The sequence below is a fragment of the Fringilla coelebs genome, assembly GCF_963513975.1.
Source record: "Fringilla coelebs genome assembly, chromosome: 6".
In the NCBI taxonomy this organism is placed as follows: Eukaryota; Metazoa; Chordata; class Aves; order Passeriformes; family Fringillidae; genus Fringilla; species Fringilla coelebs.
The window spans coordinates 43,934,904-44,079,082 of NC_140034.1; the positions used below are offsets into that span (position 1 = coordinate 43,934,904).

Genomic DNA, 144,179 nt, shown 5'->3' on the forward strand with positions numbered 1-144,179 from the left:
TGTTTGTTATAAGCTTTTCATCCTGCATTTCAAAATCCTTTCATTATTGCAAACCAAGTGAACATAAAAGCACTAGAGTTTCTAAACCCTGGTAAAGCATCTAAACAGCCTAGATATTTCCCAAAAATATTTTGCTTATTTATTCCTATCTCACCATTTTCTCTTTGTGCTGTTCAGTTAAGAACAAGCAAAATGCCTGCTCTGCAGTGAGGCTTTCTGCAATGTTTTTGTTCAGTGCTGGAGGATAACACCATGCAGAAGCTAAGTCGAGGCTGTTCTGTTTCCCACAGCCCATTCTACCCCTGATGTCCCTGCACAGGCTGCTCCAAGAAGAATAGTGAATGAGCAAAAGTAGTGAGTAATGCCAGTGCCAGAAGTGAGTGATACTGAGGACTGAGGCTGATACTTTATTCTATTGATGGCATGAGGTACAGAAGGAATTTTTCCTCCTATTCCTGATTCAGAAAACAGAGAAGCAGGATGAAAAGGTACCAGATCTTTGAGGTTCAGACAAGGTCTCAGGTCCTGAGGGACATATATTCATTGCAGTATGTGGTTTTGTTTAGCTCTTGATGAAACCCCTGGTGAAAACCCCAAGGCCTCTGTAGATAAGCAAAAGGCTTGTCTCTTGTGTGCCTCGAAGATTTCCCGTGGTGTCTGCATGCACTGGCTGCTCTTTGGAGCTGGGGAATTGGAGCAGTGGTTCCTGTGCCATGGGATGAGGGGTTGGTCAGGGATCACCGAAGCCAGAACTTCCCACCTTTAACAACAGCCAGAAATGCCCTGATTTCAGTTTCCCTTGCCAAATCTGGAATGAATAGTCCTATATCAGATTACCATTTCGTCGATCTTCCCACTTGAAAGAAGTTTCTCATTAATTTAATCTCTGTAAACACAAACAATGGAAAAGTACAGACAAGTCTCTCTGGCCACAGGCACAAGAAGGTCACACAAAGAGGTTTTCAGGACTTTGCCCTTTTTTTGCCATTTGACTTAGAGATGGCTGGCTATCCTTTCCTCAACCAGACAAATTTTTAGCAACAGGTTCCAACAGGCTTTTCCTACAAGTCTAGAAATCTGATGGGACAAAGTTAAAGTAAATTTTTTTCCTTTAAACACAGGGAATCTTTTTATTATGAAGCTAACTTTGAAATTATGGATAAAACACATTTTCTTTAGTAAATGTGCAACTTTTTTTTTTTTTTAAGACATTACTTTAAAAGCAATTAAAAAGTAATCTCCTATATAACATTGTCTAAAGTGGAAATAGAAATAGTTCTGTAAAATCCTGTACATTTATATCTATAAATGTTTTGGCATCAAAAACCATTAATAAAGTTTAGTGGGATTTCAAAATGCTGGCACACATTTAATGAATGTTTTAAATTTACTAAGTATATCTTTTTCTCCAATTGCTAAGTTACTTTTAAAATTCATGCCCTATGGATGAAACAGAATAATTAAACATTTAATTAAAATTCAGGAAATTTTGACTCCTATTTTTGATTAACATAAATTGCCTCTTTATTAATACCCTGTATCATTCATAATGATATAGAATTTTAAAAAATAAAAAGTTTTCTTTGGCACAGGTAAAGGGAGAATAACATTCATTTTAGGGATAGAGGCAGAGTCTTAGATAACTAGGAGTGGAAATTCCTAGTCTCTTCATGGTCTGAAGTTTCTAATTCTAGCCCTTCTGACACCTGAATATGAAAAGGTTGTTTTCTAGACACTAAAATATGACTTGTTATTCATTTCAGTCTTTCCAATACTCCTGCATGTGTTCAGCAAGGGTGGGTGGTATTCTGCTTTGGAAAGACTCTCCTGGCTGCTGACCTGAAAAACTGGACTAAGATTAGAGACATTTACACCACGTGAATGGAGGTGCTAGTACCTAAAGTAAAAGACAGTTCTACACAAGAAAAATGATTGATAGCATTACATCATTTCATGTGATAAATCACAGGAACAGTTAATGAGCTGTTTGTGTGTGACATGTGAGTTTGGCCATTCCCCGTGCCATCGGCCTGCCTACATGGCAGCCTAGAACACACACGTGCATTCCAACAAAAAAATGAATGACACAAAAAAATTCCCTGCTTTCCCACACAAACATGGTCAGCTTGTGTCAGTCTCAGGCAGCCAGCAGTCCAAATTTAGCCTGGCTGCAGGGCATAATGCTGCTCAGAAAATTTAGTCAAAGCAGATGTACGACTCTGGAAAAACTGTTGGGTTTGGGGGTTTGTTTTGGTTTTGTTTGGGGGATTTCTTTGTGAGAAATATGTAAACTTCTCCTTTCATTTGGGAAAACCTTATTACATAGGAACAGAAAAATCCTGAAGCAAACCTTCAGCTGAAGCAATGCAGCACAGCATCCCTGTTTGAGATCTAGAACTTGCTTACTTCTTTGGCAACAAGAAGCTAAACTACTGGAACCAAAAAATTTTAAAATTATTAATGAATTAAGTTTTCAAAAGAGAATGAAACAATAAGACTGAAAAAGGATAAAACCCCAGCATTTAAAAGAGTATTTTTCTATGATGCCTTTGATACAGTGAATACTGAATCTGTGACGGTAAAATATAGTACAGGAACACCAAAATAACTAATTTGTGATTGTATCACATATGTGAACTGTAGGCAGCACTAATTAATTTTGATAAAAATCCTAATTGGGAGTACATATGTTGGAGTCCTAGAAACATATGCATGGCTTACAATGATATAAAAAGTTGGACTTTTTGAAGGAATTCACATACAGGATGAAATTCTGGCCTAGCTTAATTGAAAGACCAAAATTCCACTGAACTCAGTGGCACAGCCTCTCTCTAGAACGAATACTTAGATTTTATTTTGTGGACAGACAAGAAAATGGATGTACCTGAATGAACCTGTACCTATGATGGGAAAAAAAAAGGTATCAGTGGAGATTGATTTTACTTTGAATGGGAGAAATCAAAGGAAGGGTAGAATGGAATTCTGTTTCTGTGAAAATAGCTGGAATTTGTCTTCTGAACCCCCAAAATTTAAAAAACCCACAGCTCCTAACTTTAATTTTATTTCTATTACCAGCAGAAATACTATTTTAAAAAAAATTTTAAAAAAGAATTTTCTGAGCATAACTTTGTGAATATTTCAAGCTTATTACAGGGAGTTGAACAGCAACTGGTCCTAGTGAATATAAAAAGCACAAATGTCATTAGGTAGTTCTGGTCATGGCTGTGTATACTTTGTGTAGACTATGGGTGATCTGTGAGACTGGCTGAAAATCAGATTTGGGGGAGTAGGGAGGATTTCATACCCACTTAACAGTAATATCAATAAAATATGCTTTTTGTAATAAGATTTCCTCCATGTTCCTAGACTGCAATCTAGTTTCCTGCATTTCAGACTGGATTCAATTTCAGAGTAGATTTAATTTTCATTATCAATTCTGAAAACAGGTTTTGTAATGGCAACGGTTGTAAATGCTCCAGTGTGGCAAATCTTGAACTGCACACTTCTCTTGGGCTCTGAGTGCTGATGGGAAGGCATAAGAAGAGCCTGTGCTGGTTGAAGCAAGAAAAGCTGCTCTTTTGGCCGGAGGGCAAAGCACTCCCTTGGGAAGTTGAGAGCCCGGTTCTACTCCCATCAAGCTTTTGTTCCTGGATGTAATTTACTGCCTGTGTCCTGCAGAGAGTTGGGAAGATGAACAATGGCTCCTAGTTGTTTACTCCCGAAAAAAGCAGCAACCCAGATTGGCACCTACCGTGTGGATTCATCAGCCTGTTTTACTGGTTTGCCCCAGATCCCTAAACAACTCACTAATCCAAGACAGGCAGAAACCTCCACAGCTGGCATGGCCCGAGCTGCCTTGAAGGAATTCTGTCAGACCATGTGGCCCCATCACCTTTCTTCTTGCCAGCACCACGGCGGCGCACGTAGTCCCTGGCTGACCCTGGCGTGCCAGCAGTGCACAGGCAGCAAATCACATCCCAGGCCCCACGGACAGCTCCAGCAGCACTGTCCCCCCTCGGCTGTTGTTGGGGATGGAGCTGGAAAGTGCCTCCAGCAGGGCCACCAGCTGTCCCAGCCCGCAGAGACACAGAGCGCATCGGTGACCGACTGAGTCAGCGCAGCTGCGGAGCTGGGGGTGGGGGAATGCGGGGGAAACCGAGGGCAGAAGGGCACACTCTTGTTCTCTGTAGGTGATTTCTGTCTGTCTCTGCCCCTCCTTCCCCTGGCTGGCCTTCCCAGCACACACCATGCAAGAAGTGCCTGGAACCGATGCATCCAAGCCAAAGAAATGAAAGTGGGAATGCAGAACGCTGAGCACGAGCTGCCCTCTTTGTGCTCAGCATTCTGTATTCCCACCTTTATTTCTTTTGTTTGCAGTTATACAAGAGGTGAATCAAGCTTATACTAAGCCACTTCCTGGATGTACTCTTTTGTCTCTGCTGTCTTTCCTTTTTCTTCTACTTGATTTTGCTATGTGACTTCTACCTTGACTTCTCTCTGTCATCTCCACTAATTTCTCCTTTTTCTTAATCCCCATTCTTCCTCATCTATTCTCGGTTCCATACAGCATATTGGAATTATTAAATCAAATATTTAAAGCCCAGAAGAGCAGGTGAGCTTTACAAAAGGCAAACATTCAGGAAACTCAGGAAACACTTCATATTTGCATAACCAAACTGTGAACTGTTATATATAGATAAATGCTTAGGGGCCCTTGTGCCTAATACAGGCCTGACCAGGGCCATTCAAAGTCAAGGTTTCCCATTGATTTTGAGACATTTTGAATCAAGGCAGCTGCAAACAGTGCTTAGTTCAATCCCAGTATCTGTGTTATGATAAATCTGCCTACTGCATTACGTGTTTCCCCTGTATATATATATATATATATCTATATATATATCTATTCTGAGAGGATAGTGGGGTTAGATTTATAGCCACAGATAAAATATTTTCCTGTCTAATGAAAGTAAACCACAAATTTTAGCTTTCTGAACAGAACAATTTCTGTTCACACCAGATCTGTCTGTGCCACTCTTGCCATAGCCGCACACAACCTATCCACATTTAGACTGTCTTATACATAGCAGTGTGGGAATGAGCAGCTAAGCCTATTTTTTTTCAGTTACAAAGAGTGCTAAAACCAGACCCCGTCTGTATATAAACAGAAACTTGCTAAATTTTAGGAGTCTCCCTGTTAGTCAGTTTTATGATTCCTTTGAAAGGTGGAAGGGAAGGAAAAGCATCTTAATTTTAAACCATAATAAGCATGTTTGCTTTCAGAGGCAAGGGTTCCAGCTGTTTCCAGCGTGGCTCTAGGAGGGAAGGTGCAGGTGTGCACACACCATAGCATGAACAGGGTGAGGAGGCTGACGGGCACAGCAGTGCCAGGTTTGGAAATGCTGAACCCGCTGGGTAAAATACACACAAAGCAGTCTGACCCTCGTACACTTTTAGGGAATGCATTTCTCCAGCAGTGGCACCTTCTTCCTCAAATGGGCAGTCCTTTTGCCTTGTTGGATGCGCAGGCGTCAGCAGCAGCCAGCATTCCCCTAAACCCTGCAAGTTGAACATAGCCAGGAATCAGTGAATTGGTGCAACAGCAGTAGCTTGTCCCCTAAGGTTGGTCCTTTCCTTCTGGATATCCCCACACAAAGCCAGGAGTGCTGTCTCCCTGAGCTCAACTGGATGACAGGGAGCCGAAGGAGCTGTCTCACTTCCAGGTGGCACTAAGTGCCCCTCCATGGATGGAGAATGCACAAGGCAGGAAACTCCTCCCAGTTTTTCCTCTCAGAGCCTTATTTCTGAGCTCTAAATAATGCATGTTGGAATTGTCAGGTAGAAAATCCTAGGACTTCTGAGGGAAGTTCCCTTCTCTGTAGTGTAAACAAGCGAAGGAAGGTAATTCTGGACGACTGAAGACAGGAGATTTGTGTGAGGCTGGGACAGAGGCACAGAAAATAGAATTCATCAAATTAGTGAGAGAGAAACTCTGGTTTTGCACATTTTCATGTGCCTGAATTTCTGCTATAGAAATAGGTAAGGGAGGAGCTGAGTGCTATTACCAGACAATGAGTTTTTCTTGGAACTGGTAATTGTCACACTAGACTGCACGTTCATTGCCTACTCAACAACTTGGCTTAAGTAACAATGAAAGCCAACATTTTAGAAATTAAAAATAAACACTCATTTGGGATATTATTACATAGTTGGTAACAGTTCAGTTATGGATTAAATTTCTCTCATTAGCAAGAAATTCTTACCTAGAACAACACAGCTGTGTTTGAAAACGTACCTTTCTTACTGACCAAAATTTGGTTTATTTCCTTTTTCTTTCCTTTAGTAATATTGAGCGACAATGACTAACTAAATTTAAGAAAAAATATTATGATGATCATGATTTTGAAAATGTGCTTGCATTCCTTTGCAGTCCCTTTGGGTTACCTTTTGAGGGATGTTTGACAAGATCTATCAGCAACAGATATTAGCCAGACAGAAATTCTATATAGAAAAATAAAAATAAATTCAGTGTTTTATGCAGTTGTACATTACAAAATTCTCATTATACTGGTGATTTATATAAATACAATAATCATCAAATTACACAGTATGACATGATCATCATAGCTAAAGAACTCCATACCATCTTTTAGTTCCTGAAAACTCCTTTCTCAATAATTTGCGCTTCACTGAGTAAGCAAATATTTGTTAGTGAATTCATCAATTCTTCAGAATAGTGCATGTCTAAAATATTTGCAATGTGTTCACAACCATTTTGTTTGCAGAAATACAACTGGCAATAAATACATTATAAGCTATTAGTTCACCTCTAAAACATTACTTATATTGTCCAAATATTTTACTGAAGAGTTGGAAGAATTAAGCAGGTCATGTCTGAACAGCTTTTTGAACAAGTCAGATCTGGAAAGCTATTAAGACTCCTTCAGATGTTAAAGCTTCAGCCAACTTGCACTGAATTTACAAGAAATTATCTGTCTGAGTCACCAGATATTTCAAAGATACATGATATGAGACCAAATTCAGTGATATACAAATAGATATGAAAACAAGCAAGAGAATCTGTAGTTTATCTGCTGTCCATTGTACCCAAAGTCTCAGCAGTACAAAGTCCCTCTTCTTGTCCTTTGCAAAACACATTTAAGGTAAAGAAGTTTGTACACATGAAGATTTACCTGAGGTTCATACCCCCCTCACTTTGTTTTCTATAAGCAACCCTTCCATAATTGTTGCAATAATTTAATGAAAATTTTCCCTAGGGGAATGGGTAGAGAGGCAGAGATAATAAAAGGAATAAAAAACTGTTCTGATAGATCTGGTACTATAATAAACTCCACACACCCCTATCTAGCAAGCAGGAACTGCTAGACAAGACCACAGAAAGTGAATCATACTACACAGTTTCTTGAGAGTCTTGAGACAAAACGGAATGTGTTGAGTGCACTTCTGCAAAGATTCTTTCCCATGTGCAGGAGGAGAGTCACTGCTTGGTATTAGCTTGCCCTGGAAGGACAGATCTGCATCAACATCAACATGATCTCTAACAAATATATTACTCCCTAAGTGATGAATTATACAAGGCATATCTCAAGGGGCATAGATGTGAGATAGGCTATGAATGTTCAAGAGTCTAGTTCAAATACAGATATAAGGATACTAAAGCTTATCTCAACTATTTAAGGATTCCTTTTTAACTCCCTATTCAAATTCGGTTCTTCAATCCCAGTCTAGCTAGTTTTTCCTCTCTTCTTAATCACCCAGTTCTGTACAGACAGATATATCTGAAATACTGTTCACATGGCCCAGTCCTTCCTGAACTTAGCAGTTCCAGCATACTTTACACTTTTTTCTAGCTTTAGAGAACGAGCTGAAGCACTCATAGAAACCTGAGAAATAAGAACATAAAAATACAGCACACAGTGCCAGGCACAAGCAGCCAGAAGCCCTTGCTGGATGCCCGAGGAGGCTGAGGCTGCCTTTACCTGCTATAAAACATTCTAAGCACGGCTCCCACTGCACATCTGGTCCCCTGGGTGTCTCCTGAGCAGTCACTTTGAAGTTGCTCCATTTTGTTCAAACAGAGCAATATTAGGCCAGAGAGAGAAGCTGAACCGATGGCTGATGGCTCTGTTTGACACTCCTGTGAGAATGGAGATCCTCCTTCCTTCAGGGAGTAGGCAGCTCAGCATGAATTTGCACATCTGCATAGCAAAGGCAGCTCTAGCCTGCTGTCAGCCGAGCCTGCCTCAGAGCTGAAAACATCGTAGCCTCGCTTGTTTGGCATTGCTTGTCAGCTAATTAGCCTTGCAGATAAGCCTAACTAGCTGGGACCAGCTACACTCTGGTAGTGATCTATGGCTTTCAGGAACTCCTGTCCCTCCATACCTGGTAATTACAGCATGTGGAAGTACCAGCTGGGTACAGCTCTTTGCCCTCTTCTACTGCAAACTGAAGTCATGTCCCTCATCCCTTGAGGTGAGCTTACCTGAAGAACATCTCATTGCAGGATTTAGTCCCAAGTCACCTGGAAGATGGCTTGTGACCTGTCAGATAAGAAAGACTACATGAAAGGAGCTCTCTGTGCTTTCCCCACCTCCCTACTCTTTTTCTTTGGCAAGGATCTGCATCAGATTTCAGAGGTATGGATTTCAACTGAAGCCAAAATCAGTAACAGATTTAAAGCCTAAAGCCAACAGATTGTAAAGCCTATTCAGTAACAGATTTTGGTCTTGCCAAATAAATTCTTTGCCAAGCAGGAAGCAAGTCTAGGAAGCCAAGCAGGACTAGGAAAAATTTCTCCTGAGGCTTAACTGGAGTAAGCGGTAAAATTCAGACAGGAAAGAAATAAATCTGAACATTAGAAAGGTCCTGTTGTGAGACCAGCTCCATAGTGGAATAGCTTTTGAGAACATGCTCACCCCCTGCAGAGGAATAGATGAAATTACTAGACCTTTTTAACTATGACTTTGTGATTTACTTAAGAGGATCCCACATCTCAAGTGCTGTACTTGGAACATCTGATCAGTCACTGAAATCAGTACTAGGAATTAGTCACACCATGGTAGGATTTGCCACTCCTCTGAGATTTTGCTGCAGACAAGGGGTGCTTTCAGTCATACAGCTTTCAGACAAAAACTCAGCTAGTAGCTTTTTTTGTTCCTTGAAACATATTTTAATTATCTTATTGGAAGGGACATTTGTATTTTAACCCATCTCTTCTCTATTTGTCTTATTAACCATCTCACAAACACCCTACTTTTACATTTCTCAGTTGTCCATTTAACATCCCTGACTGATTGGATATTGTCAGTAGGTAGCAAATTACTGACTGAAAAATTAGGAATAGTCTGTGTATGAATTTATGAGATTCATTTTTAATCATGTCTTACTTTTTTACTCCAACAGAAACACCAAATTTTCACTTTCCTCCACTCAGTACCATTATCATGGAAAGAGGGCATTATGCTCTGGGCTCTGCAATGCCATTAGAACCTCGCAGGATCAAGATCTTAGAATAATTTCTACTCCCTCACAGATTCAGTAATTGCTTCTACCACAGAGAAAACATGTGGGTTGATGCATGACTGAATGGAGAGTTCAGGCACTTTAAAGAAAAACATTTGTACAAAAAAGAGTTCTTGTAGAGACGTATGGTGATCTCCTAGGTCAAGCACACTCTCATTGCTGCACTATTATTACACATTTGTCAGTGCTTTGCATGCTGAGCCATTACTTTGCAAATAATATTTGCTTTTTAGAATGCAGGCAGTGCTAAAGGAATATTGGAATTAATAATTGTGCAGCTCTGACTTGTTTCAGAAATTCTTGTGAGCAAAGTGGTACAGAGGGAAAGAAATTATAAATGAGAGGGACACAGGATTTGAAACAAGGGAATAAGGACTGGGCTGAACACATTCTTTTCTTATTAGCATTATTCTACTGAGGTCAGTGAATCCCTTCTGAGCTGCAACTCAGAAACATGAAATACATCATGATCTTTTGCTATAAGTATGGTAATAGAGTAAGGAAAAAGTAAAAGATCTGTCAGGAGATATGCTGTCACAGAAAATATCAAGTCTAGAGAGACAGAAATCTGAAGCAAAATGTACTTTTATAATGTTCTTCAGATGACTCTTGACAATGGTCATTCATGAACAGTTTCAGCCATGCAACACTAGTCATACAAGCAACACTGGAGCATCTGGGAGTCACAAGAGAAGTTATAGAAAACAGAGGGGTGAAAAAGGGGGAATTACAGAAGTTCACATGATGGGGGCTCCTTTTTTGTGAGGTAGACCACAGGCTTACACAGCAATACTGTCCTCAGCCCTTCTTTCCTACAGGCAGAGACTCAAATTCACCAGATTTTTTTGTTGCAGCCTGTGCCTTCCCTATTTCTAAATAGTCCCAAAATGAGCCAGAATTTGATCTTATCTATGTTTAGACTTTGGTTCCTGAATATAAAACTTCAAGACAGATTTGGCTTCTTAGAGCTAGAAAAGTAATTTTTAGTTTGACTAAAGATTCCTTTTCCATGTCAGTGTAAAAATGCCTTTTTTCCAAGACAAACGCCACCATTTTTGATACTTTGAATGCTTTCAGCATTTTGAGATCTGTGTACTGTCTGTCAGTCAGTCTTCAAGCAGAGAAAACAGTCTGAATTCAGATGTTCAGCCCAACTTCAAAAAAATTATGACCAACCCAAAAGGCGACCAGTTGTATCTGTCAATGACCTCAGGCATAACAATAAAAGGAGAATATGATGCCAATTAAAGTCCTAGAAGTTTGGTCTGTTCCATGCTGGAAGAATTAAAATCAAGGAGGTTGTTTTCCCCATTTCAGTTGTAAAGTTCTGCTTTGTTTAGGAATTGAAACCTATGCCTAAGGCTGAACACTTACAAATGTACAATTATGCTCAGTAAACCAATCTGCTTCACTAGGCCAGATACTATGCTGGCTTTTCTCCCTGTGTATGCCCTAAAACCTGACAAATTTTAGAGGGGAAAATAAATTCCAAAGTCTCAAGAGTTACTCTAAATCTCAGTTTGCCTTCTCTGTTAAATCAAAGGCACGGGTGATTTTACATCTCAGGTGATTTCTACGAGGTGGAGAGAGGCACAAACCAAAGGAGATGTGCAGAGCAGAGAAAAGGGGAGCCTGGAGAGGATTCAGAAACCTGCTACAAGTCATAACATCTCAAGTTGCAGAAAGGAGACAAAAACCACGATATGGACAGGGAACTCATTTCCACCCAGCAATTAAGACAGTGTTGTCTCAATCAGTAGTCATTTGCATCTAACCACCTCCTACCTACCCTAATTCTGGATAAACAAAACTTCAATTATTAAATTTATTTTTTTAATTCAGGATCAAACACATTTGCCTAATTATTTTTAAAAGTTTTTGAATTGAAATCAGAAGCCATGTGTGGGGTTTAAAAATATACTCCAGTTTCCAAAGGAACAAATACTTATTTCTCAACTTCCACCTTAGTCCAATAGTTTCTTTCTTCTGCATGTGGCTACATGAAGAGTAAAGGAAAGTCATAAATAACATGCCAGGTATTTTGCAATGAGCTCTCTCAATTACAGTCAACAAATTGCACATCAGATGAGAAGCTGCAGAAGAGTGTGTTGCACCAGGTTTGGGGTTTTTCTGTTGGGTTTTTTTTTAGTTAGGTTTTTGTTTGTTTGCTTATTTGGGTGGTTTTTTAGTTACAATTTATTTTAAACTTGAAGAAATTCTCAGCATCCTCTTAAGGGAGACATGAGTCTCAGCTATGCAAGTAGATTGCAGAGAGGGCCAGACTGGCATTCAAGGATTGGTTGGTTTAAGAATTGCTCTGTATTTCTCTGTGCTCATAGCACAATTGCTGTGCTGTTTGAATTCCTGTACAACCATTAATGGTGTTTCACTTTTGTGGAGACATTTCTTTTAAAAGGAGAGAAACTCTAACAGAAATAGATTTGGTTGTAAACATCCATCATATTAATGATCCTTAAAAAGAAAAAGGAAAAAATACAATTGTGATTCCAGGTGTCTTCATATCTATTTCCATTTTGAGATGCAAATAAAGGCTGAAACCTCTACAGTAACATGTAGTCATCCAAGTATACTTGTATATGTACATGTATGTGTACATATTTCTAGCACTATGCATATGTGTGTGTGTGTGCAAAACAAGGTACTCTGTGAGTCCCCCATGACATATTTAAAGAGCAAAACTACAAGAAAAGCAGAAAGAGCAAAAATACATGAAAATCCTGAAGAACTTTGTTAGAATCCAGCATTAACCCAAATCAAGGAAACACTTCTCTGTATCAGTTGTGAATCTCCATTTAGGATCCTGCAAGCTGTGCCAATTTGTCATGAAAGAATGTTTAGGGCTGCTCAAAGACCCACTATCAAAGGTTTTAACAAAAAATATTTTAATGGAAATTTATAAAAATGCAACTTAACAAAGCTTGATGGCAAGGTTCCATCTCTTGCTTAGTACATGGGTGAAACATAAAAAGGAAAATTGATTTAGTATTGATTTAGAATGATTTACACAAAGACAAAATATGCAAAAGGATAAGGGAGACCCTTGAGTCACAAGGTTCAGAGTAGAACCCCCTTGCTTTGTAAACTCCTGATGAAACTTAGGTGTGGCTTGGTCTAACCTGTATAGCTCAAGGAATTATAATGATTAAGCCTTTATTTCTGCCACTGACTCGAAATTCAATAAAATAAGTTTTCCTTTTACAACACCACATTACTGCATTTTTCTGCTGTCAGAAACTGAGTGTTTAGTGCAGTGGGAAGCACGGAGAATATCCCTGTGTCTCAGGGTCCTGTCTGTGTCTCCCTGGAATCTTTAATGCCACAGTAGCCATACAAACTGCACAGAAGCACGTGTTTGGGGCTTATTTTCCTTTTGTCTAAAAGGTCTAAAATCTGCATTCTTGCCCAGTGACTCTTCTTAACAACTCACTGAAGGAACTTCTGACATCTCATTATTTTAATTTTTGAATTTCCCCTTTCTAGTCCCTAGACAAGTAAGAGTAATCTCACCACTTCCATCACAAAAAGTACCCAACATTCTTACCTAGATTTAAGAAGTCAGTGGGTCATAATTTTTCAGTCTTTATTTAGGCTTTATCAAACTCGTGCTAATTTTTTTTTTTCCTGGCAGGAAGTTAGGTTAAGAATTGAGCCTATATAAATTCTCTTTGAAAAATTCTTTAAAACTTTTAGAGATGTGTTCAACGGTGAGCTATCCATATTCTCTGGTTGCCACAGGGTGAGCAACCTCACTTCAGCATGTGGTAATCCTCAAGATATCTGCAATGACTGATAGCACATTGCAGGTCCTGGATACAGAGACATGTTCTGTCACATTCCCTCTGGAGTGCAACTTCCTGTATTCCTGTACAGTCATCAATGGCTCATGATCCTGGCTCATCAAGTGCCTATTTCATACTCCAGACAGCTTCATTTATTTGTAACTGCTGCTGAGAAACCCTTGATGACTGCACACATTATTCAAATAAAAGTGCCCAAGACAAAAGGAAATTCCCAAAGAGAAAGACAATTGTTAGCCTGCTAAAGAATCTCTGAAACATTATTCTTTGCTACCTTTCATAATATCACCTTTTACAAGAAGGTACTGTGATTCCTGCCTGTGCTTCCACTCCTTCAACAATGCCACAATTCTTTTTTATTCTGATTTACTCATTGGATTAAGGAGAATTATGTCAAAAGACAAAAAAAAGAGAAGCTGTGTTAACATGTTAGTTCAGAGAAACATTCTGCCCAGTCTGTTGCCCTTTTATCTTCCTGATTAAGTTAAAATTAAAACAAAGAATCTTCTTGCATGCCCTCACTTTTCTTTAGATATATACACAAGAATGTATCTTCATGATTTGGGACACTTGTAAATATTGAATAGTATAAAACAGGATCCCTCCTTTATCACCATGGTCAAAAATAATTTTATAGAAAGACAATTTTTCCTCCACTGTATTTTCTCACAGCACTTCAGGGCATACCCACTTACTGTATTTGTACAGAATAAATACATGGTCACAGAGGGAGATACTGATGGTGATGGGATTATTTCTCCCTCACTTAGCAGACTGTAAGATGTGTACTCCCAAAGCAGCAATGACTGCAGCTTTTCCACCACCCATGAGATCACAGCCATAATTAAAGAATTTCCCTTTCCATTACTTACAACATTCTTTCTTTTTATTTTATTAGTTCCCCACTTCTTCTGGCTTAAAACACAAAACACAGAATATCTATTTCCCTGAGCACTTTAAGCAAAGTGGATATAAATCCCTCCCAGGGATCTCTCAACTTAGAACTCTGTATTTTAAGGAATTTTGCAATTCTGACCTAGAAATTTAATTGATTTTATGTTTATAAGTATATGTGTTTACATTTATGTTCCCATTTATGAATATTGAGATCTTAATGGAAGAAATTATTAAACCGGAAAGCAAAGCAGTGATAATCAGTGCAGAAATGTTATTGTTGAGCCAAATAGTTTCTCCTTCAAAGGGTAGGCCTAGATATTCATCTGTGCAATGCAAACAAAACCATTCCTCCAAAATGGATTTTCTGATTTGAAGAGATGGGGTTAAATTATTTATTCATCAGCTCTCTCTTACTATGTTGGCCAGAGAAAGGAAATTATATTCTACTGCAACTAGAAATAACTGGGTGGGTCACTATTGCAAAAATCCTTCACAGCACTTTTAAAGAGGAATAAATAAATTATTTTTGTGCTCTATGCTGATGTATGTGGCCCCATTGGCTTGAGGGGGAGTCCACATAGTGACAATAATTTCACAGCATTTGAGAAAAAACAATTTTATACAATCAATGGCAAAGGAAATGACAATAGAGCCCAGCAAAGAAGTGGTAACACATAATATTGAAAATATTCTTCTTTGCCAGGACCAACAGATTCATTTGCACATTTAAGCCACATTGCTTTGGTGACATGCAGAGATGTCCAATTTAAAAATGAGCTAAAATAGATTGCTCAGAAAATCTGAAAATGCACTGCCGTGCTTGCAGGAAGTTTGCCAGTTTGTGCATATTTACCTCTATTGTAATGAAGAAAATTATTTTTACAGGGACAGAGAAGATCAGGGGTTTATAAACAGATGATATTATCTATATAAATATTTATGCAAATGATAATTTGACAATCTTTATACGTTTTTTCTACCAACTTGCATTAAGCAAAACTAAATTATTTCAGTGACCGAGAATGCAACCATTGTTTTGAAAAGTCTCAGGAACAAACCTGATCTTTCCACAGTAAGATGCCCTTGGTATTTTTCTAGATAACAAGAGTCAGTAATTATTTAAAAATCCAGTAACCTGCCTTTCTTTAATTAATATCAGGAAAAAACAACAAACAAACCCACAAAAATTTGCTTAACCTAAAAATAATAGGTTTTATAGGGAAATCCAATGTTTGCACCAATCCCATCACATGTTTTGCTTTCTTTTTGTGTTTCTATAATGTTTGTTTAGCATTCTTGTTCAATATAAATAATGCTTGTGCATGATACTGATACATTGCTTTTCCCAGAACATTATTAAAATTATGAGTTTAACCAGTTGTAGCAATTACATCATATTTGCTTTCATTATGGTAAACTGAAGTAATTTGAAAGACCATATTACCAGTTAAACAGATTACGTGTAAGGCTTTCTTTAGCCACTCTAACAGCAGATCTCAGAGGAGTATCAGGACCTTTCTATTTGAATTTTAATACAAATGAAAGGAATCTACTTACATGCTTGATTCCAGGATTTCTATATTTCTTCTTCAATTTGTTTATGCTACCTTATTTATTTTCACATCACTCCATTTCGAGTGAATTGAAAATAATATATTGCTCCTCAGTCTTGATGTATCAATGCTGATTTTCTGTCCATCATTAATTATACCTGTGGGTCTGGGAGGACATATATTAGATAAAAAATTGTTCAGATTTAATTGTCACTGAATTAAATACTGGGCCAAGGGAGTAATTTTCCATGAAGCCAAGACCTGTTAATGGACACAGCACTGCAGTTGTGGCCTCACCAGCACTGAGCAGAGGGCAAGGATTGCCTCACTTGATCTGCTGGCAGTACTTTGCCTGATGCAGCCCAGGACATCATCACCTTCTTTGCAGGAAGGTGTCCTGGTCCCAGCTGGGATGGAGTTAATTCCTTCTCAGCAGCTGGTACAGTGCTGTATTTTGGGTTCAAAATGATGCTAATGTTGGTAATAAACTGAAGGTTTGGACTTTGCTAAGTTGTGTTTATCTGAAGTCAAGGACTTTTTTTGTTTGTGTGCGTCTCATGCTCTGCCAGTGAGGAGGTACATCAAGGAAAGAAGGGTACACCAAGGAAAGAAGGGTCCACCAAGGAAAGAAGGGTACACCAAGGGAAAGAAACTGGGAGGGAGCATAGCCGGGAATGGTGACTTGAATGATGTCTGTGGTGTGCCCATCCCTTGGGCAAAGGGATTTCCACATTCCATAGAACGCCGTGTCCAGTACACAAACTGGGGGAGTGACCTGGAATGAAGGGCTGAGGGGAAGGGCAGTTTGGGTTCAGGAACAGGTCTGGCACCAGTCAGGGGGTGATGAGTAATTTTATTTGGCATCAGGGATTTTTGGGGTTTTTTGGGTTTTTTAAAAATTATTATTTTGGTTTCAGTTATCAGACTGTTCCTTTCTCAACATGCAAGCCTTACTTTTGATTCTCCTCTCCATTCCACCAGGGGGTAGGGGGCAGGGTGGCTGAGCAAACAGCTGGGTGGTGTTTAATTTCCAGCTTTAAACCACGACACAAGGGCACATTACTCTCTTTTACCCAGTCTGCTCATCATTTTCAGTGTTTTGTTTCTGTTGCAATTCCTGGAGAAAACGTTATGTGTTCTAAAGGTCAGCTTAATTGCTACCTGGACTGTCAAACAGGGCACCAAGCACCTCCCACAATTAGTAGGAGACATTCTTTAAAAGCTACTAAGTTTTTGGTCTTTTTTTTGCAAGCAATCAGGGAAAAATAATTTTAATCTTTCAGCCCTTATTATGGAAAGTTACAGACTCCTAAAAAAGTGATGGTTTTGCATTAGAAGTGAAGCTAATACTTAATTGAACAAAACTGAGCAAAATGAAATAGCTGGATCAGTCTGGAACAATGTAGTGTTGAAACAGGAAGGGAAAAAATAAAAATATTTACATTTGGAAAGAGAAACAATTCAAATGTCACTGTGTGAATTTTTTGTTTAGAAGTATCATATCAATAGGAGGGGAAAAAAACGGGAAAGAGAATAATAGTTTAGCTGTAGGTGTGGTGTAAGGCAAAAATTATACCACAATCTCATTTCCAGTTAGCCATCAATCATAAAAAAGAGAAATGCACATTGTTGTTTGCTGTTTGTGGGATTCAGTTTCCTGTGTAGTAAACTGTTTTTTGCTCACAGTTCTAAAATATCACATGAAGCTGTACTAAAATATAAGGCACAGACCAACCATGTGAACTATAAAGGTCTCTGTATAAAGGACCTGTTTGACCATTTTTTTAGTGCACCGTCTTTTCCATAAACTTGATTTGCTTTATGTTTTAATACTCATTAAAAAGGAAAATACTAAATAACAACTGAGCCAAGAAAGCAGAGTCCTCTGGAAACTTTTCCATGTTCTAATGATTCTCTTTTTACAGTTACTTTTTTCTGATACCTCAATTAGTCAGATTTTGTTTGACACATGTGCTGCTTCTGTGAGATCTCTTCCATTCATTTTCTCCCAAGTTTTACTGAAGTGGTTCCTACAGATCTCAACTCTGTGTGCTTTTATGCAGTTCCTGCTATTGCCAAAACTCTTTACCACGTGCTGGTATAAGAGCTGGATCTCACCTCTCTTCCATACTCAGTAGATATCTGTGGAAGATGCAGCAGATTCTTTCACTCTAAAAGTCACTGAAAAAATGTTAGTAGAGGTTGTATTAAAATTTTATCAAAGGGATTGAGAGTTCAGTCTGAAAATCAACACTGCCACTTTATTATAACATTGTGATAATAGAGATTAAAAACATTTTCAAACTGTTTTGACTGCTTTTATCCGCTAGGCTTTCAGCAAGTTCTCTATTAAATTGTCCTTAAATACTCTTTATGAGAAAGTAATGTAGATCAGCTTTTTTCCTGCCAGCTATTAAAGCATGCCACTTCATTCATACAATTCATCTATTCAACTGCAACAGGGATTATTTAACTAAAACTTTTCTCTTTGACTGATTTCTGTGTTTCAGTTCCCCTTCCTTTCCTTCCCTTCCCCTTTTCTTATTTACTCTCTTCAGTTACCGAATTCACCAAAAATTTATTGCAAGAAATGCCAAACTTAGTATGTTACACATTTGGGGATATAAGCCAGATGGTTTGCTTTACTCTGTGTGTTTATGTTTAACGTGATCTTACAGAAAACTCTTATCTTCAACAAATTGCTCTCGGATTTTGGACTTCCCATTTCCGTGGTTTGTAAGGCTGAACAGAAAAAACCGAGCAAAAAGAAGCTGAATGACGTAAAAGACTTTTTGCTCCCTCTATAAAGAACACCAAGCTAGGGAGGCAATGAACTTGTGAGGTTTCCTGAGGAAACTACCTTGCCATAGCAACCAAAGGCTTTTTAGAGCTAACAGAGGAAAAGGTTGAGTCTTGACATCTGGGGTACAGCTCCTATCACCCCTCTCATTCCTCTACACCAAAGCTCTAGAATTCATGTTTCTATTTGATTAAAAATCTTAGAAGAAACTTAGAAATGCCTACAGCAGGCAAAACAATAGTGACACCTGAACAGCAATGGCTTTCTCCCCGATTTCCAGGAAGAAATGCAGTGGATGTGTAATCATCAGAACTATGCCACTGCTGTCCTTCCCACCCTGGGAACTACCAAGTACCTTTGCCATGGAGCACTAACAGGAGCACAGAGATGCAGCTGAGACTTAACTAATGACAGACAATGTTCCAGATTTAGACAGCAAATGCTCCTGCATTCTCTCTGCAGTCCTTTTGTTTCATGCTCCACAAACACAAAGAGCTGTTCATTGTCCTGGTGCTGTGCCAAGGAAGAAAGTAATTCATGTGTTTGACCTTCAGTGGATTGGACCAAAATACTGATGCTAAATCTCTCCTTCACCACATGACTGCCTCCCACGTGCTACCCAGGAAACACTGACTCTTCACACTGTATTTTCCTATTTAGTTCAGGCATAGAAAAAATACTGCAGAGCTCGTTCCTAGTTAAAAATTACTGGTCAAATGTGTTGCTGTCTCTATCAGGTCTGATTAAATGGCATTAGGTTACTAAGAAGCTGACAAAGGAAGAATAAAGCCACATTTCCATTTGTACAGTACAGTCTATATTAACAATTTTTATTATCTCTTCTGTAACCACAAGCTGGCTGAACTTCACACTTATATTGCCCCATATTAACCAGATTTTAATGACTATGCTTGTGCATTTCTGAAACTACAAATTGTTTATGCAAAAATATAAGCTATAAAATCTAAAGGATTACTATCCTGAGGAGGAGTACACTATAATGTTCTGGCAACAGATCAGAAGTTTTTTGCCATGGTTGCATTAAAATAAAAAAAATGTTGTCCTCTGTCTAAAAACCCACCCAGAAACAGCAGAGGGTTACGGTTAAGGGTAGAATTTTTAGCATCTAATAATTGCTTACCACATCTGTTGGACTAGTGGGGAAACTTCCAAAATTCAGATATGCTTTGAATTCCAATGAATAGTATTCCAAATAGTATTCAATAGTATGCCAAAATGTTCTTTCAAAAATTACTGCAACTAGGGAAAAAAAAACCTAACCTACAACAAAGCAGCAAGGTTTGCATGCAAAACTCCTTCAAATAAATTATATTAAAAATGAGTACAGGTCAAGACTAGAAGTTCTCCCTTAACAACTATACAGGAGCACAGTCTGGAAACCAGAAACCACTATCACTTCTGGCTCATGTCCACTGCTCCATCTGAGTTATTCCAGGCTGATTTCAGACTGGTAAGCAGCAGGAAGTAGAACTAGCTTTATGTTTTACTCAGTCTCTTCTGCTGTGCTTTGGTGATACTTCCACTGCAGTTTCCTTCAAGGATTCTGTCACCTGTATCTTCTGCCCTGCACTTGCGCTCCATCACTTCTGGGAAGTAGGACTTTCAAAGTAGGACAATTAGGTTTATGCCCAGTAGGAAACTACAGGCAATAGTACAGGCATTCCAGGGGGAGGCAATGCTCCAGCAGGCAGTGGGATTGAGGAGCAAGGCATACCTGGCTCACCCTCACTGCTCTGCACCCAGCTGGCACCTCATGCCTGGCCCTTCATGCCATTTCTCTTTATATGCAAATACACACCATCACAGATATTTTAGGAGAGCAAGGCAGGTGGACTAAATAATCTCAAGAGATCTATTCCAACCTCAACCAGGTTTCTAAAAAACACCAGAAGTGCAAAGTCTTTTAGGATACCAACTCAGTCATGAGCCTCACAGTGGATTATGCTTGATTGTCCTTCGTCAAATGACCTAGAGAACAGTCACTGTCCATGTAGAAGTCCAAATTTACACAAATATAATCAGTGATCAGATGGCATTTAACCAAGGCACATTTAAAACCACATTTAGAAACAGGCTCATATGACATAAATGGTCCAGAAGGGATATGGGGAGATTCCATCAAAATGTATAATGAACAGTTCTATCAACTCTTCTTCTGGACCCAAGAGAGTGACTGAAGGTCAATTTTAAACCACAACTTTTTACTTTTACTACAGAATAGTAAAGCAATCACTTGGAAACAAAACAAATAATCATGTCTGAATGCAGCAGCTGAAAGTATGATCAAATCCTACTGCTATGCAGATTCATGCAAAGAAGTCAGGCACTATTTATAAACATAAACCCACTGGAATTTTAACTTGTATGTTCACAAGAACATTTAATTTATTTTTGCATCTCTCTCACTCTTGATCTCGATGAAATTGACCTGCTTAAGTACTAAAAGCAACTGAGTTGAGGAGGTTTTCCAGAAAGCAAAAAATTTTTCATGAAGAGTAATATAGAATAATCAGGCTGGAAATCATTCTTACTGCATTAAACCTCCTCCCCTTACAAAAAATGGAGAGAATCAGATACATCATCTACAAGAGCTTCATTTTTTCATTCCTCAGTTTTTGCCACACCTCTATGGAATCATCATATGGTCTTATCCCTGGACCACTTACTAGAATGGCAGAGACAAAGAAATTGGAACACTTTCTTGTTGCTGCCTTTTAGTTCTTCCACTCTAGTTTAATCATCACCTGTCACTTAGGAGTGCCATCACATAGGACTTGTATCTACAAAAGCAAAGCCCCAATTAAAAAATTACTTTGTGGGCTTTATATGTTGACCTTAATGTGTTCCTTCCAGAAAAGAATTACATCATTTTAGTTGATACTATGCATGTTTCCTATGGGGAATTTCCCCATAAGCAGAATGTTGATGGCTTAGTTTTATCATTCAAAACCTCTAAAATGGCCTCCAGAAATTTTTCAGCAGATAGATGAAAAATTACTGAATTTCTGACACAGCTCTTCTCAAACATACAAATTTAGTTACTTCTCCTGTATAAAATTTATTACACTGAAACCTGAGGAATCTCAGGGGTTTCAATTTCACAGGGAAAAAGCAAGTTTTGTGGCAATTCATACTCTTTATGAAATGAGCATTAAGTGTTGCTTTTGTACATATGGTTTGAACATTTAGATGAAGACATTCCCAGTGAAATTATTCAAACTCTTGCTAGGCAAGGATACACAAAGTTAAATTTCAGAGCAGTTGAGACCAAGTACATTGTTCTGTACTCCCTTTCCTTTATCTATCTTGCATTTTTCAAGCTTCTCCACAACCATCCTAGAGTGTTTCCCTTTGATTATAACTTCCCTACATTGAAGGAATTAGATAGTTCTGTGCAACTCTACCACTTTCTCGTTTTCTGTCAGCCACAATTGTCTCCCCTATTCAGCATCCAGCACAGCAAAACTAAATTGTGGCTATAAATGCATGTCCACTTCCTGACAATGTAATGCATTGACAAACTGAAATCTTCTGCAAGACTTTTCTAAAGTGAACTGATGAACAATAATGAACAATCATGTAGTATTTACCAGATCAACAGTGCTTGTATTTTATTGTTTCTTAATAATACATCATTTTATGTGCTATTTACACATAAAAATTCCTGGTTGACATAGCCAGTCTGGGTATGCCATTAACTCAGACACTAAGAGTGACAAACTGCCCATGGAGCCCCCCAGGCACTGGGGGAATGAGGTTTTTCCCCATGGAAAATGGCCACCCTTCGTGTCCAGTCGCACGTGGCCAACAGTGGGGTGCCACCTCCTAAAACTGTGAACTTTGCTGGATTTCTCCCAAACCAAAGCTGCCAGCAACCAAGACCCTGACTGCCCATGCAGTCCCAAACACCAGCTCTGAGCTGAGCCCGAGACACTGGGGGAATGAGGTTTTTCCCCATGGAAAATGGCCACTGTTTGCATCCAGTTACACGTGGCCAACAGTGGGGTGCCACCTCCTAGAATCACAGACTTGCTGGATTCCTCCCAAACCAAAGCTGCCAGCAAGCAGGACTCTGGCTGCCCTTGGAGCCCCAAACACCACATCTTCAAGTGATATTGTACATACCTACACTAGCAAGATAAATACATGAAAGAGGTGAGGCAGAGCTCGGTCCGTGGAAGGCAAGAGTTTAGCACATAATTTCTGCGCACTTCAGCTGCTCAGAACAGCTCTGCTGGCGTAGCAAGGTCAGCAATTTCACACCTGTGCAATTACAGAGGGTGATGTCCTGTGCCACATATGGACTTCCTGCAGGAGTAAAACAATGCTTTCAAGTACTAAACTGGAGGGAGGAGGGGAGAAAGAGGTGATTAACTAAAAAGTAGAATAAAATAAATACCCGGTTAATATTTAAGAGGGGTACTTTTTGCTTGTAATTTAAATAAGCTCAGCAGGATGAAATTTGCATGTTGCCCCCTTCCTCAAACTTTGACCTGTGCAATTCTTCAGACACAGCAGGCCACCAGTTCTCTGAGAAGACAGTATTTTGGTGTCATTAAAATGATGACAGGCCATTCAAATAAAGTAAAATGAGAGGGTTTGGGGTTTTTACCTGTAGGATCTTCCATAGCATTGATAGGGACGAAAAAAAGAGTAGTTTTTTCTCCTTGCCTACTAGAGGAAATGCTACTTAACCCACTACATTTATGAATAAGTTCATTGTTGTGTTAACAAGGATGAATCTTGGGAAATGTTTACTGAGAAGTCTGTTTATATGGAAGAGCTAAACAGTTCCCGCATTGTAGACTAAGGGAACTGGAGAGGAATCAGAGACTAACTATTCACAAATTATTGAATACACATTTAGACTGCAAGTTTAGAAAGATTTTCCAAGCTCACTCAGAGCAATTTCCTGTTCAAACAGTCACCTAGGCACAGAAGTGATTTTTCATTCTATTATGATCTTTGTCTTAGAAGTCCCATGAGTTCTCTGGACTATTTCTAATGAAGGGCTCCTCCAGAGCATTCTTGTTCTCATTTTCAGATTCCATATAGACAAAGCACCTCTATCTGTTTGATCATGTGTTCCTTGGGGTGAGATGTCATCTCTCGGTAGTGGTTATCCTCATCTTTCATGTGCAGAGAGCAATATCCCCTTTTCCTCTTTGTCTTTCTACAAAAAAGAATGAAAATTTCTCCTAATTGTCTCCATTCCCTTAAGCATCTGTTGTGCCCTTAATTGCACCTCTGCCAGCTTTCATCAGTTGTTCAAATACCCTCCCCATCAGTGCCAGCAATGCTCTGAATATCTCCCAAGACTTTTGTCTTTTCCCAGGGTTGTATCTCTTGTCAGCAATTGATAGCTGTCCATTCTCTCACCTAAATTCATGTTTTTTCTAAGCTGCCCTAATTACCCTATCCCTGTGGCAGTGCCACCTCAGAGTTGATCTGTGCTTAGTCTCTCCATTAAGTGTTTTTCTCTGCTGCACTGTTGAATTTGATCTCATTTCTATTGCTCCAGTACCCAATGCAATCAAGCCTAACTGTGTGATGGGGATGGTGACGGATTAAGACCTTTGTCATTATCTGTCCAACTCATCACTGCCAAGGTGGTCCTTTATCTCTCCTTTACCAGCTTCTTCTCCACTTTAAATTTTGCACACAATCTCTGCTTCATGCATAGCCTCTAATGTGGTCCAATATATGTTGCATTTAACTCAAATCAGATTCTCCCCACTGCCAAATAGTTCCCTGATCTTGTAGAGAAAGAGATAAAAGATTTATGTGGTTCAACTGTCTGTTTGCAAAATCACTGTTTGGATGCTTCCTTGTTTTCAATCTTTGAGTAATCTTTCCTTTCCAATTTGCTCAGAAAGGCTTTTTTCTATTCCAGGTTAAACTAATGCACCTACAGATATGCAGATAATATCCCTTCCTCTCTACGTGCTGGTAAAAACATATGTGTGTCTTTAATGTTAACCTGACCCTTGTATGATTAAACAAAGCAACTCAGCCTCACAATTTTTTGCATGCTGGCCACTTGGAAATCTGTGAAAGACTGGGCACTGATTTAGGTTTTTAATCATAATAGAGAAATAGCTGTACTCCTGACCACATCCTCACTGCATGGAACATTTTTCACTGTAAACTTCTCAGTTCACATGGCTAAAGGATCTCTTGAAATCTACTCTGCCCTTAACAATGTTTTGTCTCAACTGGCTTTCTGTTGATTCTTACTGTAGCCATATACTTAATGTCTAAGACATGGGGTGCTTTTGGCAAGCAGGCCATTTTCCATTCTTTACCAGATCTACTTATGGTAATATCTCTCTGGAGGTACCTATAGTCTAGTTAGGCGCAGAATGCCTTAAGTTTTTCCTTGCACAACATAGGAATTCCACAACATTCTAATTAAGCAAGTGTCAGTACTGTCTACATGCAAGATTCTCAGCTTTCCTGCTCAAATAACTTGACTATCTCATCCCCATTCATTCATACAAGAAAGTTATTTTCTCTCTCTCAAAACTGAAGGCCTTATTCACACATCTTTTATCTTTCCCTTGATTTACAGCAGATCAAGCTGACATAATTCAAGTCACAAGTAAATTCTGTGAACAACTCCTCTATAGTATATTTGTATCATATTTTATTATGCACCCAAAACATGCTAAATAACATCATCCCTTTCTAATTCAGGTATGTGACAAGATGTGTTAACTATCAAATCTAAGAATTTCTAAGGCTCATCGTTGTAAGACTTATTTTCCAACCCTATCAGGTAAAGCAAAAATATCAATAAATCAGTTTCCAAATGTATTTCCTAACGCCATTTAAAATCTGAAAAAAATCGATAGAGATTATAGTATTGGCATACAATAACTTATTTTACTGTTTTAAAATGGATTTACTTTTGATTCAAACCTATTCCACTGAATCCACGCTACTTCTTTTTTGTTTATTTCTGATCATATTCTGAGTGTGTTGACTTTCCATCTGCCTTAACAATGCATAAAGAATGGGATTTGCATTTGGCACACACCTCAGGGCCAACAACTGGTACCAACATCATTCTTATTCCACCATGTTCCTCTTGTCCTCCACTCGTCTAGTTTCATTTCCCCCTTCAGCTCAACTTCCTCCCTTGTGTTACTATGCTGTGGTGTTGGTGTATAAATATTTGGTTTCTCACTGACTACACCCAGTCTCTCAGAGGACACGTAGTTACTTCATTACCTATACTGTTCCCTGTTTTCATCTGCATATTCCCTTTGCTGACTTTCTGTCCACTGGTCATATTCCTTTGCATTTTGTTGTACAGTTATTCACTTGATTTAGGCTCTTGGTGAGTAAATACTGAGCCTTGAGATCGCACAGGTCTTTATTTCTCCCTCCGTTTAAAGTTCATATTTCTCATTATCATTGCAAAGATTTCTCCTTGTATTAGATTAAAGATTATTTTTAGTAGGTCAGCCCTTAGGTTTTTATCTCTTTTTATGTGGCCTATCACAGAACAGTTCATGATTATTAATATAACAGGCAGAAGGGCAACGTATCAGTTCTCTATGAGTGTTGAGGTTATTGGCAGAAAAACACTGTGGTGGCAGGAAGTCTACAAGGCTCAGATATGACCTAAGAATACCCAGTTCCAGTGTTCAGGCTGGTTCCTAAACTATAATTTTTAGACATGCGCCCAGTCTTATTTTTTAAGTCTACTTTAGAGCATTTACAGTCTCATAGTTATACTTCCTCCAAATTTTTCAGGCCATTAATTCTTATAGTACTTCCTCTACATCATAGCAAATTCTTCTCCTTCTTTGACATTAATATCCTTCAGCTTTTTGCAGACTCTTATCACTATTCCCTCTGAGCTGTCCTTTCACTTTTTCCTTACAAGTCCAGACAATAATAATTTTGCTGCCATGCCTTACTGAAGGATTTTTGCAGTTTATTATGCAAAAATGCATAATAATTATAATGCATTATGCAAACATGCATTATTTAAAAGTAATGCTGATTTTCTTCCTCTGTCATATTTATGATTTACAGCCTTATTGCTGAATGAGGCCATAGAATTGTCATGCTGACAACTGACTTAAGCACTGCTTGATTTTTTTCTCCCAGCTTTAGTCATGCTTTGTTTCTCACAGTGCACCTTTTGGGGATGAGGAAAGATCTTTTTCTATGATTGTCTCTGTGTCATACATGATAAAATGTCTCCTTGATACACGAGGGGGACCACAAGCATTAACCAGAAAAGAAAATAATAGTGGCCACAGCACAATATCTTGCATGAATCTATAAAATAAAATACTGATTTTTCTTTTTTCTTGAGTTTACTTCTTTTCAACTCCTTGACATGGAAAAAGGTACAAAAGGTGGTTTGCTACTTACACAGTACAAAGAATCTTGAACAGTTTGTTACTGTGCCATTATCCAAGGTTTCTAAATCTGTGCTTCAAATCTCAAAAGTTGTTGTTATCATGAAGGTCTAAATAATTATAATAGTGACTGCTCAAACAAATATTAGCTATCTTAATGGAAAGTCAACACTGGTGAGAGAAAATTTGCTTTAGCGTCATTTGACAAAGACCATTTGGCTCAGAAAAAGGGGGCCTGTGGACTGCATTAACTTCCAACTGCAGTGCTGATTTGCAGATGAAGTTTTCCAAGTTTCTTAATCTCAGAAAAATGGACTAAAAATAGCAATTAATTTTCCTTTGCAGAGGCATTGGAAGAGAGAGAATATTAGAAAGGCCCTCATTGTCCTTTTCTCACACAGCATTTTTTGTTATGAATTTCCTTGCAGTTCTAGTGCTACGCACCCAAGACCTGGAAGTCACATTCAAAGATACTCACCATACAGCTGGTGTATGGTCACTAGCTGTGAAAATAGACATGTAGCATTTTGAATTTATTTTCTTCCAAAGAGAAGAAAAGAAGAATTCATTTTCCTCAGTCCATCTTTTCCTTCACGGACATGAAAACCGACGTCGCATGTGCCTCTCTGTGAATGGGGTGGAAGGGATTAGGAGTTCTTCAAAAGCTCTACAGGGAATTTCTACATGATGGAGAGTTGGGGTTTTCCCTTTTTCTTTTGCAACAAAGAGGTACTCTTTTGACTTACAAGTAATGACATAGAAGCTCAATAATCTAATCTAATCTTATCTATGGTTTGATGTGAGCAATAAAATGAGCAGTAGAACGGAGGTAGAGAGTTGTGGAAAAGAGAGAGAAAAAATACAAAAGAAGAAATTTAGGAGAATAAGAGGAGGGGAAAAAAATCAAGGGGAGAAAGTATAAAATCCTTCCAGCTACTTTTAACATTGCACAGTACATTTAGGGACAAATAACTGTGCAACCAGAGCTATGCACTATGAGCAGTAGTGTATATTTGACTTATTTTGGTATGAGGGTGTACAGCACCCCCTTAAAAATACTTCAGGTAATCCAAAGGAAACTCAGGTTGCTCACAGAAATCCCAAGAAACCTGGAGAAGTTCCAAGACTACTTTTTTATCTTTGCCCACCACTTTGAAACAAAATCTACCAAAGGAGAAATCTGAAATCTGGTCCATTTCCTCTGTCTGTATGTTTCAGAACTCTGCCAGAACATTTCCTTTTTCTTCCTCCATTTAAGAATCAAGCATCTAGTTGTTTGGGGTTTTTTGGTTTTGTGAAATACTTTTAGGTCATGTTATTACAAAGAATAAAAGCACACAGAAAATGACAAAAAATGACACAGAAAAGCACAGCTAAAAGAGAATGAAAAATTCTATATACAAGGTTTAACTAATAGCTCCAGTATCCTCCTGCATCTCTCTTTTTGAAGGATGCATGTCAGGACTCAATCTCATTTCAATACTGTAGATCAAGAAAAACAATTTATTACAGTAAGGAAAGGAGAAGAAAAGAGGGAGAGACAAGACTGGCTATGTTGGGAATTGCCTTCTAGTGAGGAAAGAAAATCCTGAAATAAATACATTTTAAGGCTCAGAGGTTGGAAATACAACACATAGTCCTGTAACTTTAGATTATTGCTTGGGATCCTGGTCACTCTTATTAGATAGAGGCATAGTTCCATGTGCTGGTGGCTTAGTAGCTACCATATGTATAGCTCGACCTATTAAAGTCATATCTATTTTAAAAATCTTAGTTTTAGGTCTGCTAAGTTCTGAAATGAATTTTTTTCTGTGTGTTTGCAGTGTAAAGTAACTATAGGTTATGGAAAATTTCAACCAAAATAGCTGGCTTTTTTCAGAGCATAACATTTGAAAAACCTAATGTTTTATTCAAATATCCATAGTTCTGACATGTTTGGTTTTTTTCCCCAATTCTTTTAACACCCACATACTTCACAGTTTTATGTGGTAGTGGTTGTTACATCAGGAATATGCCTTATTCTAATCCTCCGAGTGCTGCTAAAGTTCGAAGAGTAGCTGACTCCCATATACGCCCCATGGCCATGATTACCAAATATTCCACCTCCACAGGGCATGGCCAAGCTCAGGGCAAGGCACAGCTATCCCTGAAACTGCTGAAATCCACACAGCCACACAAACTCCAGGGAAATAAAGAGGCTGCCAGAGTTAAGGAGGGGACAAGAGTTGACCTAAATGCGAGCGGACTGCAAAAAGAAGCATGTAGAAAGACCTGGCAGGGAGAGAAAACCTGGGCTGACTCAGTAAGGAGGAAGGACAGAAAACGAGAGAGAAATCACAGTGTAGAACAGGAGGAGTAGAAGAGCTCATCTCTGTGTTGAAATAAATAAATGTTGCATCTGTGTCCACACTCATGCCATTTCTCTCCTGCCAGAAGTGGTGTCCCACTGGATGGGGAGTAAATGCCTTCCAGAAATACAGTCCTTCTACAGTACAGCCTCACTGTCAGGTACCACTCCCTCACTTTCCCTCTGGTGATGGTCTGGTTGCAAGCATCACCACAGATAAACAGTCCTGATAACAACTCAACAGGAGAAGGAAAGGTTCTGGGGGACCCCTTAGATGCCTTCCAGTACTTAAAGGGGATTTATAAAAATAGGGAGTGACACTTTACACAGGCAGAAAATGGCTAGAAACTACACATTTAGGAAAATGTTTTGAAATTATAAGAGAAGAAATTTTGATTAGATATTAGGAACAGATTTTTAATTCAGAAGGTGCTGATGCTCTGGAACAGGTTGTCCAGAAAACTTCTGGATGCCCCATCCCTGGAAGTGTTTGAAGCAAAGTTGGATGGGTCTGAGCAACCCGGTCCAGTGAAAGGGGTTGCTGCACATGGCTGGGTGCCAGAATTAGATGATCTTTAAGTTCCCCTCCAACTCTAGCCTTTCTATGATTCTATGACAACGAGGAAATACTAGTATTCATTGGTGTATATTCATGAATCAGTCTTGATGCATCAGTTCCTTGTATGCATAAAGAAAGCACCTTCACAATTTAACAGTTAATACTTCATTCAGCATGCATGCTACAAAACACTCTGGGAAGGCAGGAAAGCTCTGAAGTAAAAGTGATTACTCAGTTGGTAGCACCCATAATCCTCACAGAGACTGGGAGGTATGCAGAAGTTAGACTAAGGGCCTGCAGGAGAAAAAGGTGTGCTCAGGATTGAGAATTAAAGGTTAAACTTAATTCCTCTCTCAGCTTCATATTTTCTGCCTGAAACTGGAGAAGTGGCTTGATCTAATATTTTATTTTTTAAAACAAGTGAAGTCTGCATGTTAATTTCTGGGTATCTGAACTGCAGCTGTAGCTCCAGTAAAGAAATAATCTCATTGGTTTACAGCTGCAAGTGAAGTTTGAGAGAGCTATACTTTAAAAGTATGAAATTCAGTTTACTCCTACACATTCTTAAACAAGATTTCCTGCATGTTTCAGATTTGTCAGAACTACACTGTCTCAAATCAAGCTAATTGTTTCTTTTAATCATAAAACCTACTGGAGGTGATCAAATTTGCTCGTCTCAGGGATCTTTGTGGAAACTGGTTTTGAAGCATTCAGACACTATAGAAAAGCACAAGCACATTTTGATCATCAGACACAGCCCTAAACAACAATCACAGAAAAATGAGGCATAAGCAAAATACTGAAAAGATGCTTGTTAAATGAGCAGCACTGTGTATGTCATGCAGCAAGCATCCCTGAAGTCCTGGGAGGGTTAGGAGAGAAGGAAGCATGTGATATGCATTGAAAAGGAGAATTGTAATCAGATGTATAAAGAAGCTACAAAAATGGAAGCACAGATAAACCTGTTTCTGCTATTTCCTGATGCCTGAATGTTTGCCATTGGGACTGTCTTAATGTTCTCTTCAAACCTCATGTCTATAATTATCAGCTTATTTCCTTTCCTAGTTAATTTCAAAGGTTTTCTTGGGATACTTAGTGGGGCACCTTGGGCCATCTATTGCCAGGTTAAAGACAGTGACAGTGGGGAAACCAGAAATAAGCAACAGCTAAGAGAAAGATGAGTTTTCAGCTATTGAGATGTGAATATTCACATATGATTAGTAAGGAGAGAGATTAATAAAGAACACCCCCCCAAAACCCCCATTTTCCCTGGAGTTTCTGGATTATTTACCAAGCTGACATTTAAGCAAAAGAACCTATCCCAGTCAAACTGGCTGCGTCCTCTAAGAGCCTCTACTGACAAGATGGAATTGAATGGACACAACTTTCACATGTTGGAGCATCTCTCACCAAGGCAATCCTCATTTCCTTCATCTAGAATAAAGTATAGCCTCTTGCTAAGGGGCTATAACTGCTCTGCCTGCACACACCCATCTCCAAGCAAGCCTAGAAAATTCTTCTCCATTTATTCCTCCAAACACCAATTTCACAGTGAGGCACCACTGCAGGGCAGAGCAGCAGAGGCCCATTCAAATGAAAATGCCACTTTAATACCTCAGCTACAGTATTTTTAGACAGTATCTGGGCTCTTCAAAAAATAAATCCAGTAAACATATTCCTTCTGTACTGCTCAGAGGGAGGAAATCCCTGACAAAGAAATAAACCTGTGCCTCACTGTGGAAGATTTTCTTCTGCTCCACAATGGACATTTTCCAGTTCTAAGATCCCCTATCAGCTGGGGAATGTCCTGATACAATTAGCAGGAAGTTTAATCTTAGAGAGTCACAAGGAGACAGAGACAGCAGATCACATGTGCCAAGAGAGAAACAGAGAGAGAAACTGAGGGAGGCCCAGTGGACTATTAATAAAAATTTTGTCTGATTGCACACCAGCTGATTGTTACTACAGCAGATTGTAACAGAATTATCAATGGGAAATTACACCAAACTGGGAAAATCCTGGGTTCTGAAGGTGTTTAAAATGTTTTTCCAATTAATTAGCATTCACTAAAGGCAGATCAATCAAGTTACATATGGGTGGCAGCTGCCCAAAACAGGAACTAGTAAAGATTCGTATGATTCACATACACATGGACTTTCAAAAAAAATCCTGCCAGACATATATAAAAATCTAAAGTTTTAAAAGAATGAAGGAATTAAGTTAAAGGACTGTCTAATGTAATATCTTAAGTGAACAAAGGAGAAGAGAAGAGAAGAGAAGAGAAGAGAAGAGAAGAGAAGAGAAGAGAAGAGAAGAGAAGAGAAGAGAAGAGAAGAGAAGAGAAGAGAAGAGAAGAGAAGAGAAGAGAAGAGAAGAGAAGAGCACCACCAGTTTTATCTCTTTAAGAGACCTGAACTTTATTTTAGTGTCCTTCATATTTTGCACTAATGGATCATGGGATTTACTGTTATCTTTTGAATGGCATGAAGTAAACTAACTTAGGATGCTGTTTGGCACTCATAACAGATATGCTATGAAATTCACATCTCAACATTAAAACTACCAAGTAAAATACAAATCACATCAATTTCATTTTCTCCATCCACCAGTTTTACACAGCAATATCTAGTCAGCATTTATTTTATGGATACTTATAATGAACAACAATTGCTATTTATTTGGCAGTCCATCACAATCAATTTACTCTAACTGCAGGCTGCATTTGAGGATAAATTTGTCACTGCAATACAACAACTGATTGAAAGCACATTGTTTTGACAATTGTTTATTTCAGATGACTATGTGTTAAAATTTAAGGAAGAACAACATGGTGACTTGAAATCTAATCAGAATTCTGGGTCCTGCTCTTAAATGCAAAAAAATGTTCATTGTATAGTCACAGCCAGTGAATCATCAGCATTCTGTGTGCAGCTGATTTAATCCTGGCAGAAACAAAATGCACAGCCAGAGAACCCTTCTCAGAGCCCCGGGCAGGATGCAGAGAATGAAATAAGGTCCAATGTTAGTCATCTGCACCCCAAAACTTCACTGTCCATTATTCAACAGCTCCTTATTCATGGGTGGTGATTGCTACACTTCCATGGCAAAAACCTCCTCTTCCCAGTCACACCCTAAGCTGTTTTTCTCACCCAGGAAATAAACCACAAGCAGGTTGCTTTGCTGCTTTTCTGGTTTCAACAGTACCTTATTTTGTAATGCATTATATAATTATTGCTTCTTTCTGGCCTGTTCCCGTAATGATTAAAAAAATAAAAAAATTTCCAAAACAAGTTTATGATTCATTGCGTGGAAAAAAAGAGAAAATACATAGAAAACAAGTGATTGTTTTCTCAAGTGTTAAAGATCCTTACTGGTCTTTTTCCACAGCAAAATATTTTAAAACAAAGTTTGCTTTGAAGAAATACAAAACCAGCCCCCAGACATATGCACAGACATTTTAGTACCTGCACTCCCTATGCTATTTTTTTTTCCAGGTGCTTTCTGTGTCCTCTTGTAGGCTTGCTTGGTTTTTGGCTTGCATCAGCAGGATTGAAGCTTGTGGTACTCTCCCCATAACAAAACTCAGAGTGATTTAACTCATTATTTGCTCTTTCAATTCTCCATGTCCAAACACCAGCTAAATATGACCAATCAATGACTAGAAAAATCGAATCTTAAGTGATTTGCATGCAAAATTCTGTGGAGGTACTAGACATACTACATTTTAAAGCAAATATGAATAAATGCAAAAAACAAATTGCAGATGTGTCTTTCATATAAACTTGGACTACAGGGGAGACAAGATTTGAGAGAGCTGAATTCACATTTTAAGAGCTCCTGGATGCCAGAACAGCACCTATGTGTTAATTAGGAGCTCTCTGTTGTTAATCTTGACCTACCTGCAGTTAAACACCAGGCAGACACCATATAACTGTGAGCAGTTGCAACTTCTGTTCCAGGTTTCACAGGTGTTTGGTTCATCTGGTTTTGTGCAAAAGCAAAGAGAAAAGGGTCTTTTTTTTTTTTTTTAAAGGGTTTTATAGGATAAAGTATGAGTTTGAAAGAATAATTTAATTTTAAAAGTTTATGTGACTCTTGAGATTAAACTGAAGTCCCAAATGCTCCTGTTTGCTGCAGCAAGGGCTGCCTTTGCAAGCAGGAAAATAAAACTAAAGGCAATGGAGCAAGCTGGGGCATGTTATTTCTTAGGGGCTGGTTATGGTGATGCTGTGAGAGCAGCATTAATAGCTGAGCAGTTATTAATTCAGCTGCTCCTGCCTGCTGTGACGCTGAGCAAAGCTCCTGCTTGCTAGCTCCAGACTCCGCCATAGGAATGTCTGTAGTGCCAGCAGCACATCAGAGCACCCCGAGACAGCAGTGGTCTGCTGGCTCCAAGCCTGCACAACCCAGCTTTCCAGAGATGGAGGAGACACTTTTAAAGCAGTTTAAATTAGGGGAATCAGCGTTTCTAAGTTACCAAGCACCAAGCCTGGGGACTCCCCTGCTGTTCCCTTTCCATCCTGTAACTCTTACCAGCTTCAAGACAGTCACGAGCCATTCCACAAGTGCTTAGAATGAGATTTACCTGAGACTGAGAATTGCAACCAGCACTCCCTGAATTCCTCTTGATTTTTTTTTTTTTGCAGAATTGCAAATTGCAAAAAATTGCAATTTTTTTTTGTTGCAGAATAGTTCTGTCAGTGAAACAGCACAACAACAGTATTTAAAAATCAGTGCCTGTATTCTCCTTACAGCCATTTTAAGAAAACACTTCTTTTAAAATATAAACCTAGCCTTGCCCCACTCTAATTTTTATATTTTTCAGTTACAAGGGTATGTCATTGTCCATTTACACACAAGTGATATGGGCAGCATGCAGGCAGGACTGTTCTCAATTTACTCAGTGGGATTTGTTTATCTGTTTGTTTACTCTGATTTATATCAAATGATTACTGCAGGCTTAATGTTTCATAAGCAATAAAATCTGTCTTTTCTGTTAAATACTACACACATCAGTGTGCTCTGACACAGATAGCTTTCTATTGTAAACTTCTCCAATAAAATGAGACATGCATACAAATCAATATGAAACTGAATTTTTTTGATTACATCAGTTAAAGAAACTTTATTCAAGAAGCTTCCCAAAATTCAAAGAAAATACCCTGGACTGTATAGTTAAAAAATAATAATTTAATAAATTATTTAATAAAATATTAATAATAAAAATTTAAAAAATTGAAATAGAGGACATGATAATAGACAACTTCATATTTTTATCATATCAACATTTAAAGTTCTTTAAGTCTTCCTACCTATGATTTATCTGTTGCAATACAAAGTTGCTTTTTTCATAAAGTGCAGTTCGTATAACACAAAGAAGTACTTGGACTTTTCTAATGGAGTTATTCTGTACCAATTTAAAAATTATTTTTCCAAATACAAACAAGCTGGAAAAGTCCTTTGAGAAAGGGCAGTTCTCTCTTCCATAAAGGGCATTCTTCAATTTACTAAAAAAACCCAAAAAACCTACCAGTTTGCTAAACTGTTCTCTTTCCTAGTTGGTATGTGCATGAGTAACACCAGCACGTCATACAAACCAGGTATTTACTCAGGGTGTTTTCTGCCAGTAGACACACAGACCCCAACAACAGCCCTTCAGCCTCACATTCTCCAAGCTTACTCAGAAGATAACCAGACACATCTGGAAAAGACAAGACAGTTAAATGACTCAGTGAAAATTATCAGATTTCCAAAAATTGTCTCCCTGATGCAATAAAAATATCTTTAAAAGAACAAATGAGTCATGTTGCTATAGCAGGGCAACGTCTGCGTGGATTGTAGCCGTGTAGTACAATCATGGAAAACTTTGTGGCAGGGGGATAATCATCCTCATGTAACCCATGCACGCAGGCTTTGCTATTATCTCCGTCTAGCTGCTCACAATCCAAGGCTTCCCTTGGCTTCACTTGCTGCCAACTACCGCACTCAGAATTTGACAAATTCCTTTGCTGACACACACGTCATCTCTGGCCAGGATTATTCCACCCAGAAAGACTGATAGAGAAGCAGCAGTGTGCTGCAATTCCTTTGGCACTTCCAAATGTTTATTTCTCTGGTGCTACACTTCATAAAGAAACACCTGTAGAGAGCGGTGTCAATCATTTAGAAGACAACACTTCCACCTTCTCCCATCAAGTATTATGACCAAAAGAAAGAATATGATTTATTTACACCTTTCTTTTGCAGGAGACATCAATTCCCACTGAAAACTAGGCTGCAGGCAGGAGGGTTATGTCTATTTTCTCTGATAAATGTTTGGCTCTTTTCTCTAAGACCTGAAATTCCAGAGCACAGATTCACCATTAGACAGCAAACCCAAGAAATGTGTGCCTACAAAGAACCAGATCAAGACAGACTCCTACAAACCAAGAAGGATTCAGGGAGATCTCAGCTGAAGGCTCTGACTACCAACAATCTAATTTCAGCTTTGAGAGAGATTAGACCTATGGCTTGTGTCCTTTAAATAATTTTGGTTCCTGCTACTGAATATGCTCAGAAAGTCCAACTACAAAATTCATCAAGATCATGAGAGTTAAAAGTGTGATCAGATTTCTTATCATTGATGGGAAATACCACTTTTACTTTTCAACCAAAACTGAACAGTAAGATAATTTTTCTTTAGAGGAAGTAATAATTAATAAGGCATGGGCTTACTCCTGTGTAAGATTTCCTCTCAGGGGAATGCATGCTAAAAACTCCCCTCCACTGAGCCAGAATCCTGACTGAAAGGGCAAATGGGCCTCTGAATTCCAGAACGGGGTTTCTAACCAGGAATTTCAAGTTTTCATACACCTCAAGGAATGACTAAGGTAGAATTCCAAGCACAGAAAAAAAGGCCAGATTTAAGAATTACTTCTCTACTGGCCTCTGTAATTCTGCCTTAAACAACCAGACTGACTTCCAGCCCAACTGTCCATGTGTTGCACAATGCTTAATGTCCAGATGTTCCTTTTTGATCTGAGACTTCTCTCATTAGCTTCCAAGATTTTCAGTAATTTTGACAGCCCAGAAGACTAAGAAATCCTAGGGCATGAATTAGGAATACAATTGTTAGTACTGGGACAGCTGTGTGCATAATATGTGTGGTAAAGTCTCTTATAAAACCATGTATCAAAGTCTCTTCCTTCTGAAAGAAGCAGTGAATTGATTGCCTTGTTTGGTAGCACATATTCTCTCAAAATCCATAAAGCAGAGTATTGAAAGTCAAGAGTGTCTCATTTGCCCCTTCATAATGTTCAGATGCTGGATTGCAAGAAAAAATCAACTTCTGCATGCAAAGTTTACCAGGCAAGACCATTACAGTCATAACAAAAACATGACAAAAACCTGTATTCTTCCTTCACATGTAGCTAACATTTACTCCACAAGATTTCATTGGAATGAGAAGCCTCCTTGCATGCACCTCTGATCCCAGTTGAGGAGCATTGCATCCTGTTCTCATGATGAGTGGATTCTTCCTCTTTATGCCTTTGGGAGGGAAAAAATGCCTTTCTGAACTTTTTCAGCTTTCATGCAATATTTTCTTTCCTTCTTCTATATCCACAATTAGTGGCAATTTCTGGTGAGAAGTCAATTAACATCATTAGAGTGCGCTCTCCTGATTATGAGCCCATAGCTCTGTTAAGGCAGCAGAAAACACAACATATGAGCACACAGCAGCAAATGTTGCATTGTCTGAACTAGCAAACAGCCATGTCTGGAAAGTAGGTGAACTGAGGCAGCACATTTCATCCTGAAAATATGACTTCTGTTTGTTAAAATGCAGTTAGTTCAGCATGACATGAAGTCAGTGGGAGGATTAACTCATCTCTATTTCTGTCCCCATGTTAATACAGAGCTGCAGTCAACATTTCAAATGTTACTTTCAAAGGAGACATGACAAGCATAAAGAGGAACCACTAGCGTTCTAATTTTTTTCTTATTGATTTCACTCAGTTTGCTATGCCAGGATGAGGTCTTGACTTTCAGAAGAAAAAAAAATTCTTCCATTAAGCATCCAGAAATGTGTTTAGATGAGCAAAACAAAGACCAAAATAGAAGGTCTTAAAAATTACTTTTTATCAGAGATCTCACACTAATTGACCTGTAGAGTTTGGTGTTGTCAAGAGATCACCTGCTCTGTGTACTGAACAATTTACAGATCACCATGCATGAACACTACAATTTGCAGATCTGTTAAAAAACAACACCAAATCTAGATGACAATCCAATTAAGTTTTGGACAAAAAGATTGGTGTTCCAAAGATGTTTTGCCATTTAAACTAGTGGTTGTGCTATTTCTGTCTTTTCTTATGCAACGCCAGAGATTTGAATAGATAAATTATGGAAAGAGGTGTCACAGCTGAACTTTTTTTTTACTCTGAAAAATGTTTAAAGATTATATAACATGGGCTGAAGTATGAGCTAATAACTTGAACAAGATATGTATTGAAAAGGAGAAAGAAACTTCTGTAGCAGATGAACCTATCAAACAGTATGAAATTGAAAATTCAGTTGCTGAATGCAGAGCTTGATTCTCAGAGTTTGTTTCTCAGAGCCTGCTGCATTTAGGGAAATAAGATATTTGCCACCTTCAGAAGAAACTTACACAAGAAATTCCCTGAAGTGGAAAGAAAGACACATACCTCCTCAGAACTAATCAGGGGAGTGAGCTATGCAAACAAATTTCATTAGTTATCAGACTGTTTTGGATAATTAAGTCTCATGAGCCAGGGTGTAATCACCGGAAAATTCCCTCCCTCTCCCCACCTCTATGTATAACTTTGAATAGATTCCTCATGTGTCTTGTTCCTGTTTTACTTTAGCTCATCTGTCATACCACACTACAGAGAACAGCATGCAGAAGCGAGCTGCTACCTCCCAGACTGAATTGCTAGACCAAAACGAGTGACTGGAACTCCTGCTCTACTGAACCTAAGCTCTCTGCACCTGAGTATTTCTGTACTCAGAAAGACTTCACAGATATAACTTAATTTACCTCTCTACACAGAGACTGGGAGCCACAGAAGAAAGTAGACAGAATGGTGGTGTAGATTCCTGTAGGTGAAGGTCACCCACAGGTTTGGATGAATCCATGGAACTGCCAGCAGGCAGATCACTGCATCAGGCTTTTGACTGCCCCATGGGTGAGCTGCACACAGTGGAAGGCTCCTAGCCATTCCCTGGATCAGCACTGGAAAAAAAGAGCTTTGAATGAAAAGAGCTTTGCAGTCATTGAAAATAGGCCCAGCTGTCAGGAAAGCAGGTAGTGGAGAGAGCATAAAACAAAAACCACAGACTTGCATGGTCAGCTAGGCAGGAGAACACCTGGAGATGTCATAGGGTTCCTTTGGCCATCAAGGCAGCTGCATCCACAGCAAGCTGAAAAAACTTGTTCATCTTGGATCTGCTAAGAGAAGGAGAATGCAGGCCTGAACTTTGGGACTGCCATCTTCGCATTTTTATTTGAAAAGGAATAATTAAAAGTATGTATTTCTCTGTACAAAGGGTCTGTTCCAGGAGAGAAGCTGCTGCCAGCCAGGATCCAATGTCTGTAATTCGCTTTTCTTAACAAATTACCTTCTGCAGTCTGAGAAGCTCCATGAGGAATTTAAATCATTCTGGAGCTATTTCCCCAGGTAAGGACTTTGCTGCAAGCAACATGCTCAAGAAGATTATTTTCTTCATCTTTTGTCTGTACTGACTTCTGGGTCAGCCTGAGGCTGTTACAAGGCAGTTTACACCCTCAGAAATTCATTGAAGCACTCTGAAAAGGGTGGTGTTCCTTAAGAGTTTTCTTCTGCACAAGTTTATAAAGATGATGTCTTTTGTTGAAGCCCTCTGAGGCTTTCAGCAGTATTGCATTTATCATTTACCATGGTTCCTTTGGAGGTACTGTGTCATCACATAAGCATAAGACCCATCCAGCAAAATACTTACAGATGCCAAAACAGAGCAAAGGAAGAACACTACCTCAAGGGAAGAAGGTAAGGAAAGAGATGAGAAAAGAAGATGAGGCAGTCTGGAAAATAGAACAGTGGGTGCACATGGCTTTCTGGAACTGGAAAATTTGGCAACAGATAGGACAGGTCGATTCCACAAGCCAATCTGCAAAGAGATTCCATACAAATAAAACATTAACTACCAAAGAAACATTCTCTGGTTGCATTGAGCAGAAATGTGCCCCTTGTTCTATCTACCCCTGACTTCAGTGACCCCTGAGAGGAAGACTGAGTTGATAGCTCGTGCCTGGTTTCAGTTGCAGCCATCAGTCACAATGCTGTGGTTGGCCACCACAAGTTTACCCAGCACTGCAAAGCTTCTGCTCTTTCTGGAGCCTGTGAAAACTGCAGAGAGGAGCTGGTGTTCACAGGTCATAATGCATTTGTGCTGTTAGAAACATGTTGGCATATTATAACAATTCTGCTGCTCAGACAGAAAAGCAATGACAGCACTTTTCTTTCTCAGAAACAGACTGCAAATAATGAATCAGCAAGACACAGTAACACTGTAGTAAACAATACAGATTAAGCTTATTATTTATGAAGCACAATGGAACTTTTCTCAAGAAGACACAGCAGTGTTGACTCTCTGCAATACACTGCTGTCATTTCCTTAGCTTATTTACTGCCATAGAAATTAATCTACTGTTTTAAGGATAACAGCAGTTACTTTGGTGGTTTGGCAGTGGATCTAAATGTCAGGGATGGAAAGCCTGACATTTTTAAAGTTTAAGATAGTAAATGTTTTATTCTATTATAGACTGAAGAGTAAAAAAACTGTGGAAAATTCAGGTCCCAACAAGAAGCAAGTTTCTTCCAAATCTAGGGGACAGCTGTATTACAGGCTTTGATTCCTGTTTCCTTCTCTCCATACTAGAACTTGAAAACTTATGAGTGCTATATCTATGTCCATACTTAATTGCAAATGACTTGTTTTCCAGACATCCTTCTCTGCATCACTCCAGCTGTTACAAGGTAATACAGTAAGTTAGCAGGTGGATTTTTTTTAACTTGTCTTAGGTATCAGCAATTCTCTTCCTCCTATGTAATTCTGAGTGCAGGCATATTTAGAGAGTTTTCCACACCCTTTGGTGCATTCCAGAAAACAGAGCTCACTTTATAGTAGATTAAACTGAACTTGCTTGGTGAAATAGGTGCAGAATCAGAACACAAGTTCTGATTAATTAATCTGCTTCAAATTCCAGCAGATTAATGATAAACAGTACACTGTTGAAATGCAGCCTGGAAAGTTACAACCATTTCCAAAGTTCCAGAAAGAATGAATGATACCCCCACTGGAAGTTAATCACTCTGCCTGAGGGATGACATACAATAACAGGTATTATTTAGCTATTACAGAGAAACTCCTTCCTTCACAAGTACTCACACTACTGTTAATAATTCTGGAAAGATTGTCTACTGTGTAAAATCCAGATTATGTTTTTTTGTCAGCTAAAGAGCAAGAACAATTTTATAAAAGAATCTGCCACACAAGGTGTTGATATGTGGATAAGAGATTTGACTCTCTGAAATGTAAGAATTTAATAACATGGCTGGAGAAGGTAAAGGCAGAATATCTTTGAAGCACAGTGTTCTCATGGGGCATACACAACAACTCTAAGGTAAACTTCTTCCTTGGTTCCCCAGACCTGCTCTGCTTCCTACAGTGCCAGCCAGGTCACCTGCACCTCCATTTGTGGTATTCATCTCTAGTCTCTGGCACGATTTTTTTTCTTGGAAATCCATAACTGTCTTCGCAAGTCTCTTTCTGGAACCTTCTGTCTCAACTGCCAACATGTCCTCCCCCTCCAGACAATTTATCTTCCTTGGAATACAGTTGGAAATGCATTCTCATCTGTTCTAAAAATCAGACCTAATTGTAGACTTAATTACCTAACTTTGAATTACAATAATGTTAATTAATTGTTGATTCTTATTTCAAATAATCACCTGGAATGGTAGTGGGAAAAAATCTTTTGTGTGGCATTTTATAGCAATTCATTTGCTTTGGTGTTTAAGAACAAAGGCATTGGTTTGATGATGTTCTTGGTTTAAGACAACAAAACTGGTGCGTTGTAATCAGCACCAACATGTACATGCATCTCTTCCCCTGCTGTTCTCCTATCCCAGTGTCAGCCTACTATTCACTAAAGAAATGTTTTATAGTGTACATGCAAAGTATTTAAGAGATGCTAGCTAATTATCCTTAGGTTTTGGAAAGTAATGTATGCTGCAAAATGTCTGTATAGTTTTAGTGACATTGTTGTCTTTTTTATGTCTTGGTTGAGGGCTTTTTCATTTAAGAAAATCAAAAAATTCATATAGAAGTAGTAACTAGATCTCATATTAATTTACTATGTGTACTGAGGAGAACTATTAAATTTTAACTGTTACTTCTACTCTAAACACTCAAAAAAGAAGACGATTGTCTTCTTGGCTGGATGTGTTCAATACGAAATCAGAGCATGCTTCTAATTTATTTTTTGCGCATAAAATTTATACAATTTTAGTAGAAGTTTTGTGTTTTTCAGTTCCTGATTTTCAAAAATTTCTGTGTTTTCTTTCATATGTAAATCATCTGGTAAGCACCTGGTGAGCAGGCAGTGCCTTGGAAATCTGGGGTGATACTGCGTTTGAAGCTTGGAGTTTCCTGGGCGCCTAAAATTAAAACTCAACAGTCATTTGTACACAGTTAGTTTTGTGCCAGGACTCACTAGACAGAGCTTTCCTCCCCTTCAGGTCATGATCCAAATCTCCAAGTTAAAGATAACAGTAGCTGATGCTGAAGACTGGATGAGATTTAATCAAAATTGAAGACGAAAGTGTCTTCTGTTTCTATTCCATTGAAATTCAGTTCACTGCTATGAAAATCTGAAACCTACCAGAACAATAACAAAATCAAGCTGTTTTCCAGCTAATCCTTTGTTATCGAGTTGAGAATAGCATTCAAAATGACTTCTTAACTTTTACAGTGAAAGTACAAAGGTCCTGTCAAAAAAACAAACATCCAATTAAAAAAAAATCATTCAAGCTTATTCTCTAGGGAAACAAGGAATGGCAAGTCCAAACCTAGCAGTGGTTTCTCTCTGTGCTTAGTGATGTAACTCAGCGATGAGTTTGTTGTTTACATGCAAGCCTCTGTGTTATTTTACACACCTTTGGATATCCCATCTGGTCTCCAGCTGCCACTGCTGAAAAGCAGCTATTGTCCCCTATTCCTATAGCTTTTTTTTTTCTTTTTTTTAAATCAGATGTAAAGGGCCACTACAATCACAACATGGCTTGAAGGGTAAAGAAAAAAATTAAAACAGTAGAATAAAATTACAAACCATGCTAGCTTCAACAATGCATTTTACATATCAGTCAGTGAACAGTCTCTAACAAAGTGATGTGGTAACAGTCAGAGGTACCCTGCTCTGAAATGTAAAACGTATTATGTCATTAATGAGTCCTGCTTTAGTGAATCTGAAAGAATTAAACCAGTTTATGGATAGACAAAGGAATTCTTTAGAAGGAGTGGCAAATCCTGCTGGACTACATGAACAGCTTACAAAGGAGGAAATAAAGTAATCTTAATATTTCTCCCTGCTTCACAGGCTTTCAGTACTTAGCTGAAAACAGACCATTCAAAGAGTTTTCTGGCTAGGCAAATGAATACAACAGCGCACACACACACACATATATATAGAAAATAGTCACCAATTCTTCCTTAAAGCCACTGCTTTAGTCCTTTTGCAGAACTGTGAAGATAAATATCAACCAGTTTCTGTCACAGTGCTGTTAAGCACAGGAGATATCTTCAGGGAGAAACAGCACAAGCAAGGGTTATCCAGAGCCAGTGGGAAGTGGACCTAATGATTGAGAAGGGACAGCAGCCTGGGCTACAGAGAAGGAGGCAGCAGGGCTGTGAGGTTTTTGCCATAAGATTCACAAACTGCCTGAAATTTCAAGAACTACATCTAACAAACACAAACCAAATGCCTCTAGATCATCTCAGTCACAAACAGAATGAGCTCAACCCCAGGACCACCCAGACTTCACATTTCTGGTGATTGAGAATTTTTTATTATTTAAGATACAGCACGGGGGGCACTGTTGAAATCAGCACAAGGAAATCAGAAATCTAGTTCTCTGGTAAAATATCTCTCACCCTAGTTTCTGGAATCTTTAAAATGTCCCCTAGTAGCTGAACCAGATCATAGAATCATTTAGTTGGAAAAGGTCCTCAAGATCAAGTCCAAATGTAAACCTACCACTGCCAAGTCCAGCACTAAACCATGGTCCTAAGTGCCACATCTACATGTCTTTTAATACCTCCAGGGATGGCAATTCAATCATTTCCCTGGGCAGCCTGTTGCAATGCCTGACAGCACAGATGTAACTCCAGTCACACCATCTCCAGGCTCAGCCATCCAGTCCATTGTTTACCCAGTAAACACCTATCCAAGCCATGAGCAGCCTGCTTCTCCAGGAGGATGCTGTGAGAAATGCTGTTAAAAGCTTTACTAAAGTCAAGGTATCCACAACCTTTTCCTCCACAACCTATCCATCCACAACCTTTCCCTCATCCACTGAACAGGTCATCTTGTCATAGGAGATCAGGTTGGTGAAGCAGCACCTCCCTTTCCCAATCCATGCTGGCTGGGCTGATCCCCGGGCTGCCCTGCTCGTGCTGTGTGATCACACTCAGGACAACCTGCTCCATGACCTTCCCTGGCACTGAGGTCAGGCTCACAGACCTGTGCTCCCCAAACCCTCCTTCCAACCCCTTTTGTAGATGGGTGACACTTCTGCTGGATTCCAGCCAGCAGAGACCTCCCTGTTTAGCCAGGACTCCCTGCAAACATTTGAGATGCTTCAGCTTCCTGCTGTGTGGTCAGTTGTTTTCTGTGTCTTCTCTCAGTTTGATTACTTGAAAGAGGTGAGGCAGCCCCAAGAGACACATGAACACAAAGGGCCTCCTCACTGATATTACCACTGGAAGCCAAAGACACCTTTTAAAATGTAGTTGGAGCTGCTATCCTAATCTTTTCAGTCTCTTGGCACCTCTGTGGACAGTCCCAGCACTATTTTTATTTCAGAAATCTACATTCTCTGCATACTAGCAAGAAAACAGTCACTAAAAGGATAGACAGAAACTCACAAAAATTTAACTTTCTCAGAAAGTTGGTGCCTCACTGGCTTCAAAAAAAAGTTGAAGATTTCTTTCAAGTCCAAACATGCTTCTATTGTAAAAAGGTCTGTTTGTATAAGGATTTCAGAGATAACACAGATTCTTAGGACTTCATGGTGAGGTGAGTCAAGGTTTTCTGGGATTGTCGTAAAAACTGATTACACATTGCCAGATAAGAAATTCCTCAAATTATTTAAACAGCTGACACATAAATGGCCTCTTACTAAAATGACCTCTTACTTTAAAAGTGGTGGTCAGTACTAAAATAATCTTTATGCATACACTTTACTGCTGACATAAATCTACATCTGAAACAAAACTTGTGCAATTGAGCGTCTTTGGAATGTCCTTCAGAATTCTAATGAAAACATTTTTATGCGTAGATATAATTCAAAATTTTGTATAAACATCATTGTGTTTATAAATGTTTTGGTAAACTAGGTCATTAATTCTTTCAGCACATTGAAACTAATTTTAACAGGGGAAAAAAGGAAATTGAGCAAGAAGAAATTAGATATTGTTCTCACATGGTTGAAAGTCTAGAAAAAGGCCATCTTTACATTTCCTACTGTTGGTGACAGGGGCACTTACTCCAGAAAACTTACCTAGCAGTTACATACTTCAAGCAAAGAAAATTGCAATCTCTAGTTGTTTAATCTGTTCTTTGCTTATGAAACTCCAGTCAAGCATTCTAAATTACCACAAAAATAATGGCAAACCACATGAAAACAATTATTTTTAACACCACTAGAACTTCTGAAGAACTGAAGAAACCCCTAAAACTTCCAGAGCCAAAAGAATGTGTTCTAGAACTTTTAATTAGAACTTGTGGTTGCTATGGGAAAAAAATTGTCACTTATAACAAAACCACATTTCTCTGTATTGTAATTAATCTAAAACCTGGAAAAAAAACCTCAAAACAAACACTCCCCAGCATCTCAGCGTTTAGCTATGCATGAATCCAGAGTTCTTACGTCACTGAGTTCTCCACAGAGTTACCATTTTCCTCTCCTAATGTCACTTTCTGCCACCAGTTAGGCAAACTTGTCTCAGTGGAGGATTATAGCTATTCAGGAGGGGGGGGGGGGGTTGGTTGGTTGGTTTTTTGTTTGTTTTGCTTGTTGCTATTTTAGAGGTGGCATTTCCTGTGGCATTAATGTCACAATTCTGAAATTAAAAGTAAATTATCAATTACCATACATGACCAGTTTGATTTGAATAGTATACACAGACACACACTACTGAGCTGTACATAGTGTACATCCACAGGAGGTAAATTACCACACTAGGCAGCTTAAAAATTAAACTGGACTCATACTTAGAAAAGCACAGAGAAAAATAATGGCTTAGCCTATGCCTAAATCAGTCCCAATACCACATGTTTTCGTAGATCAGATATGTTAGATTTATCTGTAATCTATGTTAGATTTATCTGTAAGTTGAGTTTTATGCAACTATTGCAGGTTTCACTTGGTTAGATGTCTTTTTATTATATAACAAAAAAAGAAGGTTTAAAACCTCTTCAATTGGAGAAATTATTCTCACAAAAGACAACTCTTCCTCCCTCCACAGCTCCAAAATACTGTGATGAGGCAGGTACAAGGGAAGGCTGCTTTCTCACCCAAAGATTGCTTCACAGATTCTTCAGGGTGTCTCTCTTAGCCAAGAGTATTTGCTCCCAGCCATCATTGCACCTGTCTCATCACTGTTTGAGCAACAGATGCAATGTTGCAATTACTCTCTTCAAATGTAATCAGGGCAGGTTTCTCTCAGGCCTCCCCCAGTGTTGTACCTGTACACACACATCGAAACACGAACATTAAAGCAGAAATCTTGAAGTCTCAGCAGGGAAATTCAGAAGCCTGCCTCTGTTCATCCTGTAGCCAAAATCTGAAAGGCTTTAACAAACATGGTTTAAAAAGCAGCAAATGGTCTTTACCCACCCTTCTCTGCACATACAGACATTGTACACAGGCCCTCACACACATGGGAGTTATGCATTTCCTTTAAAAGGAGGTCCAAGAAGTAAAATTCCCTATCTAATGCATTATGGAACATTAAAGTTTTAAATATTATTTCCTTTAGAGTTTGCCTATAACAATTACACAGTCAGATAATCTGCTTATATTTTATGGCTTAAAGAAATCCAGGCACTCCTTGGTAATGTATAAAATAGAGATAATGCTTACACAAAGAATACTGTTCAAATACAGGTGAAAAAGACTCCTTTATTTTGACTTTCTTTCATCTCCACAATAGGGATTGTCTTCAAAATTAAAGATGCCTTCCTGCAACTGCTTAAATCTAGTCTTTGGCTAAAGTGCCTCTCTCAGCTCAGACTACACTTAAATTTTAAGCCATGTGAATATTTGAGAAAGCTCTGACAGGTGAATTTCAATAATCACTTCTATGAGTATTATATCCACTTCAGTAAGAGGGCCTCGACCCTCTGTAGGCTCTGTCTGCAGCTGTCAGAGAGCATTCAAATGCATATGGATAGCAGCCAAGGAGGTACCTTAGAGCATTGTTTCAGATAATTTCACATATCCAGAAATGTTTCTTCTGCTCCAGCCTGGGAGCCACTCAGAATCGCTAGCCCTCATTATGAGCTCGAGTAAGACACCACCTGCTTTGAAGACTGCGATAGTTATAGTAGGTTCAAAATATGAATGGACAGAGAAAAGACTCCAAACCTACCTGAAAAAGTTGTAATTCCTCTCTATTTGTCAACAGGGAAATGCAAGGTGTTAAAAAATCTGATGAATTTCCCTGGGCGCAACCAATTAACTTCTGAATTGACTCCAAGATAACTGCAAATTAGTTCTCTCTCTAAATACTCTTGGGGGTGGGGGTGGAATTTGAATGTTACTTTCATTTGAATCTGTGCATTGTTTGTTCTTTAAAGGAATAGTAAAGGCTCTTGTAGAATTCTTTCCTAGTATCCTAGAATGAGCAGGTAACATATTGCACTCAGAATATCAGGTTGAAAGTCACACTATAAGTCAAAAGTTTCAAACTTCAGAAGAGAGTAAGAAGAGTTCTTTTCCTGATCAACCCAGGGATCAGTTCCTGTTCTCCAGGCAAGGAGGAGGAAACAGCATGTTGCTGTCTGTGGAAACCTCCAGAAAGTCAGCTGCTAATGCAGACTGGGACGTGACACAGCAAGTATAAGCATCTGCACAAACAGCCTCCTCAGATATGTAAGCTTATAATTTATTTGGCAGAGAAGAAATTAAAAGTGTACCAAAGCTGCAAAATGAAACATAATTATTTCTTAAAATAGGCAACTGAAACAAGAATTAATTGATGGCTAGGTCAATGGAGAGTATCTTTCAATTGATCCGATCCCTCCAAACTGAAGAGTGTACTGTAATGCACATCACACAGACAATGCAAAAATCATGAAACTGCAGGAAAGATCTGCTGCTTTAACAATTCACTTCACTCTTCATACAACAGTGAGCAGAAATAACAACGTCCACAGCCACACTTTCTTCCTGTCTAGGTCTAGGACACAAGAAAAACTTCCAAAGTATAAAAGGGAATCTTCTCTTGTTTTCTTATCTTTTAAGGAGATAACTAGTGGCATTCATTAATGTAGCATGAATCACTTTCCTTAAAAGAGGTACTGAACAAACAGAAATGTCCATCATTCTCCAGCTACTTATTTTCTCATATGTTTAACTTGCCAGGTAGGGCCATTATTATGGAGAAAGGAAAGAACAGTATGGTTATTGTAGCTGAATTATGTACACGACACCGACAAGTTGAAACAAAATTGACGTAAAAGCAAAGGAGCGCAAACAGAGTTCAAGCAAACAGTGATGGCTTTTCCCTGATAAAGATGAAAGATGCAGATTTTGTAAAGTAAGCATGCAAAGTAACCTGTAGCTTCCACTAAGTGATTTGCACCCGTTTAATCAACAGCTGATTTCATCCAGATCCTGAGTTTCTGTGTTTCTTGGACATGTTTCTACACATCTCTAGCAGGCTACCATGAACATCCTCCTGCTTCACTCAAGCATGACTACACAGAAAGAAATCCCAAGTTCAAAGTTCAAAACTTATGCTTAACTAAAGAACATGCTGAAAGATACATCCATAATAGATTAAAGAGGAAAAAACCTGATAAACTGAAAGTAACTGCTATACTGGCTTAGAGGAATCTGCTTTCTACGCCTTCAACATTTTAGGGACAAACAGAATAGAACATCACTGCATATGAGTCAGCAGTGTGCCCTGACAGCCAAAAGAGCCAACTGTATCCTGAGGTGCAGGATAGAGCATCAAGCAGGAATTACAGAAATTTTATTTTAGAACGAGTAGATTGCAGGAAAAAAAAATGTCCAAAAGTCAAATATTCTGACATTGTAATTAGGGATTAAAGTGTGACACACAATTCAATACTTACAATCATTAATTCCAACATTAAGTCCATAACAATCATTAAGTCCAAAATAGCTTTTTTTCCATCCAATCATGCCTCCTGCAATGGAAATTGGTACAAAGATAGTATGTATCCTAAAAGCACACATTTCCAGCACATATTATACTCCATTTCTATGCTTTTTTAAAAAAATACTCATAAAAGTAGATTTGTTCATTGTATTTCTTGCTTTGGTATGTAAAGAATAGGCTGGCAGAAGATATTTGAAAGAATAAAATACAGAAAGCTAAATTTTTTATCTGTGCAAATTTTACTTTGAGGAAAATTTGCTTCAAAATCAAGCATACTCATTACCAATCATTCACTTTCTGGCAATTTACCCATTGTTCCTATCCCAAATCATCAAGAAGATACTGAATATTTAATCTGTATGGGCACGTATTTGTTGTCTCACTTCTGCTAAAGTGCTAGATGCTGCCAAAGGGTACAATTTCCTCTGAATTAAGGAGATCTGACTGCTATCACCCATCTGAACGCCACACATTTCCTTCACAGGCTGATGACTGACAAATTATATCTGCTTCAAATAACAATGCTGGCAAAGCAGGCAGGCATAAAGAAACTGCAATTCAACCTTGTGTCAGCCTTGCCCAGTTCCGAGGCTCCAAAGGTTTATTTAACCGGCAGAAGCTGCCTTGCCTGCTGGGAGAGCACAGCGGATGAGAGCACCCATGCGGCTGAGCCGGACACAAATCCCGTCCCATCCCATCCTTACATGCAACAGCGCCTTCCAGTGGCTCCGAGGGCGCAGGAAAAGCACTGGCAAGAAGGGATCGCAGCGCATGCAGAACTTCAGCGACACAGAGCAGCCGTGCAGCCCTCACCTGCGGGAGCACCACCCAGGGGTGCCAGGGAACACACAGCACCACTGCAGAAACATGTGCACAAGTGAAAAGCAGGAAATCAGATTTATAATCTGAAAAATGTCCTGGGCAGAGGAGATTCAGCAAATAATGAGATCTTCTTGTACATTAAGGACAATATAGAAATTAGTCCTTTTTTTTTTTTTCCACAGTAATATGAGGTTAACAAACCGCTTTAGAAAAATTGGAAGTCAATAGTTTCAAATTGAAAATTAATCCTCAGGAACCAATCTTTAATATGGTTTATCAGTAAAAAACTCTTGGAAATACAGAATGACTATGACCATTCCTGCACAGTAAACTACATCTGGTAATCAAAAATCTCTCCAGTCAAACTAATAGTTTGTGAAATTTATGACAAAAGAAGCAAACTCATTTATCAAAAGCTCTCACCTCAGTTTAAAGTAAAGGCTGTCTTGCAAGTAGCTGTTTACTTGTTGAGCTGCTGCCATAATTAATTCCTACAAATCATTAGGAAAAAGCAATTGCACAAACCAGAATAAGACAAACTCCCATAATTCTATTGACAATTTATATTCTCATGAGGTCCTGTAAACACAGTTATTTCATAACATTTACATGCAATATGTGGTTCCATATTTATATGTAAGAAAGATACCAATCCAATTCTGTTAAAGTTCAGGGCACTGCACTTGAGCCTCCGAGTTACATTTCGATATACACTGATGATGAAACACTTTCTACTTACATCTACATTCCATCCATGCAAAGAACAGCATTAATCAGCAACTACTCACTGTGCAAAATTTGACCTTTCATACTGGGACCTCTATGAGAACACTGCTTGCACAATTAAGTTCTGTTTTTTTCAATTCTTAAAGTAGGCTTTTAAGAAAGACTGGAACAAATTTTTAGCAGGGCCTGTTGCAATAGGAGAAGGGGTGATAGCTTTAACTGAAAGCAGGTCGATTCAAACTAGATATAAGGAAGATTTATACAGTGAGGGTGGTAAAACACAGTACAGGTTGCCCAGAGAGGCAGAAGATTTCCCATCTCTGGAAACATTCAAGGTCAGGGTGGGTGGGGCTCAGAAGACATCCCTGGTCATTGTAGGAGAAGCTGGACTAGACAACCTTTACAAGTTCCTTCCAACCCAAATTATTCTATTATTCCCTTTTATATTTCATGAAGTTTTATTGAGGTTTTTTTACAGATGAGATTGACTTTCCTATGCAAACATGTGCCATTGGTACTATGTGTTTAAAGAAACGTGGTCTGTTAACTTCAAAGTCTTTTAGCTTTACAGTACGAAACCTGGTTGTTACAGAAGACTAAAATCATGAGTGTTTCACATTAATTCATAAATTAAATATTTTTAACTGTCCATCTTCAGCTATTTACTCCTCTATACAGAAAAGCAACCCTAAGTATATAATAGTTATCTATGTTGTCAAAACAGGAAGCAATCTTCACTGAGTTTAATTTAAGGCCAGTCGCATTGGATTCTCTATATTGGCTTTCAAGGTCTCCAAAAACTTTGAAGCCAGTTCATCATCCACCACTCGACCATCACTCGAGAGAGTCACTGTCATGAGTTGATGCTGTTCAAGTTTCTCATTCCCTTCTTCATCTTCCACAATCTTGAGCTCTGGTCTTGCTCGGCCCACAGCGAGGATGCAGGCCTGAGGAGGGTTTATGACTGCTGTGAAATCGCTGATACCAAACATGCCCAGATTGGAGATACTGAATAAAACAGAAAAGAGTTTCAGTAATATCAGCAATTACATGTTCCCTCCAAGAAAAAATCTGTATACAAGAACTACTATGATTTAAATTCCCTCCAAGGCAAAACCCATTAAGTTAAAAATAGATTGGAACTGTTTTCAGTTGAGCACATTCAGACTCTCAAGGGTTTGGAATTTTGCAATTAAAAATTATGCACCCTTTAAAAAGTCCCATTTCTTTATAGCAATGTAGTGTTGCACTGCACACAGTGAAGCCAGAAAGTAAGCCAGTAAAACAATGTCTTTAAATATATTTTGCCTGTCCCTGTTCTAAAGCCAAATGTCTTTTAGACTGAACTTCACAACTGCAAGTTACAATGGCTGCTGGTATCCACTAAGCAATAAAATTTGGGCATCTAGGTATCACTCAGGTATCACATGAAAACATTTCTGTCCATGTCACAACCTGTAAAGTGGTACATTAGAAAAGGCTTGGATTCTTCTGTGACAAGTTGTCTGTGGAGAAAGCTGGCCCACCATCTCCTCCTTTCTGGCTATAGTTACAGCAAAGAGTGGAAAAAAGATTAAATGGCACAGTCCAACCATCAAATGGCACCACTGCCATGTTCACCATACACCAGGTCCTGAAGTGTCATATCCACCTGCTTTTTGAACACTTCCAGGAATGGTGACAACCACTTCCCTGGACAACCTGTTACAATGCTTGACATTTCATGAAGTTTTTTTCCTAATATCCAATCTAAACTTCCCCTGGTGCAACTTGAAGCCATTTCCTCTCCTCCTGTTACTACCTGGGAAAAGAGGCCAACCCACACCTCATTACAACCACACTCCTTTTAGGCAGAAAGAGTGAAGAGTGGTATGGTCTTTCCTGACTTAACAATCCCAGTTCCTTCAGCTGTTCCTCACAAGACTTGTGCTTCAGACCCTTAACCAGCTCCACTGCCCTTCTCTGGACACACTCCAGGACCTTGTCTTTTTTGTGGGGATGAACCAAAACTAAACACAGGACTCAAGATGTGGCCTCACCAGTGCCAAATATAGATGAAATGAACCTGTAGCAGGGTAATTGTTTCCCCCTGATACAAGACACTCAGTCTAGGTTTGACCCTCACAATCATCACAAGGAGTTTCATCCTAAATAGAGCAAGATTTTAAAAGCAATGCATTAAATGATAGTGGAATAGCTGAGGATAAAACAGTTCTCAACCCATGGTGAATGTATTAAATGAGGCTAGAGTTTTACCTAAAAGATCCTCCCTGGTACTCTTCTGGTAACAGTTTTCCATCTCTGGCCTTCTTTGCTAGAGCCTAAAGAAAACGAAAGAAAACAGGCAGAAAAAACAAAGAAATTAGTGGGTTGTAATAGACTAATTCTTTTTATTTCAGTAAGACATTTTAAGTACCATACAGACATTAAGTAAGCAAAAGCCACTTGCTTTTGGATTTAGGGAAACACCTCAGCAACACTGTTGTTGTATCTGCAATGATTTGGCAAAGAGACTAGGACACAAAACTTCATTTTTCCACCAATACTGTTGTTCAATAAAAGCTGCTCTCTCACCTTACAAATATTGTTCCAGTTTTTACAATAACCACCATTCTCCCTAGTGGTTTTAGATTATCTAGCAAAATATTGATGAGAAATTCACAGTATTCCTAACATATTTGTTTTAAGAAACTGACAGGTACAATTTCAGAACTTTCTACCAGATTGAATGAAAATATTTCTCCCAGAGAAAGGCAGCCTTCAAAAGGTAGTTTAAGGCCACTCCTTCCATGATCTCCATTTCATTTGTGAGATTTTTCTTTAAAATTCAACAGAAGAAAGCTTCAAATACAGCCCAAGAAGTTCACACTATGTTCCAAGATAAGATCACAGAGCTGTACAAAATTTTAAAATTCATAATAAGCACGTCAAAGTTACAAGGATACACTAAGCTTTAGTTTAGGCTTTTTCTCATCTCTGAATAATTAGTGAAGACAGCCATAGGAACAGCATTCACACAACAGGATCAATATAAGCATGATGCGTTTGTGCAATTGCATTATTTGAATGATGACAATCCAGTGGCAGGATGCATATGACCTGGAAAGAAGTCAACATTAACATGCAGCAGAAGGGAATATATAAGCAATTATACAAAGACAGCTCCTGCCAAACTACAGGGAGACTGACAGAGAAGCATCTGCAGTTCCAGTGTGTGCACATCAGGTATGTGTTTATTTCAGTAATTCTGTGAAGAAGTTGAAAAGCAAAATGATGTTGGTGTGGACACCTATGTCACACACATTCCACTTGAAAGGCAAATGGAATGCTCACTATCATGGCCCCATTGAATGTAACAGAAGCTGCATTTCCATCATGGGAACTGCAGGACGTTGATCTGTGGTAAGAGAGGTTTGCAATATTACACACTATTACAGGTATTGGGGATTATAATGAAAGCACAACACTGAATAATGCTTCTCTTCTTGTCATGCTATCACTAGCCCCACAACAATCTCAGCTGACCTTCCTCCTCAACTGGCTACTAGTGTAAGGAATTGTTTTCACAACACATTCAGCATAAAGTAAGCAATATGGACTGCAAAAAAAAATCTTAAAAACACCCATTGATGAATGTTTTGTGGTATGACCCATCTTTTTCTGCCACAACTTTTTGGCTGTTCCCCTCCATCAACACAGACTATTATGGCTTCTATAGATTCACATAAAACACAAGAATTTACCAAGTGCAGTAGAGTGTCTAGTTTGGGGACACTTTGATGTCCTAGGATCTGCTTCCACTGCCCTCCTCAGATGCTGCAGGCCTTTGATTAGCACTCATTAAATGACAAAAAATGGCCTGTCTTGGGACATTTCATCATTCATTCTACTTTTGCCTGCCAAAAACCACTCCTTTATCTGGCAACAACTGCCACATATCACTCTGACTGGCACCTGGTCTATGCAAAATACTGCTCATTAGTCTGAGGAGTTTAATGTTACATGCTTAATTGAATTGCATATTGAAAAAAATGCAGACAGAAATATGTTCCATAATATAAGAGCAAATAGAGTAGAAAATGCAGACACAAGAAATTTTCTGGGAAAGGGAAAAAACACAAAAAACCCAAAATCTCAAACCCCAAGACTGGAAATACTAATGAAACTAGTGTTAAGTAGCATTCTCTTGAGGATTAAAGAATTACAATTATATTAAATTGCAAAAGTCTGTCCAGGTTTATTTTTCAGCAGTTCAGCCACCATTCAACTAAATAACACTATATTACTGTTGATAAAAAATGGAGTTGCAAAATTAATAAGAATTTTGAAGTGTAAGTAACACTGAAACTGCTTTAGTTACACTGCCTTTGTTATTACTGATGTGTATCTGGGTCACGCTACATTTTCTGCTACAGAAAACCATACAGCTGCTCCATTCCTCAGCCTGCTGCACATTTCAGACCCACCTTTGCAGAGGCAGCAATTTCCTTTATTCCCTTGGCAGCAACATCTTTTATGATTGGCGTAATGAGCCCTCGGTCCGTTGCCACGGCAATGGAGATGTCAATGGACTGCAGCCGCCTGCAGGCTTCCCCATCCCACGTTACATTCACATCTGGCATTTGCTAGAACACAGACAGACAAAAAAAAAAAAAGACAGCTGTTAGAAGAATAATAGTGCAATCAGTTATTAAGAAAAAGGAAATTCCTTTAAGACTCATAGCTACCTACAGGCATCCACCAAGTGAATAAGCTTGCACTGATTTTATTCATATTTACTTTGTCAAAAGCATGAAATCAATGCACCAGAAACTAAAAATGGCAGGACAGACAGAAGTTTATTTAGTGTTGCTAGGAAAAAAACCCCACATTACTATAAATTTCTTCACCAATACCACCTTATGATGGCCAACATGTAAAGCCTCAAAGCAGTGCAATTTCTCCCACAAAATAAATCACAGAATCCTGTATTTTAAAGATGGAAATGGACATCCTACTATACCCGCATGTTGCTTTTCACTTGTGTCTCAAGCATGATTCTCAACAAATAAAATATGCTGCAGGTACACTCACTATTACTCAGATGTTCTCCTAAAATGTACCAGATTTTTTTTGTGGGTGGACTAAGTTAAAATTGAGATGCTCACTGAATTTCATTTAGTTTTTTTAGTTTAATGAAATAAATAAGGTATTCCAGAAAAATTATGGGAGGGACATAATATCAAAAATTACCCTACTGTCTATCTAAAGTAACTTTATTCCTAGAAAGAAATGGCATGACAGTACTCTGAGTTCCTATTCTTCAACACCAGAATGTATAGTGGGGGGGGGGGGGGGGGGGGGGAAAGAAGGAAAAAGAACAAAAAAAGTACATAGTATTCTTCTTTGCAAGCTAAACAAACTTCTAGAAGTCCACAGTTTACACAGTCATAAGATGCTCTCAAGGGGGTCCTGTGCAACTCAAACTCTTTATATAAAGGTATTCAAAAGATGGTAGGGACAGAATTTGTAACTTCAACAATGAAAGATTCATTTTTAAAGGACAGCTGCTATAGGAGGTGTTGTTACAAAGCCCAACCACTCAAGGATATCAGTCCGGAAGTTTTACTTCCTTCCTGCACCCTTCTCCCTCCTTGTTCCAGAAAGAATGGTTCTACAGGGCTGTCACCTGGTGAGCCCACTTGTACATTCACAAAATCTTGGCTGTCAAATGTCAAGATCAAGCTGAAACACAGAAGCCATAACTGGACTTGTGATATCCTAAGTGAAGGAGAAATTTAGCATGTTCAAGAACCAATACAAGCAGTATCTTGAGGCGTGTCAAACTGTCAAACCAGCTGCAGTTGGCTCATTAGAGCTAGAAGAACACATTTTTCATTGTTCAGAAATAAAGTAGTAACAAAATATTCTCTGAAGAGTACCCAGAAAAGAGTCAATGAAACTGCCTTGAATTTAAATTTGACAATGTAGTCACACCACCCAGTTTCAGGGGGGAGACATACAGGTGGAAGTCAGTTTTCTTTTTTCAAAGCAGTTGACCACATCCTTTCCTAAAATGCTGACAGAAAGTAGATGAGACATGAGCTTGATCATGAACTTGTTTCCTCATATACTGAGTTAAATCTGTTGGGTCTTTTTTTAATGTATTATTTCAACAGTCAAACAAAGGCTAGCATAGATTTCTAACAAAGCAACAGGACAGAAGAATTTTATTGATTACTTTCATAACATCACAATAGTATCAGCTCAAAAACTAACAGCCCCCTCAGAAGACAAAACACTTGCTCTCTGTCTCCTGTTTCTTTTACCTGCTCTCTGGTGCAGAGATAAATTATCCAACACTCACAGCAGTTCACGGTAAACTTTGGGTGTCACTATTTCCTCACAAAAGGTTTCATTAGGCCACTAAAAAGGCTTCTTGTTATGTACACATTAAAAAAAGCACAGCACAAATATTTAGCTCCTCCTTTCGGTTCTGATATTAACTTGCACAGTAACTTGTCCATTCCGCACATCCACAGTAATAGAAATGCTCCCCCAACTTAAACAATTTCCTCTCTCAACTTCTAAATAGTTCAAATTTTCCTCACAAATGAGAAAACCAGGTCTCACATCCTTTCCACTGTTCTTCTATTACTGTGAGGCAATCCAGGCAATGAGAATTCCTGGCAATAAGCAGAGTGGTTGCCAGAATAATTTTTATTTTAAAGCAGGTATCACTCAATGTGCTGTCAGAATACACCTGAGGTAATAACAAGGTTTGTGTAAGACTCAGATGTTTGCTTATAACTAAAAGAAATAAGATGTAACTAAGATTAAATGAAAGATCTTGGCAATGGCTTTAGTCTGCTGACAAAACAACTACTGTGATTTGCAGATGTTAACTGCAGTAAATGGATCTTCACTAAGAAGTTCTCATTTTTATAGTTCACATCATAGACTGTGAAGAGAATTTTACCTGGAAACCTAAAAAAACCTGACAATAAGTAATACAGAATTGCCAGCTTTACTGTGATCCCACTCGTATCTCCACATACTGACAAAATACTTTTCTTGTCTCCTTAGCAGTTTACTACTAAAATATATTTTTAAAGTCAATTATTTGCTTACCTTCAGAGTAACTGCTGTTGCCTTGATAATAAAATCATTTACAGATACTTTAATGTCATCTGCAAAGGGAAACAAAAATTTTTAAAAAAGGATAACAGTCATTGTTCATAAGATTTGCTTTATCAGCATTTGTGTGATGACAAGATTCTAGTGATTCAGCAGATTTATTTCTTTGACACATTAAGAGAAAGCCACTTATCTTCAAATTCCAATAATAAAAGAAGGAAAACTTTTTTCCCCCTTGGGACAAAAGGCATATCCATCAAGAAAAATCTCATGCAAAGACACTCAGGACAGTTTCAGGAGACTGAAACTGGTAACTAAAATCAGAAGTGGCATCAGAAGCAGGGATAATAGATACAAAGCAGATTAGGCCATAAAATTACCCTGAAATGCATGACATTTACACAATATTGAACTCATCATTCTCACAATTTAAAAAAACTACATTACCCTTCCACCACCATCACTACTGTCAGCAAAACTGATCAAGCAGCAAAACTGCCTAATTTTCAAATCTGGTTTATGGCATGTATTGGACATAACTTTAGAAATATTTTTGCAAGGGAAAATAATTTATAGATAATTATATCAAGCAAAACATTCTTAAGTCATCACAAATTTAGAGGAGTGAACCAAGTATCCACTTACCACATAACTGGCCTGCAACATTTGCCATGATTAGTAATCTATGTATAAGAAGAGAGACAGCATTCCAACAGAACATAATGGAACTTTCAATCACTATGCTGCACTGACAGAATTTCCCATCAGACAAACCTGTACCTTCATAATCAAATATACACTGGTTTCTGTTTACATACTACATTCCTAACCCTTGGCAAAAATGTCACTGTCCAGTAGTAGAGCAGCAATACAGTTAAATGATCCACATCTGGTAATATTTTACCTTGCATCACTGAAGTTTATAATAGTAGAAAACCCCACAATTTCTATCAGACTAAACATAAAAATCTACCAGGACAAGCTCTGTAATTCAATTTCACACAAAGACATATGGCTCTTCCACCTCTGCATTTAAAGGAAATATTCATTAAGAATCAACAACAGAAGGAGAGGTGTGAAAAATTTCAAGTGAGTATTCCTAACTAAGATCCTTTTTTGGTTCATTCCTTATGAACTGCTGCTGTTTAAAGAAAATATCAGCATCAGAAAATGTCTTTGACATTCATTTGTGAATAAGATACCATTAGGAAAAATAACAGGTAGAAAAATGACCTGGGTGCTGTTGCATTAAAAATTAGTCACTCAAAACTCCAGTGGAAGGACAAGCAGCTCCTGTATCATCATCTAGGAAATCTGAATACACCTGTCAAATTTAGTTTTAGACCATACAAACAGATAAACAAGCATGGGCTAGTCACTAGCACAGAACAGTTGGCCTCAGTTTCTCAATCAGGACTGCAATAAAAATGTCAATTAAAACTATTCTGCTGTGTTATTCTGAATGCAGAGCCCACATGGCTTAGGAAAGCTACCATTTGAACCTATAAGCTTTCAAACCATGACAGCAGCCATGAAGCTTTAGATCAAAACTTGAAGTGTCTTAGACCCAAAATTATTTTACCCAAGTCACAGTACCAGTCTTGGAGGTGCATGTGTCCATCACCAAAAAGAGCATCACTACTGCTTAAGCAGCCAGGTTACTGTGGAAAATAAGACTTCAGAGTGATGTGTGAGTTGGCAATGTAACACCTCTGTCTTCCTGTATCCTGACAAGTTGTCCAATTCAATAATTGCCAGGAACTACAGCTTGAGTCCAACATTCTGAAAAAAACCCTATTTGAATGCATAGTGGTCTACCTATACAAAATCTACACCTCCTGGGGAAGCTTATGTAAACAGGAAAAGTTAAACATCAGTATAATCACATTAGTATTGCCACATGTTAAAGTAAATCAGACTACTAACCTTTGGCCAATTCTTTTCTTAATTTCAAAACAGCATCAATGGCACAGTCAGCAGCAGCATATGCATGAGGTATGGTGGTTTTAGACTCTGTTAATCTCTTAGCAATAACTCTCCGGATGTTGCTAGCTGGGATTTCTGTGAACGTGCCCTGAAAGAAATCATATGCTGCATACTAAATATCAAGACACCAAACACAGTTCCCCCAGCATTTATGTATTATCATCAGTGACTCCTGCCCATGTCAACAATCCCCTAGGTATCCAAAAGTGATACATTCCAACTATTGAAATTAATATGACAAAGACCATTGAGTGTTCTAGTCTATTCCTATTAACTGGGATCAACACAACAGGTTTTACAGAACAATTCCATTTTACAGTATAGAAATAATTGTTTAAAAAAAATTAAAAATCCAGGTATTGAGGCATTTCTTTTCAGCCAGAGTATATAAGCACTGTTCCACCTTCCAGGTCTGGCATATTGCTCAGACTGTGCTTTGCTCTATTTACATTATAAAAAGAATACTTCCTCGGTAAGCTACTGCTTTTTCAATTCTCTAAGACAGGTTTTACTGCATCTTTTCTGTTATTCTTCCCTCTCCTTCCAGATATATCCAATAATGTTTCAATGGCCAACTTCTTCCTAGAAGCAGGTCAACTTGCAAGAAATCTCTTAAAATATTAGTGACTACAGAAAGCAAGAAGATAAATGATTCTGTAAGACATTATTCTGTATCTTTAGCACATATCCCTCGAACATATAGGGATTCTATGAACCCTTAGTGCATATTCAATAGCACTCAACACACAATAAATTGCAATATGTATGTTCTGTGCAATCATAGAAACGTTTTATTGTTTTATTCTGTAATGGATCTAAGTCTGAGCTTTTGAGTTGTTTGGCTCTTTGTACAGTGCAAAAAAAAAAAAAAAAAAAAAGGGCGGCATTTCCTGAATATTATGAATTGCAGCTACATTGTAAACTTCAGACTAAGAAGATACATCAAATTTAGTTCTAGAACCAGAAAATGTTTTTCACAAAAGCTTTTCAATTTCTACTACTGTCTATTTCAGCAAGGGCATTTATTCTTTAAAAAAAATTTTCTGGTATTTCTAACATTTCAACTGAACATAGAAACTTAGCTAAGTTCTAGAGTTTGCACAATTACTCTCCAAGGTAACCACCAAGAAATCTTTTCATTCCTCACTTCTTGATAACTCATTAATGGACACTTATGTCTTGCAGGAAAGCAAACAAATCAAGTACAGTAAAAATAAATCATCATTCTAGTTTCTCCCAAGGCCTGCAATATAAATTTTTCCATCACTTCAATTTCAAACTACACAAAATAGTATGCAGACCATCATTTCAAGGATTTCACAGTTTTAATTAGATTGCCTTAGAATCACTGAAACATACTAAAAACTCCACATCTCTGAGCTTGACATCTGGGTGGCCTTAGTTTCCTTCCTCTCTCTAGATCTAGAAATCTCAGAGCTACTGAAGCAGTTTTTGCACTATTCAGCTGTAGCAATACTGAAATCTTAGCAGAAATGTTACCGGTGCGGCAGGTTGTCCTGGTGTGGAAACTGGTGGAATTGCTGGCCGTGGATAAGAAGTCACTGCTGTTGCTTGTGAAGGAGAAGGCACTGCAGCAGGAGCTGGAGAAACCACAGGTTTCAATTCACTGGGTTTACCTTTCTGCTTCTCTTGCAGAAGCTTGAGAGCATCCCTGGTGATTAAACACAGTGAAATACTGACAACAAAGAAACTATTTAATAATTACCTAAGTATTACTATTCCATCACTTATTCTATTTAATTAGACGCTTCTGTACATTTAAATTTCTGTTGTCAGACCAAAGATTAGGAAGGTGATTATTATTAAATGATATTAATTTTGTGTTCCCTTTGTGGTATCTTTTTAGTAAATTCTCATTAACTTTCATGAATAAAAGGGCCTGAATATGCAGAAACAAAGCATTTGTGTTAGAAAAGCATAACAATCATCATACAAAGTGAATTGCACTAACAATTCTTCTAAATAAAAGAATACATCTATTCAGGCTACAAAGTCTAAAGTAAAAGCTGTTTCATCTGTTGTAATAACCTGAATTTACTGTAATTACTTAGTGCTAAGAGAAAACTGAGTAATACATTTATCACTCATTTCTCAGCACCTTTCTGACATAAATTTGCAGAGTCAGGCACAGATGTTATACAGGCCCATGCTTCCTAACACCACACTGGAGAAACAAAGCCAAAGGGTTCTGCAAGGATTTTTTTACTGATACAGCTACCACCACAAAATTTTCCTGCTGTGGCACAGTATGACAGAGGAGAGACTCCCATCCCCAAGCTATGACACTGCATTCATAAGGCAGCAAGCTAAAGACCAGCACCTACGAGGCTGAACAGCAATAACTGCATTTCCACCACCACTGCCAACTGCAAGGCAAGTCAATTGTAGATCTCCTCTCTTTAGTCTCCAGATCTGCTAACAAAAGCCTGTATAATATACCCTAGACAAATCTCTATCATTTCACCAAGACACAGCATGTGCACAGAAGTTCAATTCCACACATTGGCAGAGGAAATGAAAATAAATTACAACACTTCCAAGGTTTTGAAACACAAGCCATAAATATTAAACAAAGCTATCTAATTTCAGTAGATTAGTGCTTGAGAGACTATTCTTGAGTGACAGCCAAGAGTTTGTTATTAAATCTTTATAGAAAGAACAAAATCTCAGGACATTATGCATTCTTCATTCCTCCTAAAAAGCAGCACTTCAGAAACAAGAATTAAAAATGGAAAACCTCTGCAGAATGCCTCTTACCATTGCTGACTTACTTCAATTTATTCTTACCTTCAATACATACTTCAACAAACAATATTGAAAACAAACAAGCCAATGAGCTCAAGATAAAATTTTTCCTAATTAAAAGTTGTTACTTGTTTTCCCAAATTAACATGCTGGCCAAGATTTGTTTTAAAATTAAGTGTTTATTATTTGACACAACTACTGTATCAAGGGAAAAAGATTTGATAGAATGAAAATCATTCCCTACCATAACAATTTTAGACATAAAAAGTAACTGCATGACATAATGCAAGCTTTTTGGTTAACATTTAGAAACTCCCAAAAATTTTTTAAGTGGCTTGCACTTGGCAGCCATAGAAGAGACCATATTGCCAAAATTGAGCATATTTTTAGATTAAAAGATTCGCTCAAGACTTTCTGAAACTAACTTGCACAAAAGACATATATTGAAGTCAAAGTTTCAAAGTTCATATGTATTTGTTATACATGCATAGGAATAGAGATTCCCCCCATCAATGCCAAATTATTTAACTGGTTAAGAAAAACAAGTACAGCAGTGTTATGACTGTCATGGTTGCAACACCACAAGCTTGAATATAAGCAGAGTTAGAAGAGGCATCAAAGCACATAAAATTAAACAGGTTTAAGTAAAAGTCAGGTAAATAGATATTTTATTACAACTGGAAAAGGAAGGGTTGGTCCCATCTTTCCAACAGCTCCATAATGGGTCAGTAACAGAGAAAGAGAAGAGAGGTAACAAACATCAAAGAGCAGCCTACTTTGCAGAAAAGATATGAAAGTTTAGTAAACATTTATTAAACAAAAATATACCTTACCAAACTGCTATTATTAGACATATGCAGATTCTGGCAACTCTGTTCACTTCAGTTTACCACTACTACAGAAATGTGTAGTCCTCCACATCATGTTAGCCCAAACCCAAAGAATGGTGAAGGCAAACTGAGTATTTTGTGTTCAAAATATACTTTTCCTGATACAAGTTAGGTTACACAGACATCTAAGAATCACTGAGGATCCAACAGTGCAACAAGAGATGGATGGATTGACACAAGCTTCCTGTGGGGGCAGTTACTGTTACTAAATTGCACCCAGCCCCTTTCATATGTTTCATATTCCCTTTCTACATGTTTACACCTGCTCACTCAATTCATAGATTTCCTTCAAGAAGGCAAATGGTTAGCAGAGACTGAACACATCAGAAACTCCCAGATATCAGATTTACCCCACTATCATTATAGAAGGAACTCATTCCTCCCGTACAGCAGCTAACAAATTGCACACAGCAGAGATCCCAGGGTCAGTTCATACTCAATACATGCACATGAATTTCATCTCCAGAAAAACAGCACTCCATGGCTGTGCTGTGTGTTCTTTGAAAGCTGAAAATGCCTGAGCAGCTCAGAGATCCCAAGACACACAGACTTAAGCACAGTTGGGAGCAACAGGGCCTCAGAAAAACACTGTTCTCAATAACCAGCCTTTTCATGGCTGCATTTATGAATCCCTAGACTATTACGAAATAGAATGGGAAAGGGCTTTAGAAGCTGAAACAATCAATTTAAATATTGCCCTCCCAAACAGTGTCTGAGCTGATGAGTAGAAACATGGTACAATCTTTGACAGAATTTGTTAGTTACTTTGAACTAGCACACCAATTTTCTAGGATATTTCTAGGACATTTTTGAAGAAAATTATAATAAGTTATATAAGAGGATATTACTTAGAAATAACAAATAAAAAAACCCTACCACTCCTTAAAAAAAAACCCCCACAAAAAGCCAACAACAAAACAGTCAGGAAAAAAAACAGCAGTTAGTCAACCTTGAACAGACACATAAGAGAAATATAAATAAAAGTATTCAGATAAATAAAATAAAGTATTGGCCTACTAAGGGAGAAAGTCATGACAGAGAATGCCAGTAGAGTGGAAGTTCCAACTGCTGTCGCAAGTTTTACAGTGAGTTGAATTTAAAGATAGAAAGCTGGGGGATAGGATCTTGCTTGCTTACGTAACTCACTCTCTTTCTTTCTTGTAGTCTGGTGAGTGCAGCAAAGGAAATATTTCCCTGAATATCTGCAGCAGTATCTGCAGCAGCTCTCTATAAAAATCTGCGCATTTCATTTCAAACTGAATATAATAACAGTCTGTAGGCATCTGAAAGATTAACCCCATTTCAAAAGAATGGTTAAAAAACCCCAGACATTCTTCATCTTAAACTGACATTTCATAGTCAAATCTTCTGTATGAAAAAAACAGTTTTAAAAAGAAATTATGTTGCTAGATAACTCTCATAACTACAGAAAAATCTTTGCTAGATCTCCATGACAACTAGGAAGTGTTAATTTGTTAGCTCAAAGTCCTAGAGGGTTTCCACCTGCCATAGCCTCATTACACACCATAAATTACTATTACACTTACATAATTAAGAAAGAACTCTCTCTGATGATTTGCTGTTACACAGCATATTCTATCTATTCAATTCCTTATTACATCTCAACTCAGCCAAAGGTCATAAGGAAAAAAAAAAAACATTGAAAAACTGTCTGCCACTTTTCTGGCTCCAGTTCCAAGTTACAGGGACCTGGTCCTGGTTGTCTCTGAATGGAACTAAAATAACAGTAGCCAGCAAAGTCTGTGTAAGTGAATGATGGTACTTGTCAAAAGAAATAATTTTACTGAGAACAAAAATATTTATTTCTGCCAAAAACCTCACTTCCAATAACATACATACTCATGTGAAGAGAATGCATAATTTCAAGACTAATGCACTGAATCTACCACATTTTTTTACACTCAACTTATTCACTCAAAGGCTTGAGTGCCAATCATTATATTGCGATACTCAAAAAGGTAAAAAACCCTACTAGGTCTTAACAAACCACAGCTTGGTAATCAAACAATCATAAAGAGGAAAAAGAAAAATGGGAGAAAAACAAAATTCTGGAATTTTATATCATTACACTTCATTGTTCTCCCCAGCCTAATGAAAATAATAAAAATTAAAATCCTGACAGATGTCAGAAGAGAACTACAATAAAAAAGGCAAAAGATCCGAACTCCCTAAAGAAAAGTTGAAGAAAATGCCAGAGAATTGGTATTTTATTTTGCCTCCGCATGCATCTTGGGAAGTAAAATTCTTGAGATCCACAGTGGTAGCTAATAATGGTACATAGGAAGCAATAGGCACCACTGAGCTGAGCTGCAGAAAATGTGACAGCAGCACCACACAGCTAAGATGAGACGTAAAAAATACAAATATGTGTTCTGGTTTTTTTCTAATTAAGGCCTTCTTCAAATACTGCCTAAGTCATTCTCCCTATCTTTTCAAAAGATTTTTCAAATTTAATTAAACCCATCCACAGCAAACAATGGAACAAAGACACAGCTTTTTTAATAAGCAAACTTTAATCTAATGGAGGTCACTCTAATATCAAAAGTTGTAGGTTTACCAAATTATCTACATACTCTTTAGTGAAGATTCCTCGAGGCCCAGTAGGTGTAACATTGCTTGCATCTAGTCCATGTGTCTCCAGAATGTTGCGAGCTGCAGGACTTAAGCGAACCCTGAAGAAATGAGGGGGGAAGTTTAAATTATTTAAATAGCAAGATTAACTTATTTCATTAATGTACATCACAAGAAACTACATTTCTCTCTGGTCAACTACAAAGCACAGCACACTGGTATAGAGTACCAGTGCATCTTAATATGATTTGCTTTCTGAAATGAGGAGTAAAGCTTACATCTAGAGAAAATGTTTTGGAATTCTTAGATACAAAGCAACAACACTCTCATAAAAGAATAAATACTTGGTTTTAAGTCTTTGCACAAAAATTTCCTATTCATTATTTCCCAAAGGAGACTATATTTGCACCTCATTGAATTTTAAGAATGGTCCATTAAGCCCTTGCCAAAAAAACCCCATGTCATAAATGATTATTTGGTTCCAAACATGCTGATACGTCTCTAACAGTTGCAGTGAAACAGCACTTCTGTTCTTTGGTACTAAAATGAAAGACATAATCCTTTCAAGGATCCTTTCGTGGATCATCCTCCTGCTGCAGGTAATGCCTGGGCAATGACCTCAGCTGCTGTCCACTTGCATGAGAGAAGCCTAAATGCTGGCAGCATTTAGCAAACCAGCAGAGAGAAAAGATAATGAGTTTTGGGGGGAAAAAAACAAGCACAAATAAGGAGTGATACCTCCAAACAGGATATATCCTGGGACACAAAGTGATTATGGATTATTGCAATCTAACACCCTGGAGCTGACCCCTCCTCCAAGGTGTTTCAATGTTTAGAATACCAACAGATCCAAAAAGAGCACATAAACCGACTGGTTTAAGTTTTTTTTCATAACTCCACTGTTATGAAAATATTAGAATAATTTTTTTCTAATATTGAAAATGCAAGTGCTTGTATGGACTTTGGAGTGTGCCATTTCTGTATTTTTTCTCCTCAAATCAATAGAAAATAAGTCATAGGTACACCTGGTATCTAAAGCGTAGGCACTATTGTCCATCCTGTAATAGCACAACTTCTTTCCAACTGTAAGCTTAGTATCCTTCATAATTTAATTGCAGGACAGAATATAAGTATCATTAATTCTAATAACATTATGCTGTTTGAATTCACTTACTGGGCTTATGAGCAAAGAAATAGTCTAGGCCTGCAAGGTTTATCACCTCACTCATACTGAAACACTTTTAAAAAACAGCCTACTACTAGGTAAAAAAGGACAAAAAACAGTTCTTGGTTCAGTTCTACTGATTTAATGAAGAGTTCCATTTCATAAGAAACATAGAAACTTACTGCAATTTCCCGGGTTGATGTTGCAGTTTAGGAGGGGCTGAAACTGAAGGAGCTACAGGAGCTGAGGCAGGTGCAGGTGCTGGTGGAGCCACAGAAGATGGACTACCAGCATCAGCTGGTATTTCAACTTGCTTCCAGTCCTGGCCTTCCTCTACCAGCAGACCAATTAGTGAGCCCAAGCGAACATTTTTGCTTCCTTCTTCCACCTAAATTGTGGAATTAAATGTTAAGCTACATATTACACTGTCTGCTCTGATATGACTAAAACCAGTAGATGTCAAAATTTCAGGCATATTAAAGACAATTAATCAGTAAGATATATCCCATTTTATTGCTATTATTAATAAGATATTTCAAGACTGAAATTAATTATAATTGCTATTATAAGAAGAGGAACATCAAATTATGCCCCAAATGCCAGACACCTAAAGTTAGCACCCAGAAATAAAAGTAACTTTTTATACACACAGCCTTTGCTCAGAACTAGAATAGAAAAAGAAAAATTATTGCAGTTCTGCTTAACTTTTCATCTCCTGGATTTTTGAGTCACTGCTACATTTTTGTTATTCACAATAAGAAAACCTCGGCAACCCTAGAATCTCAGATGTAGAAAGAGCTGAAATAAATAGGACTTTAGGGTGCTGGGATGACAAGCTGGACACAAGCCATCAGTGTGGATTTGCAGTTCAGAAAGGCAAATGCAGGAATGTGGCCAGCAGGGAGAGGGAGATAATTCTGCCCCTCTACTCCACTTTTGTGACACCTCACCTGGAGTGCTTTTTCCAGGACTGGGGTCCTCAACAAGACATGGACCTATTCAGAGTGGGGCCAGAGGAGGGGCACAAAGATGACCAGAGGGCTGAAGCACCTCTCCTACAAAGACAGGCTGAGGGAGATGGGGTTGCTGAGCCTGGAGAAGAGAAGGCTTTGGAGAGATATTATACCAACCTTCCAGTGCTTAAGAGGATCTTAGAAAAGGTAGGGAGAGGGCCTTTTTATACAAGCAGGACAAGGGGCAATGGTTTTACAATCAGAGAGGGCAGGTTTAGATTAAAAAGAAATGCTTTACTCAAAGGTAGTAAAGCACTGGAACAGGTTGCCTATAAGGGTGGATGCCCTACTCCTTCAGCATTCAGGGCCAGGTTGGATGGGGCCCTGCACAACCTGACCTAGTGACTGGCATCCCTGGTACAAGATAATCTTTAAGGACCCTTACAAACCAAAACATTCAATGATTCTATGTAGCCAAGGAAAGTAAAAAAAATCCTAGCTTTGCTAACAAACCAACAAAGCACAGGTGACCATGACAGGGAGGAAAAATTAGAGATAAAGTGAACAGAGAAGTAAAATTCCCTTGGGGCTTTTGCCACTGCAGCATAGTGCTTTAGTCACTAACAAACATATACTGAAGTAAATGTTTATTTCCTCCACTGGGAAGAAAAAGGGACAGAACTTATGCTGGCTCATTCTGCAGTGGAATTTTGATACAAAGTAGTTTCCATACTCATTTCTCATTTCCCAATTCTCATTTCAGTCATGAATGAGAAAATGGCAACAGATATTATTGTTAGGGAAACTTTCCTGCCTGACCATCCAGGAGCCACTCTGGCAGTCACAGTCCCACCACGAGAGGGGGAACCAAAGCTCCTTTAAAGTGAGTGGCTTGAGTAACCCCATGGGTGCCTCACCTGGCTCCCTGCACACCCTGCCCCCACATTCAGACAGGGCTGCCTCACCAGATTGACCCTGGGTTTCCCACAGCAGAATCTCAGACACCTGGATCCCCAAAGCAATTTTAATTCTGGCCCAGTTACAGAAAAATAGCTCAAGCTGGTGCTGCTGGGGATGGACCACAAATAAAGAAATTCCTGTGCTTTCATACCCTCAGTCTGTGCTGCCAATAGTCCGGGGTCTTACGACTGAGTCCTTGGCTCCTGCTGTGTCCCAATGTCCAGTCCCCTGGCTGATGCCACAGGTCCCTGTGCCCTCTGCTGTGGAAAGGGTCAGCACCAGGTCAAAGCCCCTTTTCTGGTGCTCTCACCACATCCCTCACCCAGGGAAAAGCCTGCAGCTGCACACCCAGTACCTGCTCTAAGTCTATTCCTCAGTAATTAATTACAGTTCTTAAACAATCATTCATCATCTGCTTTGTTCCAAATTGAACCATATTTTAGGAAAAAAAAAATCAGTGTTAATTTGAGAAGCAACTCTACTGAAGAAAAAATCATTCTGAAATTACCCTTCTAATATTTCATTCAGTTATTTAATCTTTTACACTGAATTAGATGTGATCATTAAAAGACCTATTCAGACAGAGAAGAAATATATATGCACGAGTTTCTGTTTTACTGTTAGCCTGCTCTTCCTAAACCATTTATAGATTATATAGTCAAGAAATACCAAGAAGGGTTACAGAAGTTGAATTAATTTAACCTAATAAACCTCCTATCTTTAAATGCAAAACCCAAAGCATTAAGCAGACAGTGTGCTCAGCTGACTCAAGTTTTCCATACTGAACTCTGTCAAGATGGTTCAGAATTGTAGCTGGCATCAAAGGCAGCCATTTTTGTCTCATTTCTTTAGGAAGTGAGTGAAATCCAGCCAGATGCTAGCTCAGAGGCACAGAACATTTTTAAATACCAATTAACTACATCACATGTGAAACTTCTGAGTGGCCCTTGGAAAGAATCTTTTCAATAAGTAATCATCACCTCATCCACAAACCTGACACAGCTCATTTTATAAGCCTTACACAAACATCTACTGAACACCTAATACAGAGCAGAAATATCCACCAGACAGTGCAGAAAGACAACCAAAAATCACACCTGAGCCAGGGAAAAAAAAATCTGAAAACTTTTGATCTTACTGCTCTCTTGTTATTTTAGTTTCTGAAACATCACAGTTTTTCTGTGCTTTTTAGGAGACTGGAATAAAAGCCTGTCTATCCTGTACTCTAACTCATAGGCCCACCATTTCTAGATTCCAAGGATTAAAAGAATCCATTAAAAATTTGGTTTGCATAATGATCTGTTCATGTTACTCCAACAAAGCTGCCTCTCTTCCCTTATTCTGAAAGACACTATAGTTATTTTCTACCTCCTGGCATCTCCTCCTCAGGTTCAGCTCTTGGCATTGGATTGTTACTGGATGATATGGATATAACTAAAGCTGAATGTCACTGCTCCATGACACTGATATCATGTAGCTGCTGGAAGGTCTGGCTTTGATCTATTAAAAAAACGGGCCACAAGAGCAATAGACATAGAGAAATTTTGAAATTTGCAATGCATTTGAAATACAAGACAGGAAACAAAAAAACCCCACAGCTTCTGAAATAGTAATCTTACTTGTAGCCATCATGAATTACTATTAAAGAAACTAAGCAAATGTCAATTTAATCTTGCTAGGATTAATTCTTTAATACTTTTGACAGAGAGAATCCCTGTATCTCCCCCTCACACTATCTAACAAAGCAGTGTCTGCAAATGCAGAATAGGTTGTACAAGATTTTGTCAAGGTTATCAGAGGCAAACTGATTTTCAGAAACATTCAAAACTGAAGAAGAGAGATTTAAAAATAGTGAAAGCATTGCCCAGAAATTATTTAAATAACTACATGGAGACTAAACACAGATTAAAAAATATATCTGATGTGAGACTTCATCCTGGCATGGCAAAACAGATCCTCTGAAACCTATTAAATGTGGTGCTCCATAGCTGAATACCAATTTAACAACACAATTAAAAGAAGGAAAAATATTTCAAAAACTCTTGTCTATATACACTAGTGCTTAAATGCAACTTATCCTGTAGAATTGAAGACTAATGACAGTTTTTGTAAGTCCTGATAGCTGGAAACGAAGTCTGAGTTTCATCTCACATCCACTCTCCTCCCTACCACATCCCCTCTCCTCCATACCCCAGCCCCCCATCTATCTCGAGACTCACTTTTGTAAAGGCTGTTGCCTTTGCTTATATAAAAAATGAAGATACCAAACAGAACATCACTTTTCAAATGCTGCCACAGAGGAAGCTACTCTCCCTTTTCTGTTTTTACAAAGGATAACTGCGCAAATACATGCTGATGTACGAAAATGCAGCTGTAGCAGAGAAAGAAGTCTAATATACCAATCCAAAAAGCTTTTGCAATAGCAGCCCAAACACATGTCTCCAGGAACCAGTTTGTACCCGTGCCCATTCTGCTGTTTCCTAAGTAGCTGGACTGCAATTAATACCAGCAGGCCTAATTTGTATGATTATGTGATCCACATCTCATGGGTCAATGTGCCCTAGATGAGACCTCCCTAACCAAATGATGTAGTATTTACTGAAAGTACTCATCTCTCATATTTTTATTCATTTTTTTCCAAATTCTTGCAATTCACCCTGTTGTTTATTTATTGTGGAGGGAGAGAAGAAACAGCTGCAATACACCACCAGCTGAGACTGCTTCAGAAAATTTCGTACTCATCCCAGTTCTTGTTCTTTCTATTAAGCTTAATCAATTTAATTTTGATAGAGGAAATTATTAACTCCAAGAACAGAACTCTTCTCTGGGTCAGCCCATGTTGTATAACATGCTACCTTGAATGACTAGCACAAGACAATCTAGCAGAGAGATGACACATCCTGGGTAAAGCACCACCCAAAATTCCAGATTTCAACTGATTGTTAACTGTTTTCCTATAACTCAGAGTAAAAGGTGTCATAAACTACAACATTTCATGGTCATAATTCAGGTGCAAAACATACAAAACAACAGGTTAAGTGAAAATCCATTAAATATATACCAAATCATGTACCACGTACCAATAGTCTGGTACACACACGGCACAAATAGAGCAATTATTTCTCCCCAGGAATACAAGCAAGTGCATTTTTCTGAATGCTGATCAGAAATTTAGCTAGCTAAACTAGTTTTTTGAGGCAATATGCTAAACAGTCTGAAGTTATAATACCCTACTGAGAAATGCAGGATTCCTACCAGTATTTTAGCCAATATGCCATCATCACTTGATTCCATGGTAACCACTGCTTTGTCCGTTTCAATTTCACACAATGCATCTCCAACATTCACTGTGTCACCTGCAAAATACAACAGAACTTAAGAATACTAACCCTAAACTTCCTTTCAGGTTTGTTTTAACCATGGAAGATAGATATTCACCATATAATACAGTTATTTTGTATTCCTTAATATATTTTATGTCTAGTTGATCCCCCATCATTACTTATCATGTTGGATTTTTCCTTTCCAAATAAAATCACCAAGAGTCAAGAACCACAAGCTGCTGCGACAGAACACTGATATGTTCCCAGTACTGATGTTTTCAGCAAGCCTTCCAAGAGGAACTACACACACAGTGAAATTTATTTCCAGAACCCCATACTCAGTAGCACTGCCCTGAATAAAATATTGAGCTTTCCATATTCACTGCTAGCCACCAGCCAGAGCAAGCTATCTAAAACTGCTTAGGACAATGGTATCATAGTTCAGTAACTGGTGTCTACACTATTAAAGAAATTCAAATAAACCTCAGGAATTTTAATGTGCTTGGGAAAGCACAGCTGCAAGCTTGCTTTATCTCCTATATAGTTCAGAAAGGTCTTTTCAAGCATTCATTCATACTTACTTTGTGAAATAAAAATATGCACAAGTGCTAGAAATTGCTTTTGCTACATTACACAAATCCAAGATTAATTCTGAAGCATACTCTTCCTCTGCTTTTGAAGAATATCTGTATCTGCTAGCAGATGATAAAGATATTATGTGTCTGGATTATTTCAACAAATCACTACTGACTAGATGTCCAACATTAAAACTGGCATTACATTAAAAACTGTTAGGTAGTTGAATGTTTTGGCTTCCAACAAAATACAGCTTTTTTTTTTCCTTATAGAGACATACAAGCGTAAAACATGCCTACAATTTCACATAAAGTAAAATTCTAATATTTCACCATTACCAGAAATGCTGCAACAGCATTACCTGTCTAAGCATTGAGCTGAACTATAGATATCACTCTATTGTGCTTAAGGTGCAGAATTAAAAACTAAAGCAGGTTACCACCTTACCTTAGGTAAGAGACAACAGTATAAAAAAAATGATCTCCCATTTCAGGACTACATGAATTAGAAAGGGAAAATGAGGTGTTGTACCTCATTTGTTGAATAAAAACATCAAAAGCTCAGTTACCTACATAGTTTTATAAGTCATAAACATTCCTATTACAGAAATTGGTAGAGAAACATACTTCATCTTTTTAATGCAATAATCTAAGAGCCACATTCCACTTTGCAATAACTAGAGCATGAACAGTTTACAAGAGGAAGTCAAAACTCCAGGCTCTATACGAGTGTTTTAATTTCACTGGATCATTAATTCAAGTAGGCCATATATCAGATCATTAGGCAAGTACTTCTCAGCTGATACGAAATCAAATTGTTGGGCAAATTCTGTAATTTACAGAGCGAAGACTGGCAAGCAGAAAGGAGGCTAACTCTGTATCTTAATCTGCCATCAGACTGCAAGTGTTCTGCACCATTAAAAGAAATCTCAGTGCTCAGAGATCAACAGCAGTACCTCCAGCAGGGTAGGCCAGCCAAGAAAATACCCTCATCCATGTGTCACATGTCACATCTCAACTTGGGTACCTGTTCACAGAATACTAACTTCATCTTGCACAGGGAGGGCAACAGGAAAAGTCTTCTGAGAACTGGATAAACCACTTTTCCACTACCTTTTTTTTCTTTTCCTTTCATTGCTGCAGCCATAAAGTTACCACAAATTTGAAAGGCAATTGAATAAATGCAGTGTAAGAATTCACTTCACTGCAGCATTCAAGTCCTATGCATGTTTCAGTACCCAAGAGCAATAGAAAGGACCATAGTTCCTTTCATTAGAGATTACAATATATGTGATAGCTCCTAATCGATGCCCAGTTTGATGTCAGTTACAAACCAGCTTTCCCAATAATTAGGATTGGAAAGAACACTTTAGCAAGCCATATCTTTGCTCTTACACTTTAAACCAAGCAGTATTTGCAACAGAAGTTGCCTGAACCAAACCTCTCTGTAATTATATATAATGCCCTTGGAAAATTTTGGATGGGCTTCAGGCTTTTTGTTTGTTTATTTTTTGGGTTTTTTTGTTTCTTCGTTTGTTTTTGATTTGGCTTTAATGATTAAATTCCATAGCTAAGATGAATTATTAGGATCTCTACGGAAACAGAGTTTTCTTCCAGGAGATCCAATTGGCATCCAATAGCCTCAGTGCTCTCTTCAACTACTGACAGACAAGTATCCAAATCACAAGATACAAACTGCATTTCTTAATGCTGGAAATAAAATCAGAGTTGACTGAACACAGATACTGAAGTCCCTGGAGCTGATGTCTCAAAAGGTAGCAGAGTTACACTGTGTGTGGATGCTGCCAGCACTGTTGTATCTTCTGTTTTCTGCCCACATTAACAAGAGGATTTTGGTCTCCTGGGCTGTCAGACTACAGCTTTCATCAACATTCAATTCATACATAATAAATACAAGTTTTTAGAAACATAGTTTTATCATTGTGAGAATGACTTCATTACCCACAGGAATCAACATGAAACTGCATTAACAATGAGCAGGAAAAGTAAAGCTATCAATTAAATTCAGCGCCCTCCCTTCTGTAGTAGTGAAATTATCTGTCCATCCTGTGAAACCATGAAATAAAAACATTTGAGATTTACACAAAGAACAGAAAGACTATCAACACAGTATTATACTGACCCCTTCTGGTTATACAGTGGGAAAAACATTATATATGCAAACAGCATGCTTCTGTCAACTGCTTAAAAATATTTCTTTTCTTGGACATCAGATTGCCAAACATTCATATTCAGCAATAACAGTGCTTTTACATGGCAAACACCCTGGAGAACTAAGCAGTTAAGAGCATCCCTTATAGAGAGGTGTGTAAACATTAAATCGCTTCACTATTTTCTTCAAAATTTATCTTAATATTGTCTTGATGTTTATTGTCCAGACTCTTAGAGAAAACAAAAGTATTGACAGGAACTAATTATGGTCATAGATGCAGCCAATAAGACAAAATACTATATTTGGGGTTGCTCTTCTTTCTAAATAGAAAACAGAGCAATAAAAATACTAACATAGTATTCTTTCAAAATCTAAGAGCCAATTAAGATTTGGTTAAAATAGCTGTGAAGCTTTTTTTTCTTTTGTGTTAGGGTAGAAGGCTAGTGGAAAGACTGGGAAAAACCCTTGTATAGCTTTGACATTCTAACACTTTTTATGAGCATGTTGGGAGCAAACTGGAATCTAGTTCAACTCCTACCACCCTCTCTTTGTTTTCTCTTGCAATTTTGAATGCTATAATTACTGAAAAACAGGTTACTGTTGATATTTAAATTTTACAACTATTGACAACTAACAAATATAAAATGGACTTTGGATCATTCTTTCCTCTCTGCATCATCTTGGACTTGATTAACTGAAGTTTCAAGAACACTGGTGCAATTTCTTTTATTGGCATAAACTTCTGAATTGTTCCCAGCAAATTCTGCAGAAATTCTTACTAAAAGTTTCATGAACAAAAGGCCAAGCCCACTACTGGAGCAAGAAGCTGTCTTTCAGCCACCTCTCAAAATGTATTCAAAATGTAGGAAAGCAAAGCTCTTCTGAAGCACAACAATGGAAGCTGTATCAACACTCAAAAGGATAAGCCAAAGGAAAAGGTTTATCTAGGCACAATAGTCAAAACACATTTACCTATCCAAATTGTGTCTGTCAAAGATAATAAGCTTTGAGATATTTTCTTTTCTCCAGATGTATTCATCTCTTCAGGAAATCTAAAAATGCCTGTGAACAAGATATATTCCTACTGCTGTCCAAAAGCCTACAATGCACAATGAACAATAGCTATCTGGAATCCAAAACTACAGTCAAAATTCAGGCTTAATATTAAATTGAAGAAGGGACAGGGTAGGCATAAACAGGATAAAGGTCTCTTGACAGAACAGGAACTGCTGACTCTTCTACAGATCATTTTTCATTTACCTACAACCTACATGAAGACAAAACTTGACTTTTATCCAGACTTTTTATCCAGTGGATCCAAAATATTTTAGCAGAAGCACATAGTTGTCAGAGCACAGAGTTCAGGCTTTTTTTAGATAAGTAGGTTGGTTTTCAGTTTGGGTTCTTTTAGGGAAAAATTTCCCCATTTGCTATTAGGGTTATGAAAGTAACTTAAATTTCTCTCAGTTTTAACTGTAGACTATAATTAAGATATGAGAAAAGATACTCAAAAAAATACCATATCTTTCATGGTATTCCATAACACACCAGAATAATGAGAGAGACCCTCCCCAAAGTCAACGGCTCTCAGACTTCTGAAGCCACTGAGCAGCATGACAACACTGGGAATTAAAAACAGCACACACACACTCAAACCCTGGAAGAGCCTAATGGAAATTTTTCAAAAATATGATCAATGCCACCTTTTGGAAGACAATTAAGCAAAAAACATGTCAAGAACAAACAATTTCAAAGAAGGTATAGTTCATGCTGACAGCATCCACACACCAAATACTTTGCTTCAAAATACTGATCTATACTATAGATCAGTATATCAATATATAACCAGGAAGAATTATCTTATTTTATTTTTTATTTCTCTTATTTTTGTCTCCTTTATTAAGAATTATCCTATTTTTACAGAATAGATTTACATAGCTGAAAAACTGTGGAAAATGCGACCACAGAAAATGCTACCTTACCTTCCTTTTTTAACCATTTCACAATGTTTCCTTCTTCCATTGTTGGAGAAAGTGCAGGCATAAGAACTTTAATACCAGGTGTACCTGCAAAATAAGCATGTGGTTATCTCAACTGATTACTTTTTCAGTATAATTATTTTCTCAGTTAACTGCTTAACACAAAAGAAATTAAAAGTGCATGAATCTGAAAGATAATTGAACAAAAGATTTACTACAATGCTCTTTTTTTAAAGCTTACATACAAGCATGCCCACCAAATAGCTCAAAGGAAAAAAGGCACATGACAAGAGAAATGGAAATTCACAAGCCCTGAATTCCTAGACCTGAAGTTTTGTTGATCATCTCAAAATACATCCTCCTTCTCCAGTCATCCTTCTCCTCCTTGACTCAGGCTGTGGAATTTTTTCCAGATTAAAGCATATCTCTTAAATTAAAAAAGACTTTGTGATCCTAGTATTTCAAATGCTAATGATCCACCTCTTTCACTGATAAAGTTTTTTAATGTTTATTTATCCTTTTTACTAGAAAACTGTATCTACTTGCAGAAATTGCTTGATTTCAAGTTTCAGTGATTTTGTCTTGGCTCAGTAAAACCATATGCAGAAGCAGCACTGTGTAACAGCAACTGTGTGCCATGTTAGTGGGATTCATCTGGGGGCAGAGCTCAGGATACAGCACAGAGCTTGGCTACACAGCAAATTACACCTCTTGCCATCCCATCCTCTACACCAAAGAGGACATATGAGAGATACTACCTTTCTGAACTTTTAAATATACTTATAAGCCAAAAAAAAAAAAAATCTTTCTAGATCAATTTTGTAAAAGCAGCTTTCCAGTAACTGATTTTTGAGGCTCTTTCTTGAACTATTATGTCTGAATTTGTGTTCAGTCACAGAACAGAAATAGACACATAGAAGGTACATTGTATACAATGACAAGGCTTATTTCTGCTTCATATTCCCTTTTCTCTAACACCCAGCATTAAGGATTGTAATCATTCTATAGGAAACAACACCACATTTCTCCCAATTGCTGTATTCCTTGGAGTTGTCAGAAACACCTAAAAAATGGAACTTAGAAATTAATAATTTTTCAGGTTTTTCCTTATCTGCTTTTCAGCTCAAAATTCTTCTAGGTTTTTTCCTTGCCCCTTTTTTTTCCCCAAAAGCTGTGCACATGGAGAAGAGGGAGGTGATTCAGGACAGCCAGAACAGCTTCACCAAGGGCAAGTCCTGCCTGACCAACCTAACGGCTTCACAGGATAGAATGACTACACCAGTGAACAAAGAAGGGCTATGGATGTCACCTCTCTGGACTTACAACATTGTTCTCTTTAAACTGATGAAATAAGGATTTGATGGGTGGACTGTTTCGTGGGTGAGGAATGGGTTGGATCCACAGGGTAGAGGTCATCATCTCAATGCTCCTGTGGACACTGGTGACAAACCTGTTAAAGGTACTGGCAGATGAAAAGCTGTGATGTGGCAGGTTGTGACTCACAGCCCAGAAGGCAAACATAGCCTGGGACACAAAAATCAGCATGGCCAGCAGGTCAAAGGTGGTGATTCTGCCGCTCTACTCTGCTCTGGTGAGATCCCACCTGGAGAAATGCATCCAGCTCCTGAATCCTCAGCACAGGAAAGGCACAGATGTGTTGCAGGGGGTCCAGAGGACAGCCACACAAATGATGAGGGAGGGAGCACCACTTGTATGAAGAAACATCAAGAGAGTTGGGGCTGTTCAGTCTGGAGGAGAGAAGGTTCCAGGGAGACCTTACTGCAGTCTTACAATAGTAACTAAAGGGGCTTTTAAGAGAGATGGGGACAGAGTTCTTAACTGGGCCAAGCAATGGAACGAGGGGTAGTGGTTTGAATTTTAGACTGGCTGTAAGGAAGATTTTTACAATGACAGAGGTGAAACATAGAAACAGGCTGCCCAGAGTGGTGGTGGATGCCCCATCACTCAGAGGCTGGATGGGGTTCTGAGCAGCCTGGTCTATTTGAAGATGTCCCTGCTCATTGCAAGGCAGATGGACTAGATGACCTTTAAAGGTCCCTTCCAATCCAAACTACTCCATAATCTCTTTAAAATATGACATGGAAACATTGTAGCAAACCTCTAATGGCCTAAGCAGCCATCAATGATCCTGACATTTTAAAATGCACCAAGAGCAGAAAGTTAGTTATTCCCTAAAGTCCCCAAGACAGCAACACAATCAGGATCACGCTACCAAAAACACTTAAGTTTTGTAGGAATGAGCTCAATGGCATAGTTGATGTTCCCAGAAGACTGCAGGAGCAAATGCACATTTTTTTTCTCAGTCCTTCTATAGTAGTTTCATTTTAATATTACTCCTGACTGTTATGTTTAGAAACATATCCAGACAATGTTCCTTGTAACACTCACAATTTCCACCTGAATTACCTCCACGCAACTTTGTTTAAAAGTTTCCTGCAACTTCTCATCTAGGACCAATAAACAGAAAAATGAACTGTGTTATGTATGTGAATGCCTATCTGCATTCATTACCCAAATAAAGTTTTGTAGCATTTGAAGTATGACTGACAAATTAAAGTATGAGTTAACAATTGTCTTATACTATACATATTTACCCCCAAAAAATATTTTTCAATAACAGCAAGTAGAAAACACTACACATTATATGATGCAAAGCAGTGTTCTCAGTTTCATTAGTCTAACTTGACAAGTGTGACTTTGACAATCAAAACATTATTTTGAAGTCATATTCCACAAATATCTAGGTTTATTGAAAACTAGTTGACAGACCTCATTTTAAAAAAGTGAAAATAATCCACATTTTTAATGAGGAAAAAATAATTTTTAAACACAGTGGTTCACATTTCTCTTCCAGGAAGAGCTACTTGATCCATTTCCCAGAATATGCTTTGTACTTTGGCACAAATACAAAAACTGAGCAACAAATTTGTGCTACTGTAACATTTTCCTTCAATATTATGAGCAACTACCACAAAACACACAATCCATTCCGGTCCTTTCACCAAGTTAGAAGAGGAACTCCAGCAGCACATAGCCATGAAATGGAGAAATAAACAAAGCTGGATACAAACTAGAAGACAGGACCTTGTGCACCCATTTAATGCTTATGTCCAGAGAGACCCATGCTCAGAGTTCAGTGCTGTTGCAATTAAGAGCCTTGTTTAGCACGAGATACACCAGAACACCAGGCACAACAAGAGTATTTCAAAGCTGTTTTAGTTACTTTTGAGTTAATGACCATACACAAACCAAGCTTCAGTGTGCCTCCTCAAAAAAAAGCAATCTTACAACGTAGAATTACCATCACCAAATATTATTTGCCTTCATTAAATTAAAAAATGGGATAGTGAAAGCAATCACTGCATTTACATAAGTTAGCTGCACTGTACAGGCAGCCCTTACAAGCACCTTGGGAAGTAAATATTGTTGCTTTGCAACCGTGGGTGAGCAAAAAGTTCTGGCAATTTGCACAGAATCTCAAAGACTAAGCTCATGGGCAAATCAGAATTTAGAGCCATAAGCAAACAAAACTTCTGAACTTCCAGTCACCACCCACTGATTTTTACTTGTATCAACAGCAACTGTGTTATTACACTTCAATTATGTGAATATAAAAGGAGGAAGACTTAAAAAGAACCTAAACAAACTTCACACAAACAGGAGATTGCTATTTCAAAGACAGCTGTCTGTGTATCCAAGAGAATTTGTTCTTGGTGACACATTTTAAACGTCAAGTTGAGTCTGGCAACATTTCTGCTGCCTTCCCTCTCGATGAAGGGATTCAATGCATATTTAACCTGTCCCACCAGAAAGATATTCCATAACTTCCTACACATACTCTGCAGTCAGTAGAGAATTGAAAAATGTACTGCAACCTAACACCAATGATAAGATTATGAAACAGTAAAAACAAAGAAAAATTGACACACTTTAACATAAAGAGGTCATTCTAGTCAGTTTTCTTTTCTTCCTCTGTGACCAACAAACTAGGAATTCCATTCTGAATTAATTGTTTTAATTATGCAAAACAACTTTTCCTCTACCACCACCACAAACAAGGACAGAAACATAGAAAGAAACAAAAAATTCATGTGATAAACTAGATCCACATGAACCAATACTTCAAATAGTGGCTTTTTCAGAAACAGAAAAGCAGAGAAATAAAAATAATGCTAAAGTAAAATTTACTTAAATTTACATTGTCAAACTAGGAACCAAGGGTGAGTTTTATGTCCAAATGAGCTGTAATTTACCAGAGAAGTTATGGCTTCTCGTGTTTAATTTTAGAGGCAACAATGAAGTTAAGAAAATTGGTATCACCAACATACACACCACCTTGGAAAGCTGTAAGTAGACTAGAAGGGTTGAATGAGGAAAGCCTGAATGAGTTAAAGGTGTGATCTATCCACCCTAACACTTTAAAGCTTACTGCAAGGAATTAAAAGATATTAGTCATTTGCATATCCAAATTTAGAAATTTAACTCCAGCTATACATTAAAGTACTCTCAACACAAAAAACACAATAGATTGTCTGGGAGAACTGCAGACAAAAGTTATTTAAGGCGTTAAATAATAAGACAAATTTAGAAGTAGTTTATCGTGCATTATAGTATATTTGCATACTATTATATGTAGAAAGAAGTAAGCTTTTTCTAATAAAATCTGGAAGCAGATAACATTTATTTCAAGAAAGGTATAGACTTCCCTGTATCACACACAGCAGGTTTTACAAAGGAAAACATTTTCATACTGCAAAGCAGCAAAGGTAATTAGTGCTGGAAAGAAGGGAATGTTGAGGTCTAAACCACACTGATGAAACTGGCTCTGAACCACTACTGAGTTTTATTACACAAGGTTAATGAAAGCTCACTTTTTTGTTAATGCACTTAAACCTCAAAGAGTTCAGGTACTTCCTGCTCAGCCTCACACCAGGACCACATGACAATCACCTGATCATTGTTTAAATGTTTGACAAGTTGTAACTTACAGAGCAAGTAGGGAAAGTTCACATTTCATTTCAGGATCCGTAACTCTTCCCACATCTCTTTGAGACAGAGGAAAACATGGAAGGGTAAATGATCTGCCTGATAATTGTGTAACAACAAACTACTGAAAAATACATCTCGAAAGGGTGTTGTCATAACCTCGACTTCTATGTAGGAAAGGATGCTAGACATGCAATTAATAAATTCTATTTTTCCCTTAAAAAACCAAATAGAATTGCATAAAAGATACATCACACACCCTTCTCTAGTTTCTTGAAACATTACCAGGAGAGTAAGATGACAGAAATGCAGTGGAATTACCAAACATGGACCAAACAACAAAACAAACTTTCTTTTTCAGTGCTTAGCTACACTTCCACTTACAAAACACATTCCTGCTTTCAATGGCGAGAACTTTTTCTTTATCGACAACATAATATTTTCATATTTGAAGGCTTAATTTTATTTTCCTCTGTAGATTTCTCTTTCTTCCTTTCTAGACCTTTAACAATTCTCACGTGTCTCTCCGAGTTTTCTCCTACCTGCCCATGCACATCCCGACGTGCTTTCAGCACCTCCAGAGCCCAAAGCAAACACGGCCCCGTGCAGAGCGGCTCACCCAGCTCCCCGGGCCAGGCTGTGCCCAGCTCGCCTCTCCATCCCGGGAACCCCCGGGCACCACAACTCGCTGTGCCCGCGGCCCAGCTCACGGAGGGCCGTGTCCCGGGGCAGGGAGCCCCGGCCGGAGCAGCTCACGGAGGGCAGTGTCCCGGGGCAGGGAGCCCCGGCCGGAGCAGCTCACGGAGGGCCGTGTCCCGGGGCAGGGAGCCCCGGCCGGAGCAGCTCACGGAGGGCAGTGTCCCGGGGCAGGGAGCCCCGGCCGGAGCAGGACAAGGGCTCCGGCTCCTCTCCCCGAGCAGCGGCGTTAGCAGCATGGGATGAACTGACCGTAACCCTCGTTCCTGTCTCCCTGCGCAGCTGGAAGGGAGGAGGTAGAGCAGGGTGAAGGAAAGGTGTTTTGGGTTTTTCTTTCCCCCTTCGCATTATGCTGCTCTGATTTTGATTGGCAATAGACTCAATTAATATCCCCAAATCGAGTCTGCTCTGCCCACGACAATAATGGAGCAGTGGTGTCTCACTCTCCGTATCTCAGCGCGTAAACCTTCTGCTGTATTTTCTCTGCCCTGCCCATTTGCGGAGGGGAGCTATAGAGGAGCTTCGCTGAGTGCCTGACATCCAGCCAGGGTCAACCCACCGCAACCACTCTCAACCTTCTCTCCCCGCCGCATGTCCTGGCATACACACCTAGAGCAGGGCACCAGCCCGCCACTCACCCAGCAGCTCCCAGGTGCCGTGCAGGTGCCTCCATCCTGCCCGGGCGGGCAGGGAGAGCCCCGCGCCCAGCGCCGAGCGCCCGGCCCGCAGCAGCCGCAGCAGCCGCTCCCCGCCGCCGCTCAGCCACAGGGACGCCGCCATCTTCCCCCCGCCCCCCGACCGCGCCGGGGCTGCCCCGCTGCCTGCCTGAGCAGAAATAACCGGGCACGCCCCCAGCGCCGGGGGGCGGCTTCAGCGAGCCCCCGTGCTCCGCCTGCGGCACCTGCCGTGGGATTGGCCGCCTCGATCGCCCCAGGCATGGGCACACGCAATCGCGCGGCCTAGCCTGGCTGTTCGTCCCCGGGGCGCACACCCATCTCCTCCAGTCCCTGCCAGCTCCCGGCCCGGGGGCAGAGCAGCGGCCTCTCCATCCCGCCCGCCGCATCTCGGCTCGGTGCCCACGGCCGGGGGATGCCCAGCGCTCCGCAGGCGCCCGCGCGGCCCCCCAAAGAAGGCCCCGAGCAAGGACCCCGCGCTGGCCGCGCCATGGCGGCCGCCGGCGGGGACGCGGCGCAGGTAACGGGACCGGGGGGCGGCGGGGCCGCGCCACCGCTCCGAGAGCCCTCCGCGATGGCGGGGGCTGGGCTGCTCTTGAACCTTGCTGACTGGCCAGCAGTTCGCAGCTGCTAATTAGGAGGGAGGCCCTGGGAGTACTGGTGGCTGGCGAGTTGACTATGAGCTGGCACCGTGCCCTGGCGGCCGGGAGGAAATTCAGGCAGGAAGATCCAGGCTCAGCAAGTGTCCGGCTTCCCAGGAGCGATGTTCATAAGCTCAAATACGAGTTTCACCTCAACACGGGGATGAACTTCTTTACGCTGAGGGTGGCAGAGCACTGGAATAGGCTGCCCAAGGGAGTCGGGGAGTCTCCCCCTCTGGAAACATTCAAAGCCCAGCTGGAGGCTTTCCTGTGTCACCTGCTCTGGGCGACCCTGCCTTGGCAGGGGGATTGCACTGAATTGTCTCCAAGGGTCTCTTCCAGCCATGGCTATTCTGTGCACCTATATAAACATGTTGTAAAATTTAGTACAATTTCCAGAAAGTTACCAGCTGTCAGATGGGCATCTACGTGGCTCGTGTCTCTGTGTTGACTAGGGTTGTTTAGGTTTGTTTTGTGATTTGGCTTTCTTTTGTATTTTTTTAATTAGTCTTTGATTGGGATTTTATGTACTATCACAACCAGAACATGAGCTGGCAGTGCTGTGCTTCATCAAACACTGAGCATATGGAGGCATTGCCTGGACGAGGCTCAGAACACCTCTCCAGTTTGTGTCACACTTTGTGTGACCAGCCCAAGCTTCAAAACCAGCCAGAACTGACAGCAGGGAGATGAGAGGTATCAGCAGCCTAGATATTGTGGCCTACCAGGAAAGTGGGAAAGAATCCAGTTCTTTAAAAACAAAAACCAAGCAAAAAAAAGAGCAACAGACTGAGTTGTTGTGATGCATAAAACACTGTCACATTGTAGGTGAGAGGGAAAACCATCTCCTGCATGTCCATCATCTTTGGTAAGACAGAACAAATCTCACTGTCACTGGAGGTTGTAAAGATGAGGTTAGAGGAGGAGATTCCAGACATTGTCAAACGTGCCCCAGGCTGCCATCTCCAGTAATTCACCTTCCCACTCTCCACTGCCTCGCGCTCCTGTTCCATGCTGCCTCCCCACCCTTAGTTCTGCAAGTCCAACACCACCTGGAAGCGCTTCTTTCTAAACATCTCAGCAAAGGTATTGGCACCAAGTAACCGCCTGCCTGCCATTTCTGCTGTGTGCTGCTTTTGCTTTGGATCTCTCTATTCTGTTGATGTTGACAAAATACTGCCCCCCAATGTGGATTCTAAACAAAATATTTTTCTGGGACATGTTTTTGATGGGCATTAATGACTGATGTGAGCAGTAGAGCAGCTAACCATCTGTTATTTTAGAAAAACTTCTAAAGCTAGTTGCAATTAAAAAAAATGAAAGAATCCTACATACAAGCACACCGTAAAAGCAGCTGTTTGACTGTGGTAATGTAGGTAGAAACCTTACCTTTGACACCAGACATACCTTTGGTTAATATATAGCTATGAATATTAATGTAATAAAGAATGGAATATGGAAAAAATACAGGATGGGTTTTTTTCCTTCTAAAGAAATATTAAAATAATGCAATTTTCTTTCTGACTAAACTGCATATAAAGTAACTTTCTGTAGTAAAAATATAGGAATGTAAAGTTCATAAAATAATTTGGGTGTATTTTCTGTGGTATTTTTGAGTGCTGTTTAAAAATGTGTATTGACTAATAAAGTCTGTTCTACTGAAATTTGTAAATCAAGCAAAATAAACTTACAGAAAAACTGATTTAATAGGAAAACCATAAGTCAAGCTTTTAAAAATTGATAATGTTAGATGCATTTATTTTCCCTTTTTTTTGTGCAATAGTCCATGCTAGTGTCATGTCTATAGGCCACTGCATTCAAATAAATTTTAGATGAGATCTTTCCTGTGAAGGATAGTCAGATGTGCACCTTATTTGGGGGTTTTGTTTGTTTCAAGGTGTGATGTCCCTGGCAGAGCATTAAGGGCATTGTGTAAACATGCAGTTATTTTGTAATTGAAGTTCATTAGCATAAATTAGACCATTTTGCTGCAGTATGAAAGTACTAATCCACTAAACTCACTTTGAGAGCTCGAATTCTTAGGTGTGAGGTGTTTCTGATGGTTTCTCGTTGATTTATTTATTTTCTTTTTAGGATGGGTTACATCCAAGGAATCTTATCCCAGAGCTTTGTAGACTGTTTTATGGTTTGGGCTGGGTAACAGGAACTGGTGGAGGAATCAGCTTGAAACATGGGTAAGTAATGATGAAAGAGAGATAGTGTGGTGCTGAGAGAGGGGTGGCTGTGTTCAGTCGTCGCTGAGGGCATTTCAGTTCCATGAGAAATGTTTGCAGGTCGAGAGTGAGCAAGAAGTTAGAGGGGGAAATGAGCAGTATGCCAAAATTAACCATACCAGAGGAAGGTGAATAGTCTGAATTAATCATTGCAGACCCTTCAATAGGGAGAGACAACTTCAGAGAGTGACCTTATCCTGTCCCTTTCCTACCTTTTTTTAAGGTAGATGAGTTGCCTTTAAAGAACAATGTGTTCCCCCTTTTTCATTTCACTGTCTCTGGAATTCAGAGTGGGTTACATCAGGCACGCGGCTTTCAGATGCCTGTGGTTAAATAAGATCAGTCTCACCCTAGATGTATTTTACAGGCCTGATATTTCCGCTAAGAAGGAAATTACTGCTCCACTGAGGTAATTTCTAAATTATAAAAATACTTTACAAATAAAGCACAACAGGTAACAACAATTTTTGGTCTGTACGAAGACGCACCACTTTGTGTTTTAATTTGCCTGTCTCCCAATCTCCAATCCTTTTAGTGGGAACAGAGCTCCGCTCAGTGGCTGCTGAAAAAAAGATAAGTCCTCGTTCTGCCAAGAACCTTGCACAGTGCCTGCAATTCTGTACCCAGTCACAAGGTTGTGACACAATCTTGAGAGTATCTGACCTCACATTTTTCTGGTATATGCTTGCATGCATGCACAAATAGCCATTGCTATTCAAAGGTGTTTTATATATATATATATATATATATATATATATATATATATATATATATACAAAAATATATGAATAAAAGACCCAAAATGCTCATACTTGTGCTGTTTGGACTTTGTGCAGGTCATTTCACCTCCCTGCTTGATTTTGCAAGGAAAGCCGCAAGAGTAATAATCATGAGATGAATTAAAAGAGGGTAAATTCTGTGGGAAGATTGAAGATCTTTCTAGCACTGATTTGTCATCAGTACCTAAATGTAGCCTATTTTCTTTGTCATTCCAGTGCATCTCCTGTTGGTTTTGGCAAGACAAATGGCATTATCAGAGAATGCACTAATATAGTAATATAGTTTTCCTTTGTAGCTCTATAACTTGTTTACTTGGCATTGTTAGAAAGGAAAACATAAAGGAACAGTTGAAATTTGATTCATAATAACAACTGTTTTTACCAGGTAATCTTAATCAGCCTTACTCACTGTGATGTTCATATCAACTATCAAGGAAAATAAAGGCCTATTTGGACTTGGCATAGCACGTTAAAAATGGATGTAGAATTCTTTGTGAGGTATCTTGTATTTGAAGACTTTATTTTATCATCGGATTTTCTCTTTCTGGTTAAATTCTAAAAAATAAAAAAATCTGTTTAAGAAAAATTGTGTGTCTGTCATAAGTTTACCACTTGCTTTCTTATCTTGCTCATGCAAATGAATCAAGACTAAATTAATGCAATGCCGGCAATGCTAATTCATGAATGTCAAAAATTACAAATATGATAAAGCCACATTTTTCTGTGCTTCACAGACATTTTACTACTATGAATAGTACATCATCTTAAGAGTTTTAGTTTTGGAAGAATTAAAATCATGGAATTGTTTCGATTGGTAAAAATCCTTAATATCATCTAGTGTCCAACCATTAACCTACCACTGCCAAGTTCTCCACTAAACCACATTCCTAAGCACCGTGCCTAAAGGTCTTCTGAAAACTTCCAGAGATGGTGAGCCAACTGCTTTCCTGGAAGCCTATTCCAATGCTTGGTAACCCCTTTCACTGAAGACATTTTTCCTAATATCCAATTTAAACCTCTCCTGATGTAAATTGAGGTAGTTTCCTCTTGTCTTGTCACTGGTTACCTGGCAGAAGAGACCAACTTCACCTGACTACAGCCTCCTTTCAGGCAGTTGTAGAGAGCACTAAGGTCACCCCTGAGCCTCCTTTTCTCCAGGCTAAACAGCCCCAGCTCCCTCAGCTGCTCCTCACAAGACTTGTGCTCCAGACCTTTCTCCAGCTCCAATACTCTTGTCCAGAACTACAAAAATCCCATGGTCCATTGGAAATGTGTCTGTAACTTGACTAATTATTCACTAGATGTCTCTCTGCTCCTGAATTTAGTACGTGACTGGCTGAAGCCAAATAGTGATTGCGTTTCAGAGAGAGAATACAGTTGGGGTTTTTGTGCTAATAATGAAAATAATGCAGTGCCATCTTGAAATCGTTTTAGTTTCAATCACTTTTTATGGTTTTTTGTTCATGTAGTCCTTGCAAGAAGTGATGCACTTCTACTTAAATTTCAGTCATTTAATTGCACTGAATTAGTGCTATCTCTTTATCAACACAACTAAGCATGGAACTGCATTAGAAACCTAACCTGCACAGTTAAAAAAAAAAGTATTTACAATGTTGAGTGTTGCAGATAAAAATTACTGTTTATAGATAGTTTATGGATTTTTATGTTACAGTTTTGTCACCTGCCTCATCACAGATCAGTATCTGTTTGCAATTTCTCCTTTAATTTTTATTCTGAATTCTAGGAATTTTGAGTTGCTGCAGGGAGAGGCTGTTTTTCTTTGTTGGAAAAATAAGGCTGCATTTCTTACATGTGTTTCAGATTTCTGTCAAGTTGAAAGCAGGGTTTTGTACCCCTGCAAGTTAAAGATTTTATTTACAATTTTTTGTACAATTTGGTTCTATTTTGAAAACTATCTACCTGTCAATGTATGGGAAGAACAAGAAAGTTTTTTAATTGTGAGGGTCTAGATTTGCGATTTCCTTTTCAGTGGCTCAAGAGCTCGAATGCCTGTCCAGTGGAACAGTCATTGCTCAACGGTGTTCACTGATTTTTCTCATCTGCTACTTTTCCTAGGGATGAAATCTACATCGCTCCTTCAGGAGTCCAAAAGGAAAGAATACAGGTGTGTTAAACTGTGCTTTTACCTCAGAGCTCATCTTGAGATGGAGGAAAGTGCCTTTGTTTAGAGTTTCATTTTTCCTAATGTGAAGTTGCAAACTTGTTATACTGCTGACTACGTTACTGAAACAACTGCTGATTTCTCCCAGTACTCCACTATCATAGCAAGCCAGTATGAGTTTCATGGCCAGTGTAAATTAGTCTTGATGCTCTCTTTGCTTTAAATTAACCCAGAGCAGCATGAGAGTGGAGCGTTACTCCAGTCCAGCTTTATTCTTTGTCAGGCTTGGTTGGCTAGACCTGTCTGGCTACAGTTTCAAGTTACCCGTAAATAGACATTAACACCTCATCGCTGTTTGTTTTTGTTTGAGTGATTGCAAATATTTGTCTTGATATTCTCCGTAAATAAATGGGTTCTCCCCATGAAAAGGTGACCTTGTCTCTCTCTCTGCTTTCCAAAAAAAGCCCAAAATGTAAGAGGAGGGGGGGAACAGTAAACAATACTTATTTAATGACAGCAGGAACTCCCCCAGAATAGAGTAATACATGGAAAGGATTTGTCATCTCATAAATCTGAGGATAAATACAGTGAGGAGGGAAAGGAATTTCTTCACGGGTAAAAACTTGGGTTCTTAGAGCAGTGTTTGCTGGGGATGTGGAGAAGTAAGGCAGGCAAAGGTATGTAAGATAACCACGATGCTCTGGTCTGTGCTTGCAGTAACAGAGGATTAAGTGCAGTCAGTGAGGAAATCTCCTGTATTTGTATTTTCCTGTAAAATTGTATTTTCTGCTGATTTTTAAAATAACATCAAAATTTTATTACTGTCCTGAACAATTCTTTGTACTATTATGAATAGCTAATTGATGCAAAGATAACATTAATATAAAGCTACTAAAAGCAAAGTTTAAAAAGAAATAGTTCTGCAAGTGAAATGTATTATTTTTTGAGTTTAACTTGTGTTGTTTGTTGGTTCTTATAAGTAGGGAAGAAAAAGTACGTCTACATTTCCTATTTTGAATCAGTTACTCCTTTTTCTTTTGATCAGTTGTTATTACTGAGCTACATATCTCCTTTCTGAGAAAATTGTAGTTTTACAAATATCTGTATGGCAGCAGTCTGAGGAAAAAGAGTACCTAATACTAATTTCCATTACACAATATTGGTAAAGCACTATTAGAAGATGGAATAAATGTGGAGCATTACAGCACTTTTACAAAGTTCAAATCACATTCTGTATTATGGTTTGTATATATTTGTTTCCCTAGAGGGAAAACAAAACTATTTGAGGTTAAATATCAAACAAAACTATCACAGATCAAAATAATTTCTTCTTTCTTACAGCCAGAAGATATGTTTGTTTGTGACATGAATGAACAGGACATCAGTGGTCCTCCTCTGCACAAGAAACTAAAGAAAAGCCAGTGCACACCTCTTTTTATGAATGCCTACACTATGAGAGGTATGTAGCAATGTTTGCAATTCAGCAGTGGCTGAAACACTGTATGTGTACATCCACAAAATTGCTATTCAGTACCATATTCTTTATACATAGACATTACAGTGAAATACACATGAAACTATAAAATAAATTGATTTGCAAAGGTGTATATACAGTGGATATAATCCTCAGTGACATCCTGTAGGTAGCACTTGCAATTTAATTTTCTCTTGTAGCTATGCCTGTGATCATGTTTTCAGCACTGATTTTAGTGCAGAATATTGGTAGGTTGCAGGGGAAGCCCAGGATTACACCAGTTTTATATCAGTGGTTTTGCCAATTCAGCTATTACAGTTTGAATCCTGTTGCCTCCATTGGGTGAGATTAACAGTTATGAATTAGGAATAGGTGAAAACAGTATGAAACTTTTCTTTTGCAGGTAAATAGTAACAGAGAGCTTTTGATGTCATGCAAAATTTACATCGGTTATTTTAGAAAGGACTTAGGGAGTCTCTTCTGGTCTTCCTGCACAAGCAGCTTACATGTGTCCTCAAGGAATAACAATATTGCATCTTTATAAGTAGATTATAATTATTGTCTACCTATCTTCCATCATGACGCAATGAGATGATGAATTTTTTTCAGAGAATCAGCAGATAATTGAGGAAAACATAAAAAGAAAGTAAAAGGCTTTAAACTTTCATTTAACAAATAAGTTTGGGAATTCTTTATAACCTCAGAACTCTGATAAAATTAAGAGTGTCTCAGTCATTTTAGTATATAAAGAAATGTACAAGTAGTGTTTCTGTTTGAATGTGTACAAGCAGTGTCTCTCCTGGAATGTATCACTAATTGAAAGTTAACAAAAGTGTCCTAAGACAATCCATAATTATCCCTTACATGAGTATTTACCTCATACCTTCATTTAAGTTGCTGTATATTTTCCTCTCATACAGTAAATCAACATTTGCTAAGATGCCTAATCAAAGGAAATGAATCAAGTATGTGAATCAAATTTTCTTAATATACACATTTTAAAATTAAGTCTAAATTTCCTTTTTCTGTTCCTAGGGGCAGGCGCAGTGATCCATACACATTCCAAGGCTGCTGTTATGGCTACCCTTCTTTACCCAGGGAGTGAGTTCTCTATTACCCATCAGGAGATGATAAAAGGAATCCAGAAGTGTACTTCAGGAGGCTATTACAGGTACTTCTCTATATTTAGGAAAAGAGGTGTGATAATTTGTTTTCAGCAATATCAATACGAGTCATTTGAGTTAGATACTTGAAAGTGTATAATACAAAGTAATAAGAATATTAAATAAAAAGACCTCTGGAATGAATGAGTCACTGCTGGTTTTCTGTAAGATCTGAAGCCTGTGTAAGAGATCTGAGATAAAATCTTGTAATGCCAAGGCTGCTGTGGTCTCTTGAGCTACAGGAAGAAGCCAAATAAAGAGCTACATCCTGAGATGTTACCACATCTGTATAACATTCAGCTGAAGCTGGAGCCAGCCAGCACCAGGTTGGATTGATAGCATGCACAAACTACATTTGGGTGGACTTCACATATCACTGCCTGTGCTAGTTTAGGGCATGTTAAGAGAGTAGAGGATTTCAGATTTACTTGACAGAGTTTGAAAGAAAATTCAGAATAAACAGCTCATTAAAGATAATGTTATTACTTTTCAAGGATGAGCTCTGAGGTAAGTGCTGAGTTATTCCAAATTATGTGTGATGGCTTGTTTTGAGGTCTCCACCCACAGAGTGTTGAATTGGGATCTGCAAACAACATTTATATAACATGTGACAAGGAGATGAGAAATTGAATTGCTAAATTCTTTCCACTTTTTGATGTTAATTTTTGTATCTAACTATTGCCCTTTGGCAAGGGAGCAAGCCATATGTGATTTTACACCCAGGCATATTTTATTCCATTTTGGTCGACCTGCCAACTTTACTTTCTTGTCACCATTAGCATGTGCATTTTTAATGTGGTAAAATACAAGCCCTTGTACTCAATTGTCTAACAGCATTGTTTTTTTAAAAATCCACAAAAAAATTTTATATGCATTTTGAGCTCTCAAGCACTCCTAAATGTTAGTCAGGAAACATTGTATTTATTGGGTTCCATACCTCCAAGCTTTCTGTGTCATTCTGTTAATTTACCAGAAAAACCCAAGAAATCAAAGCTCCAGATTATATGGCTCATAAGCACGTGTTCATTCACGCTAGACTGATTCCACTGGCTTGCCTCACTCAAGTCTCCCCACTGAATTCAAAAGAAAAATGGGACTTTGGATTCAAAATACAAAATGGCGCTTTTCAAAAAAGAGATTGCATGTTGTTTCTAGTTACATAAATATTTCCTGGAAGCTGTCCAGGAAAATGCTACAGATAGAATAATCAGAAGTATATGTTGGCCTAAATTTGACTCCAGTGATCCCACACTAGTTTTACCTTTGATTTCCATAGAAGGATAATTAGATCAGTAGTAAACAGGTTTGAAAGTCAGACTGTCACAAGGTATTTTACATCCATGTTTGAATAAACGTAGGCTGCTTATATTTCAATTTTAAAAAAAGAGATCCCAAGTATTTAGCTCATTCAGAGTCTTCTTGACGTTTTTTAGGTATTAGTTTTTGACAGAAAGCTTATGGTCCTGGTTAGGAATCAGTTATGATATTTATAGCAGCTTCCAAGCTCAAGCAAAAGCAGAACCTAGGAAGCCAATCCATTAACTCATTTGGCCTCATTAGTAACAAACACTCCAAGTGTAATTTTAGTGATCCAGATCTATAAGAGTCAAAGTAGAGCTTCAAATGCCGCGTCACTTTCTTCATTCACTGTTTTTATAGCCTTCCTTGAGAAAATGTCAGCATTGAGAGCCATAAGAGATGAGACTTTATCTTCTGAATATTTGATTTCAGATACAAGCTGTTGGTGTTGGGTTTTTTTACCATTGCTTTCTTTCCGTGTTCCACAAAAGAAAGTGCTACTAGCATCCACTCATGAAATATCTATGTGATCTCAATGATAAATCTGAACCTGAACTGGGGACTTATTAAAACTATTTAAACAAGTTTCTGCTAGTGTTAATTAAGGTTCAAACAATGCCAAATATCCCAGTCCTCCTTCAGAAGAAACTCTTAGGCAAGTTCCACTGAGTAACGTGCATCGTCTTGTCTTTGGAGCTGGGGTTCTCAGGCTCTCTTAAGATCACATGTAGCCCACCAATGACTCCATCACAGAGAACTTATTTTTCATGTGTTGACTCTACTTTCTATTTATATGCCTTAGCAGGACAATCTTCCAGGGGCTTTTTGGACTATGTAAATTAATTTTTTTCTGCTCTCCAGCAAACAGCTTCATTTCCTTCTATATTATATGATTCTTTTAAATAATTTAATCTGAGGTAAAACTTGAAGATGATGCCAGTACAGGATGAAGAATTTGAAAAAGTTGTAAAGGGACCCAACTACAAAGTGATATGGGAATAAACAGCTACACCTAATAGATTAAAGTGTTGTTTTCTTTTTGTGCCTCAAGTGTAGCTCAGGTATTGCCAGCGTAATATGTGTTTGGGAGTGAGAGATGTTCCTGAGAATTCCCGTGCTACAGCATGACTCACAAGAGAAGAGAATAAAATCTAGTCCTGAGAATTTAACATTTTACACAGTCAGAGGATAATTTCTTTCTTAGGAAAAGTTTCATATATCCAAGCACAGGGTTTTTTTAAATACATGAAGATGCTATTTTTTAACAGATATGATGATACACTAGTGGTTCCTATTATTGAGAATACACCAGAAGAGAAGGATCTCAAGGAGAGAATGGCACGTGCAATGGAAAAATACCCAGACTCTTGTGCTGTCCTGGTCAGACGTCACGGCGTTTATGTATGGGGAGAGACATGGGAAAAAGCCAAAACAATGTGAGTACAGTCCAGGAATATGCTATCTCTTGCCTCAGGATCTTAATGAACTTAATGCTATGTATATTTCCAGCCCATGGACAATGATTCAGAATATTAAGACCTCACTGCATGTATAGGGAGCTTTTGGGAATGGATTCATCCATGATTCCATTGCTTGGTTTTTCTTTCATATCAGTGCTGGCTAATAGGGTTGCCAGCATTTTCCTTTCAGACAAGTCAACAAATCCCTGCTCATATGAAGCATGCAGGCATTCTCTGCTTTATATGACACCTGCCAATACTGTTTGTGTAGCCCTCCCTAGTCCTATTTTTGGAATTTACCTCATCTGCTGATGGAAATGCAGCAAATCAATATTATGCAGGAAAATGGCACTTTCCATTCCGCAGCATTGGAAATAAGCAATAATAGAGCTGTCCAGTCAGACTATCACATTGGTGATAAAATCTTAAGGAAGGAAAATACTAATTTTCATAAAACATGATAAGGCTTGAGCTTTACTTACATTGCATTTTTCCCCCTATTTATTTTAGGTGTGAATGTTATGACTACCTGTTTGATATTGCAGTGCAGATGAAGCAGCACGGGCTAGATCCTTCAAAACATCCAGCAGGAGAAAATGGGATCTTGTAAATGTCAACAACATTTATACTCAGGTGTGAATTTATCTGTAAGGATGATCTGTTTGGAGGGAGAGACTGTAGATGACACCATCACTTCTGACTGTTTTCCCACTCAGCAAACTTCATTATTGCTCATCTTCTCGCAGTCTGCTCCATTACCACTGCATTTGTGCCTATGCCTGAAATAGTGGTCCTTTTCCACACAATGCATCAAAATATGTATATATATATTAATAGCTAGATTGTCCATTGGATATTTAATGCCAATGTACAGCATGGAGCATGATTTCTTTTTAAAACAAAATAATATCAAGCATTTCCAGAAAAGCCAATGGACTAAAAAGGCCAGAGACTAGTGAGCTGATGTGGACAGAGATGTCTGAACACCCATATTTGTTCTTCTGCTTGCAGGATCAGGTTTGATTTCAGACCATCTCAGTGATATTACTTTTGTGGTGGGTTGGTTGGGGGTTTTAGGGGGTTTGGTTTTTTCCTTCAGTGTGGCTGGTTTGAGTTTCACTGATTAGTGTTACCTGTTTACCTCATGTAGGAAATCACATTGACTTCCTGTTTTCTCCTGTAGCAATGATCAGTTTTGAAAGTTTTCATAAGAAATTTTTGAAGTTAAAGCCCCTAGATAACATGAGCAGGTGTACCTTACATGAAGGATACCTGAAATAATTCTCACATATGTACAGCTCGGTATGGCAAAATGCAGTGGTAGCATAACATTTCAGAGTTGGAAAATACAAATTTAAAGGTAGCAGTACTGAGATTATAAAGGAACTTCTTGACCAAAGCAGTGGTGTAACTAAACAGGATAGGCTAATGCCCAGAACAGACAGGGACTTGGAGGAGGAAGCAGTGGGGCAGGAGGTGTGCTGTCAGTGAGCCTCTGCCTTAGCAGGGGTTCAGGGTGCTGCTGCTGCCTGCAGTGATGAAGACACGCCAGCTGCCACACCTGCACAAAGCTACCTCATGGCCCACGAGGGCCATTCTAAAATTACTCCTCAGCCCCTGCAATTGGATAAGTTGGGCTACTTTAGTGGCATTAATATTCCTTTGCCTATTTATTGTGACAAGTTTTAGAATATTTTTGCTTTTACTTTGTTTCTCCTGTACAGGTTTTTTACATGATGATGGCAGTGCTGGCTTTCGCCCCATACTATTGAAGCCAGAAGGGGGTGCTGATCCTCAGCTGATTGACAAATGTCGCCAAGAACTTCTGTTAAACACACCCAGAAATTAAAGGAGAGTTAAAAAATCCTAACTACTGAACAATCATTGCAATTTCCAAGTCCTGCCAAATGCCACAGTAGGAGGAATGAAAATTCAGATGCAAAAATACTTTGAAAAACTTTGGAGAACTAATGTCACATTTTAGTTTTGTGCCTTAAAAATTCATATTTCAACAACCTCCACTTGTTGATCCTGCCCAAATGCTACATCATTTAACTTAAAATAAGTCTGTATTTCTGAAAATTATTGTAGCTTTTATTCTTCCAGAAAAAAGTGAGGACAACCCCTTAATTAGAAGTTAATAAAGTTTAAATTGTTTGAACTGTTGATTCCTTCATACCATGTTCGTGTTTATGTTTTGGGTTTTTTCCTTTTTTTAAATTAAGCCTGTAGCATATGTATTTTTAAATTCTTCTAATTGTCATTATAATGAGAAGGAAATTTTATAGCATGTATTTTGCAGTTGTTACTGGGGGACTGCTCTGGGTCTTACCTTTTTTAATTCCTTCACTTTGAATAACACCTTTTTATGACCTCTGCTTAGCACCCCCCCACCCCCCAAGGTAGATTTAATCAAACTGCTCCTTAAAACAGTCTCACATAATTATGACAGTGTCTTCTTTCAAAATCTTCTGAATGGCCCCCTGGTGGCATCACTGTAAGCCTCGACTGACCAATTTTCTAATTGAGTATTGAGACCTCAGACCCGAGGGTGAGCTGAGACAGGCTAAGTGCCAGCTGACCCTGGTTTCTGCTAGGAGTCATGCATTCCCACCACTTCCCCTTCCACCAGATCTGGCGCTTTTTTGGAGCTTCCCTGAGGTGAATTAACTCTTCAACCTAAAATAAAACTACTGTGGGAGTGGGGGGAAAATTGTTTCAATTATTTCCTACTAAGCCACTGATAAAAACATTGAACCAATGCAAAGGTGGGTCCAAATAGAACGTAAAGCCAGGGCAAGAGGAGATGACTGATGCCAGACATGGCAGACACCACTTCCCCCTTTTCCTGTAGATGACAATTAAGGTCAGTGTTTTGTGTACCTTAGGCATGTTTGCCCTTCACTTTTGTACCTCTGTACCCGCCGTGTGCAACATTTAACCCTTAGGGGGACCTTGGTTATTGTGAAATAATGATTTTCACTGACTAACTACAGGTTGTTGGCTTAATTGATATGTTTTTTCATTATTAGACACTTGTTTATCAGTGGCAAATAGTTTGCAGTGATTCCACATCTTTTGAGTGTATGTGAATTGCAGTAAGAACTTGTGTGAAAATGCTGTTTTTTAGACCAGAGGGTGACTTTGGACAGGCTGTTTCACACATCTCTAAAGTGTGTTCAAGATTTGAGAGGTGCAACTGACCTTAAGGGAAAGCAGAAAGTAATTCTCTTAGCTTTTCTTCCCTGTGGATGTACTAATAAAAAAACTTCTTCATGTGACAATCCAATTAGTCTTGAAATCTAGCTGCCATCTATTTGTTGTGGCCTTTAATTATTTAAACTGTCTGATTTTTGCAAAAAAATAACTTTGTGTGGTATTCTGATAATGATTTCAGAATAGGTGATAATTGTATCGTTCCATGGTACTGATGTTTTATAAGGATGAAGAACATTTTACGTTTGATGGTTTTTTGTTTTGCATATGTAAAGGCAAACCATAAAAGAACACTCACAAGGAAAGGTATTTTTTGCCAAATATATTCCTCTGTGTTAGTTACAATATTCACCTTCTCATGCAGCTACAATTTGCTCTGTAGCCTCTCTAAAATCTGTAAATCATTTCTACAGTAGTAGTTCAGTTCTTTCATACAGGATTCCTAGATACTCAGAGTCCCATTCAATTATTTGGAAATTAGTTGAATGCACCCTTCTCATATCTTCTCATATGAATCCTCATCAAAGAAATTAATGCCTTCACAACTCTGGTGGCTGCATAACCCTGTGAAATGATTACTGTTTCCTGAAGTGCTCAGAAAGCCCTAATTCTGCTCGATTATGTAGAACAAAAATAGGAAAATGTCTCATACGATTCAAAGCTTCTTGACTCACATGATTTTTAAGTCTATCTCTTTTTCTGATGTGAATAGTAGGCTTATAAGCCAGCTAGGTATTTTTCTATGTTTGCAGCAAAGACTTGATCTCCACCAAAGCTGATTATCTAGGTTTAGTATCACCAGATAGGCTCATGGCAGAATGACATAATTCCCATTTAAATGGCTCATCCAAAAAGCTAAGTAAGTTCCAACATTTCTCAATAAAAGTAACTTCCTAGCAAACATCCTGCTTGCTTTCCAAGAAGGAAATAAAACTGCAGAATACAGGATCTTGAAATGTTAAAGAGATAGAACTCTTAACTTACCGTAAGCAGTTATGATGCCAATATATGTTCTGTTGTAAATGCTGTAATGCCTGAACAATTGGCATCCTCTTCAACTCTGAAATTTTAATTAAAAAATTAACATTAAAAAAAGCCCACTGACTAGTGGAACATTGCAAATAAACCAGTAGCCTTCCTCTTAAATGTTATTTTGCCACACATTTTGGCAAACAGGTTTGTAACAGTTTTTTGCTGTTTTACAGAAGATGGCAAATGGGAAAAAAGATCCCTGGAACATTCTAAATGGATTGGTCTCATTATGAGTAGAAGAAAATATACAGTTTGATATAAATCCTTCCTGATTTCAAAATAATTTAAAAACCTCTGAAAATGCTTCATTTTTCAAGCCACTTTGTATTTGTATTTAAGATTTGTTCTAAGGGGAGGTGAACCCTTGCAGGCTTTGGTTTTGTTTAGTTTTCCTACCTGTAAGGTGAAATAGAAAGTTGTGCCTTACAGAGCCAGGTTGTGTCCAAGGACAGCCCTCTGAGCTGAGACAGACTTTTATAACAGTGTGTAGAGGAGCCAGTGATTGCACTTTGCTACCAAATAATCTTATCATTCATGGATTTTTTACATATCATGGACATTTGCTTAAATTTCAAGTTGACTTAATGTTAAAGACTTAATGTTACTCCAGAAGAATGCTACCTGACCTGATTCTTAAGAGTGAATTTCTAAGTCCCTGAAAAAAGAGCTCTCAGGCATTTATCCTGGTACTGCTCAAGTTTTTGCTGCATATAACAGATTGTAAATAAAATCTGGCTTTTGGTTGACTTGATTAGCACAGGCTTGTATTTCTGCTAAAAATGAATGCCAGAGTTTCAGCATATACTAAGTGGACCATTGCAAAATTATTTTGGAGTGGAACCACATCCATTGCCTATTTCTTAGGATTTTTTATTGAATCAACAGCAATTCCAAAAATTAAATTTTTAATTTTTTTCTCTAGTCTTCCCATTTAATCTAGCATCTGCTAGTTTTTACTAGAGCAGTCAAAGAAAACCAGTGACTGCCTAATGCTCAGTACAAAAAAGAGATTGAGCATGTTTGTCTGGATGGGCAATTGTGGAAATTCATATACTCTGAGTGGCATTGACAAACACTTTCTCTACTCATATGTCTTTTGGGTTTTTTAACTCTAAGAGATTGTGCTGTTGGACTAGCAAGTTTCTCCCATCTATGACAGATAAAATTACAGGTTAATCTCCAGAAACCAGATCAACAGGAATTTATTTAAGTAGTTAAGCATAAATTCTCTCTCCTTAATGAGCCTCAGATTAGCTTCAATTTCTCTAATGGTAATTTCTGGTTATTACAAACAGAATACACTGGATATAGAAGAAAGAATAGGTTTTATATTTAAAACAAAGAGCTGGATGTCTAGATTTTGTGGCTGATTGAACTGTTACCTTAAGGTCATGCCTTGAACAGTTCACTTTGATGGGAGTTTCAAAAGACCTTGAATGAATCAGATACTACCCTAAATCCCATTGGAAAGTTATGGGATTCATTTTGTTAGGCTCCCCTCTTAACTCCAAGGATGTAGCTGTCTTTACTTCAATCAAGGCTAAAAGAGAAAAAACCAGAGAAGGTCACCTTGAGTACAAGCTGCCAACTTAATCACTGTTGTGTCCCAGTTTGATATCAAATACCTAACTGGTATTTTTTCCCCATGCTAGAAACTTGTAGTTAAGGAAAAAGGTTATGTAACTTAATTTCACCTAGAAGGAATTTACAAACCTGAGAAATCAGGAACTGAGCTGTCCTGCTTACTGGAATGTGCATTAAGACTACCAAAAGTAACACAGCACATTTTCTGTGACTCCAATTTCTCCCTTTCGAAAGGATACCAGCTCTCTGTCTTTCCAGATGAAATCTCTGTTTTACAATGCCCTTTTTTAGTTCCCGTTCTCCAGACAAAGCAGCTTATCCTGACAGTTCCCATTGCAGGGCAGTTCCTGAGAACACTGTGATGAGGGATATGTGTGAATGACGACTGCGCGTTGCCTGGGCGCAGCAGGTTGCTGGGCACTTAACATGAATGATTCCATTTCTTTTGTCTTTATGCTTTCTCTCATTTCCGTGTTTTATTCAGTTTTAATCTTGCTTTTCTGTAAGATTTTCTTCCTTCTGGTGTTTTCCTTACAATCATTGAAACCAAATGTAAACTTAGTACCATTTGCATTCTGGTTGAACTTTCAAACCCAGGAATATTTTTGTGTTAGCAAACATCTCTTTCCTGATTCATCTGCTACATCCCTGGCATATCTGGGCATGTCCTGTTATTGTCTGTTTGCAAAATTTTGGTACTTAAAACAGTTAATGTGTCTTTTGTATCTCAGACACACTAGGATTTTGCAAGCAAGTGTCTGTTGATTGCAAGAGCATATGAGCAAGTATGAGACTAATTTCCTGTTAAGGAGTCGCTACATTAAAAGGATATTTGCATAATCATAGACCAAGATAATGTAGGGAAAACCCCTGAGATCATTCTGCTGCCAGGATTAAGCCAAGCCCAACATGTAATTTATTTGAATGCATGAAAGCTGCTTCTTATCGTTCACTTCTATCTCAAGTCTCCAAGCACTTTAGTTGGCAGCAGCAGGCTCTAACTCCTCCTGGGTAATTCATTATCCTCAACAACTTTTAAAAGGGTTATTTTAAGTTTAACTTAACAGTCCCTGCAACTTAATTAATACAATAAAAAAACTATTCCTTTTATGAATTTCTGTCACGTGTTCAAAATCAAGCTGCAGCATCTTCTTGGGTCATCATTTTATTTGATACCCTCCCCTTCAGGTTATGATAACTTCAGAAATATTGCATGCACCACAGAAACAGGGGTTAAAGACTACACCTATGAAAAACACAGGCAAAACCAATGACATCTCTTAATGCAGGTACTTTTTCAACTTGCATATAAATAAAGAAGTGTCCACATAGGAGTTCAGCAGAAGGGCCTCAAAAGAAAGTACATTAACAATGAAAAATCGAGGTGCGTACCAGTGCTGTTTCTGAACAGATGAATACCTAGGGCTGGAGGTTCCTGATTTCCATTTTAAATTCAGGTGCATGCTTGAAGTTTTATTTGGAGAATCTCACTGTCAAAGTAAAGAATTTGTCACACTTGCCACCTGGTACTTCCTCCAGGTAAACATGCTTAGAGGCTGATGGCTAGAGTGCTGTAGTGGTACCTGAAAGGTTGTTGGTTTTTTGCGTTTTTTTACTCTGCTTAGATAAGTAAGTAATTTGAACCCAGAAATCCAATCACCAGGAAAAAAAAAAGGCAAAAAAATCCCAAGGCTGCTGTCATGCTAGCTTGCCATGGTTAAAACAAATGGGGATACAAGGAGATGTGTAGGTGTAGCAAGAGGGCAGCTGCTGTTTCTGAAAAGCAGCTGAGGGAGGAGAACCCATTCAGTAGCATTTCAGGGACAGCTCAGGCTATCAAGCATCCAGCCATAGCACAAGAGGAAAGAGCAAACATTAGGATAACAGATTATTTAATTGTAGGAAAGGCAAAAAGAGAGATTATAACTAAGGTCTCAGACACCTCAATAAAAAAGCATCTAGTAGCAATGGTAGCAACATTAGTAGATAAGCACAGTTAAACAAATAGCATGATGATCACTGTGCATTTCAGTTTAAACACTAATAAAACAGTTCCACTCCACTAGGAAATTGTATCATGATTTACTATAACTATGATTAAAACAGTGCAGCTCAAGTAGCTGTGCTTCAATATTATTAATAAAAGAGTTGCATGCTAACCTACATTAAGATGTATTGTCCTATTTGAAACTTCTAGTCCTCAGTGAGGAAGACTATTATATATGAAAAGGAAGGTCTAGACATTTTAGGTAGTTCATACAGCACCAATTTGTACTAAATTTCTGAAAAGGTAAAAGCAAAACTATCCAATACTGAAAATTAGGAACTAATTCCATTCAAACCAGAAGAGAACAAAGGCTGATCATGTAGACAATAAGTGTAACCTGAGTGTAACCCTCGGTGTAACCCAAAACCCACATTGCACAAAATGAATTACCAAAACAATGAAATGACAATACAGTGCAACCTGTTCCCATAGGGAGACCACAGACTGAAGGCAGTCATCCCAGCTATATTTAATTTCTCTCCATAAAATATAGCCTATATTTAAAACCTGATAAACGTTCCCAAGCTGAAACACTGAGACCAAAATTGTGACATTATGCCATATAGCAGCATTATGCAAGACATGAGCTTTCCCTTATCATCTTTCTGTGCATTTGGAAATCTATACAGAAATTGGTGTGAAGAAATTTATCAGAAGGCTTAATCTCTGGGGGGAAAACAAAAATCCCAAAACTACTTTGCTTATTTCCTTTGTTATTAATGATAGGCCATTCACAGCTTCACTTCCAGAAATCCTTCAAAGCTCTGCAGGGTTCCAATCTGCTTTACCCATCTTTACCAGTCTCTTTTTTTTCCTTTGTACCATATCCAGAACTAATCCTAACAACACAGGGGACAATCTTACAAAGACTTCTTCATAAAAGAACTGCCCACACGTGAGAGCTGCTTCAGTATGAAAGAAGGAATACAGAATATTTATACATGGTAAAAAAATTCTACCATGAACACAAGATTCCTGAACAGAGGAATAGGGTGCAGATGAACAGCAAGGGGCATGCTAAAAGCCATAAGTAATTAGTGTTAAGACCCCAGAAAATCCGAGTAATACAGCAGGGATCACTAAAATGCTGTTATCCAGGAGAGGTTAAAGTCAGGATAGTTTTATAAATTGTATTTTTATACCTTGCCACCTCTGCACTGAAAATGTACTTTTGGATATAACTAATTAATTAGATGGACTAATTCCATCTATAGAGAAAATTATCACCGTTTTCTATGCTATTTATGTTAACTAGAAACACTAAAACATTAAAAAGCCTAAGATCAGGCCAGAGATAATTTCACCAGGATCAAGAATTACGTAAGCAGCTGAAGACTTCCTTGCAGAACTCTTGCACGCCCTCCTTGAGGGGCTGGGCACAGACAGTGATTTCAGGAGCAGGAGATCCAGCACTTCCTCAGGATTTGCAGATGTCCTTGGGAATTAGCTACCATAACTCAAACAGGCTCTTGGGATTACCTAAAATATCTAGTGAATTCAGCTTCAAGAGCACAAGAGCAGTATAGAAGCACAACATCCTTCTCCAAACTACAGCTTCAACTCTTGAGTTCTAAGAGGAACTCCAAGTTCCTGTTGTGGTTTAATCCCAGACTAAGCCCCACACAGCCACTTGCTTAATGATCCCTGGTGAGCTGGGCAAGAGAATCAGGAGAGGGAAAAGACAATTCAAGCATTCAGATAAAGATAGTCCAAGAGGTAAAGCAAAAGCCACATGCACAAGCGAAGCAAACCTAGGAATTAATTCACCACTTCACATGGGCAGTGTAGAGCTATCCCCTGGAAAGCAGGACTCCATCACCCAGGATGATGACTTAAGAAAAATGCCATCACTCTGAACATATCCCTCTTCTTCTTCCTTTCCCCAGATTTATATGCTGAACATGACACTATATGGTGTGGGACATGTCTTCAGTCACCTGGGGTCAGCTGTCCAGGCTGTGTCCTCTCCCTTGTACACCCCCAGTCTCCTCACTTGTGGGGTGGGGCAAGGAGGCTTCAGTTCTGTGTAACAGTGCTGAGCAATAACAAAAAACATCCCTCTATTATCAACAGTATTTCCAGCACAAATCCAAAATACAGGCCCACACCAAGGACCATGAAAAAATTATCCCAGCCAAAACCAGCCCAAAGACAAAGGTGTGATTTCCAAGTTGGGTACAAATCAATTTCTGTGCAGAGCAGTGATATCAGGTGTTTGACTCTTCTGTGATTTACCTAAGCTCTGTAACTGTTTTGTTCTTCCTTACGCATCGTTCAAGCATTTATAGCTTGAAAGTGCTGTCCAAAAAAGGAGGTAGGTTTCTGATACCTGTAACAAACTGCCTTGTAAAAATTTTGTACTCAACAATAGAGGAAAATTTACATTTTTAAAATGCAAGCTGTATGTGAAGTAAAATAAGGAACCAGTAGCACACAATGGGAGCAGCAGTAGGTCTTTAATCTTGAGCCATATCTGGGTGTTAGACTGAACAGAGCAGAATAGCAGCCTCCTCCTATTTGAGAAATCCCAACCTAGAATCCATTCCTAAAGGTGGATGACTAAGCACTGTCTTTGAATAAAATGTAACCAGGGATTTTTTTTTTCCTGAGGAGAAGGAAGTACCAGTTCCATCAAGTTGTATCCAAGGCAGTTATGCAGAATTATGAAAACCTGGTACCCTTTTGTAACGAGGAGGTACAACTAAATTTCTCCCATCTCAAGATGAGAGCTAAAACTTTAGTTATCCTAAATTTGGTGGGAGTAATCTCATTCCTTTTGGCTGAAAACACTGAAATTATTCACTGGCTCAGAAAGAGATAGCAGTGGGTACCTATGAAACCTCAAGAAACCAATAGGTCATTTACATGGGACAGGGGAGTCTTGAATTTTATTCTGTGCTTAGTTTATAGATAGGTGCTTGAATCTCTGTCCTGCTTGTTGGTTTGGGTGTATTTTTACCTTGAGTAGAGGAAGATGAGTAAGCAGAAGGAAGCTGAAGTACTGTCACTCAGCAGAGCTTTTGTGATGGGAGATGCAGACATGAAGATGCTCCAGCAGCAGAAGGAATCACAGTGTGCTCTGTACTGGAGATTTTTGAATGTGTGTCATTTCTATAAAATGGAATTGTAAAAGCTTCTTTTCTGTGTCAGTTACAAAAAACATTTCATTCTTAGCCTGACCCAGATGTACTCACACCCTCCAAAGACATCAAGATTTTGGCTCCTGAAAAGGTTTAAGTTTGATGTATGTACTTGGTTGTTCAAGGCTTTTGATTATTGTATACAATTCCAGAAGAAATTTAGATGACAAGGAAAAGAACCTATGGATTTGATATCTCTAATACAAATACTTAAGAATCTTGAGAAAAGTCCTTGATCTTGAAATGGAGGTTTGAATAAGCACTTTGGAATAAATCTAAAGAAATGAGCAATTACAGATTCCAGGCCACCCTTTTAACAAAAACCTCTTTTGCTTTCCATGTTTCTTATAATCTTCCTTTGGTCCAATCATTCATCTCAGCAAATTTTTCATTTTTCAAATTAGTAACCCTTAATAAACACACCCCTGTAATTTGCATTGATAATCCTTTTCCCTAGAAGAGTGGGTGTTGCTGCAGGAACATGTCCAGAAGCTGCTCTCCAACCAGTTACTACTCAAAAAAACACCGTGCCAGTAGCTATTATGACTCAATAACAGATTGAAATCTCTTGTTATGTGTTAATATGGGATAACAACTCCCTTAGAGTTTCCATTAATGATGAAGCATCTTAACAAAATACAGACAGAAAAACAGCTGCTGTGAGCTTCTGCTAGAAAATATTCCTGCAAGATCTCTGTATTACATTAGCACTCAAGACACTGAATCCCAATCTTCCAGACACCCAGAAAAAAAGATACCAGGCCCAATTCAACTGCTGACATGTAAAAATGAGTAAATGCACTTTCAAGATACTGCAGTAACACAGATACATATTGCCTTTGTGAATGTAGTAATGTTACAGTGTTAAATGCTGCATTGTTCTGACTAGAAAGGGGTTAAGTTCACCTGAAATAAAAGCAGAAGAAGCCCATTTGTGTGGTATGAAAGGAAGGGAGTTTGTTATACCTGTGTAACAGCATCTTTGTAACTGGTGAAGTCTTCTATTCTAAAAGAAGTGGTTTAATACAGATAAGTTTTTTCTTGCAATACAAGCATACATCGAGGATTTGAATAAATAACCTCTTACTCATATCCTACTTTATTTTAATGGTAGACTGAACGTGGTTCTTTCTGTTAACATGCAGCCATAAATGCTAAAATCCACTGAGAAAACCTATTCATTCAAAACTTCTTATGAGAGAATTGAAAAAAATGGTTCTTTCTTTTTTTTTTTTTTTTTTTTTTGTCCAGAACCAGGATGTTTTTGGAGAGCCTAAAGATCGAATTTTCTCTCTTATCAGCCAGATAGTCATTTCCACGTTAGAAACTTCAAATCCAATTATTAGATATTTCATTTCCACTCCCATTAAATGAAGCTGGCTCTATCTTGCTCTCAGAATTAGAAGCTGAGGTTTGGAGAGTTAATGTCACCCAGAGTAAAAGGACATTAGTCCTCTTGCTTTGTAAATGAGATAGAGCATTAATTTCACCATGTAACTCAAAAAACCTGTCCTCAACCAAATCATTTGCCACACAAGAGGACAACAAAACCAAAAAGACTGTTTGATCTTCATATATACCTGTCAATCAAGCACCTCTTCTCTTCCTCCTTTTCCCCTGGTTGTGCACCTTTCCCCATTGCCCTACAGCAGTACAAGGACAAAATTAAACAAGGGTACTCACTCTAGTTTTTTCTAGTTGTCTTTTAATAAGTTATGATAAGAGTTGTCAGTAATGTTTAGAGAGGTTGTGGGAGTAACATTTTCTTGCTGTGTTAGCTTGGGGTTTTTTGTGCAAGCATTTTTCCAAAAAATCATTTTAAAATGTTTAAATACCAGTCAGTTACATATTTCTGGAAAACAGCAAGCACTGAACATGTTATCTTAAGTTAAACATGCAAGTTATTGCCATTGCTGATAGAGTCACAGAATAGTTACCACCAAATAATTAATTTTACTGGAGGTTTTTTTTTTCCACAGCAGCTATGCAATTACCTTGTGTGTCTAGTGTTATTTCAAGATGGGTGTACTGTTCAACTCGCTTGAGTTATGCAATACAGGTGTTCTGTATTTGATGAAACATCCTGTAACCTGAGATCCTTGCTACTGAATGGGTGGAAACTTATCCACTCAGCAAAGCGGCCAGGGGTGAGTGCTGTTGGCTCTGGAAAAGTACAAAAGAGAAAAGAAAGTGTACATAGAGGGTGTGGTTAAAAAAAAGGAAAAAAAGACCAGTGGCCTTGTATCAGTGGGACTCATGAACAACCTGGGTTTTCTGGATTTTCCTAGGGCTTTTGTTAGGTTGTAGTGAATGGGGCTTCATCTGCCTGGCAATAATTCACCACAGCATTCCTCAGGGTTCAGCTCCAGGCTCAGCCTTGCTCCTTATTTGTACCAATGGTCTCGATGCAGGAGCTGAATCCACCATTAGCAGGTTTGCTGACACCACCAAACTGGGAGATTCTGTTGCCTGGCTTGAAGGACAAGAGGCCTTGCAGAGGGATCTGGGTAGATTGGAGCATTAGGCTACTGCTAATGGGATGAGATCTATCGAGTACCAATGCTGGATGCTGCACCTGGGATGGAGGAGCACTGAGCACAAGTGTAAATTGGCAGAAAGAGTGGCTGGAGAGCAGCAGGGATCTGGGGGTGCTGGTTGGCAGCAGCTCAGCAGAAGTCAGCAGTGTGCCCTGACAGCCCAGAGGTCAAATCCCATCCTGGGGTGCATCAAAAAGCATCTCCAGATGGTCAAAAGAGGCGATCAATCCACTGTATTCAGCTCTGATGCAACCTCACTTCGGGCAGTTCTGGGCCCCACAATTTAAGAAGGATCTGAAAGTACTTGAATGTATCCAGAGAAGGGCAAAAAAGTTGATGAAAAGGCTGGAAGGAATGTCCTTTGGCAAGCAGGCAAAGTCCTTGGCTTTGTCTAGTGGGGAGAAAAGGAAGCTGAGCTGTGGCCTCTTGGTCTTCACAGCTTCTTAAGAAGGGGAAGTGAGAGGCAGGTGATGATCTGTTCTCTTTGGCTGAGTGACAGGACAGATGGGACAGGTTCAAAGCTGTGTCAGGGGAGATGAACCCTTGCTTGACATTGCAATGCATTTCTTTACTGACAGGGTGGTCAAATACTGGATCAAGCTTTCTAAGAGTTGCTCAGTGCCCCAAACCTGTCAATATTTCAGAGGCATTTGGGACTTTCCCTAATAATATAGGCACTTTCCCTAATAGCAGGTTTTAACTTCTGGTCGGCCCTGAAAGTAGTCAAGCAGGTCCCTTTCAACTGAAATATTCTATTCTATTCTATTCTATTCTATTCTATTCTATTCTATTCTATTCTATTCTATTCTATTCTATTCTATTCTATTCTATTCTATTCTATTCTATCCTATCCTATCCTATCCTATCCTATCCTATCCTATCCTATCCTATCCTATCCTAAAGATCTCAACCCCAAAAAGCATCTGGTTTCCTTTCATGGGTTAGGTCAAGATACTGACTGGCCAGAGCCATGTTTTCTTTACCTGTGAAAAGAGGATAAAATTCCCTTCTGCTGTGCTCTGTAGATTGTGACCAGTATAATATGCCCTCAGGGTAGAAGGTCACTTGTAGTCTACTGAGGCTGTTTCAATACAGTTAATAAATAAATGCAATACTGGGGGAAAGGGAGAGAAATATGGAAGAGAGAATAAAAGGGGGAAAAAAGAAAGAAGGAAAAAGGAAGCCTTTTGAAAAAGTCAAATAGGACAAAGACTTTAGATGCCAAGGGGACATTAAGAAACACACACATGAAGAAAGCACTAGGAAAAATATAGGGTGAAGAACCTAGAACAAGAGTATCTAAAGGGCAGAAAAACAGTAGAGCTTAGAAAAACATTTACTTTATAAAAGTATTTGATAACAGAAAAAACAGTGGCTCTGTGATGAAACAATGAGCACTCTGTGGCACACCATCCATTTTCCCCACGCTGGAAAAACAAGTTTCCTTCCTCTGTAATTGGTTGCATTCCTCTGTGATATAGCCACACATCTTGGACCCTTCTGAGATGGGAGCTCCACAATGCAGAGACTCCCAGAGAGCTGAGTAGGTGAACCCAAAGTGCTTGCAGAGAAGGGCTACTAAAAGGAGTTGCCCTGAGGGCTAGTAACTTCAGCCCTAATTAAAGTGTCTGTTAGCAGCACTGTGGTTCCAGTCTCCCACAGGATGTCCAGAGATGACTTTCACAGCTCATTCCTGTGTGTGTAGTGCAGCTAACACATCCCTCCCGATCCCCTGGAGCAAAGGCAATTACTTTTCTTCCTTTTCCCTCTCCGTGGAAACTTCTGCAGTTGAATGGAGTCTAGGCTTTTGTTGGTGCTCTCTCACTCACCTGTACCAGCCCAGATACTGCTAACAAACACCAGCCAGCCATGACTGAAGGGGTTGGGTTTGACTTTCACTCTTCACCTTTGTGGGGATGTTGACTCAGCTCATTCACCCTTCCTCATGCACGGCGAGCTTCATGCTCTGCTAAAAACAAGCCCAGGGAGATGCTACCAGCTCGCCACCATTCCCAAGGCAGGGAATGGCCAAGGGCTTTGAGCTCAAAATACACCTGTGAGCTGCAGTGCTCAAAGATGGGAGAAAAGGCAGGAGTTTTGAGGAGCAATGTGCTGGAAGAAGTCTTCCGTGCCTGGCTGAGAATTATTTACAAGTTTGGCATTGAATTATCTCAATCTCAAAAAAAATCCTATTGATGTTGATAGAAACCTGATGGTTATCCAGGGAAGGTTCAGGTTCACCTTCAGGTTCAGGAGTTTTTAGAGGGTTGTCTTTTGGTTTTTATTTTGGGGGGGTGGGGAAGGGAAGAGGTGAAACTTGGAAGGTGGGAGAGCTGGGGAGGGGGCAAGAGGTTGATTAAATAAAAAGAAGAATCCTGCTTTGCAGAAGAAAACCCCAGAGTATGTGCTAGTGTTCCCCCTTTCTCATGATGCTGCATTATTTTCAGAAAATTACAATTATGTTTTCCAACATAACTTCTGCTTTTATTTGCTTACATCTCATTCCACATGTCCTATACCTCTGTTAATTCACAAAAATTTCTTGGTGGAACAACTACACATGTGGGACACATACAAAAGCTACACACATGTTTTGGGTCAGAAAAATGATCCAGTGGGACAGTGTCTGTTACAGGTTTCTTAAGGCAGAAGGCCAGCTTCAGTCCACAGAGCATAAAGGTTCAGCAAAAATTACTTTGTTTTATCCCTGGGGATGGCTAATCAAGGGCCTGGGAGCAAAGTCTGGGCCCTGACTTTTTACCAGGTCCTACAAGACTGTGGCATGGAGTGATCAGGCCAGCTAATTCAGAAACACTGATGCATGTGGTGGGCAAGGATGAAGACTGGGCGTTGAAGGGTTCACCCAGTTTCTGCTGCACTGTGCAAACACATCAATATCTTGCTCCCTTCTACCAATCCAAGAAGAAAAGTGCCACCCAGTTATTAGGAAAGTGACTGTCCTCAATTTGTGCAAACAATTACTGGAAGCAGTCCCATAAACTGGGATACTCATGTACAGCCTGCATGTATTTTTTATACAGGGCAAATATATAAAGGAATTATTCCTTACTTGACCTAGGGAAACCACTCCCACTCTGCACACAATTACATCTTTTATGTTCTGCATGAAAGAATATACTGCAAATGAATCTAAGTACAAAGTTTAAATAAAGAATTGCCAAGTAATAATTAACTCAGTCTGTCATTTATTATGATTAGGCACTAAGGTAAGGTCAGTTTCCTTTAATGCTTTTCAAAGAATGTACTCATTTTAGAACAGGTATGACCAGTTACACAGACTTCTCAAAAGACATAGTGTTCTCCTCCTGGTTTAGTGATGCCCTGGGTATTCATTTTCATTGCCAGTTTTGACTTAATTATCAATATCACAGCCATGTTGACATGCTAAAACCCAGTCACACAGAAATGACCCAGCACTTTCACCTGTAACCTCTCCTGCAAGGTTTACCTTCTGGGATGAAACACAAGATATGCTGTTATGGTCCCAGTGGGAGCAATCCCAGGTTACACTTTATTTATAAGCTCCATTTCTGTGGGAGGCTCTTTGGGCACAGGTGGTCAACCAGAAAACCAATAAGACATAAGTATGTAGGGAAAACTTTGCTGTGTACTACAAAATACCTTACAATAGAAATACTTATTGTTCTAACTTCCTAGTCTGGGTGGTGTTTTGAGACTGGACAGACACATGCACAGTTCCACAAATCTATTGACACCCCTCCATGTCAGCAGGCAGGATTTGTCTGCTGCTGAGATTCTGTTGTGGCACCCCAGTGCACTGCACATCACCCACTAATGAGGTCTTATTTTGAGACTTTTGGGTTAATGATAACCTCACAAAGTTACTATTTACTGTTTATGTTAAAGTTGCACCTAGAAACCCCAAATGAAAGGATTCCATTTAATTAGGTATTTTGCAAACAGCAGTAAGAAAGAGTTCCTGCATCACAGATCTAACAGGGTTCTTATCAGACAGGATAAAAGCAACGGATGAAAGAGATGAACAAGGTGGGAGTGGATTGGAAAGTCTGCTTTACAGTTGTAAAGCAAACAGACTTCACTGCAGCTCACTACTTGCCTAACTGATGGGAGTGGTTCATGAGCATCACAGCAGAAAAACGTTTTGAGGAGGGATTTAGAGGAGGATAAGGCACGAGGTTTTATGGATTTTGGCAAGGACTGGTTTCTGCTGCTAGGGACTGCAGCAGGGAAAAGATTCAATCCCTTTGCTTATCACTGAAAAAAGCACCACTGCTTAGGAAGTTGTGCTAGGTGACCATCCCTCACTTTAAAATTAACTAACTGCTATAACATATGGTGAAAGATGATTTTTCTAATTGACTCAGGCCCATTTGACTTCTATAAACTGGAAAACAGTTTTAATTTTCATCTCCCGTGAGTATATATAATTATATCCTCTCTTTGTTGTTTATCCTGAGGTTGATCGTGCTCCAGTAGGGCTCAAGTCCAGAGAGCATAACTGTATGTTGAAATGCAAATTGCACAATAACCATTGTCATAGAGACTTAAATGGAAAATTATGAGATTTGTTATAATCTTGTATGGTTTTAGAGGATATTAAAAAAAAATAAGGGAAAAACAAAAAAAGAAAAACCAACCAAAAAAAAACCAACCTAGCAAAAAAACCATGAAATAGAAAATATAGCCACATTTCACAAAAATATCAAGCCTTTTCCACTGTGGGTTGAACAAGATTGTTTCTTTCCCATTTACTTCTGTGCTTTCAGCGAAGACAACCAGTGTTAAATACAGCTATTTGGAAGTAAGTAATAACATTTTATTCCCAATGCTGACTTATGTTGCATTAAAATATATATCTAAATTTAAATCAAGTTAAACCCTTAAGAGTACAACAATTAAGATCTCCTCAAACTGACGTGTGTACTATGGCCAGCTCCAGCTCCTTCCTTGCCCTCTGTGCCCAACTCACCCTGGCTGTCCAGGGTCCCTGGATGCTGCTCTAGGCTGAGCTGTGCATTCATTAGCTTCTCCCCCCTAGCAAGAGCCTCTCTCTGCTGCCAGTCAGGAACTTTCACTCAGCCAGGGGCCCTTCAACACCCACTCAAACCCAGACCAGATTGGTTGCCCTGGTTCCCTGTACTGGTGTCATTCAGTAAATAATGAAGCATGATGCTGGTCAAGCTTTCAAGCAGGTGAGTCAAAAAATGGGTATGCAAATCTCTTCTGCCTTGCTCTTTAATTACATCTAATCTGTCTGTTTTGATTTTCCCCCCTGTATTCCCTGCTGCTTAGCTTCTGTCATCAATCTGCAAGGCATTTTTCAATTGATTAATGACTTACCCCTACAATAGGTACCCATGCTAACTCCAGTTCTTTTCTGCACCGTGGGCTCATGCCCTGAGTTTGGTCACTTCTGAGCTTTCATGTGCTTACTAAGACAAATTGTAATCCTTTCCTTTTGGTGGACTGAAATAACCTGCTAAATCTTCTCTAAATCACCCCTCTCTACCCAGTCAATCACTCAAGCACCCCGTTACTTTGGCTGCACAGTTCCAATAATCAAGTCTCCTATTTTTTCTAGGCCTCAATCTCATTGTTTTCACTGACACCTATAAAGTCTTATTTCAGGAAACAGGAAAATTAACCACAATCTCTATTTATTTACATCCACATAAAATATATCCTTGCTAGAATTGTTAAAGCGCCTGGCACAGATTTAGAAACATAATTACAATATCATAGAATCAGTCAAAACACCAGCTGCTCTTTCTCTCCTGTATCTCTTCCATCAGCTACATATCATTCATTATTTAGTGAGAAGATTCAGTACAGATTAAAACTCATCCTAAACCATATCTATTATGCAATCACATCTTTACCTTGCTTCTATAGTTAAGCATCTCTTGGATAATCTTTGAAAAGAGGCTATGGGGAATAAGCAAACAACTTCTAAAAACAAAGCATTAATGTTGTCTTCTATCATATAGCTTGGATCACTGCACCCATAGCACAATTCTGCCACTTCTATTGCTCAGAAACTACTTTAATGTCATTTTGAGAAATGCATCAAAGAAGTCTACCCTTCTCACCATGTTGAAAAGCAGAGAATTAATAATCCACATAAGATCTGAAATAATTCCCACTATATACTATTATCTGATAGATAGCAAAAAGTATTTTCAAAGGTCAATAGAGAGGTGGAATGCAGAATTAAATACTGATTAGTCAGGATAACTCTGGTTGTTGAAAGAAAAGCAAGTTAACCTCCTAGTCCTGTAAATAATTACTACTCTTGTAAATCTAACATCTGTGAGTACAGCAAGAGAGGCATAGGTTCAAAAAATGGCCCATTTCAATATATATGGATGAAAAAGAATTCAGCAATGTTCTTCCAGACAGTCTGGCAGGAATCAGCTCATGTAACAATTGGGAGTATAATGCAGCAGGCACCTTACAGTTTCACCTAGGACACTTCCCAGGCCAGCCAAGATATCCCTGCTGATCCAATCTGAATTTGCACCAGATTACATTTTGTCCAATACATGTTAAGAAATGCAGGGAAGCCGTGGGATTTTATTGTCAGTTAAGTAGACAGGAATGTGTATTCTGTACATTCACTTTAGATGCTCTTCAGGAGTGGAAGGCTGGAAAAGAATGCCTAGGTTAACATTTGCACTATCAGGATGGAAAATAGGCATGATGTGTCAAAATGTATACCTGAAAAACATGGATATATTCCAGAAACCTTAATAAATGCCTGCTACACTAAATTAGATTAATGCAGCCATTGTAAGTGATGCTTAAAATCAGCTTTTTGTGAAATATTGGATGCATCCCACTACATATGCTCTTATTGTTTCTTTTATCAGAAAAAAACCTTATTCTGTGGTGGGATTAGTTATGGTACTTAACTGTAAAATACTTCCCAAACTCTCTGACCATTCTCTGCCTAAGCACAGAATTTAGCTCTGTTTTCTTACCCATTGCTGATGGAAAAGGCTATGCAAACATTTCTCAGTAACATTAATAAAACCTTGAAAGCTCTATGCAACTAAAGATTGGAGTGCAAGAAAGTCTCTCCGGGCCTGCAGCTGGACTGTACACTCTGGGTCTTCCCAACAGACTGAGAAATTCCATTGATTGCCTGGCTGGCTGCTTTATTTTCCCTCTATGGTTTATGAACATCTCTACAAAACCCAGGATTCCCCTCCTCCCTTACTTTTTTCAAATCAGCTAAAAACTAATAAATATCTGTCAGCAAGCAGTTCATCAAATAGCAATGAGAAGCTTTGGTATATCAAAGGGCAAGAGATCACAGAACAGGCATTTGTCTAAAATGTAGCCAGATTTTCCAAAGAGCTCAAGGATAATTTTTCAAGTGCTCAGAATCCACCTCCATAGGCAAATTTTCAGAAGTGCTCAAAGCCATGTGTGCCACAAGTCTTTAAGAACATGGTGAGTTGATTTGGTTCTTAAGACAAAGCCAAGTTTTTGAAAATCCTGTCCCCTTTGAAATGTTTTTGCTAAAGGCTATTCCAGTATCCGTCAGTTATTATTTTGGATTCTATGCGTATCTGTACATCTCCACAAAAGTATCTTACTGTCAACCTGATATTTTGTTAAATGAAAAATAAACACATTTGCTTCAGAACACAACTCTTTCATTTTGCTATTTTTGAAATGGTTTCCTAGGCAGCCTTTGTATGAAATACGTCATCCTTGAGTTTTGGAAACCTTTTATCATAAAGACACATAATTTTTCCCTTGCAATAATTTATAAAGCAGGCATTCTATTTTGTTCCCTTTATAGATATACCTGTTCCTAATGCCTATGTTCCACACTACAAATACTGTGGCTTTTATATTTTAGTCAAATTATTCTGGTGGTGTATGGAGCACTACAACTATATTTTACAAAACCCTTAACTCAGAATAAAATATGGAGAAGAGCCTCAGAAAACAGTGGTGACTATTGTAGCTATCAATAAGAAAATTCAAGAAAGTGGAAGAAAAACAGATTAGAACTTGAAAAAGGGTCAGGTGGAAGATGCCACCCCTACACAGGTGTGTTCAACTCAACAAAAAGAGAACAGGCAATGTCTGTTCAAAAATAATTTTAAGTACATGGAGGCAGGGAATCCACAAAAGCCAGGCTGCACTTGAGTAAAGATTATGCAGCCACCACCAAGAAATGAGAGAGTGACATCACCCTTGGGTGTGTGAAGCAGAGCACAGCCTGACAGACACATGAAATATCTGTTCTCAGTGTTTGCAAGACTTTAGCTGAAATACTGAGCCAATGGAACTGATAACCCCACTTCAATAAATATGGCATCTGGAAGTGACAGAGGAGGGCAAGAAGAGGCAGGAGTCTCCAAAAGACTGCAAGAATTAGAGATTGTTAGCTTGAAAAAAAAAGTTCAGCTAAATGTGCACTACCCTTGCAGTTGCAAAAAGGATAGGTATTATCCCTTTATCAGTGACACATCCATCTGGGAGGAGCACAATTCCCAGGTGATAATCAAGTCTGCCAGAACTCTGAGATACAGCAACAGATTTCAGGGAAGGGAACCAGTAAGTGACTAAATTATCCAGTGCCAATGCAGATTAAAAAGAAGAGGTTTGCACTGATGAGATGGAGTAGGAAAAGGCTCAGTTCCTGTTCAGCAGCAGGAATACAGAGAGAGCAGAGGAGCACTGAGCAGGGATGGCAGTTTGGTGACACAGTCTCTGTTGTACACCAGGCTCTGAAAGCAAATCCCTTTAGGAGATGTCACCAAGGGCATCTGATGTCACTATCATGACAGGAAAGAAGAGTATTCCCTGTAGAAATTTCCACTCTCCATACAAATAGTGCAGAAAGACTGCATAGTGTGACAACCATGGTCATGTAATGTGAAGTATTTTACTAGAAACTTATCAAAATTTTATGAAATTACTCTCATAATTTTAAGACTAAATTCAAAGTGGTTTAACACACAATTTTAAGGATACTTTGTTAAGATGTTACTGCAAAGACTTTTTTTTTCCAGGTTTAACATTTAAACAAATTGTCAGTGGACTGGAAAGAAAGAGGGAATTGACAACATCCTGCAGACCCAAACTGGAGAAGTCTATTCTACCTTTCAAAGCTCATGAGACAAATTTTGACTGCTGTTTCTGCTAAAACATAAAATGAATCCTAGGAGACTACCAAGCACAAAATTAGTTTCTGGCTGTGTGCAAAGGAAAAAATATTTCAATGACAAAATGTAGTGTCCATGCAGATCACTGAGAAAGGCTGGGGAAAGTGTGGTTTGGAGGACTTTTGAGACCCATCTGGGCAAACCTTCTACAACATGGTCTGCTTTCACAGTTTGCCATTCTCTGTGATGGAGGTCAGGCCAAAGATCCCCTGGGATCCCTCCCTACCTTTATGACTGCATGCTGATCCTATGGATTCACCTTTCCTTGAAGTTACCAGCCTCGGAGGTGACTTTTCCTCTAACTGGAAAAGAAATCCATTGGCAAGGGAATGCCTGATGGGTCAGTGGGTGCCATCAGGCCCTGTGTGGGGGGAGCATTTCAGGAATGGCCACCTCTGCACCCAGCTGTGCCCAGGCACTGGCACTCGTGGGACACAGGGCAGGGACCAGAGGCTGCCTCCAAGCTGGGAGCGTCCAGCGCGTGGAGAGACTTCAGGGGAAGATTAAAAGAAACACTTGTGTGTTGCTTGGCTCAGAACACCCAGGAAGGAGAGGAGCTATCCTGAATTGCCTGTGGGAATTTATGACTAGGAGCAATGGGGGTAAAGTCAGGTAAAGAAAAACAGTTTGAACATCAGTAAAATTTCCTAACTGTGAGTGTTATTAGACTGGAATAATCTCCCCTAAGGGAAGCAATAAAACTAACATCATTTGCATCTTTGCAAACTAGACCAGACAAAGCACTGGGAAATATACTGTGGGGAATAATCCTGTAAAATGATTGCACTAATTTTTCTCATCTATTCTTTCTTCATAGGATTGCTTCATACGTGGAATATGCCGCACTCTTTTTCCTGTAACTTTATTCCCTTTCCTGTGGGTTGAGTAAGAAAACCCTGAAGGAAATTATACCATTCTAACCAAAAAGTAACATATTAAGACAATTTGCATTTTTATTAAAAAAAGACATATTTTATCTTTAAAATATAACCCGTGATAGACACAAGAGCATAATCTCTAGGATAATGACACACTTCAGTACACTAGGCAATTAGGTTTGCCTTTAATTATTTATAGTTTGACATGCTGCTCATACAAATACTCTGTGTAACAGGAGGAAGTCAGTTTGACCTTAATTATTGCCTGTAAATAATTCCTGAATTGTAACTAAGTAGTGCCTTTTAAAATGTAATTATTATAATGCCAGAGTTACAGAGCTCATTGATTTATAATTACTTAATTGTTTCTACCCATTAAACCACAGCTGTGATAGGTTCATCTTGCCTACATGCACTAGCCTGGGAACTGAGGGGTTATGGCCAAGAACTTGGACTAATGTTATCTCCCACATTTAAATGGCTGAACAGTCATTCCAGTCTGGTCAAGGCTAGTAGGGGTCACCAGATGGCTGAGAGATTGTGGGCAACTGGCTGGACATTTCAGCACACATCCTGCAGAATAACAATCAGGGCAGAAGGAAATGCAAAATATCCATACCTCCAGGGTCCTGAGCCCTCACCAGGTCTCACCAATCAGACAAAAAAATACTTCTTCGTGACTCAGATTTTACACTTTTGGAGTCATAATGTATAGTGAGCTATTTGACATACTGCTAACTGTGCTGCTGGGAAACAGAAAACCCAAATATTATGTAATTTTTTCCTCCATCTACCAACACAGGGTAGCTGATTTCCCATTTGTACAGAAGGGAGGGACTGGCAATTTGCTTCTCGTGACTTGCACTTTAACACACAGTAAGAGCACTTCACAGAGAGGGTTCAACCCACTGTGTGGTGATTCAACCCCAGGCAGCCACTAAGCCCCACACAGCAGCTCCAGTCCCTGTGCTGTCAGCAGTGTTCCCAGCACAAAGCCAAACATGGCCCTGTGTTGGCTACTCCGAAGAAAATTAACTCTATCCCAGCCAAACCCAGCACACACACATGATCCTCTTGTCTTTGTGTTTGGTCCTTTGTGTACCACTGTCTGGCAATCACCATCCAACCACCCTGTTGCATTAAATGTGCTCCTCTGAGAGGAAAAAAAAGAAATGGGGGGGTGGGGGGAGGTATTAATAATGAAGCATTTTAAAGTAGTCAGCGTGACACACTTTCACTTAAATTGCAAACCTCATCTGCCAGAGAAGTGGAAATGCCAAGTGGTTTCTTAGATGTCAATTCTGAGAAAGTAAAGATCCACTTTCTACTGAAAAGATATACTACATTTTGCTCAAAATGAACTGGTATTTAGAAATAATCTGTGTAGATTTTAAAAGCATTAAAATTTTTATTTAGTTCAAGTAAGGCTTGGTTCAAATATTTTGCTGTCTTACAGTGCAGACAAAACCAGTAGGTAAGAAGTGTATGAATTTTGTGTGCTATAGAAATAGACCCTAGAAGGAGTGTTAGAACTATGATCTGACCACTCAAATAACCATTCACAAAGCAGGTCTCAAGAATAGGAGATTATGCATGTTCTCAGTATTAATACATTTTTAATGTGTTTTTTAGAAATACAATGTATATTGAAACCCTGAGAAACCCTATTCTGTGTTAAAAAACACAGAAGAACACAGAAGTTAAGAATAATTAAAGAAGTTCCTTCTGTAAATTTCTTTGGAGTATGCCCAAGACCCTGAAGCTGAGAATGGAGATTTTTGTGCAAGCCGTAGATAAACTTTAGGGGTTAAGGCAGTTAATCCTTTAAGGATGTCTTCCAATCTCAGGCTTTTCTAGTCTGTACAGTGTGGAGGAAAAAAAAAATACCAGCACAGTTCATCTCAATTTCTGCATGCCTAAAAAGAGGAATATTAATCATGTAGGTTCACCAGTCAGGTTACATCTAAATTCCCCATGGTAAATGAGACTAAAGAAATGCAAACTATTCTAGTGCTGTACAATCCAGATGTAGTGATAATGCCCTGCTTGTTATTACCAACATTCCACAGCAATTAGGGAATTGTGGAAGAATCCTAAATCTATAGGAACAAAATCAGATTGCCTCAAAGTGTGGTCCTGTCCCATCATGTGACTGAAAGTGTAGGATTAAAAGAATCTCTATCTCAGTGTTTCTTGTGCACTTTTTGGTTCATAATTGAAAGTGGGCTTTTTTCCACTGTCAGTTATGCAATTATAACACAGGTTCTTGCCCTCCTGTGTACCCTTCCCAGTCATCCAGGCTCTGCAGCCAAACCCTGCTCTCAGTTCTGCCTGCAGAGACCTATTCCTGTCAGTCTGTCTGTGATACACCAACAATAGGAAAGAACAACTTGCTTAACCGTACGAGCCGTCCATTCCAAAGTGTTGATTCCCTTGAAAATGTGATACGTTTCTTTTATCTATCCTGCTTTTTCAGATATAGCATGAAGAAAAAGCATAAATTTGGCAGCCCTGTGGTTTGAGTACATGCACAGAGGTACTTTAAAAACCACAGTTTCAGAGATTACTGCTTGATACCTAAAAAACAACAAAAACCCCAACACATCAACACACAGGGACTGTAAACACTCAGAAATAAATTTTCCAGGTCCGTGATAAGCCCTTATACTGGGATAAAGTAAATGAGTAAAACCTCCCCCAACAATTCCCAATAGAAGTAATTTACTGATTCATTCTGTGATTTTTTTCCTCCTGGTAAACTAAAGGGACGTAGCAGTGAGACATTCTCCAGTTCTGTTATCAATCCCTGCTCCAATATTTAATGTGCATCCAGGAAAGTCTTTTTGCATCGCCTTCACCCTGCCTGGCAAGGAGAAAACCAATCTTCTGCCTCACCCCATGTAGGCACACATGTAGGTGTAACATCCTGCACCATCTGTACCAACTGTTAATGTGGGAAAACAGCAAATGAATTGAAACTGTCCCCTGATGATGGCCAGGCACATCCTTAAGGAGCACCCTTCCAAAGGAGGGAATCAGCAGAGGGATAGCTGAAGGGATGCCCACAAGTGCAGGCAGAACAGCCAGCAAAGACCATGGCATACAGCTCTAAGCTTGCACATCACATGTCCTAGAGAGACCTGCTCTTTCAAATTCACCTGCACAGGCTTGCTTTCTTCTTCTCCAGTACTGCATGAACTCACTCAAGCTTTCAAACACATTATCTAAATGTAAAAACAACCTGTGCACAAAAAGTTACTAAGAAAACAATTTGAATTATAAGAGTAATGAGAAGGTAGGGCTTTCGTGTTTTTAAGCATTTGTGCACATTGAAAGAAGACAGCTACCACACAAAAAAAAGAGTGTGATCAAAGAATTAGATTAACCTTGATAATTGGCAGTCTTACTTGAGGACTCCTTAAACCAAACAAATAGAGGCACCTCCCTCTATTTCACGTCTCACTTTGTCCTCTCAGATTGAGGTTCTGTAGGTATAATGCCCTTTCCACACAAGGCCTATTAGTATACAGTCTAACACACTTTTTACCCCTCTTCTAATTGAGATCTGTGAGTAGGGAAATAAAGATTAAGTGCATCTCTTGCCATCCAGGGGACTTTGCTGTAAGCCTGAAAGAGCAGTCAAACAGACACCTTGAATTAGCACAGAAGTCATACGTGCTGACATGTGTAATGTAAGCAGATTGTCCCACTTTTCCACCTACTGAATTCTTGTTGCTAATCTAATTAATACCCTCTGATTATTTCAGATGGTCACTTGGCAAATGACAGCAAAGATAAAAGGCTGGGACATGTTGTGACACGTACCAAGGTTTTATCTGCCCCATTTCCAACACACTTTTCTTTGTGTATTTCTCTCCTCCTCTATTGCCCTTGCTACTCTTGCAAACATGGCACCTCTGCTTCCCAGGCTTTGGGAGCATGGAGACACAAAAAGCTGGTTGAATTGGAAGTCAAATACATAATTTTGTTTTCCCTACATTTTTCAATTTATCACCTCTGTTCTAAGTGTCCCCTCCCTTTTTTGCATCCCCAATACTACCTGGTCCTCATTTTGCCTGCAGGCTTCTCGTGCAGCCCTTGCAAACTCATGCACCACCCGCTGGTGCAGCGTTGGTCTGGAGGGGACAGGGAGGGCCAAGGACCATGCTGGGCTGGGTGGAATCCACAGAGAAGGAGGACAGCCCTCTCCTCATCCTGGAGATCCTGCAGGATGAGTATTTGAAGATACAAGGGGAAAAGCAAACAAAGAGGATGCAGACTTGGTACAAGGTACAGTATTTTCTTGTTATATGTTTGGCCATGTTCAGGCATTCTGGGAACAAATAAGAGGCACTGCATGGGCAGGATGGTGGCTCCTTTGCCAAGCACAAAGAGGATTTATATTCCCCTCCTCATTATCCTATTCCTTCACCTCAGACTGAGGCTAAACAAAGCCATGAACAACCATGGGGGAACAACAAGGGAAACTGCTGGAGTGTTTGGATGTGAGATGATTTGGAGTTTTTTATTTAGCATTGACATAATTTCAGTAATAAGAGAAGATGCACATACACACACACAAAAGAGGTCTCTTTCCAAGAGAAATGATATAGCAGAACTCTGATTGTAATTCAAGAATTAAAGCAGCATGTGTATATGTGATAGATCTCACAGAAGAGGACCTTTTGTGATGTTCTGTTACAAGGGAAACAAGAAAAGCTGCACAGACAGGAGAGCGTGGGAGCAGACAAGAGCATCTCTCAGAAAGGATCAGCCCATGGAACACTGAGGGCATATCAAAGGGGGGGAGTGCACCAGAGCACTTTGAATGCAAACGTGCTGCTTGTCAACCTTTTATATGCACTGCATATGTCCTTACACTCCTCACAACTGACTCATCTGCATTCAGACAGCACTGCCCACATAACTAACATTGTGCTTATAAAACAGCTGATTCAAATTCCATTTTACTCAGCTGGAAAAAAATAAGGATATTGTGGAGACATCCCAAAAAGTTAAGTAAGGACCACTAAATGAGTGCGGAGCATAAATCCAATTTTCATATATTTTTAACCTGAATTTCCCATGGCAAGAAAACAGACATAGTATGAGTAATAAGGTTTGTATGAAAACATAGCCCCTGTATTATAAAAAGTTCTCTCCTTATTTGAAAAGGAATAGTATAGCTGTGTTATTTTATTTTATTTTATTTTATTTTATTTTATTTTATTTTATTTTATTTTATTTTATTTTATTTTATTTTATTTTATTTTATTTTATTTTATTTTATTTTATTTTATTTTATTTTATTTTATTTTTTGCAAACTCCACTAGAGCAGAATGCCTTAACAAAAAGTCTCAAGTTAAACTATACCAAGCCTGATATTTCACCAAGGCCTCGTTGTGCTGGAACAACCTAACATGCTGCTGGCAATAAATTCAATAATTGCATTCAGTCAGACAGAAAAATAAAGACAGGGGCCCTGAATTCTTTATCGGCATAGGTCTTTTACCAGCTCAAAAACATTGCCTCGTTATTTGCTCCATTCCATTTTCTCTTTGGGAAGTCACTAGAGGGCATCATCACCTACCCAATCCTGCCGGCAGACCAGGTCAGATCTGCCATACCCTGCCCGGAGAAGCTGCCCTGCTGTGGGCAGGAGTGCCTTCTGCAGAGCTCTGAAAACTCAGATTCCAGCTGTTCCCGCAGCCCTAGCAGAGGATCCTGCAGGGGCACAATGGAAATGGCCTACTTTGGGTTACAGCAGAGAGGAGAATTCTTTAAAATGGCACTACTAAACTGACCTTCTACATCCTTCACTTCTTTGTGGGATTGTTTGTTAAAGTACTCCCAAACCAACTTTTCCAAACTGTCCTGACCGTTTGGAAAGACAAAGTGCTGAATAGAACATGAGAAGATGAGCAGCTCTGTAAGACCCAGGGCAGGAATCACCTCCCACAGATTCACCATGGATGGGTCTACTGAGCAGCACTCCTAACACAAGCCAGCTCCCATTTTTCCACAAGGGCTCTGACAGTGAACATGAGAGTTGAAAGGTCTGGGTGTTGCATGAACTAAAGACGTAGGGGAGAAGGTCCATGGGCCCCATTCTTTATTTATCCTTTTCTTTCTTGCTTCCTGTGCTTCCTAAAAAGTCCCATGGGGCATCATCACCACCAGCTTTGAATTTTCAGCCATAAGCACAACCCCCACTGTCCCAGAATCCTTAACAATAACCTGGAAAGCTTTCCTGGTGGTAAAGCATGCACATACAACCTGGGAGTCAGGGAGATTCTGATCCCTTAAATTTTACTACAGACAGTGCTATACATATCCAAATTCACACCAGGGTGAAACCCAGGTCCAGGCTACCCCCTGCTTATCATCCCCGTGTCCCAGTGCCACAGCTGGGGCATGGTGTGGGTGTGGCACAGGACTGGTGTCACAGGGATGGCACAAGGAGCACCTGCTGCTCAGCTAAATGCAGGGCAAAAGAGATTTTGCCAGTGTGAAGCCTCACTGCTGGTATTTCCCAAATTAATCTCTTCTGTGGGTGGAAAGCTGCAGTGTCTTGAGAGAGGTCTTCATCCATCCAAGGACTTGGAAGGAAGATCCCTTTTTTTCAGGAAATTATGGAGTTCAGAGAGACTGTGGACTAGTGACACATTGGGTTGTGGCACACAAAATACACCTGTCTCACCAGGGTCTTCCAAGAGCAGCTTTGGACCACCTCCAGAGCCTGGAGCAGGGCAAAAAGCACCTGAATTTCCAGTGTTGGAAACACCTGTTCTACAAGAAACGGGTCCATAGGTCATAAAGAGTTTGTTTCATTTTGATTTTCACCTGGGATTTTCCCTTCAAAGGGTGGGTACGTGGAGCTGCTCTATCCATGCTAGCTCCCAAGTTCATAACTTCAGTTTGGAGGGAATAAATAAGCAGCAGGTGGATAAAACCCCTGCTCTGCACTCTGAGCCGTGGTGTACCTGGCACAATGTGCAAGAGAGCACCTCTATCATCTTCTTTACCAAAACAGATCAAGTGTTGGAGGTACAAGAGGAACTGCAGGGGACACTGATGTCTATCACTGAAATTGTGGAGGAGCAGAACTGTAAAAGCAAGGAAGGTAAGTAGGTAGGTAGGCAGGGATAAAAAGAAGAACAGGAAAACATTGGAATCACATCCCAATTAAAGTGGTAAAACATTCAGACTGAGGCACAAATTATCTCATCAGCTTCATTGTCCAAGGCTTGGAAAAGATAACACATTTGTGTTATAAATATCAATAAATTTCACTCAAGTGGGGTCACAGTTGTGGGTATCAGAAACTTCAAACGTGGTTAAAAACCTCTGTGAACATTCCACGTAACTTTCTGGGGTGAAAGTTATCAATGTGTTCATGGAACATCAAGGAAAAAAAAAATCACACTAGAGCAAAAAAAGACTGTTTTTTCAATATGTACTGAGAGGTGGACTGGAAAGAGTGGCTCCTACCTTCCTGTGTACAAACAATGGGAGGACACTTGGTGAGCATTATTCACTCGAGCAGAGGTACAGACTCAGTCATTCTACCAGAAACCCACCCATTCCCAGCCTGCAGTGCTTACTCACAAGCCAGCATTTAGATATGCAAATAACAGCGTATTGTTATCAGCAGTTTGTCCAATAATAATATTTCCTTTGTTTCATCAAAAAGGCGTATCAGTTTTGTGCAGTTGGCAGTGAATATGCAAAGAGGAATTTGAAAGAGCAGGACCAGCCAGAACAGCAGCCTCTGCCAGCCTGATTGCAGGCATGGCTGATGTCAGACCATGCATCAGAAGGTTAGGGTGCTAATGACTTGTTGATGTGTTTGACATTATGCAGCTATCTCCCAGCAGGTATTTTCACAGTAAGTGTTGCTTTTATACATGTTTCCCTATTACTCATGAGCTGGAAGTTTCAAGGGAAAATTTTGAAAACAAGATAAAAGCTCAAGGGGGCTGGGAAGAAGAGGAAGAGAAAGCTTGTCTGAACACTCACATTACTTAGTCCAAAACACAGAAATGTGAAATGTCATGTCCTTGGTCTCAAGCCTGTTAAAAAATCAGAAATACTGGACACTTAAACTCATCTTCTCAGCTACAGCAGTAGAATCATTGAATGGCTTGGGACCTTTAAATGTCATTTAGTCCAACTCCTTGCAATGAACAGGGAAGAGTCATTTGTTTATATTCATGTATCCATAATAAGCTGCAGCCCTTGAAAAGAAGTTAAAACATATTCAAAAAAGAGGAGAGAATTTGAAGTAATAGATCTAACTAAATTATCTTTGTAAAATAATCCAGCTAGTTTATCTTCTTTGGGGTTTTTTGTCAGTCTTTCCTTTGGAGATTTGCAAGACAATTTTTAGAGCCTAATTAACTTTTTGCATGAAGATGAAGTCCTTTCATTTTGGAGAATTAATCACGCTTAATCTCCAGACACTAACCATTATAACAAATCTGTCTGTCCACTGTAACAGCAGGATTATGAAAAAATAAATGGAAAGTGACATTCCCATTAGCCTGAGAGTGTTTCTGGCAGTCACCAACTGGCTTTTCTAGTTACTGTGACTTTAGCCCATCATCACTTTTTCATTACAAGTACCCGAGCAATGGAGTAGGTTAGGCTGCCAAGCGGCTTTTTCAGGCATTTATTGTGTCGGTAATGTTTATGTTTGAAATTATCAAGCCCCTTCTGAGTGGATTGCTGTCTTAAACACAGCATTTCATGCTGCCAGCTAGAGACCAGCTGTGCGGGGTGGTTTGGGAGTCAATGTGCTTTGGGCACAGAGGAGTGCAGAGTCGATTGCAAACGGAGGAATCACAAACACATTTTGGGCTGAATATCCAAAGAATTTATTCCAGGACTAAAGGTGCTGGGAAAAGTGCTCTCACAAGGGACTTTGCATTAAAAAAAATATGTGTATCTGTATGAGAAGGCAACTGAGCAAGAATACCAATACAGTGAAATATGTCAAAGAAAGGGGGGGCAGGGGGTGAAAGGAGGAAGGTGGTGGGGGGAAGAACAAGCTCACTGTAGATAAAAGGATTAAGAACCACAGAAAATATTCCCTTAACCATGCCAAAGAAAAAGAGATACATTGTTGGATTTTGCATTTCAGCCAGAGTGCAATCAGTGCTTTGCAGAATTCATGCAGAAATATGGCTGCCTAGGAGAGTTTGTGTTCTGGGGTGATTCATATCAGCTAAATAAAGGTAATTAAAGATATAAAGGATTGAAGCAGTAAAAACAGGACTGAGCTATTTAACCAAGTGTGACAGCTTTGCATGACTGATTATTCATGAACTACTCCTAGGTAGTTAAGAAACATAAAATGTGATTCATTATCTCTAGAAAGAAAACAAGCTATTAAGAAATCTAACTTTGTGGTGTTCCTAAAACTAGTATAAATATTTGAATTTCTGTCTATAAAGTTTCTGAAAAACATGAATCACCCATTCATCCATTCACATAAGGCACATATGTAGACACACACCTATTTCTTAGATGGCAGTTAGCAGATAGGCATGAATATATGCAATGCAAATGCATATCCCAAAAGCCTTATGCAATTAGTTATGATTTCTACGTAGCTCTTACCATCTATTTTTATGGACATCAACTCTATCAACTAAGGAATGCTAAATCAGCAGGCCTTTATAAAAGAGAAATGATCCACCATATTATCCTCTGATCAGGTTGAAAGCTCTACTCTTCCCAGGTTTGTAATTGTGCAGCACACTAAATTATGATCACAAAGTGTATTAAAAACTCTTCATTAACTCTTCACATGCAGTAATTGCAGCTCATTTACTTCATTAGTTAGCTGCTAATACTGAGTGCACTGGAAGCACATGTATGTGAGGGGGTTAATGTGACAGCCACTACAACACTATGAATTACCAGCTCATTGCACAGCACCTAGAAAATCCCTAATTAAAGCTCACAAGCTCATAATGAACCAAACATTTATAATTCTATGGAATGATCTGTTAACAAAAAAAAAAAGCTTACACTAATTCTTGTTTATTCATTTGAGTATCACAGCAGGATAAGAGATAACTGCTCATTTACATGTCATTTGGGCTTTTTGTTGTTTGGTTTTTTTTTTAATTTCCCCTGCACTTTCTTCTGCTAAGCATGACTATTTCTCTTGGTTTGCTGGGATTTTTTTTTAACTGATGAGGTACAGTACATAAATATATATTATAAGGAGTCATGCCATTATAAGCATGTTTTATTATGCACCTGCTTTAAATTAAACAGAAAACAAGCACTAGGAAATTGCTATCAAAGGTATTTGCCATAAAACAATGTTGCTTGACTATTGAGTGACTATTGTGATTGGATAATGCTACAGTTGCCAGTGGAACTATTTGAGTATTATGTGGGAGGGATTTTCCTGGAATGTCTAGCTGAATCAAACAGCAAATTTCACAGGCTAGATGAAAACAGTTTTTCTTTAAGGGTAAAATAATGGCACAGCTTCTCCATGTCCACTTTTGGAATTATTGCATTTTTATAAGGTTTTCCATCATCCTATGCTACTCATATTGAAGAAGAAAAATAAGATACTTTATATAAGCACCAAAAAACCACAAAGTGTCTTGGTTTGAGACCACTAAGCCACCAAAAAAACCTCCAACCATACCTCTAAACCCCTGTCATATTGATTTCTACAGTAGTTTTTCCAGCTATTTTTTTTTGTGTCAGTATTTCATTAATAATTTATAGTAATATTTCTAATATTCCTAGGTTTGCTCATTGTATTTTGATTACAACTACAGCCTGGAAACTTACAAGTTTCCAGGAACAAAACAAAGGTTATATTAAAAAATACTTTATGGCATATGAATATGGAAATTACTTTTAAAAATGGATTGGCTCTTTACAAGATTACTGCTGTATCCAACTCCACTGCACCTTACTCACTTTTCTTTGCCACCAATCAATACTTGCAGCTAAAAGAAAAGGACAGATTTTGCAAGGAACCTTCAATGTGATGTTTAGCTTTCTCTCCTTCTCCCCTTTCACTGGCTAAAGTTTTGTTTCTCTTACTATAGCCTGAGGATAAATAGTCATCATAACGGCATATATTCTCATTTTCCTCATAGAAATTTTGTGGAATTTAATGTCTAACCTTTCTGGAAAAACTTTAAAACCCTTATGCAGCTCTGCTACAGCAATATCCCTCTTTATGGATCATTAAGGTAAACTACAACACCCTATGAAAAAAAAATATATATGGCTTGAAAATATTTTTACTGGACACTGCAGGATTTCCTCCCTTCACCTCTTCAAGATGACTTATCCACAGAGATTAAATGCAGTTTTGAATCTATGTCCTTGGATGTAGTAACAGCTGTAACACAGTGCAAATAAAATAAAGGCAGATCTAGTTCCAGAAAAACACCCGTAGCTATGCAAAACATAAATTAATGTTATGCTTATAGGATGAGATGTGGAAGACACTTGTGGAGGTTGTCTAGGCTGCCTCTCTTTTTGTGAGGGCTTGGAACATCTAGAGACAAATGCAGCCAATACCAAGGACAGCATCTGTGGTTTCATGTGGTAGCTGTGGCTGGACAACAGAACATCCTGTTTTCTGAGCACCTGCTCTGCATCCTCCTCCAAACCTGCTTTGTTTCAAGGGATCTGTGTAGCACTGGAACAATTAGCCTCAGTGTTGTTACACTGCAACACCGCCAGCCCAGGAGAGGAAGATACACGATGCAAATGATGACCTGAGGACTCGGGAATTTCATATGCAAAAAGACCACATGCAAACTTCAGTGGGAGAGATGCCTGTAATATGGATGAGTGCTGGGTTTAGAGCAGGAGGGAGTGATCTTGCTGGAATAAGTCATTGCATAAGTGTGGAACATCTCTCTCTGAACTTCTGGATTCAAACAGCCTGGCTCTGAACATGCAACACTGACCCCAAATTACTATGTGGATAGTCACAGACACTCTGGAAGAAAGCCAGTGGTCTGACTTTTAGCTGGAGACAAGGCACTTAAGCCATATGACATAAACGTTTTCATTGCATGATAAAAATTGTTTGTGGCATCTAATAAACTCATTATCTGGCTCATGTAGGCATTCACTGCTGTTATTATTCCTGTGGTTAATAGTAGCAGTGCTAATAACAATCTGCCAGTCTTAGTAGAGACTGGGCTTTGTGAAGGAAAAAAAAAAGGCAGAACGAGTCTCAAAGAATTTATGCTGGAAATGAAATTTCAAAATCTATTTATTTATTTATTTATCTGAGGGGTTGTGTATCACACACTGTTTTAAGGCAGAGTAGCATAAAACAAAAAAAGCAGCTTGCTTGTCTCTATCAGCATATGACCTGGAGAGCACACAAAGCTGACAGTCTGCCTTTCCACTGCCCCTGTTGCAGAGCAATAACAGACAGACAGGTGTGGCAGCCCATCACGCTGGTAATCTCTTTTATCAGCCCAACATGAATGCATAGAGCTCATGAATCAGAGTCCAAAGGGTGGATGTGAGAGAATTATCTTGTTGCTACCTGTAGAAATAGAGGTGGCATTTCTCCTGTAAAGCAGGACCATTTAATCCACACTGGTCCTTGCCCTCCAGACTACAGGAGCCTCCTTGGCTGGGAAAAAGGAGCAGAATAAATTCAGCAATGCTAGGACAAGGAGCTATCCACTTGGCAGGGGAAAAGAATCTCAAATTCTCCCCATAAAGGCAAAAACCACAGTGCTGCAAGCTCAGCAAGGGCTCAGCTAAACAGGCCTGGGGTGCCAGAGGGCCAGGTGGTTTTGTCACCCCTGCTTCCATAAGGCTGCAAAGCCCATTCAGCTTGCAGGTCCTGCCACTATGTCCCTGCAGGCAAACTAAACCCCAGGACCATTGGACTCCCTCTCTCTATGCAGACTTCTAGCAGGAGCAGCCCATCCTAAAACATGCTGGGAACTGCTGGAAAAGTGTGCCAGGGATGTTGGGAAAGTGTAATGGCATAAACAATCAGGCAAGGGGTGTTTCTTCACTGTTCAATTTAGCAGCTCAGATATAACCACAGAGGCCAGACCTATTTAGCTCCCATCAGAGCTTCCCAGAATTATTTTGTCCAAGTGCCAGCTCTGTTCAGAATTGACCAAATCCACCTCTGCTGACACCTCATTCTCTTCAGAAGAATTATAGGAACTTGGTCAGATACAAGAAACTTTACTGGCTTGAACTCTCCCAGTTCTTGTGACGTTACAGGAAATATTGAATGGGAAAGAGACCAGATACAGCAAAATCTTTCATAATTCTCTCTCTCCCCCAGCCTGGGTTAGATGTGCTCTCTGAAGGGCTCCAGACAAAACTTTATCTTTTTGGTTTTTTATCATTATTCTTTTGCTTCAGCTTGAAATTAAAACCAAAAAGGAAAAAAAAAAAGTTTGCTTTTAGAAACAGATGAATACATAACGCTTGAATGGGTAAAGAAAAAAGGTGATTTTTCTTTAACCAACTTGCCATAATTAATTTTGCACTGAATTTATTCTTCCCTTAATTCTGCCTTTCCTTCTTCAATTGAACTTACACTGAAATAACACTCTTAATCCACAAGAAGCATCAATATTTTTGCTGTAAAGCATTGCACAACTTGTGGTATGGACTAATGCCATGCATTAGCCATGAAGCAAGGTTTGACGTAGCTAAAGAACATCAAGTACAATACCACGTTTTATCAAAACCAAACAGCAGAACAATGCACACAAGGCTCTCACAAATATACCAGACCCATCAGATTTCAATCTGATAAAGTTAATACAGAGAAGAAATATAGTGTACAGTCTGTCTTTATTAACACAGAAACAGGCACAGCAGTTCCAGTCTGCCTCTGCAGCACGCTTTAACCCAGCAGAGAGCAGGACCAGCCTCTTACACTGAAAGAGTGGGAGCTGGGAATTTAAGCTCTGTGTTTTTCCACCAGAGCTCACATCCCTCAGAAATGCCCTGGAAGGGACTTGCCCTCCCCCAGGCAGACAGACCAGGCAGCATTTTGGTTTCCTGGGAGCACCTGTCTGGAGTCCTTCAGCAAGGGACTGGCCTCTATCCCCATCTCTGCCTGCAGCTAAAAGGGAGGCAGCCACACTGTCAATTGTTTGCTGGCAGGGCCTTAGCATCCATCCTATGACCTACTGTGATTCCATGGGTCCCCCATAGCAAGGAAGAAATAGGTTAAAAAGAATGTGGGGTGCACCACAGAGAGAAGGTGGAGAGCAGGAGTGGCTGAGCCCTGGCCATGGCTGCTGAATCAGGGCGGCTCCGCAGTGCCCAGCACAGCCAAGCCTCTCCTCCAGGGCTGCACTGGCTGTCAGCACCTGGAGCCCCCAGGACACTGGGGGGGCATCCTGAGGACACAGAGGGATCAGACCCCAGCTGCTTTCACCCAGGGCTTGGAGACCCAGCCGTGGTTGCATGGAGTGCTGCATGGGCTGATTGCCCAGAGGCTTATCCCATTTCCCAGGAAGGCTTGGCTGTTGGCCATGTACACACAATTCAAGTGCCACCAGTAGCTGAGCACACCAAATGGAAGGCACCTTGGGTGCAGCTGCATGCCCCCCTGGCACACTCTCTCATCACACGGGAGAGGTGCAGAATTGTCCGTGTGCCTTTCACTGCCCAGCACAGGGGCAAAAGATCTGATCAGATGTTTCAGTTGTCTGTCAGGGTGACAAGCAGTGCCGTGCAAAATTGTGCAAGCCAGTCCAAACACCAGAAGCGACATCACCCTTAAAACAGAGATCCACCTAATGATGTAAGAGGCTGGCCCTGCTAATTAAGGAGCTACAACAGCCCTGGGCAGCAGGTGAAAAACCACGGGGGATGGATTTCTGCTGCACTGTGTGTTGTGCACAAGCAGTTCAGCAGAGCAGCTGTGCTAATTTTGTGGCCACCCTGCTTCCACAAAAGCCTTTACCCAGCCTGGCTGCTCAGGATGACCCAGGGCACCTCAACACTGCACCCTGTCCTGAGTCACACCTGAGCTGAACTTGTTGGCTTTGACACAGGGGAAGCCCCAGGACACCACAATGATTTTCTTGAAAACACAATTACCAGCATTACCATGTTCTTCACTTTTTCTGCTCATTTTTGGGGAAGATGTATGAAATGAACCTTACAGAAGGCCTGACTGCACTGCATAACCCAGCACAGCCCATGCTGGGGTACAGCATCCCTTTGGGGGGTACCACAGGGTTTGGGTTACACTCCTTAGAGCCCCATCTCCATGGTCTGCATTCTGGCACATGCCTATGGTGAGGGCACAGTGGGAGGTGGGATGGAAGGAAAAGCATTGACTCCCAACACTGAAGCTCAAATAACTCACCATTGACACATTTAATAAAAAGAAATAAACGTCCTCAGTGTTAGGTAGATGGTGGTTGAAAATGTTAAGAAGAGAGTGAAGCTCTAAAGTGAAGATAATTAAAGAAACTGCTGAAACTCATGTTATGACTAGTTTACAGTAGAGCCAGGGTTTTTCTTAGCCCCATAAATATCCTAGTTTAGACACCAATCCAAACCTCATTTAATGAGATGTATGGAAATACTGCAAAAAGAGCCTACCAGTGCTCCTGACTTTGGAGAGTTTGAAAGTTATACTGCATGACTGATTTTCCCCACCGTGTTTGCTCTTTCAATCATGATTGAAGCCAGATAACACAAAAGGTATGTTCAAATGTTTTTAAAAGGAAGATTTTCTGAACCATTATTATATCCTAAACCACTTATTATGAGTGAAGATTTAGTCTTCCTGAACAGATTTGTTCTATGTAGCAACCAAAATTAATTGTTTTCTCAAGTCTCGTTTTAAAGGGCAGGGAATGAACATTTTTTCATTAAAAAGGAAATTTACAGAGACCATAGACTGCTCTGATTTATGGCTGGGCTGTCTGGTGTATGTTATGGCTTGGATTGACATGAAGCCATCGTAACTCAGAGTAAACTAAATAGGGACCATAAATGGAAAATGTTTAAAAGGCCATTACATAACTGAATAAATGGGCTGAAAATCTTGTCTGCATGCCTCTCCCACACACATTAGCTGGGGATGACGGTTTCACCTGAGATTGGATCTCATCTGTTGCCGCTATATGTATTGCCAGGCTACAGCAAATATTACTAATCACATCTAATTATTTTTGAAAGAACAGTGAAGGAAAACAAATACAATCAGATAAACTTGCTCCTTTTGCAACTTCACCGAGTTTGCTCTAGCATCATTACATGTAACGTAGACAAGAAAATGTTAGATATTAATAAAAATTACCTTTTTTATGTAGAAACTGGAGGGCACACTGAGCTGGGCACAGAGCTTTGCCTCCCAGGCACTTGGCTTCACACCTGCATTTCAAGGTAGCCATTGGGTTATGCCACCAGCCACCAATAGAGAAGCCAAGCACTTTGCAGCTCACATGGAAGGAAATGCAGGGTCAGAACACAAGGGACTGAGAAAGAAAGCCACCAGCTATGCCTTCTGCCCAAAGCTGTGCCCTGTCACCTCTGGGAACGACTACAGCCTGCAAACCAAGGGAAACAAAGTCACCACAGGAGAAAACTGCAGCTCCACCTGATTCAAAGCAACCACAGCATTGCTGAGCAAGCACTGGGGGACAGGGACAAGCTGGTGTGACCCACAGGGACTCTGTCATGGACCAGCAAGTGGCCAGCCTCCACCAGGCACTGACTCACTGCTGGGGTATTGTTCAGAAGCATTGGAAAGGCCACAGAGGTCCTAGTGTTATTCCTGGGCAGCTCCCTAGTGACCTGCACTTGCTTTCCCAAGTCTTTCCTCCAAGCCTTTGAAAAGCAATTGTTTGCTGGTATTTTCTTGGGAAAACCTCTCAAACACTTGATCACCTATGTTTATTTATAAAATTCTTCCACTGCTTCAACTACCTCAAAAATTTCACCCATCTGCCAGGTTTTTGTTTAGACTATATTCTCCTATATGATGAGCAGAAATGTATGGGATTAGCAGAAACAAGCCACAGGAATGTCCTTATCCTGGTGCTGCCTGTGTGGCCTGGGACAGCCCCAGTTTTCCCCTGTGCCAATGTGCAGATCTGCCCTCAGAAAAACATGCTGTTCTTCTCTGGGCCAGGTTTAGTTACATGATGGGTGCTGTGATGATGGTTGTGAGGTGCTCAGTTACCAAGGAGTCCCATTTAGGGATTTTTTTTTTTTAATTCAAGTATCCAAGTGCATTGCCCAGCATCTCTGTGCACCTCTTCTTGTCAGCTTCTGGGAAGGGTTCAATGTTTCTCCATCAGTTGTGATGACTGATTCTCCACGTGCCTCTACACCTTCACTTTACAACAACAAAGTAAATCTGTTATCAGCTAATAATTAAATAAATATTAATCTCAGGTGCTTCATATGAATGCAAATAGCTGTTTGTGAAGATTTCTCCCATAACCAACTTGGTACGCCTCTTAATTTTTATTTGTCCTGACATCTTCATTTCACTGACAAATTCAACTGAAATCCAGACTGGAAAGGTATATCACATAGATTCTGTAAACTTCTCAGTGAGAGAAGTTCCCAGTTTCTCTGCTACAGTGACTTTACAAAGCTCTCAAAACATGGCTGAACTATTTGGTACGGCAAGAGGCAATGCTATTGATTCATGGTTAACAAATTGCCCTCTTTTGAGAGAATCAAGATCAAAGTGTGCTTTCGTTAGAAATTTAAAACCTTGGGGGGTGTTGGATAACTGAGCAGTGAGTAATTGGGATATGGAATCTTTAATCTGCAGCAGTCAGCTCCTATTCACAGCTCATGTTAAGAATCATTAAAACTTCTTGCTGGACGGTGCCTATGCAGGACCATCATCCCTGGAGCACCAAGTCCGTGCCTATCAGGGCTGCCATCTCCAGCACCATTGCCCTCCTCCTGTGTCCTGCAGTTGAGGAGGGGTGGGGCAGGAGCTGATTTTAAAATGTCAATAAAATCTACAGAGAATCTTAAGCAAAATTTTACCTTAGCAGTTTCTGGAGATAAAACGTCTCATGCCAAAATATCCTGACTGCTTCTGGTCTCGAGCAGGGGAGTACAGAGTTAATTCACAAGTTATAGATTTTTTTCTCAGAGTGATGGAAACATTCAGAGAGTCTTAAAGCTGTATCATAACTGTAAGCAGATCATTCTGTCACCTTTCCTACATTGCTGAAATCAACAGTCTACCCATGAAGAGAAACAGCAGTTCTTTGAGATTTTATATATTTGGGATTGCTCTGCCTTTTTAAAGCTTTTTAATTATTTTCATTGAACTTTAAGAATTTCTGTAACTTTTTTTTTACCCCCAAGAGTGAGCACATGCAAATTATTTTTCTGCTCTATTTCCCTCATTAGTAATATCTAACTCTGCAGGCTTGTGTATTTAAATCCACACCTATAGCATATCTTGTGGTCAAGATGCCAACTCTTCTTTCACATACATTTAATTTCCTGGGATGAAATGCTGATTCAAGTGGACTTAATAAAGAAGTTAATAATTTAAGCATGGAAATGAAGCTGTTGCATGTGAGAGATCTTCTCCAGGCATCTCACCAGTGCATTCCAATGGTGCAGTTTAATCTCTACATCTTTTGTTTGGTCTGATCAGGCATATCCCAGTTCCTATTAGGCATCAGGAAGAGAGCAAGTTATCCTCAGAAGATAGCAGCATGAGACTGAGTCCTTGATTCCTGATATATCCAAGCCCGACATCATTGCATGTACCTGAGGACGACAGAACCAAGTGCCAAATCCATTTTGCTGTGGTCTGGCAAGTGCAGGATGATGTTTCCCTCTTGTTAACTCTTGGGTCATCATCTCTCTTTTGATTTTGCACTGGAATTCTCCAAATGCCAAGGTAGAGAGAGGCCTTGTTCTAGGTAATAGAATTAACTTAGTAGTGCTAAGTAAATTAGTCATTAGCACTTATCTGTTGTTGCTACAAACAGATCTGATCTGACACCACAGCCGGCAGAGGCTTGCTCTTTCTTTGCATAGGGTTTTTACTCTTCCTGCAGTGTCGTGCAGAGTGTGCTGCTGACCTGCAGGGTTTGTCTGCTGACTCTCCCAACACAGGCATTGCAAATCCTGCGAGTCCCAAACCCACATGCAAACACAAAAGTTGTTCATTCACTCCAGGGGATCCTCAGATAACTGATCTTAGTAGGCTGCAGCCAGGCTTTTGTTACTACTGTCTTACATAGCAAGTATCACTCAGCTTGGAAGATTGACACTAATGCATTTTGTTTCTATCAGCTGCATTTTGGATGGCTAGATCTCCTTTCCTTGGTGCTTTGTTGACAGTGATATGGAAGTTCAATGGTAAGATTTCTCAGCTTTTCTCTTTAGCTGAGAACTCAGCCGAAGACTAAAACTGGAACGTGAAACCAGAGAATGAAACTATTGCAAAAGAGATGATCTACACGTGAAAGGAAAAAAATAAAGCACAAACTCCTTTAACTTGTTCTGTTTCTTTTGAATTCCACATATTCACCTTTCACTGGGTGTCTACCACTAATCAACAAGAAAAAAGGGATTGGCTAAAAGTTTCAATTTTCATGAAACAAAAGCCAACTAGGCAGGCTGATTAACTGGGTGGATGATCTTTTCTATTAAACCAGAAACGTCTATGTTACCTTTCATTTTTTAAGGTTAAGAATTGTTTTTCTTACAAATAAATGAAACCCATTTAACCTTATTTTCTACCACTTTCAGCAAAAGCATTTCACTAGAAATGAGAGTGCTTCCTGACAGCTAAATGAAAGGACAATCCCAGCGCTGGGCAGCTGCTTGCATCTGGCAGATGCATCTGCATCAGGATCTATTCATATGTCACTGAGGAAGTTGATTCAGCTCAAGTCTACACAGGCATGTACATAAGCATCTCAAAAACACCAACTAGAGACTGCCATTCTTTTGTGTATAGAAATGGTATGAGGATTACTGTACCTCTGTTTCTGACAAAAATATTTTGAAGACAGGATTGAAAGGTATTTTAGGATATAGCGCCAGGCTGGGTGAGGAAATTGTGTTATATGTGTACAGGACATTATTTGTTGCATCTTTTTGTAGATAGGAGGGCAGTTATCTGCAGCACACGATGCTGCCAGTGTAGCAGCATAGACCAATCTAGGTTAATGCTCTCCACAATGTAACGAGAACAGCAACCTCTCAATTCCTTTTAACATTTGAACTTTCATTATCACTCACCTGCAGGGAAACAGTACACAATAAACAATTACCTAGCAGGTTACAAAGACAAGGCTGAAACGTGACTCAGAGTAGGTCGTTGTGAGCTGTTCTCCCACTTGTCCTCTGCAGTCAGCTTGAATACTGCACATATTTTATTTAAAAGGTTTGTCCAAATGCTACTCTTCTGTCCAAGAAATGTCTATAATTTCTTGCAAAATATAGAAAAAAAGTGACCAAATAAAAAAGTGAAATCCTAATAAAAGCCAGCTTTATGAATGGCCAATGCATGTAGCTTGGTCAAAAGATTTTGAAAAGATTTTTTTTTCATGGAGACATTTGTGTTTCATCGGTGCTTACATGATTCATGAAGACATATTGCAGAGTCATAAAAAGCTAAGCTGGAAAAGATCTAAGATGATACCAGTTCATCCCTCACCCAAAAGAAAGATCATCTGCACTTATGTAATTCCCTAAGATGTTGGTCTAACTTGTTCTTACAAATGTCTGCTGTTGGGATTCCTATCCACACTATTGCAAATCTCTTGTGCACATGTAACCCAAATTCCATTCATTATAATTTTGGCTTGTTATTTCTCTTTTTGTCTCACTAGTAATGGGGAAAGATTCATCTCTTTTTCTCTCACAACTTTCTATATGTTTGAAGACTGCTACCATCCTTCTGTAAAATAACCCTGGTTTTCCAAGCTTTCTTCATAAAACATCTTTATTAGCTCTCCAGTCCTACTTGCTGCACTACCAGGCAACTGGGTTTTTTTGGGTTTTTATTTTTATTTTAACTTTAAAAGAAGTACAGTGTCCAAAGCTGAACACGTTGCTGTATCTAAAGCTAGTCCCACTTCTGCTGAGTAGGCTGGAAGGGCAGTGTTGTTATCTCACAGCTGTCACACCTATTTATACATTCTCATCTATTTTTTTCACAGCAGCATGGCACTGCCAACTTGTTTATAACCGGCGATCCACTGCAACACTGCATTCCTTCTTTTTACAAAACAACCATCCAATAAGTCATTTACCACCTCAGCTTTGTGCAACTTGAATATTTGTGCAACACATTGAGCCACTGCTCTTGCTTTTGTTTGTCTGGAATGGCCTTTTACTTATTTACTTATCACTTCTCTAGTCTATCATGGTTGCCCTGAATTTTCACCCTTTCCTTCAAAGGGCTGGCTGGCATGACCTACAAACTCAGCAAACTGACTCTGTTTTTTCATAAGCAAAGTCATTAATGAAAATACTGAATAGTACTTGGCCCATGAAAGATCACAGTGGAGTCACATTTAATTCAACTCAGTTTGACAGTGAATCACTAATAGCCACTCCTTGAGTCAAATTTTGCAACTAGTTTGAGCACAGTTTAGAGTAATTTCATTAGGATCCTGTTTTCATACTTTGTTTGTGGAAGTATCTATGAAGCAGTCAAAAGCCTAGCACAGTAAACCCAACATGTTCTCTTTCCTGTTTATAAAGAAATGTCAGCCTATCTCACTAGCACAGCATAAAAGTGGTTGGGATTGTGCTTGGAAATGCACTGTGGCTTTACACGTGTTTTGCAAATAGAGTATGGGTAGCAATTTTGGAGAAGCTGCAGTTACACTTTCTGACCTACATTTGACTTGGTCCTCTTCTCCTCACCATGCCCTTTACAGTACAGTTTCTGTTTACCATCGCTCTGATTTTCTTCTTTGAACACACTGTTAACTCAAAGATCACCTCAAACACCTTCCTAAACCATTTGAACATATTTTGGAAAGAACCTGCTGATGTGAAACATTCAGTTCATATTCTTTAAGTGTTCCATTCTGAGGTGTCATTTCTTTTTTCTGATCTTAATTTTTGTGGGCATGCTGATCGGGAGTCCAATGAAATTTCCAGGGGAAAAGTTTCAAAAGGCTCTCACTAGTCAGATGGGTACAAAGAAAATGAAAAAAAAAAACCTAAAAAAAATCTATTCCAAACTAAAAAATAGCTTTTTTTTTTTTATTTTGTAGTATATTTTTTTAAAAACTTCAAGATATTTTTTTAAAATAGTATGTTAAAATTTTAGAAGTCATAAGTCATGGTTGCTTTTACTTATTTGCAACATGCCTTCTGGATAAAAAATAGGCATGAAACCAACCCAACACAAAAAACATTGTGATTAATTTAAGAACCTAGTATTTCTTTCCTATTTTTTTCCCTGAGACACGCATCAAGAAAAACCTTACTAGCAGAAATTTTCCACTTTCATACCATACTCAGTACCTAGGTTATAGTTTCTACATGGTGAAATAAAACTGACAGGCCCAAAGCAGAGTTAAAAATTTATGAGAAAAAAACTCCAGAAACCATTACCCAAGCTGTCTCATCTGTGGGTTATACTGGGTCCCTGTGGCAAACTATTGCTTTCCCCACATTATAGCAGAAAATAAAGCTGTATAATAAAGCAAAAGGCATTGCAGAAATGGTCTTTTCAAACATATCACACTCCAGAAATAATTCAGCAGTAATAGGTGTTGCAGCTGCATCTCCCACACAGACATTTGTCATAAGCCAGCTTTGTGCTTCAGCTGCAATCACCTGGAACACTGAGGAAGATTTGTGTCTTGATACAACATGGCACAGTGATGAACTGCAGAGTCTCTGTCTGGAATGGTGGGCACCATCCACTACAAGATCCCTCCAAGTGGCTGAAACCAAAACAGTTCTTTTTCTATTCCTGTGCACACAACAAAGCCCTTTAATAAGTAAGCACATAGCACATCACAGAGGTATGAGCACATCACCCTGTTTATCAAAAGCAGAATTTATGAGAAACACATTTACAGTTACACTAAAGGAAAGAAGAATAAAGCCTCCAACTCCATTACCTCAAAACAATAGCCAGAAGAAAAAAAATCAGCCTTTGCCAGTGAGAAAATGAGAGGACACATCCTGAAGTGATTGGCAAGTTTGGACTCCAATATATAGGACAATTTCCCTGGGAACCCACTCATGTATGAACACAGGTGACACACGGGTCATGGGTACATTTCCACATCCAGGTACGATCCAGGCCATAGCTAGGATTTATGCTTTATTGCATTTGGTAGATAAAGACCAGCATACTCCAGATCATCTCAAGATAGTAAAGCCTGAACTCTCAATGCTGTCCCTCTCCATTGCAGTGGAAAGGGATAGCACTGAGAAAGGCACGTTCCTGCCTTTTCACCGGGACAGAGCAGGAAAAGGAGGATGGGCACTGTTCCTGCAGCCTCTTGGCCTCCCCAGCTGTAAAGGGATCCACCTCCTGCTACCCAAACACTTGGACCATTGACCTCTTAGTGCCTCAAGCAGGATATAAAAGGATACTTGTAGCTGTCTTGCTCCAAATAAACCCATAAACTTACTTGGGGTCATATTTCCTTTCCTAACTTTTCCTGGAAGGAAGCAGCAGCATTTACTCCCCGCAGGGCAGTTCCCATCTCTCCATGTCCACCGCCTGAGGCAGAGCAGCAGTGCTGTCTCCACATCACCTCTGTGCCCATGCTTGTGTGTCCAGAACAGATGTCTGGCCTGGACACCACATCCAAAACCAAATGTGTAGTTGCTGCTCAGCATTAGGTAGGAGATGCATTTTTCTGCTTCACTCCTTTGGGCAGATGTGTAAGCCTAAGAATAATCTGGCCAAAAGAAATTAATTTTCTGCAACCAAGCCTTTGCAGGGGTGTGATGATCCACTCCACTTGTGGTTTCTTAGGGTTTTTTTTCAGCTGAGCATTTTCAATGGGCTGAGGAAAGAAGATGTGGGAACTGAGCTGTGTGGGTTGATTACAGGGTATTTCTTCAAAAAACATTACATTTACTAGCCTATCACATGAGCACAAGTAGTGCAATCCCAAAACTTTAAAGCTGAAAAAATACATAACAGGTCACAGCTATCCTATCCTGCTGGCACCAGTTTGTTATCTGCAGTTTATTTTCCATCTTGGTTTTTCATGGATAGGTGATTGCTCACTGCCTCTGAAAACCAGGCCCTGCTGGTGCTCAGTGATGGAGCCTCAACCACTTCTCTTAGGAGAGATGAGGTAATTGTTCTCAGATATTAACAGGCAAATGCAGCATCCAGAGTTCAAAAGGACTCGATGCATCACACTGCAATTTCAGTCATAGCAGTTATAATAGTTTTTCATTCTGATTGTGTACTGCAGCACAGTGAGCAGGGAGCAACTCTGCAGACCAAGCACCTCCAGTTACTCAGCCTGCCCTTCAGAAGGACAAGGTGCACAGTCAAGAAGTTATTCCCAAAATTCATCATTGCAGTTTCTCTTTTAAAAATTATATTCCACCACTTATTGCTCTTTATCTTGGTGATGCAAATAAAAAACACCAACATACCCCCAAGCCATCAGTAGTTTTGACTCCTTCTCTTCCCTCACTCCTCAGGCATGGAGGTCAGAGCTTCTCTCAGGATTTCTCTCCCTGCAACTCATGTGACTTCCTCACCACCCTGTGAGGACACTCACTAGTAGGAGGTCTCTTTCTCAAACAAATACCCTGTCTTACAGACTCCCCAGAGAACTTGGCAGTGTTGCTCAGCAGATGAAGTTTGCAATGCCCCTGGATTGCCACAGTTAGTGTTAAAAGAGTTTCATGCCCCAATCTCACTACACCCTGGAGATTTGTGCTTTGCTAAGCACACAAAAACATGCTTAAGGCCAGAGAAACAGCATCATAAAAATAAAACACAAAATTATCTCATTAACATTAACAAAATTAGAAGAAAAGTGTTGCTAACTTAGATCTTTATACACTTCCTAGGCTCTCACACACATGCACAGGAAGTTGCTCCATGAAGCAGGTGATCACTGGAGGTTTCACAAACTGGCTTACACTGATCTAACAGAAAGAGTTGCTAAAGGGGTAGAAAGTCATCTCCCACTCCTGTTCCTCTGACTGCAGCTTTCCAATTGCTCCCTTGAGTTGGGACTAATGATCCTGTAGCCTCAGCCTATGGAGATCTAACAAAAAGACTTACCCTTTTTCATTTCAGAATAACTTCTGGATCTGGCAGTGCTAGTATGAACACCAGGCAACAAACAGGCACAGAGGAACAAGACCAGGGAGCCAGAGCTGCCCTTTCAGCAGGATTTCAAGTCAGCCTGAACAGGCTATGACTATTATCTGCAATC

The 144,179-nt window shown here is 39.2% G+C and overlaps 2 protein-coding genes across 2 annotated transcripts; one reads left to right on the forward strand and one right to left on the reverse strand.

Moving 5' to 3' along the window:
- Positions 1-50,648: 50,648 nt before the first annotated feature.
- On the reverse strand, positions 50,649-84,117 carry PDHX (pyruvate dehydrogenase complex component X). The gene is made up of 11 exons (XM_084207594.1): positions 83,952-84,117; positions 77,614-77,697; positions 72,816-72,916; positions 67,830-68,035; positions 66,485-66,583; positions 61,735-61,906; positions 60,175-60,322; positions 58,243-58,301; positions 55,599-55,757; positions 53,389-53,453; positions 50,649-52,140 (listed from the first exon to the last, which is right to left on the reverse strand). Exons 1-11 carry the CDS (start codon positions 84,091-84,093, stop codon positions 51,876-51,878), a joined length of 1,500 nt encoding a protein of 499 aa, XP_084063720.1. The 5' UTR covers positions 84,094-84,117; the 3' UTR covers positions 50,649-51,875.
- A 229-nt stretch (positions 84,118-84,346) lies between these two features.
- On the forward strand, positions 84,347-97,335 carry APIP (APAF1 interacting protein). The gene is made up of 8 exons (XM_084207450.1): positions 84,347-84,507; positions 86,723-86,823; positions 89,718-89,766; positions 91,105-91,222; positions 92,273-92,408; positions 94,968-95,135; positions 95,670-95,792; positions 96,884-97,335. The coding sequence occupies exons 1-7, from the start codon at positions 84,403-84,405 to the stop codon at positions 95,767-95,769; spliced, it is 777 nt and encodes a 258-aa protein (XP_084063576.1). The 5' UTR covers positions 84,347-84,402; the 3' UTR covers positions 95,770-95,792; positions 96,884-97,335.
- Positions 97,336-144,179: the final 46,844 nt, after the last annotated feature.

Excerpts from the sequence above, each read along its gene's own strand:
- PDHX (XM_084207594.1), bottom strand. The coding sequence starts at position 84,093 with ATGGCGGCGTCCCTGTGGCTGAGCGGCGGCGGGGAGCGGCTGCTGCGG. Across the intron at positions 68,036-72,815 it reads GCATATTGGCTAAAATACTG|GTGGAAGAAGGAAGCAAAAA; the intron begins GTAGGAATCCTG and ends TCCACAATTTAG. Across the intron at positions 61,907-66,484 it reads CGAGGAATCTTCACTAAAGA|GGATGCTCTCAAGCTTCTGC; the intron begins GTATGTAGATAA and ends TTTAATCACCAG.
- APIP (XM_084207450.1), top strand. The coding sequence starts at position 84,403 with ATGCCCAGCGCTCCGCAGGCGCCCGCGCGGCCCCCCAAAGAAGGCCCC. Across the intron at positions 86,824-89,717 it reads GGAATCAGCTTGAAACATGG|GGATGAAATCTACATCGCTC; the intron begins GTAAGTAATGAT and ends TACTTTTCCTAG. Across the intron at positions 89,767-91,104 it reads TCCAAAAGGAAAGAATACAG|CCAGAAGATATGTTTGTTTG; the intron begins GTGTGTTAAACT and ends TCTTTCTTACAG.